At 32.1% G+C, this 124667-nt stretch overlaps 1 protein-coding gene across 30 annotated transcripts; it reads right to left on the reverse strand.

Annotated features, from left to right (window-relative positions):
- Positions 1 to 14137: 14137 nt before the first annotated feature.
- Positions 14138 to 117161, reverse strand: LOC127704232 (fibropellin-3-like). 30 transcript variants are annotated; one of them, XM_052208290.1, is made up of 10 exons: positions 116963 to 117161; positions 116380 to 116487; positions 114436 to 114543; positions 40050 to 40157; positions 38723 to 38830; positions 35579 to 35671; positions 20553 to 20635; positions 19593 to 19722; positions 18370 to 18536; positions 14138 to 14651 (listed from the first exon to the last, which is right to left on the reverse strand). In XM_052208290.1, exons 1-10 carry the CDS (start codon positions 117006 to 117008, stop codon positions 14568 to 14570), a joined length of 1035 nt encoding a protein of 344 aa, XP_052064250.1. In that variant the 5' UTR covers positions 117009 to 117161; the 3' UTR covers positions 14138 to 14567. The 30 variants fall into 30 exon arrangements, with proteins under 30 accessions (XP_052064250.1, XP_052064233.1, XP_052064298.1 ...); XM_052208273.1 differs by lacking the exon at positions 40050 to 40157 and adding an exon at positions 42147 to 42254; XM_052208338.1 differs by lacking the exons at positions 38723 to 38830; positions 40050 to 40157 and adding exons at positions 40817 to 40924; positions 42147 to 42254.
- Positions 117162 to 124667: the final 7506 nt, after the last annotated feature.

A 124667-nucleotide genomic window follows, 5' to 3' on the forward strand; every position in this document is an offset into this window, starting at 1 on the left:
TAATTGCTATCCAGGTTTGGATCTAAAAATTACTTGTCAAAGGTTATAAGAAATATAGATGTCGCATGGACGTCAATTTTTAACAAATGTTCCTCTGATTCTAGCCAATTTCTACTTTTACCAACCGGGTGATTTTTTTCACAACCAAAGTGTCTCAGTTCTCCATTGATCAAAATTCAATAATGAAGTTGAAAGTTCTTGCTCTTCTTCATGGAAAAGAGTGACCATGTCTGCTGACGTCATATAGAAAGAACAATTTACTGAAAAGAAATATAATGCTTCCAAAAAATATCGACTTAACATCATTAGAAACAGATTCCACCGACGTATTCCGTCAATTAAGATATTTCTCTACTATCAGCAGTTAAATTTTAAATATTTAAAACACTCGAAAAGCCTCACATTTTAAATTTGAAAATTAAACTGACTCATGATCATTTGGGGAAATGTCGTATAACACTCAATGCATGTCTGAACCTATATATATATATATATATATAACTGAAAAAAAGCACAGCGGTATAGGGAAAAAAATAGTATTACATTTTCCCGGCTTTAGGTTGGCCTTTTGTGTACCCAAGGCAGATGAAGGAAGTCAACTTAGGAATGCTGTGATTGGATGTAAGCGTAAAATATATTTTGTTATTATTTTTGAATAACTGCAGTATGTATATTTACAATATAAATTTTGAAACCCATTGAAATATCTTCTTGAGAATTTTTCGAAAAGACTATCAAATTTTCAAAAATTTGATGTAAAATGACGGTGGGCATGAATACTATAAACAAGCTCCGTTCGAAGATGGTCATGATACTATTTGACTTCAATTTCTAAAGCAGAATAATAAAGTATTAATGCCGAGCATAACTGTTTTGTCCAGGTGTTTATTATAAAAAGTGGTAAATTTAGAAAATGTTAGTATTGTCGTCTATGGCAGAATAAATACTACGGTACCGTTTTCCCTATGTGTAGGCGAAGAAAATAACATCACGTATTGTGATGAAATGATTACTTTCTGGTTACGCTTCCTTGTCATAGGAATGGCATAGGCATACATCACATAATTTATTTTCCCATAATATTCTGAATTTTACAGTATCCCCCGACCATATATTCCACATTGACACATTGCTGTTTGCCTGCGTCGAATATATAAACAATTTAATAAATGGTAAATAATACGAAAGCTTACTTTTTTATACTTGTACAGGTAAATACGTTTAAAGTACGTTTTGCTGCGTCAGCAAACATACATATAACGACAATCGTTCTGATCAAAATCTGGTACATACATAAAGGATAATATTATACAATACGTAAACATATTTATTGTAGTTAGTGTGGGACTAATACATATCTACTGGTCCCTGAACCTCGTGTACTCGCTAAAATAGGTCACAGTATCATACGACAGAAATACAATCTCGTTGTAACATATGGAAACAATTAAAACATTTAAGCAACCACGGAGCATATGAGGATGAAATATTTTGAAATCAAATATAAAGTAAAAAATGAGTTACTGTTCTACAACTAAGATTGGAACCCCTTCTCTCAACGCTAACTCTCGATGGCTTTGGCTGTTCTTAATTCAATTTTGGATTGTAAGCTCCCAGTTGTTTTATGTCTCTCGACCTGAATCAGAAAAGAGGGACGAAAGATACCAGAGGGACAGTCAAACTCACAGATCGAAAACAAACTGACAACGCCATGGCCAAAAATAAAAAGACAAACAGACAAATAATAGTACAGATGACACAACATAGAAAACTAAAGACTAAGCAAAACGAAACCCACCAAAAACTGGGAGTGATCTCAGGTGCTCCGGAAGGGTAAGCAGATCCTGCTCCACATGTGGCAGCCGTCGTGTTGCTTATGTTATTACAAATCCGTTAAATAGTCTAATTCTAAAAACTTGTGGTTTGCCCTCAGTGAAACCGGAATCATAAATATACAAATTGAAGGATGTAAGGTGAATAGGTCCATGCTACTAACAGACTATCGCAGAACTGCCCTATGAAACGAAAAGTCGCAATGTTTGTTTTAAAATTTGGACAAGAAGATTAGCGGACGAAAAACCAATATCAATATTTTTAAAAGGACAAACATAACTGTTAACGTAGGATGTAGAAAGAACGCGTCGAGATGGATTTTAATTCTTATATTTAAAAAGGGTCTGGAATATGTTGTCTGTTATATAAGATAAGATAAGATACGATAAGGTTAGATAAAATTAAGATAAATAAGATGATAAAGTTAAGATAAGATCAAGATAGATAAGATGAAGAAAAATAAGATAAGCTTAGAAAAGATAAGATAAGATAAGATAAAGTAAGATAAGATAAGATAAGATTAGCAAAGATAAGATAAGAAAAGATAAGATAACGGCCATGATGCTTATTTATATAATGATGTAAAGTAATTCATTACAATGAGTTTTATAATTATATATTTGAAGGTATCGATGAAAGTATTTATTAAGTGATGGTGTCTGGTGTAATTATGAAGAAAGCTGGGTAAGATAAGATAACATAAGATACGACAGTATAAGATATGATAAGTTAAGATACGGTACTGTACGGTACGGTTCGATATGATAATGATAAGATAAGATGAGATAAGATAAAATAGAATAAAATCAGATCAGATCTGATCTGATAATAAAAGAAACGATTAGACACCATAAGATAAAATAGAATAATATAAGTTAAGTTAAAGAGTGACAAGATAAGATAATATAAGATAGGTTAAGATAAGGTAAAGATAGATCAGTAAAGTAAAATAAAGATAGATCAGATAAGATCAGATAAGATCATGATAGAGTTAGATAGGATCAGATAAGATCAGATAAAATAACTTAACGGCCCATGATGAGCAAAGTAATTCATTAAAATGAGTTTTGATATCATATATTTACCGGTAACGCTGAAAGTATCTATTAAGTGATGTTGCCTTTTGAGTAATTATTAAGTTAACGATTAAATATTATCAAAAAGTAGTTGGTAGAATAATATGATACTTTATGAACTTGACATTTATAAAATCATTTAATATGAAAGCAAGTATTAAGGTACTGGGCGATGGAATAATAAATACTGTACGCTTGACGATATACCTTATAACCAACGCAAACAAATACTTAAATAACTAATCATGCAAAACATTAATATGATAATTTTTATCTAGGCCATTTCACATGGAAATTCCAAGTCATATGTATCTTGCATGGATTATTAGGTTTTTTTTTTATAGTTTTAAGAACAAAGTGTTTCTTTTTATGCGAACAAAAAAACAGTTTCATCGCCCATTAACTTGTTCAATATGTCATAAAATTTTCGCCTTCAAACTAATTTAAAATTATCACTCGAGGATTTTTTGGTGCAAGAATTTGGTAAAAACGAATTAACTCCTTCTTTTCGGAATTTTTATTTATATTTAAAATTTAACTGTAATTGGCCACCGAAGTATTGGTAAATCTCTATTCATATTACAAAACATTATTTTGGAGTTTACAAAATAAGGAAAAAAAAACTTAGCAATAGGAACAAAGACTAAGCGTTTAGGTAACATGAAATTGTTGATCATATATCAATTATCGTTCTTTATCAATATAATGAATTGGACCTATAAACAGACAATTTTGTGTTCATGACTCATGAAAATAAAAACCCATAAGTTAGAGCATGGACGTATATAAAATGTAAAGATAATACTTCCATGGTCAATGAAAGACAAATACCATAATGTCAATAAATAAAAGAACGGACAATCAACGGTTGACAAAATACTACACAGAAAACAAAATATTGAACAGAAAAGAACCCCATAGAAAACATGGGTCATTACTTTCTTACCTTAAGGAGTACAGAGCATTATTTTTTTTTTCTTTTGGTTTTTTTTCAATAGATACTTATTTATTTCAAAACTTTCCTGTGTTTACAATTTCCTCAGTTGCCCAGGATGCAGGCTAAGGATCCCCGTTTACAATTAAACCAACTGCCCGGGAAGCAGGAGGCTTGAAAAAGTCCACTTTGTTCTTTACAAAGATACAAAAATTTCTGTATCTATTACCAGAAAAAATAGTATAATAATAATAATAATAATAAATATTATCTATTATGACAATAAATGAAAAAGAACTCTAAATAATATAACATTATAACATAATCGAGTGCACCTTTGAACAATGGATTACCTAATGCAAATTAAAGAGACATAAAAGGTAACCACATAACATCGTGACTGTTTTCTCCTATACGGTTTGTTATTATCATATATAATTAATTAATGTGCTTATTTTTTACTTTTTTTCAATTAAAATCGTGCCCAAAAATGTCTTGCCATTTATTTTGACATTTTGGAGCTAAATCTTTATAAATTATGTCTCGAATATATTTGAGTTTCTATTCTTTAGGTTTGATTTTTTTTGTCATTTCTATCTAATATAAACATTTCATCAGAAAGTTTTAATTCTATGTTTGTTTTTTCATTAATATTTCTACCAGTTTCTAAAATGTGCATGTAATCGATTGGTATCGAACTTTTAATTCGTGAAATTTCAGATATACAGTTTCTTTTATCCACAAGTTTTTTCAAATATAGAACTACAACTGTAAAATTCGTTGGTTTCTTTATTCCATCTTTGAAGTAATAAATTTTGATTGTTACTATTATACGTTAATCATGATGCTAGTAAAAAAAAAATATCAGTGGTATAGTAAGTATACTCATTCATCAACTATCTTAATTCGAAAATTTATTTCTGAACAATGTATATAGAAGTTGTTCCTATGATTGTAAATAAAAGTAGATGCCACTTATGTCAGCTACGTAACTGCAGTATTTAGATCAAATATTAAATGATCGACATTTGCGAAGTGGTTTTGAGTGGAACCCATTTTGCTTTTATTATAAAATCCACCCGTCATTACTTATTGTTTGAGCCCTTTTCAACTTATTTGTATAGTTTGTTCTCATGTTGTACTGTTACATCACTGTCTCGGGCTAGGCGGAGCAAACATGTTTAAGCCCACCATATTCTTATGTGCGTCAGGAGCTTGTAGTTTAGTGGTTGCCGTTGGTAAATGTCTGTCATATCTATATTTCGTACATTGTTTTGTCATAGATAGGCCGTTATTTTTCTCTATTAAATTATTTCACATTTTTCCTGTCGGGGCCTTTATGGCCGACTATACGGTATGGGTTTTTCTCATAGTTGAATACCGTGCGTTTACCTATAATTGCTTACATCAACTTCATTTGAACTTTGGTGGATAATTGTCTCATAATCATACCACCACTCTTTATTTTAATAATGACGAGCAAAGTATTATTCATTACAATGAGTTTTAGAATGTGACTTACCGAATTAGACTATTTACCGGATTTGTAATAACATAAGCAACACGATGGGTGCCACATGTGGAGCAGGATCTGCTTACCCTTCCGGAGCACCTGAGAATACCCCCAGTTTTTGGTGGGGTTCGTGTTGCTTAGTCTATAGTTTTCTATGTTGTGTCATCTGTACTATTATTTGTCTGTTTGTCTTTTTATTTTTGGCCATGGCGTTGTCAGTTTGTTTTCGATCTATGAGTTTGACTGACCCTCTGGTATATTTCGTCCCTCTTTTATAATTATATGTTTGCAGGTATCGCTGAAAGTACATCTTTAGTAATGTTGCCTTTAGTAATTATGAGAACTATCAAATATTATCAAAAAACAGTTTGTAGAATAATATAATGATTTGTGGACTTGACATTTACAAAATCATTTAATATGAATTCATGTACTGAAGGTATTGGGCGATTAAAAAAAATACATACCGTATGCTTGACCAAGCACACAATTACTAAACTAATTCATGTACGTGTAATTATCATGCAAAAAAATGTTTAAATGGTTTTTATCTGGATTATTTACCGTAAAAATTCAAAGTCAAATGTGTTTTGTATGATCTATTGATTTTTTATAGTCTTAAGAACCAACTGCTTCTTTTCATGTGAACAACAATATTTTAACGCCCATTTAACTTGTTCAGTACGGCAGAAAATTATCAACCTCAAACTAATCTAAAATGATCACACAAGGTTTTCTTAGTGCAGGAATATAGTAAAAACAAATAAACTCCTTCTTTTCGGAATTTTTATTCAAATCTGGAATTTAACTGTAATTGATTATTTTTTAACAATGTACATGTATATAGACATTGATCCCATGAACATTAACACTCCCACAGTACTGTAGTATTTAGAACAAATATCAAATAATAGACTTTTGTTTAGAGATTTTGAGCGGAACCCACCTTTTTTTTACCATAAAACCCAATTCTGTATTTCATTGTGTCTCTATAATCAAATATGTACAGTAGGTGTTCAATTAAACATATAATGATTGTTTATAGGCTGCAAGAGAAATCACCCGTTGTTACCTATTTATGTATAGGAAACCTCAAAATAGAATATGGAAAGAGTGTTGCTTTTTATGTAGGTGCTCAAGCGCCCATCGAAATTTCAACACTAGTTTTACACCTTGTTCGTGGTTGATGTTTAATAATAATGTATTTCAGAGAATAAATATACATGTAGGTATCAAATGCTGCAACGGTTTTTGTAATGTATTCAAAATAAAAGACAAACATAGTCACATTTTCAACTAGAAGCGTTCAATGCAAAGTGTGATTCGTAACTTTCTTTCCGTGCGAACATTTTTTTCATAAAACAACATTCAATTCTGTAAAAAATTAAAAACCAAATGTCCATAGAACAAGTGAAGGTCTTTTCACCATTAGATTTCTAAATAATTAATGAGAAGCTACTTCTTGTTTACTAAAAGTTTATATTGTAATGACATCAAAGTATAGGTTTTATTCATACTGATTAAAAAATGTCATTCTCTATTTTTTTTCATGAAATTAAAGTTAGAGATAATTTGCTACTCCGGTCTAGAAAATGTTTTTCTGGTCGCATATGCTAGCTGTATTTACACTGATTGAAAAAATATATAGTTTCTATACACTTTTGCCTGAAATAGGGAGATAATTTGCTACTTCCAGTTAAAAATGTCACTTCTGGGCTCATGTGATACACTTTTTATGAAGAGAGATCATTTACTATTCCGCGCTTTAAAAGGTCATTCCCGGTTTCAAATGATAGGTTTATAAATGCCTATTCAATAAAAATGTGTATCGTGTACTGTTCCTTGAAGAAATGGCAAAAATGGCTAATTCCGGTTTATTCAATGTCACTTCCTGTTAACTCAAGGTTATTTCCAGTTGACATTTTTCAAGTTCATATGAAACCCGACTTTTGTGAAAGACCAGTGGCTTTATCGCGCACGAAGTTAGAATAATGAGTAATTAACCTTAAATCTAAACAGCTCAGGGACAATAACTCCTATAAGATGTAATTGGATTGTTTTAGACCAAATGTTTGACAATAAAGCAAATATTTTGCATTAGTTATTTTAATTCTTTCTATTTAAAGTTTCAGAGAAGTTGCAGGAAGAACCAAAAGTCAAAATTAGGACCATGACCATGACAAATGACCCTTACCTCATTTTGTAAGTTGAGGCTCACGAACCTCAAATAAGAAGACCTATACGACTTATGGTTTTTGAGTTAAAAAACCATACCGACAAATCAAATTGTTAAGGATATATAACTCCTATTTGATTCCAATTGATCGCTTCAGTACAGATTAGTCATAACTTCCTTAAGATATAACGAACAATAAGAAGAAAAAAGAATTTTGTCGATATCATTTTTGGTGACGGAGGAGATGCGCAAACATTAAAACAGCGTTTGAGGAGATAACTCTTACAATAAAATGTGTTTGGTTACTACTAAACAGGGTGAGCTTCAAAAGCGCAATAAATATTATGCCTAACAACCAAGCGACACCTTTCGAAACCTTTATACAACCCAAGAAAACAATTTGGCGGAAAAAAGTGTTTAAAACCAACCTTAAATGCACATATTTGTATAAGAAAATATTAATTTCCAGTTAACTAAAGATCAGTTGACCTTCGGATGTTGGCAACTGATTGCAAAAGACCCCATGACTCACCATGTACCAATAAAAAGTTACAGCAGGGTCAAAATCTAGAACGTCAAATTAAACTTTGACCTTGTCCTTTATTTCTAGGCTATAAATCTTGACCTCAAATCAAAAGATCCTAGGTTTCTACTATCAATGGTTAATAAGTTATATCAGCATACAGCTCTTTTTAATCATTAGAGGGGAGATAACTCCCATTTAAAGGCAATATATCCTTTCTTTCAATATTTATGATTTACGACATGTCATAAATAATAATTAATTAAGTAAACATGATAAAAATAAGGAGATATGGTATGATTGCCAATGAGACAACTATGCACCAAAGTTCAAATGAAGTGGATGTAAGCAATTACAGGCAACCGTACGGCCTTCAAAAATGAGAAAAATCCATACCGTATAGTCGACTATAAACGGCACCAAATGAAAAAAAATATGAAGCAATTCAATCCAGAAAACTAACGGCCTAATTTATATCAAAACAATTTTCGGAAAACAAAAATAACAGACATGAACCAACAAAAACCACTGAACTACAGGCTCCTGACTTGGAACAGGCATATACAGAATGTTGCGGGGTTAAACTAGTTTGCTGGCACCGAACCCTCCCTTAACCTGGGACAGTGGTCTCAGAGTACAATATTAGAACAAATTATAGAAAAATTAAATAATGATTAAGATGGACAATATGTTTTGTTGATATCTTAAATGGTTTCTGAGGAGAAGCAATCACGAGCAAAAGTAAAATAATAGAACATGTAATGATGTGATACTTTACGGCTTTATTTTCTATTCAAATCAAAAAGACCTCAAATCAAAAGACCACAAGTCTCTATCACTTATGGTGTATGAGTTACTATTATATTTTACTTATGTCAAATGCATAAAACTCTCATGTTGAATCTCCAGATTTCTTCGGTCAAAAATTATTCTTAAGTTCCCGAGGATACATGTATTACGAGCAATTTTGGAAAATTATTTAGGTTGTTATCTTTTACGGTTGTGATGAAGTCTTATAAACAAGAAAAATAGTGTTTTGAGAGATAAATTTTACGAAGTAAAATGTTCGGTTAAGCGGTGGCAGAATCGAAACAACAAAACAGCGTAAGAAAAAGTTGAAAGATATATAACAAGACCAAAGGAGACTAATATCAAATTTACATTAAGTTTTTAGTTGCTTTCATCAAGTAACCTCAATTTATTATTTTGACTAGGAGGTAGCTTAATTGGTGTCTCATTGGTCATCAAATGATTAGGGAACGACAATTTGATATTCGAGGGGGGGGGGGGGGGGGGCAGGACGATTTTTAAGGATTGACTACTCATTTCCATCTGTTGCTACGCATGTTAATTTTTTACCGCTGATATTCATTATTATCCTGTCTAATATAAGCTTGTTTATTTCCAGCTGTGAAAAGACAATGATATGGTTGTCCCATTATAGAATAGATAGCCCGTGAATACGACTAGGCAAAGTTTAATTCAATATGGCCAGATGATTGTATAATTTGTTCAAGTTTTCAGTTGAAAAAATGTTCCTATCTTATTACAAAACTCCTATTTGCTATCATATTTCAATTCAAGCAACCCTTTGAAAGCAAGTAAAAATGCGACGTTTCTTGGAGAAGTGTCCAAATCAATTCTTATCGGTATGTAAATTTTCCCGTACCCATCCAAATTAACTCCTTAAGGATTGATTTATGGCTGCTTAATGTCAAGTGGCTAAATGCTACATGTATAGACAGAACCATTCCATGTTTTTACGGTACTGAGACGAAATCATCATTGAAGATCAATTCACAACAATACATGGACAGTATTGAATACAATCAAATCCTAGACAGATTTTTTCCTTTTGAAATAAGCTTGTCGTGATTTATTTACTAGGGTCATCGTGACATATTTTGTACCTATTGATTTTTTTTATAAGAACGTTCTATTAACTTCGCAAACAAGATTTGAGAGAAAAAACTCTAACGGTGCCAATCATCTAAACCAATGATAAATATCAGCAATGAAACTACATTATCAACCTTATGAAATCTAATAGGTCGAAATTAATCAATTGATCAATATACTGAATTGGAAGAGATTTTGTCTAATATTGAAATTAAAGAATTAAGAATTTGTTTCTTGCTATGGTTGATGTGCCTACTTTTCATTTAAATGAGATGAACTAAGTTTTTATAAAGTACCGTCTGTACAGTACATTATTGTTTAAGTCTTGCTAACTGAGTTCAAATGAAGGTAATGGTGACATGTGTAAGGTTCAAGTTGTAGTTGTGTAGTCTCATTGACGACACATTTTGTCCACAGATTTGTACAAAATGAAAATTATTTGTCAGGGATCTCACTATGAACTTTGAAATATTTGGTTCTGTGCTTTAGAGGGGAAGAAACTTGAAAATTGACCAATCAGACCAATTGCTTTTCTCAACCATGTAAAACTATCTTTGCTTATCTGCATAAAATTAAGATTTTTCATCTGTGAGGTTTAGTTGTAAGATTGGAGATGTAGTTTCTTAGTGTGGTTTGTATTCTTTAATTTTCTATGAACTGCTGTGTGGACAGTTGGTTGTGGTTCTGTTGTTTTTTTCGTTTGAACATGCCATTAGTTTTTTTTTTAAACTTTCATTAATCAATAGAAAATGAAAGGATATGGAGTAGATGTACATGGGACAAAATCGCACAAAATACATAGAAAACATAGAAAATTATCAAGGAACAGGGCTTTTATTCCTGTTCTTCATCTTGACAGTTGATGTAGGGTCTTCAACAATGAACGAATCATTCATACCCTACAACAAGGTCAAGACGGCCCCTAGCGTCGACTTAAGCGGTACTATTGATAAGAATAAACCACAGTTCACCTTCTTGCTCCCCACCCGCCTCGGAGTGCCAACTTGTGCGATGCTTGTGTGCGACGGTTCTCCAGTCGAAAGCACCAGGGATACAAGAAAAGTGCAGTAATTTTGAAAGACATCGATCGCCGCTAAAATATGCCTTGAAGTAACACAAATCGGGAGCGGTCAATGAATTACATAATTTATAACCACGGGCGAGGTTTTTCAACATATATTTGTCATACATTACCCAACAAAAGACAAAAACTTTTTTAAAACAAGCGGTCGTTACACGATATACTTAAACCCGCAGTATTTTTAATATGTACGTTTAATAGATAAATGCACACTTATTATGAAATATATCATATTAATCTTAAAAGAAATTAACAAGGATCTGCATAGTATTGCGCAGACCTAACAGTCCTTGCAAACATAATTATGTTCAAGATCTAATACTCATAAAATATCATATATGCAATATTTCTTTTACATTTTTTTTATTTTTGTGTGTAAGTTTGCCTTGTTCTTTTATTTATGATTTCAAGAAAAGATATTCTATTGACAATTTTGCAATGCAATGTGTTTGTTATTAATCTGCTTTTCATTGTGGTTTTAAAAGCAAAGAAATATTGTAAATATTTAAACTAATTTTTGCATTTAAAACCAAAAAAATATTGTGAATATTTAAACTAATTTTTGCAATTAAAACCAAAGAAATATTGTAAATATTCAAACTAATTTGTGCAATAAACCAATTGCTATGTACATTGACATGTCTCAAAAAACAGTCATAATCACACATTGATTCGAAAAAGTTTTATTATATATATACATATAATGAATTATTTCCTAGTTTTTTTTACCGATAACTACTCATGCAACTATCATATTAAGGTATTTTAGTTTGCTAAATGAAAATTCTTAACACTAAGTAAACATTCAACAAGTACATTGCATGTTAAAATTTTCAAACACACAAATTATGACTGTTTGCTTTCATTGGCAATACATTTGTTTATAGAAAAATATAACTGACAAGATGTCGATGCAAATATTTTATTCAAACCGCAAATCCAAACAAGTTTTATCAATACCTCAGAGTGGCATAGCCATTTAGCGGGCTATACATTTATCAAATTCTCTACTTGGAATATATTTGTGCTATGTGTAATCGGAAACGGCATTGCTACATTTGTTTGTGGACTCAAAATTAAAAGGAAAGATGGTCAGCTTTCCAAACTGTATTTGGTAATGACGAATTTATTCGATGGTATATTTAAATTATGTAGGAAGATCAGCTCTTGAAATATAATGGACGGATGCGATTCGTGATATTTATCTTCATTATTTCTATGTTTGTGCCATTCCAACGTTGACATCATCGGGCTCAGTGCTATTGTACAGCTTTTAACGGAATGCTTCCGAGATTGTTACACGACTTCGCCTATCCTCGTTGCATATATTTACGACATATTACTAGTGGTAGCTGTACTAATTTGTAGTGTTGCTTTCAGATTTCTGAATGTTCTGACAGCGATAAAATCCTTCATTGTGTTGAAAGGTCGGTGGGCATTCTGTAGTGGTTTGCAAATCAATTCAAAGACAATTTGGCAAATAGATAAACATCACTTCAGAATAAATACAAAGAAATAAGAAAACAGTTTCTCGGATCATGAGTGCAAATTGGAACCACATTCTTTTTTAAGGTAGAATCATCAAACTTGGCAATAATATACCTCTGCGGATAGGTTAAACAATTTAAATTTTTTTTTTTGATAAAGCTCGCTTGGTTCGGCATAACGAGTGAAATCCGTGTCAATATCCTATAGGATATTATTTTCTATAAGATTTTTAGAAATCCTATAGGATAAAGACATAATCCCGTAGGATATTTTTAATATATCCTATGGGATAAAATTAATTTCCTACAAAATTTAGGATCTAAAAAAAAAATTACTGTTCATAGTTTATTGGTTATAACAAAGGCTTTAATTATTTATTCTTTACGAAATGTAGTCTAATATTATAACCATTGTAATTCAAAATTTTTGGGAACAGTTCAAAGACAATTTGCCAATGAATGTCTTGTTTGGCTGCCATAAATAACTCAAATCAGCTCAATGAATTATAGTTGACTACTTTCGTTTAATTTGGTCTCTGGTAGATATTAGTCTTATTTGAAATCAAACCACATCGCTTTATTTTTATATAAACTTAGATAATGGATATAAGATTATTTAAAGACATACATTTCTGTCTTTTAGTGAAGATCTTTTTTTTTTCAGCAAAAACAAGTATTTTGTTTTCCAAAGCTTATTCAAATATTTTATTTTTCTACTACTTCCTCCTTTAATACTACTTATAATAATAATGATAATAAGTAAGAATACATTTAAGAAGGTTATTTCATATCGGTTCATGTCAACTTTTGATGTATTTGATTTATAAAGTTGAGAATGGAAAGGGGGATTGTGTCAAAGAGACAACAACCCGACAAAAGAGCAGAAAACAGCCCAAGGCCACCAAAACTTTTTTCCACAATATTTTTCTTTGTTAAGAGTTCGTCTTTGTTTCTTTGTTTGTTTTGATGTGCACAGTAACGACATTTTACGGTATTCATTCGTTGAAGAATTTTGACATTTTTCTTATTGTGAAGTCTCTATTGTGTGTGTCATGGGGCTTTTTCTAGGCACTGGTTTATATTATATCAAGTTCATCATGTTCATATATATACAAATTTATTATGTACAATGTCATTTTATATACATTCAATATCATCATTTTATTGTGTCTATGATAAATGTCCTTTACAATCTTTTCTCTTCCATATCGACATTCTTATATTTTTATATCCATCTCCTGAAGGCCTTCAACATTCTCACAAACACATAGAAGTGTGTTTCACATCTTGACGCCACAAAATTCAACTTTAGGGACAAGCAATACGTAAAAAAAAACATATGAAAGAATATTCAATGAAAACATAAGCGGCAAAATACATAAAATGTAACGGTCATTTGGACAGTCCGTTACAGTTCATCAAAACAATTAACATAGATTTGTTTAACAATGATGACCTTATCAATCTACTAAAGTAAGCTCCCGAGATACAAGTGTTTATCAACCTGTTTACGCTTATGCTTTATATATTGGGATTGTCTGATTTCGTGATGTTGTGTCATAATCTTCATTCAATACAAATTTTGAAAGAAGAAAATAAAAGGCGAAGACGCAAACAAATTTAAAGAAGCCACCATACAATTAACAATACCATGAATACAAAACTCTGGTTTATCTACAATTTCAACCTGGCACATAATAATTCGGTTTAGTCATTTATTTTATGCATATCGAGGAAAAGATTCTATCGATTTTTCTGAAACTCTGATCTCATAAATTCAATTTGATTGAAACTAATCAGTCGATAAAAATGCTGATGTTTAATTTTGATTTGTTATAAGTCACTTACATTTAAAATACTCCGATATAGGATCGTATTTATTGGTCTTTAAAATTTGTATTGTTGCCATATATTCACAATTTTTCAAAATTTATTTACAAAAAAGGAAGTCTCGCTAAAAACACATGTTTGTGACACATATGAAGTTCCTCGTTACCAATCATGTCTCATAAATTCAAGGAAATATTCTGCGTAATTCAAGAATATCAGCATCTTGATGGATGTACTTCAACGTCATCTATAGCGATATCACTTGTGTGACTTGTTCCACAAACAGCTTCAAAATATATCTGAAGAAATAATTATAGTTTTAGTTCTTGAGATGATATATTCCATTAGATTTTCTCATGTAGTTTTGACTTGATGTTATGTTCTGAGATATAACCTTTTACTAAAGGATATGATTTTTCTGATTATGCTTCCGGTCCCTATATTATCCATATATTGTATAGACAATTAGTCTTGTTTGTCATAAAAGCTCGTTTGGTGATATCTAAATGTCTTTTTGTGTGTTGTGTCGTTGGATTGTTGTCTGATTGACATATATTCCACATGTTTTCTCTTACATAATATATAGATAAGAAGATGTGATGTAAGTACATTTGAAATAAAGTGACACAACTTCTAAAACATTTATTATTATACCACATACTGTGAAAATTCGTGCTAACCATATTATTAACGAACCTTCAAACGTATGATGCTTTGGAGAGTAAATAGACCTTTTGATAGATTTCAAGATATTTTTATAAACAAACTGTTAGGTAAGCTGTCAAGAATAGAACTATCTCCGCCCAGACATAACACATACAAATTGCCCTTTCCCTATGGATAGCATATGAATCAGATACTTCAATGTATGCAAGGCTATGCCACTGTGTCATTGTTTGAATATCATATTTATTAAGATTTATCATTGATTTATCTGTCCAAAAATGAATATTGATGGTGGGACTCGTGTTGCTCAGTCTTTAGTTTTCTATGTTGTGTTTTTTGTACTGGTGTTTGCCTGTTGGTTATTTCTTTTTAAGCCATGGCGTTTTCAGTTTATTTTCGACTTATGAGTTTGAGTGTCCCTTTGGTATATTTCGCCTCTCTTTTAGTAGAAAACATATCATGTGACATCTTTTAATTAATAAAGATAGGGTTCAAGTGCAGTTTGGAACCTTGTATGAATAGTGTACATTAATAATTATACAAACTGGGTCAAATGCCAATGAGTAAATTACATAATATTTATAACGAGTGTGATACAATATCGTTTTTCATTCCAAAATATGAGTGTACACGTATTATTACAGCTTTTTGTCCCTCAAATTGACAAATCTGAAGATCATAAAAAGTATTTTCTAAAATTAAAATACATTTATAGAGGTATTGATGTTATTAATTTGTCTAGTATTTTTCATTACTCTACCGTTCAAAACTTTATACCTCCATATTTTGATAACATTGAGCCACCTACAATTTCTTATTTATATAATAAATCCAGTCGAAGTTTATTTTTAATTATACGTCAGATACATCAGACGTAAGTATAGAAAATAATGCTCCTTCAACATGAGACTGTGAAACATCGGAGTTTAGATATGATCCATATGGCCATGTATTTACAGGGGACCTCAACATCATTTAAGACCAAGAGGTTATAAACTTTCTGAAAAAAGAACTAAAAGATCGTCCACCGTCGAAAATAAATTGGAAAGAGTGTCGTCAGGTTATTAAAAATGCTCTTTCATCCTATTGTACAGAATGGTGTAAACAGGAGAAATCAGACAAACAGTCACTTGATTCCTATTTAGAAATAAATTTAGAAATAAATACAAGGGTAAGAAATACGCCCATTTCTAGGATTGAAAAACAAATAAAGTACTCGCAAAGCGTTTTGTGTTCGTACCGGCCGACAAAGCAGACAACAATGTGGTGGTGGTATGACGTAAATACTACATGGAAGTCCTTAAGAATGAAAATATACATTCAACTACATTCAAGGCCGTACGCTCCACAGAGAGTCGCGCAGTAAATACTACCACAGCTCAGCTTAAGGCCTCCTCTGATCATTTGAAGGTTACCACTATGTATTGGTTTCCTAAACTCACAAAACACCCGTAAAATATTGTTTCATCTCGGCCTCTAGTAAGTATTCTCTACTAATCTTTGGGTGCTTTCAACGAGTTCCTTAACTACTATTATAGAACTTATCATTAATTTTTGTAATAAAACATATGAGAATTGTGAAATGAACCATTTTGGAGTGTAAACAATTCTTTGGATGTTTTAGATAAATTACGTGCTTTTGATGGGCGTTTTGATTCGGTTGACAGTTTTGAATTTCCAACTCTTTATACTAGACTTTCACACAATCTTATCAAAAAAAAATTTCCTATTTAATTAAATGGTCGTTTGATAAATCTGATTGCAAATGTATTTGCTGCAACTCATATAAAGCCTTTTTCTCAAATGAGAAAGGTGAATATGCTAGATATACTTACTGGAGGTGTGATGATATGATTGAAGTCGTTAATGTTCTCCTTGACAACATTAATGTACGTTTCGGCAATAAAGTTTATCAACAGGTTGTAGGCCACCAATTGTGCCCCTTTAATAGCAGACTTATTCCTGTACTGCTATGAATCACAGTTTATTGCCAAAATCAGTAAAGAACAGTCTAAAAGAGGGACGAAAGATACCAGAGGGACAGTCTAAACTTCATTTAATTGATAAATTCAACAACACTAAACGTAATTTTGATGATATTTTGTTGTTGAATAATCGAGAATTCTCTAAATATACTGCTGAAATTTACCCAAAGGAATTTACTTTAAACAAATCAAATATCAACAGCAATAACTATCCTTTCCTAGATTTAGATATTTCAGTGTTACACCAGAAACTCTACACAAAAATTTACGACAAAAGGGATGATTTTTCTTTCCCTATTGTTAATTTTCCTTTTTTGAACTGTGATGTTCCTTTGGCACAGTCTTACGTTGTTTATATATCCCAACTCGTTCGCTATGCCCGTGTCTGTAGTGACGTTTTGGATTTCAATGGGTGTAATCTAGGTATTACTAGTAAATTATTAAGTCATGGATTTCGTTACCACAAATTACTTAAAACATTAAAGTTTACTAAATTAAATCTTTAAATATTGTTTTTATTGGTATAAATATTGATTTTGTTATCAGTAAATTAAACATCACTAAATATTATTGGTATACACATTTCACGGTGCTACACTCTGTCGATACCTATATTTTGGCATTGCATAAGATCATGTTTTTTGTCTTTACACTAAATCCATTGGATGTTGGATATGTACTGATTGATATTTAAGCTTAGATACGTTATTTTTATTATTAGTTGTTATTGGTTTTGAACTAGCTGTCAGTTACTGCGAGTACACTCAGATCTGTACTTGGTGTTTTTTTTTTTGTTTTTTTTTTTGGTTAGGGATGAGGGATGGATAGATACCCTACCACGTCCGGTCAGTGTTTTTGCTTGATGTTGTTTTTTTCTGTTTTGTATCGATCTGATGAGTTAAACCTTTTTCAACTGATTTTTATAGTTTGTTCTTATGATTTGCTGTTACACCACTGTCCCAGGTTAGGTGGAGGGTTGAGCGCTCACAAACATGTTTAATCCCGCCTTTGTCTGTCCCTAGTCAGGAGCATGTAGGTCAGTGGTTGTCATTGGTTCATGTCTGTCATATTTGTTTCTCGTAAACTGTTTTTTTTTTTATAAATAAGGCTGTTAGTTTTCTCAATTGAATTGTTTCATATTTTTCATGTCGGGGCCTTTTATATTCGACTATACGGTATGGTTTTTTCCCATTGTTGAAGGCTAAACGGTTGCCTATAATTGCTTACATCCACTTCATTTGAGCTGTGGTTGATAGTTGTCTCATTGGCAATCATACCACAGCTCCTTACATATATGTTAGCATATATGTCGATTGGTTTTATACAACCCATTTTTCTGTATTCCTATTTTTGAATTACTGCATACCTTTGAGCTATTGAAACTGTTAGATTGTAGGTCAAGTTTTGCAAGTGTCCATTTATTTCCTTGATTTCCAGTTTTCCTCCAAATTTGTCTGCTTCCTAGATATACATTTAAAGTTCCCATTGAAGATCCATGCATGTGGTAATGAAATTTTAGGCATCCAGAGGATTCTACAATTTAAACCTTTAGTTATCAAACGATCTTAATTGATAAATGTTTTCAAAAAAGCACTCAAAAATGATTATAGTTTAATATAAAGAGCAGTGTAAGTTATTGTCAGTGATTTTTAAGTATGATGGAGTCTCATTGGAATATGTAACTCTTTTAATTTAAAAAAGAAGACTTCCTGAACGACTATATGCTTTAACCGAAAAATATCTTTCATGTTAGGTTTCTCCTAAATCTTCCCAAAAAAGTAGGTTCGATAAAATCTATTTGTAAGCGCCTGTTTTTGAAAAAAACTAAACTTCTTTGCTTTTTCAAAGTTATGTTTTTTAATTGACAAAGGGAATATTTAGTTTAGTCAATTAGGTGTATAAACGTCATAAACATATCATTATTGAATTATCGAAAACGAATTATTTAGTGAATCAAATATGATTGGTTATTGTTTAACGCCACTTTCAACACTTTTGTGTTATTTCGTGGCGGTCAGTTTTTATTGGCGAGGGAGCCGGAGTGCCCGGAGAAAACCACCGACCTTCGGGAGGAAAACTGATAGTCCTAATCAATTAAGATTGGAGTCGAGTGCACCCGCCCCATGCGAGATTCGAACTCACAACCTCAGTGTTGACAGGATAGTGATACAGTGGTTCACTACCTACGTAACCCACTCGGTCACCGAGGACCCTCAATCAAATAGCCTTACTGAAGACAACATTTTTGTATTTATAATTTAAGACAGTTTGTGGCAAAGTACTTTTTTTTCAACTTTTTTAAGTATATTTTTAGGATATCAAAATGAGATAATTTAAGCAGTTTTTCCGTAACTAAAGGAATGCCTTCTCCTTTACAACTTTGGGTCTTTTTGATATATAGACTGAATATTTTCAAGTACATACTATATTTATTTTTGCCCCTCTCTTTTATTATTGCGTTTTTAAAAAAAAATCACATAAACAAATTACAATTGTTCCATTTTATTGAAAAACATATTTCAGGTGGAAATTTAATTTCAAGATCATTAGTTTGAGTGAGAAACCGACAAAAAAATGCAATACTTTTACCAAACATGAAGTCTCGTGATACTAATCTTGCAGTAGATCCCTCCTTCACAGGTGACGATGTCTCAAAATATAAGTAGTAATTGCCTTTATAAGCTGTGGAAGGACCAGTACTAGTACTTAGTGTTGCGTTCTGCAGAACAAATATACTTACAATATATTATTGAAAATAAACGTAAACTCTTCTCAGCAAATACGAGCTTAAAATCATTTAAATGAAATAAGACAACAACTCAACAATACAAGAGACGTGTTCTGCGGAACAAATATTCCATAAATGATTGCTAAAAACATTTCGCATAATTACTATTGATAATGTGAGATAGCAATCCAACAGCACAATAAACGTAGATTTCTGCACTCTCGTGGTTTCAAGAGGCTAATGTGCCGATAATGAGAACAAAACATAATTGACTCTATATTATCTTCACATGGAAATAACGCTCAAACTCGTTTCATTATTTGCGTTCGATAATTATTAGTTTATAAAATCTCATTTTGTTTCTGCAAATAATTTGTATGAAAAAATATTTTGACACAAATAACGTATCATTCATTCTTGTAAATGCAACAACAAGTTAATATAATTTAAAACTGTATAAAAAAAAACTTAGAATATTAATTCATCGCACTAAAGCAATGCTTCCCTTCTATTTTAGCCGTTGGCCTTAAGAAACATGTAAAAATTTGGCCACAAATAACCACTAATGACCAAATTCTAAGGCAATTCAATGTGTTTTTTTTTTCTCAAGATCTGATTCGAAAATATATCAAATGACTTACATGTAAAACAAGTGTATTTTTGCATTATTAGATATTTTTAAACAAAGCTTCAATCGGATGCATGTATATTTTTGAAACCAAAATTACGCCAATTAAAACCACTGTTACTACCACCATTTTTTTTACTATAAGTCCGCATCTTATTTGGCACTTTTGAAATTTGAAAGTTACATATATTACCGAATGTACTTTCCAGTTGTAATCGTCATCAAGGTCTTGAATAAACATTGAGTCAAGGCTGTTTTCAAAGTCAGCTACATAAACTAGAAAAATAGAAAGATGGTCATTTACATATACATGATAATTCATATCACGTTATTTAAAAAAAAAAGAATAAAACGTTAAAAATCATGAAAGATATTAGAAAGACAGATATTATGACATTGAATGAAATGGAAAAAAGGACTTTAAATCTGCATTTTTTGTAATGAAAAACAAATTGATCAATAATATGGTTAATAATGCATTTTAATTGTGTTGCATCTTTGTGTATGTATGTAAAGATTTTAAGTCTTATATAGGCGTTCGGAGTATTGGACTTGTAGAGATACGTATAACACATTTGTAATATTGGCCAAGGAAGATATTTCTCATTTGAGTGATCTCCTGTTTACCGAAATTTAATATAATTACTTTGTTCCTTCTTTGCGCCTTACAAATGCATTTATTATACCTTTATATCAAAATGCCAGATTTTGATTGGTTAATACGAGGGAGACAATTTACTCTATCCTATGGTAAATACTCTATTACCCTTCACAGAGACGCTTGATCAAGTGTGCGCTTTATTAAATACTGATGGCTGTTATGTACAAGACGTCATAGTTTATTACTTTGAATTGAAATTTAATTAAGAAATAAGTCATGGAAGCCATAGATTTGTTGGAAATTTACACATGGCCTCGGCCGTGATATTCGAATTTTATCCTGAGAGTACTCGCAGTTACTGACAGCTAGTTCAAAGCAAATAACAACTAATAAAAGAAAATCATGCATCTAAGACTAAATTATCAATCATTACACATCCAACATCCAATGGATGCCAAGATACAGGTACCGACAGATTCTAGATCCATGAATGTGCATATGTATATAAAAATAATATTTAGTTTGCTTTTAATTTACTGATAACAAAATCAATATCAATACCAATAAAAACAATATTCAAAGATCTAATTACAGTGTTGAATTGGTAACCATTTAGAATAAGTTTATTTAAAGGATCGATAAGTTTACCAGGATCGTTTCTAAATTTCCGGGCACGGTAAACAACATCTCCGTAATAATGAGGATGTGCTATCCCGTTTGAAATAAGTTTTCTACAGGTACAACCAAACTTCAAAACCAAATCTTTATATCTATGAAAGAATTTAGTAAAATTTTAAGAATTAGTGGTAACGAAATCCCTGACTTAATAATTTACCAGTAATACATAGATTACGTTCATCAAAATCGAAAACGTCACAACAGACACGGGCATAGCGAAAGAGTTGTGATATATAAACACCGTAAGATGGTGCCAAAAGAACATCACCATCCAAAAAAAGGAAAATTAACAATAGGGAACGAAAAATCGTCCCTTTTGTCGTAAATTTTAGTGTGGATATTCCCGTGTAAAACTGAAATATCTAAATCTAGGAAAGGACAGTTATTACCGTTTACATTTGATTTATTTAAAGTAAGTTCCTTTGGGTAGATTTCGGCAGTATATTCAGTAAATTCTTGGTTATTTAACGAAAAAATATCATCAATATAACGGTAAGTGTTGTTGAATATTTCAATTAAATGCAATTTACAAAAACAAGTCTGCTATTAAAAGGGTGCAAATTAGTGCCAATAGGAATACCTACAACCTGTCGATAAACTTTGTTGCCGAAACGTACATAAAAATTATCAAGGAGAAAATTAACAGCTTCAATCATCTCATTACACCTCCAGTAAGTATATCTAGCATATTTACCTTTCTCATTAGAGAAGAAGGCTTTAAATGAGTTGCAGCAAATATATTTGCATTCAGATTTACCAAACGACCATTTAATTAAATAGGAAAACTTTTCTTTGATAAGACTGTGTGGAAGTGTAGTGTAAAAAGCTGAAAAGTCAAAACTGTCAACAGAATCAAAAGGACCATGAAAAGCACGTAGTTTATATTTAAAACATCCAAAGAATTTTTTACACTCTAAAAATAGTTAATTCCACTATTTTCATATATTTTATTACAAAAGTTAATAATAATTCTTTGATAGTAGTTAAGGAAGTAGTTAAAAGCACTGACAGATTAGTTGTAAAACACTTACTAGAGGCCGAGATGAAACGATATTTTCTGTTTACTGTTTTTTTTTTTTGTGTAGTTTAGGTAACAAATACATAGTAGGGACCTTCAAATGTTCAGAAGATGCTTTAATCTGTGATGTGGTTATGATATGTTTGTTTACTATATGACTCTCTGTGGAGCGTACAGACTTGAATATAGATGGATTTAAAATTTCATTCTTAAGAACGTCTGTGTAGTATTTACAGCATACCACCACCACATTGTTTGGTGCTTTGTCGGCCGGTACAAACACAGACCGTTTTGAAAGTTCTTTAAGTTTATTTCTTATTCTAGAAAAAGCCGTATTATGTACTCTTTTATTTATTTTTTAATTATTTTCAAAATGTGGTATACGAATATCCACAACATTCATACATTTATTTAAATAAGAATCAAGAGATTTTTTATCAGATTTTTCCCGTTTACACCAATTTTTACAATACGAGGAAAGAGCGTCTTTTGTGACCTGACGACACTGTTTCCAATCTATTTTAGATGGAGGACGATATTTTGGTCCTTTTTTTTAAAAAGTGTTTAACCTCTCTGCCTTAGGCGATATTGAGGTCCCCCGTAATAACATGGCCATAAGGATCATATCTAAACTTCGACGATTCACAGTTTCAAGTTAGAGGAGTATCATTTTCTAAATTGACGTCTGATGTTACTGACGTATAATTAAAAATTAAACTTTTGCTGGGTTTTTTGTATGTGTACGAAATAATGGGTGGTTCTGTGTTATCAAAATAGGGAGGTATAAAGTTTTGAACGGTAGAGTCATTAAATATACTCGATAAGTGGATAAAATCAATACATTTAATTTTCAGAAAGTGCCGTTTATGATCTTCAGGTTTATCGATGGTGTCAAAAAGCTGTAATTATACGCGAATATTCATAGAGTGGGCTGAAAAAAGACATTGTGTCACACTCCTGGAAAATATCATGTGATTTACTAATTGGTATTTGACCCAGTTTACATAACAGTTGATGCCTACCATTGTTTTTAAATATAGATAGGAAATTATCAAGTGTATAATTTATACGATGTTTAATTCGTTGATTTCGATTGATACGTTTGCCATGAGACCTATTATTACGTTGTCTTTTATCAACAATATTCATGATATCAATAGAAGAAGTTGTAGATATGTTCCCTTGTCAAAGTATATTGTCATTAAGACCCAGGGGATAAGCTGTCTGAAGTCGTTTAATCCAAGACAGTTGGATAATTTTACGGGAATCTTCAAATTGTTTATGCGATTGCTCTTGTTGTTTTTGGATCGTTTCGAGCGGTTGGAATCTTATAAATTTGATATTGTCGTTGTGTTTACCTAAATGTTGGTAAATTATACTTTTGAATTTCTTAGGTTTCCGGAAGCGGTATAGTTGTTCCTGTGTTCGTTTAAAAAATTTCCCGTCCGGGTTGTCCTACATATTGTTTACCACACTTTGGCTTTGTTCAAGTAACCAGATAAATAAGGCTTTGAGATTTTCATGTAATGTCACAGGAAAAGGAAAACGAAAAAGCTCTCCCGTTCACTGTTGACCTAACAGTATTATCAGAAGCTAATCTAGATCAAGTTAGTCATTTTCTGGCATTGCACGGGAATATTTGTGGATATCCACGTGCATTTTTATTTAATAATCTGGCTGCAGCAGCATTGCCACCTTTGACACAGTTGTAAAAAGTGCTAAATTTAGAAGGGGAATTTCGATTGACGGCGGTGGAATTTATATTTGGAATGAGGTGTTTTTTAGCACGTGAATATCCTTGAAGTATTGGTGTATAATGTTTTCTTGCCATTTCGTAAAATCATGATTAAATAAGGGTTAAACATAAACATAACTGAGACCCCTAAGTGTCAAACAAAATGGGAAAATTTGTAAAGCGAGTAAATAAATTGGGAAAAAATTTGGCTAAATCTCAGTAAAATGGATATTAATAGAAAAATTAAAGAATTTCAATGGAAATGTATACACAGGATTATATATACCGAAAAGAGACTGCAAATAATGCATATGTCAAATGGAAAATGTCACTTATGTGATGAAAATAATAATATTGAAACACTCGAGCATTTATTTTATCAATGTAATAATGTTAAACCATTGATAGAAACAGTTGTCAGAAATTTACAACTTTGTAACCTAATAAATAACGAGATGCTCGTTGAAAAAGATATTCTAATAGGAATCTGTACAGATAATTCGAATAATATAATTGTTAATGCAATAATACTTTATTTTAAATGGGCTATTTGGAAAAAACGTAATAAATGCAAATTCGATAAAATTAAACTGAATATGCAGTCTATACAAAGCCTGTTGAAATTGCAAATGAAAAACGAATTAAAACTACTATTGCTACGCTCGGATATAAAGTATATATGCAGATCAAAAATTGAACTCTTTATCGAAAAAATATAAGAAGATATACTTAGTTCTACTGCTCTAAACTAAAGGTGTGTTCGATTCCATATATAATAATCTAATTGTATTTTAGAAAGAACGTAGTGAACAATAAGTTATTTTTACAGAAAGAAATATTTGTATTGTAATCGATATTTGAATCTATGTCTGTGCATTTTATGTATATTAGTAAATTACCACATATATCATGCTTCTTAATACATTAGTACTTACCACATGTGCTTTATCCTTTTATAATCCATACTTATATATTACAGAATAATTTCAATTTTTGTTCAATCACATCAATAATTTCCAATTCAAATTTTCTCAATCAAATATATAGTTTTCAAGTTTAAATAAACACATGTTAGTCAGTGAACCGGATATACGATAGTGATTATGTATTACAGTGATGCTTAACAGGTAAAATCGATTGTATTGGTTATTTAAATATACATGTATGTATGTAAAACTATTGTAAGTTTAAATTCATTTGATTTTTTCCCTGGTCAAGTGAGGCTGTTAAAATACAGGGGCCCCTAAGTATGCGACCTGGGCTACTTAGGTATTTATATATCAGGAAATGATTGAATAAAAATATTTGTTATCGAAAAAAAAAAAAGAAAAAAAGAAAAAAAAAAAAGGGGTAATGAGAAAATTAAATGAGGCCGATAGTCATAACATTGAATAAGAATTACAATAACGGAATATATAAATAATTTATAAAACAGTCACAGAGTTCTTATAAAAGCTATATTGAACAGCCCTACAGAATGACGATAGTAAAATAAGACAGACATAAAACAAACATTGGTCCGAGAAAACAGTTATATCGTAGGGAATTTATCTAAGACAGAAAACAACAAAACATTTTTAACAAAAATTCGCACCTGCTCTATCCAAAACATATTTTTACAGTGAAGTGTATTGATTAAGGGACAAATTTTATGAAAATTATAGAAAAGTATATAAACTGTCACTCAAATTAAGGACAATTTTATGTAGAGTGGGTGTATAATATAGTCTGACAGCTTCAGATCTAGACATACTAATTTTTTACCTTTTCATACTGGACCAGATCACTCATTTACCTACATGTAAAAATTATTCTAAACTGTTTATACATGTAATTTCACCTCCAGATTACTATTTTATGCATAAATATAAGGAAATAAATTTGGAAGGTGTATGAACAAAATGTTAAACTCTGTCCGCATTAGGGACTATATTCGTAACAACGAAAGTGTAAAAGGACGATAACTGTGTCCCAGACCTAATAAAAGGCAAATACAGGAAGATATAAGAACTCTTAGTAAAACCATAGAAGGGGGCAGGATAAAAATTAAAAAAAACTGAAGCGAGGGTGGGTATGCCGTGTGTGTGGCTGTTCTATTTTACCCACTGTTACATGCTGTTACATGCTGTTAGATAAATTTTAAAAAAAATCTAATAAATCTGTAGCTGGCATGAATTATTTCTTAAATAACCGATAGAAAAAATGTGATTGATTCTTATAATTCTCAAACCCAACATTTGCCATTTTTAATTTACATTTTTGTCTCGTAAGCTACCGTCAAATTCACTGTTGACATTTTGTAACCAAGGAGCCGCCATGTTAACTTGCTGAAATCAGTAAATGTGCGAATAATGCAATAGAATAGAAAAAGAGTAACACCTACCTCAAAATTTTATTTTAATGCAATATTATCCGAGTTTAGAAGGTAAACGCAATGGAAAAACCTTCAGCTTTGTCGTTTTCATTCGTATGACGTCATGTTTTGAAATGACGTTAATGCGCCAAAAACATTCATGGAATTTCGCGGAATTTTAATTTATTTTGATTTTGTACATTTTTCCGATCTCTAATGCAATAGATCTTTTTGTTATGCCTCAGAATAAGGATAAAGGTTCTGTAAGTTTTTTTTAATTGTAATTTTTAACACAGCGAAATCGACATAGCGTTTGCACATAGGTTACGATACATGTGGATTTACATGGGAGGTATATTTTAACAGCCATTATTATGTACATCTTGGAGTCTGCGCTAAGTATAGAAATATCGAGAATTTTATCATGGTGTTGTTTACAAAGCGAAAAAAGCACGTCATATTAGAATAGACAGTAATAACAGAACATTCAGTATAATAAATTAAATAACACATATCTGAAAGGGTGATAAAGCAGATTGTTACCCCTCGAAAAGACATTGTAAACTTTGACCTCGCCTCAGTTGATAATGTTTTTTCGGGGTAGCAATCTGCTCTATCACCCTCTCAGCTATGCGTTATTTATAAAATGTTACGTATATCTAGTGCTTTTTATAAAACAAAACAACACACGTATGGTCTAGAATATACACGACAAATGTTCTTGAAATAAACTACTGGAGATTTTTTTTAAACAAGTCAGTAAAAATAACCAAATGTCTCTGCCAAAAATGAATATCTAAATGTTAAATGATCAGAAAATGCACTGAAAAATTAGTCTTTCCCCAAAAATATATTGTTAGTTACATTGTATACACTGTCATTGATTAAAAATGGCTAGTCATTTTGTTTAATTTGTTCGGGGCGTACTCCATGTTTTAGATTCACCACTTTAGATCTTTCTTAAAAGAGATAAGTTTAGCACATAGTATTGATCTAAATTTTGAAAGAAACCACGTTTTTATGTCCCAAAGGATTTGTAGCTTTTGTGGGATCAAAGTTGCTGATCATAGAGGACCAACGGGGATCCGATGTCCAAATAACATTTCGTATGACTTTGCTTTTGATACACGTAATCAGGGACAGGGTGCTAATGCTATGTCTTCAGAAAATCTTTCTTCCACCCCCGCTAGAAGCGAAAATGGCGCGCTTGAATTCATTGCGGGCAATGTAGCCAAAACCCCAAAACAAAGCCTTGACGAGACTTTGTCAGCTCTAGAGCAAGAGAATGAAAACTTTTAGAAGAAATTAAATTGAGTGAACTAGTTGAAAAGAACAAAACTCTGAAAAAGAAACTTAAGCAAACGGACTTGAACCTGAAACAAAAACATGACCAAACTAACAAAATTGATTTAGAATCCTTGAGAAAAGACGAAGACTTGAAACAGAAAATAACAGAAAAACAGAAAGGATTAGTGAGCAAATTAATCATGTCTGACGATTCAGATAGTGATACAGAATCAGAAGGTGAGATTCATTTCACACAAACATTAAAAACACTTAACTATCCTGAGTTCAAACTCAAAAAGAATAAAACCTTTCAAAATCTGGTTCATCTAGCAAATCTAGTGATAAGGCTATTTTTCATATTGCATGGCCTCATGAGTTTGCTGGGAGTGACGATATCGAATGCATGTCCTTAAGTATGCCTGCTCTTGTCAGAGGAGAAAATTACATTATACATAACATTGAACCCGCCGAATATAGAGACAAACGTGCTGAACATCTGACACAGCTTATGTTTTAGAGTGAACAATTTATATGATCTGATGTGCTTGCATTTCACAAAGATGTACTTCGAGAAATAGAAACTGGTCGTGCTTCATGGAATGACAATTTTGACTTTTGCAAAGCACGTCGCTTGCATCAGTCACATCCAAGGTTTTACTGTTCAGCTTAAAACAAAGGCTCATGCAGGAAAAAAGAATTACACAAAAATACTCTTGGTTTATTAGAGGAACATTTCTGTAGTTCATGCTGGATTAAACGAAAAACTATATTGAATCACGCTACAAAAGATTGTCAAAGTAAAAAACAGTTCCAGGGTAATGCAACATGACTTTCCTGCACACAGATGACTAGGAAAAGTATGTGGTATTTCAGCTAAAACTATTGATGTATCAACAGAAACTGACAATTCTTGTACACATAGTTATGTTATTGATAGCCATGATAAAATTGACAATGAAATTAATTAAAAAAAAAACGTTAATTACACCTTCAAAATATCAAAGCGGATCATATGTTGATACATGTTTTAAAAGTACTGTTATTGATAGTGTAGACCATACATGTAGAAATATTGAAAATGACTTTACACAGGTAGATAATAATGTTAATTATGATATTAATAATAATCAGGTGTGTCAAAATCCTGTTGTTCTTCATGATATTGTTTTTAAATCAGGTGTTCCGAATTATCTTGGATCACAAATACCCGTTCCTTCAACAATGAGCATTCCTATATGGAGAAAATTGTTAAATGGTTATTATGACTATAAAATTGTAGAATTTTTAGAATTTGGTTGGCCTGTTGGCTATAGTAAACATGAATTTCCAAAGACTAAAGTTAGAAATCACAAGTCTGCATTGTTTTTTAGAGAGCACATAGATGAATATATCAAAAAAGAGTTATCATATAATGCTCTAGTTAGCACTTTCAAGGTCAACCCTTTTCAAGTTCCTTTAGCTACCTCACCTTTGTCTTCTGTTCCCAAAAAAGATACGATAGAGAGAAGGACTGTTATGGACTTGTCTTTTCCAATAGGTACTTCAGTCAATGATGGGATACCAAAACATACTTACATGGGTGACCCATTCACATTACATTACCCTGCCACTGATCACTTAGTACAGCTTATAAACGAAAAGGGTCCCAACTGTCTATTGTACAAAGTGGACATAAAGAGATGTTACCGTTGGTTACCAGTTGATCCTTATGATTATCATTTGTTAGGACTAGTCTGGAATCACAAGTTATACTTTGACACTAAAATTCCCTTCGGCTTGCGTACAGGGGCTATGGCAGCACAAAGGATCACAAATGCTATAATGTACATGTACAGAAACATGGGTTACAATGGTGTTAATTACATTGACGATATAGGTTCAGCCGAAACGACAGAATTTGCCGGGAATGGTTTTCACATTCTCAAAACTTTAATTGATGACCTTGGTCGCGGAGCAAAAGTGTTGTGCACCTGACACAAATATGATATTTCTTGGAAAACAATTTGACACTGTAAACATGACAATTTCTATTCCCACTGACAAATTAGGTGAAATAAAAGGAGTTATTGAGAAATTATTGACTAAGAAAACTATCACAAGAAAAAAGCTTGAATCAATTATTGGAAAATTGTCCTACATAGCTGATTGTATTAGATCTGCAAGGTTATTCATTGCACGCTTGCTTGCTCTACTCAGAACTGTATCACGCAAAGGTCATCACGTTAATTTGAATGGCGAAGCCAAAAAAGACTTGAAATGGTTTTTAAAATTCATGACAAGGTTCAATGGAAAGACCACAATTCCAGAGCATATCTGGACCAAACCGGATCAATTAATACAAACTGATGCGACTTTATCAGGAAGAGGTGGTATTTTTTATAATAGTTGCATCGCTGAGTACTTTCATTGTGATATACATACATCTTGGTCAGGTCACCATATTAGTGTATATGAACTTCTGGCTGTCCTGATCAGTTTTAAAGTGTGGGGTAAAAGACTGCAAAATAAACGTATTGTGTTGCATTGTGACAATTCATCTTCAGTTATTCTACTTAATACAGGTAGATGTCGTGATAAAATCATGCTTAGCATAGCAAGAAACATTTGGTTAATTTGTGCTCAATATAACATTCTGATCAAAGCGATTCATATTCAAGGAATAAACAATCGAGCAGCAGATATATTTCCGCGTTGGACATCACTTGAAAAACCTTATGCAAAACTGTCGACTGTTTTAGATGACAATTATATGTTAGATATTGAAGTGTCGGATAACTTATTTAAGTTAGACTTTTCAATTTAATTTCAGAAACCGGATCAGATGAATGGCTATCACTTCGTCGGAAAGCAAGAACAGTTTTAAAAGCAGCTTTCAGACCGGAAACTTTTAAAAATTTGAGGACTCAGCTTAATACATACCTTTTGTTTTGTGAAAAGTTTTTTAGATCAGCATTTCCTGTTCATCAAGAGACACTCTGCGGATATGTGTGTTTTTTGTCAGATAATTTTAAGAGTAGTGGATCCGTTAGAAACTACTTATCAGGTGTTAAAACTTGGGCCATTCTGTTAAATTTTGATCCCCAGGAATTTAATTCACCTTCGCTCAGGCTAACCTTGTCAGGTATTGACAAGCTTAATACTAATGTTCCAAATACAAAATTACCATTTGAACCATATCATCTGAACCGTATGTTTGAAGTCCTAGATATGACAAGTGTACATGATGCTGTGTTGTGGGCTGTTATTATGATAAGCTTTTATGCTATGCTTAGAAAATCACAATTCGATTACAATTCAAGGACAACGTTTAACCCTAAGGAGCAGTTAACCAGAGGTGATATTCAAATTACTGAGGAAGGATTAATTATCGATATACAGTGGTCAAAAACTAGTCAAAAACACAAAAGTATTCACCAGATTCCTCTTAAAAGAGTTGAGGATTGTGTTCTATGTCCGGTACTGGCTTATTCTAGAATGGTAAAAATGTTGCCTGCACTACCGCTTTTGGTTTAAGTGATAGTAAGGGAAAGATCTGTGCCTTTTCAAAGTCAGACATAGACAAAATTCTTCACAAACTCTTAGTGCGTTGCGGAATGGATACTTCACAATACTCGTTTCATAGCTTGCGTAGAGGCGGTGCAACTTGTGCATCAGCTGCTGGATGCACAGACTCGGAAATTTGTACAATAGGCAATTGGGCTTCCTCTTGCTACAGGGGCTACATCAAACACTCTACTGACAAACTTTATTACATCTCAAGCAAAATGGGACTTTTTTGCAAACTTTCCAACTGATAAACTTCCATGATATTTTTGTCCTCAATTATTTTCTGATTTCTGTTCGTGGCATTGCGTTGCCTTGGTGATTGTGGTGTTCAGTTTTAATATGACATATTGTTGAACATAACATTGTTTCTTTATGCGTGTTTGCATATTTACATTTTGTATGCGTATTTGCATTTGATTTATTAAACACCACCTTTGAATGCCAGCACAGACTTCAGTTTTATATAGCCACTCTGAAAGTACAGTACAAATTGGTTAAAATGGCTAGTCATTTTGTTTAATTTGTTTGGGGCGTAATCTATGTTTTAGATTCACCACTTTAGATCTTTCTTAAAAGAGATAAGTTTAGCACATAATATTGATCTAAATTTTGAGAGAAACCACGTTTTTATCCCTCCAGCCCACCCAATTAGGAATCATTATTAGTATTTCATATGTATGTATGTTGAAATGTTTTTTCTTGACATGTCTTAACTTACAACTTTAGTGAAATGTTGTTTGCCTTTTTTTTTTTAATTTTCAGAAAATTATTTTTACCTTTAAAGGTGATTGTGGTGTTCAGTTTTAATATGACATATTGTTGAACATAACATTGTTTCTTTATGCGTGTTTGCATATTTATATTTTGTATGCGTATTTGCATTTGATTTATTAAACACCACCTTTGAATGCCAGCACAGACTTCAGTTTTATATAGCCACTCTGAAAGTACAGTACAAATTGGTTAAAATGGCTAGTCATTTTGTTTAATTTGTTCGGGGCGTACTCCATGTTTTAGATTCACCACTTTAGATCTTTCTTAAAAGAGATAAGTTTAGCACATAATATTGATCTAAATTTTGAGAGAAACCACGTTTTTATCCCTCCAGCCCACCCAATTAGGAATCATTATTTGTATTTCATATGTATGTATGTTGAAATGTTTTTTCTTGACATGTCTTAACTTACAACTTTAGTGAAATGTTGTTTGCCTTTTTTTTTTTTAATTTTCAGAAAATTATTTTTACCTTTATAGGTGATTGTGGTGTTCAGTTTTAATATGACATATTGTTGAACATAACATTGTTTCTTTATGCGTGTTTGCATATTTACATTTTGTATGCGTATTTGCATTTGATTTATTAAACACCACCTTTGAATGCCAGCACAGACTTCAGTTTTATATAGCCACTCTGAAACTACAGTACAAATTGTTTACAGGATTCAAATGATTCTGAAACGGGTTCTTTTTTTATTAGTTGTTTTTGGCTTTGAACTAGCTGTCAGTAACTGCGAGTACTCTCAGATCTGTACTTAGTCTTAGAATTATTTCTTCTTATATCTAATTAGTGTCTTTTTGTTGTTGAAATATACAAGTACCCGGTCACGTCCACTCTGTGTTTTTGTTAGATGTATTTCTATTTGTATCCATCTGATGAGTTAAGCCTTTTTCAGGTGATTTGTATAGTTCGTTCTTATGTTGTACCGTAAAACCACTGTCCAAGGTTAGGGGGAGGGTTGGGATCCCGCTAACATGTTTAACCCCGCCACATTCTGTTTGTATGTGTCTGTCCCAAGTCAGGAGCCTGTAATTCAGTGGTTGTCGTTTGTTAATGTGTTACATATTTGTTTTTCGTTCATTTTTTGTACATAAATTAGGCCGTTAGTTTTCCCGTTTGAATTGTTTTACATTTGTTATTTCGGGGCCTTTTATAGCTGACTATGCGGTATGGGCTTTGCTCATTGTTGAAGGCCGTATGGTGACCTATAGTTGTTAACTTCTGTGTCATTTGGTCTCTTGTGAAGAGTTGTTTCATTGGCAATCATACCACATCTTCTTTTTTATATCTATATGCCTTTTGATCAGTAGGCGGAAAAGTTCTTAGCAATCCAATAACAAGGCAACATACTGCATTATAAATATAAATATAAAACCTTCTCAAGTCATTTAAAGTTGTAGTTCGTGTTCAGTATTTCCTTTTTATAATAAGGCTAATCTTCAAGTAGTCTCAATCAGAAGAAACATGCTGTGTGGGTTACTTATTTCCAAAGATCAATGTGCAAAACAAGCACAGACACCGACACGCCTGTCCAATAGACGTAGAACAAACCAAAAACTACAGTACTGTTCTTATGAATACAACAATTATAACCATAAAATTCTAGATTGTTTGGGGGTACTAATAATGAAACAATGCACATGAAATGACACTTCAATGCTTAATCATGTCATCTTCACGACGCCATCATGAATGATACATCAAATAGATTACTGTTCCAGGATTTTAAACGTAACTTGGGAAGCATAGTGATGCTTCTGCAGGAAGTAATTTTAGGTTGACACAGCCATGTATTAAATACTGCCGTTGAAGAAAATCAAAATAAAAGTCGCATCATAAAATTTAGATGCAGTCGTCTGGGTCTTTCATTACTGATTCGGTGTCATAGCCACAGCCACATAACCAACCACTTTTCCTTATTCAGGATTTATCACTGAGTACCACTTGTTACAGAATTTTTATTTTGCATGATCAATACGACATTGGCATTATTAGAGCAACCTATTAATTCGTACTCTTATTCACCTGAATCTTTAGCGAGGTTCGTATGACTTGATTTTTATGTTTCTATGTATTGTTTAGGGAACTATTGTATGGCTTTTCGCCTTTTTTGCAGACCATGGTGATTTTCAATATGACTTTTGATGCTTCCTTAGCAAATATGTCTATGAGAGTATCAAGAAACGAGTCTAGATCAAACCACGAAATTATTAAAGTAGATGTATGCTCGGAAATCGAAACACTAACAAAGGAAATTAATTCTAAAACAAGTCGGTTTGAAGCAATGTGTTTCTTTATTCTACATTGGCTAGAGGTATACAGGGAGGGTTGAGATCTCACAAAACATGTTTAACCCCGTCGCATTTTTGCGCATGTCCCAAGTCAGGAGCCTCTGGCCTTTGTTAGTCTTGTATGTTTTTTAATTTTAGTTCATTTATATGTTTTGGAGTTAAGTGTGACGTCCATTTTCACTGAACAAGTACACAATTTTATTTAGGGGCCAGCTGAGGACCACCTCCGGGTGCGGGATTTTCTCGCTGAGTTGAAGACCCATTGGTGGCCTTCGGCTGTTGTCTGCTCTTTGGTTGGGTTGTTGTCTCTTTGACATATTCCCCATTTCTTTTTTCAATTTTATATTTGTTATATTATTAATCGTTTAATTTCAAAATTGTTTCAAAAGTTTCTGAACGTACATAAATCGTTGCATCCTCTACACGACGCATCCCTTACAAGACGCATTGGAATTATCGTCCTCATTCTGATCGAACGTGATTGCGTAAACGATGGAAATTATATTTAGAATCAATAGTTCATTACTTGTTTCAAATACTTGCGAGTACTCGAATACTCCGATAATATCGTATTAACTTTTTAAGTTTAGAGTTTCCTTGTTACTGTTTTCTTCCGTACAGCCAAACAGATGTTATTCGTTAGCAATGATTTAACTATCGGATTGGAGAAGACTAAGGACGACAATATTTCTAAACCCAAGTCAACCATTAGAGTGGATATATTGCATAGGCGCCTGTCTATAATTGTTGAAGATTTAATGTTTTCCTATATATATGTCGGGTATTTCTGTCGTTTTGGTTGCTGTCTTGATGGTATAAACCGCTTCTCCTTTTGTTCATATGCAATGAAAATAACGATTATCTTAATAGTTATGAATTATCACTTATAATGCTTATAACTATGCATGTAAAATGAGGATATTACTACTTACTTTCGCAATGCAATCCTGCAAATCCGTTTAAACAAATACAAGTAACATTAGAACCTTTCATCGAACAATTCCCAGCGTGTTTTCTTGGCGGAACTGGAAAGTAACAAATAAAGTACATACTTTTGTATACTAAAGTCTTCGAGTCTTGTTGATCTGAACTTGTCGTGGTAAAAATAGCAAAAATTGAATAAATTTGCAGTAGTTCAGTTGCATAGAAAAGTTACTTTACCTTCGGTGTCAGAATCTTCAATTATTCTGAGCAACGGATATTTCTGTTTCAAAAAGACGTATAAATAGCTGAAAGTTTCTGAAATAATGCAATGCTTGTGACTCTTTCCTTTATGAACATGTAGATGTTATTTTCAGTATGCTGGTTGTCAATTCTACATTCAAAGATTCCAAATTTTTAGTTTCATAACCAAATAAGGTAGTTATGACAGCTCATTAGTTATGTTTTATATAGATGAATTTCAAACTAAAATAATTAACTTAAGGACAATTTCTCCTCTGTTTCCAAATAACAAGCTTTTTAAAAGAATTTGATACATTAATAGTTTATAAATAATGGAACTTACAAAGTACAAAAAAAGACAGGTTTGTCTCCTTGTATTTGTAATAAAATCAACTGAAAAGTTGGTGGTAAATGATTCTCTCTAGATTTTTCATACGTTTAACATTGGTACCTTTTTTTTTCTTTCAAACACTATGAAAAAATAACAAGGATTTTATAAGATTTTCAAAAATGGCTTTTTAAACAATGTACAATAAAATTATGAAAAGAAAAGAAAGGGTTAGTTGACAACATTTTTATTAGGACTACATGGATAAAGATTCTGAATATCTGACAAAAAGCCTGAAACAAGAGTAGCCAACCCTCTTTAAAGACAATTCTCTTATTCTCATGGTGGGTATACGTAAATAAGAAAGCAACCCAATAAAAATGATAACCAAAGAGTCATCCAGAGGGCAGCAATTAGTCTTCCACAATAAACTCGTATCTACACAATATGTAAAACTTTTCCTCGTTCCGAGTTAATTCGTCAACTCTATCGTTATACCCGTGTGTGTAGTGATGTCATAGATTTTAACGAACGTAATCAATGCATGACTGGTAAATTATTAAGTCAAGGATTTTTGTCAACTTTTTATACATTGTGACTTGGATGGAGAGTTGTCTCATTGGCACTCATACCACATCTTCTTATTTATATTAATGTTCTAATAGTAGTTTAGTCTTAGATGAATGATTTTTTTATTAGTTGTTATTGGCTTTGAACTAGCTGTCAGTAACTGCGAGTACTCTCAGATCTGTGCTAAGTGTCTTTTTGTTGTTGGGATGTACAAGTACCCGTCCATGTCCACTTTGTGTTTTTGTTAGATGTATTTATATTTGTATCCATCTGATGAGTGAGGCCTTTTTCAACTAATTTTTATAGTTTGTTCTTATGTTGTACTATTACACCACTGTCCCGGGTAAGGGGAAGGGTTGGCGCCTTCAAAATAGTTTAACCCCGCCACATTCTGTATGTGCCTGTCCCAAGTCAGGAACCTGTAATTCAGTGGTTGTCGTTTATTTCTGTGTTACATATTTGTTTTTCGTTCATTATTCTGTACATAAATTAGGCCGTTAGTTTTCTCGTTCGACCTGTTTGTGAACATTTGTCATTTCGGGCCTTTTATAGCTGACTATGCGGTATGGGCTTTGCTCATTGTTGAAGGCCGTACGGTGACCTATAGTTGTTAATGTCTGTGTCATTTGGTCTATATTGGAGAGTTGTATTATTGGCAATCATACCACATCTTCTTTTTATAATAGTGGATATTTAGCAGAAACAAACATCGCACAAGGTCATCGTGGTCATGTTTTTTCAGACTACATATGACGCATTTATACGTTGGAGGTGTACTGATTGACATTTAAAACTTAAGGAACAAGGTTCATTCATTAGGTGCAATATGGGTTTGAACTAGCGTTCACTGACTGTGTGGTATGGGTTTTGCTCATTGTTTAAGACCGTACGAGGACATATGGTACTTAAATTGGCCTTTTTCCGACTTTACGTTGGATAGGTGTCCCATTGGCAATCATACTATATCCCTTTATTTATATTCAGTAAATGCTTGTACTCCTAAACTTCACTTTTTGCTGTTTTATTTTTTGCGATTTGTGATTTGTTTTATGTGCTGTTTAAGAGTTTGTTCCCATGTTTTGTTGAAATGGGGAGGTTCGAGGCCTTACACACATGTTCATTCCCGAAATATTTTTTTATGTTCCTATCTCTAGCTATGAACCTGTAATTCAAATGTTGCCACTAGTCGTTTACTTTCATCTTTGTTTTTCGTTTATTGTTGCAGTATTAATCCAGTCATTCGTTTTCTCCTGAAGTTTTGTTACACCTTTTGTCATACTAGGGCCTTGCTTTTATGGCTAACTGTACGATTTGATTTTTGCTCGTTGTTGAAGGCTTATAATTGTTCACATCTTTGTACATGATTTTATGGATATTTGTCCGTATATACCACATCTCCTTATTCTTATGAAGATCTGCGATTAAAACCAAATATCGAACAATATTAAGATATGTCATACGACAACGGACGAGGATCCTGACTTATTGCCGAAATGTGCATCTGGTGCAGTAAAATTGGTACCGTTAATGTTATTATTACCACTCGGTCGATACCTCTACTGGAGGACTGTTTGTCCCCGAAGGTATCATCAGCCCAGTTAAGCCAGTATTTCGGTATTTTCTATACTTTCGGTCCTTATTGGTTTAATCAGCACTTCAATATTTGTTTTAAGTGTTCGACTTTTGACTGTTGCAGTAAAATAGGTACCGTTAATGCTATTTAGACAGGCGCATGAAAACGGTTAAACTAGATGGTTAGATCTTAACCCTCCCCTCTTTTGATCTCAATCATTAGAATAAAGAAACGCGCATTAAAACATACGATAAATACTTGTACAGGAAAACCTCTTAACTTTATAACAACGGTTGAATATTTAACTCTTGTCCTTTCCGAAACTTCTTAATTGAAACTTGGAATGCAAAGCTGATAGACAACGGACATGCTTATATGAGTATACTTTTTTTGTTTTCGATTATTACTATAAAAAAAGATTGCTCTATTTCATAAACTTACATTTACAATGGTCACCAGTAAATCCATTTTTGCATGCACAATTTGGCTGAAATTTATCAAGAAAACACGTCCCACCATTGAAACAGCTATAGCGAACGCATGGAGTACCTGATACAAAAACCAAATGTTAAGTTAAAAGAATGTGAAAACATACAAAAACCCTTGAAGATCTGATGGTGCCTTTTAAATGTAATAATTACTGGTTTAGTTCTTTATAACAACTGCAAATTCGACTGGTTATTGTGAATTTAATTCGTAATAAGTTATGAGTATATTTATTTGAAAAAAAAATCGAAAATATGTGTTGTTACAAGTATATGATAATTTGAATACGTGACAAGCTATTTGACCAAACGGATCTATATATAATAGCAAATATATCTAAGGTCATTGACATCTTTGCCTCCGGATTCTGTCATTACTCAATATATGTGACACAGCCACGAAACTAGCTTTTCAACTTGTCACAGACTTTTTTCACAAGCAAAACAACGGATGGCGTTATTAGAGCAACCCCATGGTTCTTACTCTTATTCACCTCAGTTGTTATTGAGGATCGTATGGCTTGATCTTTATGGTTCTATGTAATGTTTTGTGAAATATTGTGTGGCTTTTTGTCTCTTTTTAATTTTTTTTCTTAAAATGTCCTGATCCAAGTCAGGAATATGGCAGTTGTTATCAAATAGTTCGTTTCTATGTATGTTGGCGTTTGTTTTTGTTGCACTTCAGTGTTTCTGTTGTTCCGTTGTTTTCCTCTTATAGTTGATGTGTTTCCCTTGGTTTTAGTTTGTAACCCGGATTTGTTTTCTCTCAATTAATTTATGACTATTGAACAGCGGTATATTACTGTTGCCTTTATTTAAACCATGTTGTGATTTCTAATTCGACGTTTGATTTTTGCAAGGCCACAAGTGTCTGCCGTGATCGTACGGTGGGTCAACAGTATACTTCTTTTGAAAATATGTCTATGAGGGTTTCAAGGAACGATTCCAGAAGTATACACGTAGATGTATGCTCGAAAACGAAAAGAGTAAATAATTCTAAACTGTAGATTTGAAGCAATGAACATTGTATTATTTAATCTCAAAAATGTTTTAAAGGTTTATCCTATACGACGCATTGGAAAAATAATCCTAATTCTGACTTAATTTTGCTGCGTTAGGGATGGAAATTATTTTTGGAATCAATAGTCCAGTACTCGATTCGGCCGTTTTTTTGTTGCTGTCTTAATGGCATCTCCATTATCTGTATGCAATGAAAATAGTGATTATATTAATGTTTATATTGATTATAAATACGCACGTAAAATGAGGGTATTATTTCTTACTTTCGCATTGTAATCCTGTAAATCCGTTTAAACATGCACAAGAAAAACTCGAACCGATCACCGAACAAGTCCCAGCGTGTTCACATGGTGATCTTGAACATGGTGTTACTAGAAAAGAAAAATATACAACATTTAAGTAGTTTTGAACTATCTTTTCGTGGTTAAATAAAGCATGATTATAAAAGAAATCCAGTTGCTGTAATTAATTCTCACAGAATAGTCATTTTGCTGTTCAACGGGCCATGACTGTTGTTTAAATGAGAAAAGTATACATTATTGAAATATTTTGAAAATGTCATGATGGTGCTTCATTCCTTTAAAATAACATTACATCAATTAATGGTTGTTTTTGTTGTAAATTCTTTTATCTAGTTTTTAAACAAGGTCCTTATTGGTTTAATCAGCACTTCAATATTTGTTTTAAGTGTTCGACTTTTGACTGGTGCAGTAAAATAGGTACCGTTAATGTTATTTAGACAGGCGCATGAAAACGGTTAAACTAGATGGTTAGATCTTAACCCTCCCCTCTTTTGATCTCAATCATTAGAATAAAGAAACGCGCATTAAAACATACGATAAATACTTGTACAGGAAAACCTCTTAACTTTATAACAACGGTTGAATATTTAACTCTTGTCCTTTCCGAAACTTCTTAATTGAAACTTGGAATGCAAAGCTGATAGACAACGGACATGCTTATATGAGTATACTTTTTTTGTTTTCGATTATTACTATAAAAAAAAGATTGCTCTATTTCATAAACTTACATTTACAATGGTCACCAGTAAATCCATTTTTGCATGCACAATTTGGCTGAAATTTATCAAGAAAACACGTCCCACCATTGAAACAGCTATAGCGAACGCATGGAGTACCTGATACAAAAACCAAATGTTAAGTTAAAAGAATGTGAAAACATACAAAAACCCTTGAAGATCTGATGGTGCCTTTTAAATGTAATAATTACTGGTTTAGTTCTTTATAACAACTGCAAATTCGATTGGTTATTATGAATTTAATTCGTAATAAGTTATGAGTATATTTATTTGAAAAAAAAAATCGAAAATATGTTTTGTTACAAGTATATGATAATTTGAATACGTGACAAGCTATTTGACCAAACGGATCTATATATAATAGCAAATATATCTAAGGTCATTGACATCTTTGCCTCCGGATTCTGTCATTACTCAATATATGTGACACAGCCATGAAACTAGCTTTTCAACTTGTCACAGACTTTTTTTTCACAAGCAAAACAACGGATGGCTTTATTAGAGCAACCCCTTGGTTCTTACTCTTATTCACCTCAGTTGTTATTGAGGATCGTATGGCTTGATCTTTATGGTTCTATGTAATGTTTTGTGAAATATTGTGTGGCTTTTTGTCTCTTTTTAATTTTTTTTCTTAAAATGTCCTGATCCAAGTCAGGAATATGGCAGTTGTTATCAAATAGTTCGTTTCTATGTATGTTGGCGTTTGTTTTTGTTGCACTTCAGTGTTTCTGTTGTTCCGTTGTTTTCCTCTTATAGTTGATGTGTTTCCCTTGGTTTTAGTTTGTAACCCGGATTTGTTTTCTCTCAATTAATTTATGACTATTGAACAGCGGTATATTACTGTTGCCTTTATTTAAACCATGTTGTGATTTCTAATTCGACGTTTGATTTTTGCAAGGCAACAAGTGTCTGCCGTGATCGTACGGTGGGTCAACAGTATACTTCTTTTGAAAATATGTCTATGAGGGTTTCAAGGAACGATTCCAGAAGTATACACGTAGATGTATGCTCGAAAACGAAAAGAGTAAATAATTCTAAACTGTAGATTTGAAGCAATGAACATTATATTATTTAATCTCAAAAATGTTTTAAAGGTTTATCCTATACGACGCATTGGAAAAATAATCCTAATTCTGACTTAATTTTGCTGCGTTAGGGATGGAAATTATTTTTGGAATCAATAGTCCAGTACTCGATTCGGCCGTTTTTTTGTTGCTGTCTTAATGGCATCTCCATTATCCGTATGCAATGAAAATAGTGATTATATTAATGTTTATATTGATTATAAATACGCACGTAAAATGAGGGTATTATTTCTTACTTTCGCATTGTAATCCTGTAAATCCGTTTAAACATGCACAAGAAAAACTCGAACCGATCACCGAACAAGTCCCAGCGTGTTCACATGGTGATCTTGAACATGGTGTTACTAGAAAAGAAAAATATACAACATTTAATTAGTTTTGAACTATCTTTTCGTGGTTAAATAAAGCATGATTATAAAAGAAATCCAGTTGCTGTAATTAATTCTCACAGAATAGTCATTTTGCTGTTCAACGGGCCATGACTGTTGTTTAAATGAGAAAAGTATACATTATTGAAATATTTTGAAAATGTCATGATGGTGCTTCATTCCTTTAAAATAACATTACATCAATTAATGGTTGTTTTTGTTGTAAATTCTTTTATCTAGTTTTTAAACAAGGTCCTTATTGGTTTAATCAGCACTTCAATATTTGTTTTAAGTGTTCGACTTTTGACTGGTGCAGTAAAATAGGTACCGTTAATGTTATTTAGACAGGCGCATGAAAACGGTTAAACTAGATGGTTAGATCTTAACCCTCCCCTCTTTTGATCTCAATCATTAGAATAAAGAAACGCGCATTAAAACATACGATAAATACTTGTACAGGAAAACCTCTTAACTTTATAACAACGGTTGAATATTTAACTCTTGTCCTTTCCGAAACTTCTTAATTAAAACTTGGAATGCAAAGCTGATAGACAACGGACATGCTTATATGAGTATACTTTTTTTGTTTTCGATTATTACTATAAAAAAAGATTGCTCTATTTCATAAACTTACATTTACAATGGTCACCAGTAAATCCATTTTTGCATGCACAATTTGGCTAAAATTTATCAAGAAAACACGTCCCACCATTGAAACAGCTATAGCGAACGCATGGAGTACCTGATACAAAAACCAAATGTTAAGTTAAAAGAATGTGAAAACATACAAAAACCCTTGAAGATCTGATGGTGCCTTTTAAATGTAATAATTACTGGTTTAGTTCTTTATAACAACTGCAAATTCGATTGGTTATTATGAATTTAATTCGTAATAAGTTATGAGTATATTTATTTGAAAAAAAAATCGAAAATATGTTTTGTTACAAGTATATGATAATTTGAATACGTGACAAGCTATTTGACCAAACGGATCTATATATAATAGCAAATATATCTAAGGTCATTGACATCTTTGCCTCCGGATTCTGTCATTACTCAATATATGTGACACAGCCATGAAACTAGCTTTTCAACTTGTCACAGACTTTTTTTTCACAAGCAAAACAACGGATAGCTTTATTAGAGCAACCCCTTGGTTCTTACTCTTATTCACCTCAGTTGTTATTGAGGATCGTATGGCTTGATCTTTATGGTTCTATGTAATGTTTTGTGAAATATTGTGTGGCTTTTTGTCTCTTTTTAATTTTTTTTCTTAAAATGTCCTGATCCAAGTCAGGAATATGGCAGTTGTTATCAAATAGTTCGTTTCTATGTATGTTGGCGTTTGTTTTTGTTGCACTTCAGTGTTTCTGTTGTTCCGTTGTTTTCCTCTTATAGTTGATGTGTTTCCCTCGGTTTTAGTTTGTAACCCGGATTTGTTTTCTCTCAATTAATTTATGATATTGAATAGCGGTATATTACTGTTGCCTTTATTTAAACCATGTTGTGATTTCTAATTCGACGTTTGATTTTTGCAAGGCAACAAGTGTCTGCCGTGATCGTACGGTGGGTCAACAGTATACTTCTTTTGAAAATATGTCTATGAGGGTTTCAAGGAACGATTCCAGAAGTATACACGTAGATGTATGCTCGAAAACGAAAAGAGTAAATAATTCTAAACTGTAGATTTGAAGCAATGAACATTATATTATTTAATCTCAAAAATGTTTTAAAGGTTTATCCTATACGACGCATTGGAAAAATAATCCTAATTCTGACTTAATTTTGCTGCGTTAGGGATTGAAATTATTTTTGGAATCAATAGTCCAGTACTCGATTCGGCCGTTTTTTTGTTGCTGTCTTAATGGCATCTCCATTATCCGTATGCAATGAAAATAGTGATTATATTAATGTTTATATTGATTATAAATACGCACGTAAAATGAGGGTATTATTTCTTACTTTCGCATTGTAATCCTGTAAATCCGTTTAAACATGCACAAGAAAAACTCGAACCGATCACCGAACAAGTCCCAGCGTGTTCACATGGTGATCTTGAACATGGTGTTACTAGAAAAGAAAAATATACAACATTTAAGTAGTTTTGAACTATCTTTTCGTGGTTAAATAAAGCATGATTATAAAAGAAATCCAGTTGCTGTAATTAATTCTCACAGAATAGTCATTTTGCTGTTCAACGGGCCATGACTGTTGTTTAAATGAGAAAAGTATACATTATTGAAATATTTTGAAAATGTCATGATGGTGCTTCATTCCTTTAAAATAACATTACATCAATTAATGGTTGTTTTTGTTGTAAATTCTTTTATCTAGTTTTTAAACAAGGTCATGGCATGGTTTAATCAGCACTTCAATATTTGTTTTAAGTGTTCGACTTTTGACTGGTGCAGTAAAATAGGTACCGTTAATGTTATTTAGACAGGCGCATGAAAACGGTTAAACTAGATGGTTAGATCTTAACCCTCCCCTCTTTTGATCTCAATCATTAGAATAAAGAAACGCGCATTAAAACATACGATAAATACTTGTACAGGAAAACCTCTTAACTTTATAACAACGGTTGAATATTTAACTCTTGTCCTTTCCGAAACTTCTTAATTGAAACTTGGAATGCAAAGCTGATAGACAACGGACATGCTTATATGAGTATACTTTTTTTGTTTTCGATTATTACTATAAAAAAAGATTGCTCTATTTCATAAACTTACATTTACAATGGTCACCAGTAAATCCATTTTTGCATGCACAATTTGGCTGAAATTTATCAAGAAAACACGTCCCACCATTGAAACAGCTATAGCGAACGCATGGAGTACCTGATACAAAAACCAAATGTTAAGTTAAAAGAATGTGAAAACATACAAAAACCCTTGAAGATCTGATGGTGCCTTTTAAATGTAATAATTACTGGTTTAGTTCTTTATAACAACTGCAAATTCGATTGGTTATTATGAATTTAATTCGTAATAAGTTATGAGTATATTTATTTGAAAAAAAAATCGAAAATATGTTTTGTTACAAGTATATGATAATTTGAATACGTGACAAGCTATTTGACCAAACGGATCTATATATAATAGCAAATATATCTAAGGTCATTGACATCTTTGCCTCCGGATTCTGTCATTACTCAATATATGTGACACAGCCATGAAACTAGCTTTTCAACTTGTCACAGACTTTTTTTTCACAAGCAAAACAACGGATAGCTTTATTAGAGCAACCCCTTGGTTCTTACTCTTATTCACCTCAGTTGTTATTGAGGATCGTATGGCTTGATCTTTATGGTTCTATGTAATGTTTTGTGAAATATTGTGTGGCTTTTTGTCTCTTTTTAATTTTTTTTCTTAAAATGTCCTGATCCAAGTCAGGAATATGGCAGTTGTTATCAAATAGTTCGTTTCTATGTATGTTGGCGTTTGTTTTTGTTGCACTTCAGTGTTTCTGTTGTTCCGTTGTTTTCCTCTTATAGTTGATGTGTTTCCCTCGGTTTTAGTTTGTAACCCGGATTTGTTTTCTCTCAATTAATTTATGACTATTGAACAGCGGTATATTACTGTTGCCTTTATTTAAACCATGTTGTGATTTCTAATTCGACGTTTGATTTTTGCAAGGCAACAAGTGTCTGCCGTGATCGTACGGTGGGTCAACAGTATACTTCTTTTGAAAATATGTCTATGAGGGTTTCAAGGAACGATTCCAGAAGTATACACGTAGATGTATGCTCGAAAACGAAAAGAGTAAATAATTCTAAACTGTAGATTTGAAGCAATGAACATTATATTATTTAATCTCAAAAATGTTTTAAAGGTTTATCCTATACGACGCATTGGAAAAATAATCCTAATTCTGACTTAATTCTGCTGCGTTAGGGATGGAAATTATTTTTGGAATCAATAGTCCAGTACTCGATTCGGCCGTTTTTTTGTTGCTGTCTTAATGGCATCTCCATTATCCGTATGCAATGAAAATAGTGATTATATTAATGTTTATATTGATTATAAATACGCACGTAAAATGAGGGTATTATTTCTTACTTTCGCATTGTAATCCTGTAAATCCGTTTAAACATGCACAAGAAAAACTCGAACCGATCACCGAACAAGTCCCAGCGTGTTCACATGGTGATCTTGAACATGGTGTTACTAGAAAAGAAAAATATACAACATTTAAGTAGTTTTGAACTATCTTTTCGTGGTTAAATAAAGCATGATTATAAAAGAAATCCAGTTGCTGTAATTAATTCTCACAGAATAGTCATTTTGCTGTTCAACGGGCCATGACTGTTGTTTAAATGAGAAAAGTATACATTATTGAAATATTTTGAAAATGTCATGATGGTGCTTCATTCCTTTAAAATAACATTACATTAATTAATGGTTGTTTTTATTGTAAATTCTTTTATCTAGTTTTTAAACAAGGTCCTTATTGGTTTAATCAGCACTTCAATATTTGTTTTAAGTGTTCGACTTTTGACTGGTGCAGTAAAATAGGTACCGTTAATGTTATTTAGACAGGCGCATGAAAACGGTTAAACTAGATGGTTAGATCTTAACCCTCCCCTCATTTGATCTCAATCATTAGAATAAAGAAACGCGCATTAAAACATACGATAAATACTTGTACAGGAAAACCTCTTAACTTTATAACAACGGTTGAATATTTAACTCTTGTCCTTTCCGAAACTTCTTAATTGAAACTTGGAATGCAAAGCTGATAGACAACGGACATGCTTATATGAGTATACTTTTTTTGTTTTCGATTATTACTATAAAAAAAGATTGCTCTATTTCATAAACTTACATTTACAATGGTCACCAGTAAATCCATTTTTGCATGCACAATTTGGCTGAAATTTATCAAGAAAACACGTCCCACCATTGAAACAGCTATAGCGAACGCATGGAGTACCTGATACAAAAACCAAATGTTAAGTTAAAAGAATGTGAAAACATACAAAAACCCTTGAAGATCTGATGGTGCCTTTTAAATGTAATAATTACTGGTTTAGTTCTTTATAACAACTGCAAATTCGATTGGTTATTATGAATTTAATTCGTAATAAGTTATGAGTATATTTATTTGAAAAAAAATCGAAAATATGTTTTGTTACAAGTATATAATAATTTGAATACGTGACAAGCTATTTGACCAAACGGATCTATATATAATAGCAAATATATCTAAGGTCATTGACATCTTTGCCTCCGGATTCTGTCATTACTCAATATATGTGACACAGCCACGAAACTATCTTTTCAACTTGTCACAGACTTTTTTTTCACAAGCAAAACAACGGATGGCTTTATTAGAGCAACCCCTTGGTTCTTACTCTTATTCACCTCAGTTGTTATTAAGGATCGTATGGCTTGATCTTTATGGTTCTATGTAATGTTTTGTGAAATATTGTGTGGCTTTTTGTCTCTTTTTAAATTTTTTTCTTAAAATGTCCTGATCCAAGTCAGGAATATGGCAGTTGTTATCAAATAGTTCGTTTCTATGTATGTTGGCGTTTGTTTTTGTTGCACTTCAGTGTTTCTGTTGTTCCGTTGTTTTCCTCTTATAGTTGATGTGTTTCCCTCGGTTTTAGTTTGTAACCCGGATTTGTTTTCTCTCAATTAATTTATGACTATTGAACAGCGGTATATTACTGTTGCCTTTATTTAAACCATGTTGTGATTTCTAATTCGACGTTTGATTTTTGCAAGGCAACAAGTGTCTGCCGTGATCGTACGGTGGGTCAACAGTATACTTCTTTTGAAAATATGTCTATGAGGGTTTCAAGGAACGATTCCAGAAGTATACACGTAGATGTATGCTCGAAAACGAAAAGAGTAAATAATTCTAAACTGTAGATTTGAAGCAATGAACATTATATTATTTAATCTCAAAAATGTTTTAAAGGTTTATCCTATACGACGCATTGGAAAAATAATCCTAATTCTGACTTAATTTTACTGCGTTAGGGATGGAAATTATTTTTGGAATCAATAGTCCAGTACTCGATTCGGCCGTTTTTTTGTTGCTGTCTTAATGGCATCTCCATTATCCGTATGCAATGAAAATAGTGATTATATTAATGTTTATATTGATTATAAATACGCACGTAAAATGAGGGTATTATTTCTTACTTTCGCATTGTAATCCTGTAAATCCGTTTAAACATGCACAAGAAAAACTCGAACCGATCACCGAACAAGTCCCAGCGTGTTCACATGGTGATCTTGAACATGGTGTTACTAGAAAAGAAAAATATACAACATTTAAGTAGTTTTGAACTATCTTTTCGTGGTTAAATAAAGCATGATTATAAAAGAAATCCAGTTGCTGTAATTAATTCTCACAGAATAGTCATTTTGCTGTTCAACGGGCCATGACTGTTGTTTAAATGAGAAAAGTATACATTATTGAAATATTTTGAAAATGTCATGATGGTGCTTCATTCCTTTAAAATAACATTACATCAATTAATGGTTGTTTTTGTTGTAAATTCTTTTATCTAGTTTTTAAACAAGGTCATGGCATGTTTTGATTTTGATGAATTTAAACTTCAAATCGGAATTCAAATATATAAGACGATGTTTATGAATTTGATAACCCCTTAATTTAACGCAGTGTCTATATATTTCTGGCAAGCCGGAAGAATAGGTAGAAATCTCTCTCTTTTCGGCAATCTGTTTGCGCATGCGCAAATGTTCCATTTTAACAGAATGGCATATGGCAAAATCCACGTTTCGAGAATAACAGATCGTGTTTTATATTTAAAGATGTCCTGAAGAAAATTTGGGACAATGAGATGCTAAATGTCTATAGAACAGACTCCAGAACAATACCGTGTGCATGCACAAAAGGAATACAGCGGGTGAAATAAAACTGAAATTGCTGATTTATCCTTTTTCTTTACCATTATCAATGCAGCCAAAACAATAAAACAATTCTTAGGAAAACGCCCAACTCAACTACAATTGTTGCATGATTTGTAAGTTCTTCTACAACGGAGATGTATAAACATGCACAGATATACTTTGGGTATAATCCCCGCGCCCCCTCTTTTCATTTTAATCTGTTCTACTTATTTTCTCAATTAAACAAATATTATATATTTGCAACTGTTAACACAATCTTACTTTGAGGGAAGACGAAATCTGCCTACCCTTTTCTCATATTTTCTTATGTGTTAAAAATCATCGAACATGTAAGTAAACAATCTTGTAAAATCAATTGACGACTTCATTGGACTAAACTTAAAGGAAAAGATAAATTCAGGATCTTCTTTCGGAACCATTGATATCCAGTAAATCCATACATCAATAGTCCGACTCCTAATCTTGCAGGAAATGCAAAGGAGGAACATAAAGTGGGGGAAATATTTTTGACTCCCATTCCCTTAGAAGCAATATAAAAGTTTGAACATGCTGTATACTATATAATTTAAAGCTGTTTATATATACGGAGAATCGGCGTGTTCCAAAGAACAGCATATAGAAATGAATTGAAGTTTGTACGTGAGAAGTTTATTCCTATTGTAATTTTGTTTTTATCTAGTGTTTTCCTCTTCATTATTACTTTTTTCATGAATTTTTTATCTTGAGCTTATAATCAGTAACGTCGTCCGCGCAGAGAACATGCAAAACATTAATAGATCCAATTCTCAGTGTTTGCACGGGAGGTAGGTGTTTGTCACTACATTCGCCTGTGGTTACTACTACAATAACCTCTTAACTAAAACATATTCATTATTCATTGCTGTGTTTTGCCTGAAAAAAAGCATAATAGTATAGGAAAGCTATTCTTTCAAATCCAGAATACTCATATACTAACTTGTACAACTGGCACCAGTAAATCCATTTTTACATGCACATTTTGGCTGAAATTCATCAAGAAAACACGTCCCACCATTGGCACAGCTGTAATTAACACATGGTGTACCTGTAAAAAAACCCACGGTATTTTAAAAGAAATTTACCATATATTTTAACTTAAATGTCGTATAATGCCATCAAACTTTTTTTTTCTCATTTCCGTGTTGTAAGGTTCCTATTTAATAGACGTATATTTCACATACCATTTTATTTATATTGAACTGATTGTTTGTCTGACTACATGGATATGCTTTGTCTTTAAAATATTCAAGCCATTAAGTAAAGTTAAAAATCAGTTCTTAAATTCAGCGGTGTTACATAAAGAATACAATTTTCTGTAATATTAAATATCAGTTATAAAACTGATCGATGATACAGAAGGCGACCATTTAAGTGCAAAACTCCTATCACGTGTCAAATGACGATTTTGGCCGTCTGACTTACTATCACGTGTCAACTGACGATTTTGGTTGTCCGACTAACTCTCACGTGTCAACTGACGATTTTGGCTGTCCGACTTACTATCACAGGCCTAGGTCAACTGACGATTTTGGTCGTCCGAATTACTAGCACGTGTCAACTGAAGATTTTGGCCGTCCAACCTACTATCACGTGTCAACTGACAATTTTGGCCATCCGACTTATCTGTAGATCTTGTATAGCTGATCATTTATGCTTTTTACAATTTCAATCAATTGAAGTTTCAATACTAAAACCATAACGTAATATTGTAAGTAAAAATCGTCATTAAGTGGCAATAATTCCTATAGGAGTCTACTGACGATTTTGACCATATTGTCTCATTTCTAGATCTCGTCTTGCTTGACATTCTTGCAATTTAACGTATCTCTGTATCTGTTATCGATTTCAAGGCAATAGCCAAAAGTGCTTCATTTGCTCCAAAAGAGATTTTCGAATTTGTGTTTAATTTTGAAATATGAAGCTTAAACTGCTGTTTTTCTCTTATGTTTTATTTCAAACAGTTGTGACAAGCCAACAATATAATGACAAACATTTGCAGTGTAATCGCAATGCATCATTTCTGCCAAATTTCAAAACATTTTGTTTTGTGGTTTCTCATGGAGAATATTTTTTTCAAAAATAACAGGACAGACGAAGGCGAAGTTCGCAAAGTCATGGTAGTTGAAAATACAAAACCAACTGCGTACCAATGTAATATACAAATTTGAATTCCAAATGATGACCACGAACAACAGTAGTCAATTTGCACATATACGACCAAACCAGAGAAGACTGTAGAAGAATGTAAACAGTATATGTTGTACTGTCCCATATTTTGGTAATTCCTCTGAGCCTTTTTTTTACATTGTAGTAGATCAAACAAAACCAAAAACGATTTATATACAATAAAAGGATGATTATGATTGCAATAATAAAGTAATAACAAAAATACAGCATGCCAAGGTTAGTTCAATCGTGGAAGTCCCATAAAATCAAACGTTAGACTTTATCAACCAATGAAACGAATGGAAACCAACTGTCATATTCCTGATTTGGTACAGGCATTTTTCCGGACAAAAGAAATGGTGGGTTAAACCTGGTTTTAATGTAAGCTAAACCTCCCACTTCTTTTACAAAACGAGAAAACTATCTACGAGAGAACAAATTGCGTAGTTGTAAGCAAAAACTTATAAAATAAAAGATGTGGATTTAAGCACATTACGACATTCAACAATGAGCAAAACCCACGTATCGTCAGCTATTAAAGGCCCCTGAGATGACAAAATTTGAGACAATTGAAACGGAAAAAAACCAATGGTCAGTATGACAAAACAATGAACCAAACATTAAATATGACAGACAACAACCAACATCACACACTGAATTACTAGTTCCTGGCTTGGAACATGCACATATAAGCGCTTGTTTCCCGTACCTAAGACAGGTGTAACAGCCCAACATAGGAACAAACTGAAGCCATCAGTTGAAAATAGTTTTACCAATCAGATTTTCACGAAACCCCAAAACAACAAGTATTAGGACACATGACACAAGGTACCACTGAGTACTCAAAGTTATTGAAAGCTTGTTCAAAACCAATAACAACTAATGAATCAATCATATTTTCATAGACTAAAGTATCAATCAGTATACATCAAACAAATTTAGTGTAAGCACGTCATAAACCTTCTTTTTTTTCAAAAGGCTAGGCGTTATTTGTCTAAAACAAATGTGTCATTAAATTACATAGGCACATGGAAATTAACTTTTCGAATAAGATTTGGTTCCCAAAACACAAGAAGCGTCAAATTAAAGTAGAACTTACTCATGCTTACAGATTAAGTCATTTACAGAACAACTACAATATAACTAGGAGTCCAAAATAATTTGTTATTTTGCGTTTAATTCGTATTACGGAATTCCACAATTCGTAATAACAATTTAATTATATGATAATGATTTTAAAAAAAAATAATAAAACGAATTGATAATTTATTTTTGAAAGACTGCTGTATGCGCATTTGACGAAATATAATTACGGAAATGTCTTATATCAACTTCCGATATTAACAAGATTTAAAATAAAAAGTGAATAAACTTGTACCTTCACATTTTAATCCATTAAAACCAGTATGGCAGTTGCAGATTGCTTTGTCTCCGGAAACAGAACAATTCCCATCATGAAGACACTGTACATACTCACACGGAGATGCTATAAATAAAGTAACATCTGCAATTGTTACATTTTAGTACTCAGTGCTAAAGGGAAATTATGTTTCACATGAAAGAAAAAAATCATAATAATTTAACAATGCTTTCTATGGCTCACTAAATACACAAAACAAAATAGCCAACAACAATCCATGAACCCAAAACATGTGATCATTTCCTTTTAAATTACAGTTTAACCATATTTTATTATGTAAGAATAACAAAAGAGATAGTACATAAGTAATGAAAAATATCATAGAGACATAGATCCTAATTCATCAACTAAGGGTTGACCAGATAAAAACAGTTGTCTCCCCTAGACTTTTTTTTGTTTGTTTACCTCACATTTAAAACGTAGTTTGGTTGAGTTTAGGGTAATTGGTATTAGTTGTTATTCTGTGAAATTGTTTTTTTTTTTTTTTCTTTGGCACGCATATAAAAAAACCTCATTCTTTGCTTTCATTTTGCATAAAATCAAATTTCTTACCCTTTGTTGATATCATTAACCACAATAGTACACTAAGAGCTGACATTAACCCAACACATACAAAGGCAGATACTGCACATGCTGTTCTCCATTTTCTGCTTACTACTTTCACATCGACCAGTTTTTGTTTTGTAGGTAGTTGTAAGTCGATGTCTTTTGTGTTTTCATTTCTGTCGTCCCCAAACTTTTTCTTGTTGCGTGAATTTCTAGATTTGCTCGTACCACGTTCATTCCAATTTGTATATTTGTTTTGATCCTTTTTTTCTTCTGACGGCTTATCAACATATTCGGCAATTTCCTCATAATCTTGTTGATTATCATCTTCATCTGAAATAACAGTTATTTTTGTGTCAAACTTTTCATTTTCATAAATTCGCAAGCCCTTTTTATAATTAACAGCCATTCAATTGGAATATTGATATCAACAAAACTTTCTAAAAAAATATAAGTTGACCTTTTGTATAACGGAAGAACCTGGATCTGTTTTATATAGAAATAGACATTTCCTTGTTTACTTTCGTTGGATTGAAAATGGATCATTTTGTCGAAAGCCTATGTTTATATTAAAGACCAAACAGCCTATTCAGTTCTACCAGTGATTTTTCCTTAAAATTTTGTGTGAAGGTATTTCATGATTTGAGGAACAAAATATGATAAAAAAAATTGGGGGTCACCGACTTAGTTTTGTCACTATAGCAACCTCAGTTTCGTGTTTTCCCGAATATTAACATGATATTTGCTTGTTATTTAAACTCTCAAAAAATCCCATTATATCAAACCTACAAGCATAATTCTTGTTTCATGTTAAAGAGTAGATTTGTGTCTATCAAATACAGGTTCAAGAGTTTAAGACTCTTATTGTTTTGATCTTAAAAAATATGATTTATTTCATTCCCGCCAAAAATAAAACGCAAGAATGAAAAACGTTTCAAGTATTAAAAAATATCTACCAGTGATTTTTTTCATAAAAATTTCAAGAAGGAAAGTGCCATGTGTACTCTTCAAAATAAAGCAAAAAAATGTATATGTCACCGACCTTTCAAAAAAGTTATGATTAATTTTCATGTTTTTTTCTCGTTCGTTTTGAAGAAAAGAGTTGTCTTTCTTCAGAACATTGAATCTGACGTCATAGTACAAGTTTTCCTTGCTGGCGCACTATTTGAAAAAAAATGCAAATTGGACGTTTGAAACCCACATTTAAATTTTCAAGAATCTAAAATAACAACTATATTAACCTACTTTATTATCCAGTAATACAAGAGATCACATGTATGTATCAGTATCAGATCTCATGATGTTGTTGCCGCACAAAATTAACCTTCAGAAACACCTTCCGTCGGAATGAAAAATTGTTCGAAATAACCTTTTACGACGCTTTAGAAAGGAAAGTCTGTTTTTGTCCTCTCCCTCTTATAAGCAAAATCATTGAAAACAAAAAGAGAAATGAAAGTTGACACTGGTTAACTTACAGACTATTTGACTATATTAAACTAGATGTGTGGGGTTTTTTGTCGCGTCATTTCAGAACTTTGCCCTAGCGCACTCTTTCGCTACTGTTGACAGACGGACACACATTAGCACGGACGGACTTCTTTATACCATTATGTGTCCCGACTAGGACGAACGTATACAAATTATTCCATCTAGTGTGTGGATTCATTATTTCTGGATATTTAAAATATAAGAAAATTAAAATTATAGGTATAATATATGAATTAAAGTTTTTGATCCTAAAACGTTTTACATCCATTTAACCTATCATAAAATACAATCCCCGTTATAATACCTCACGTGTTTTGAATAAACGAGACAGTAAATACAAAATACAAATAAGTTTTGAATGCAAACATTGATTTAGAATCTAAGAAATAATTTTCCGTTGAAAACTATAAAGTATTTCTCAAAACAGGTTGAAATATTATGAATCTAAATAGCTCATTTTGGAAATTAAAACAAAGACAAGGTATGTATAAATTGCCGGCATTGAAAATCGAAATTTGTTTCCAATCTTTCCGGTCATTGTAGCTTTTTGAAAGTGAGAAATTTTATGATGGATCTTATTCTTGAAGCAATTGTTTTTGTCATAAGTTAAATTTACAACAAGTTTAGTTTTAAAACCGTAAATTTTGATTTTAATTCACATTCACTGAGTATATTAATTTCTTATATTTTTTGCCTTAAGCTTCTGTGAGATCAGGCGAAATCTTTATCATTTCTCCTTGAGACAATTTGAAATGAAACAAATGACAAAAGACAGTGAACCTTTATCATTTTTATTTTTACTATAAGATTTTGTCAATTAAGCAGTATAGATAAAATTTAACTTCATTGTAAGATCACCATTATTTTACGAGAATCTTAATGACATAAGTTAATCTCAACATGCATACGTTGCCAGTATATCGAAACTTCTAGAAAGTATTGTTTAACGGCCTAACCTTCTGAAACTCAATTTTGAAAATCAAATATTAAGTTAAAATTCTAAGCGTAAGTCATATAAATTTACCAGTGTAAAGTTACACGGGCGTACGAGATTTGCGCCGATTTAAAAAAAATTTCGATCTTTAATTTGCTCCGATTTGATTCTTTCATTAGCGCCTATTTTATTTTTTTTATCACTAGCCCCGATACTATATTTGCTATACGAGTAAATACATGTACATGAAGTAAACCTAGAATGTATATTGCATGGTAATATAAGGATATAAACAGTGTTCCCTTATGTTTACGATAATTTTGGTCATATTGTTCGAGAACTTCGTTTTGACACGAGAAAGAAAAGATGGCCTTCGTTGTTGGCAAGTACAACAAGTATAGAAAAGATAAAATGACAAGAAAGGAATATATCAGATGTGTGGCATATAAATTCTCGACAAGATAATAATTCATTGTACTAGTATTTCGATTTTATTGTGGTGCTTTGAAATGCTGTAAAAAGAAGTTTTACTCCGTGATTTTAGTGGATGTAAACAGAGTGCACAAATATCTTTTAAATTGACTTATCCTGCTCGAAATTCTACTCCCACCTCCCCTTTGAGAGCAGGGGACAACAGTTATATACATGTTGTAATTGACATTTCATAACATATGTACAACAGGCTAACGGAAGAGGTTTATATGATAAATAAAAAAATAACTTTCACCTATAATTTACCTGTACACAATCGGCGCGAATGAAAGACAAAATCGGCGCAAGTGAAAGAAAAAAGTGAAATGCAGATCGGCGCTAATGCAAAAAGCCGAGTTCAAAATTTATATTTGTATTATTATTTTTATTAGAACGGAGGTTACAGATAGTGTAGTATCTTTTGTGTCCATTTGTGTTTAATTTCCACTAGGTATCAGCGCGACGCTTAATTAAACTTTTCTTGGAAGACGTAGTTTTAAGCGTACACCATGTTGGAATCCGTGAAAAACGCGAAATAGGCACCCGACCCGATCCTGCAATGTTAGCCAGTAATAGTGGAAATCTATTAGTAAAATTAGTCCGCTAGTAGTACTAATAACAGTATACTTTTATACTGCACAGTACAAATGTTAGAAGTTGTAGAACTAACAACGTACAATATATACATATTACTCAGTACAAACACGGACCTTTTCCGGGATATTATGGCGTAGTATTACAGTTTCAGTGTTACCACTAATAAGGTTAACAACGTACTTGTTATATTACCCGGATCAACGCCGGGAACAACTTCTGCGGTAAGCGACTGCTTATGAAGTTTTTGAAACAACACAAATTGTAATTAATGTTTGTTGGCTTTAGATATAAACCTCCACCTGAAGCTAGGCAATAGCTCTTTGGCCAATAAACATCAGACTGAAAAATGAACATGATGAAACTATATTCATTTTTTTCTTCATCTTTCAATTAGGTTTTATTGGAAAATAGTTGCTATGACGGATCAGTTAGATACCTCAGTTCTCACTCCAGCATGATGCAAAATGTATCAATATAAGCATATATGACTTAAACATAACAGCTGCATGATGGATTGGATACGAAATTTATTAAAATAAGCATTATATGACATAAATCGACATAATTCGAAGCATACTTTTCATAACAAGTATTGACAATAATCTTTACATTGCATGTGCATAATCCATATATATTATTTTTGAGAATATTTTCATGTGCCATGGTATTGTTTACTATTTTGAGCGCTCTTGAATAAAGAATATGTTATAAGACAATTTCGCAGATCTTCGCAGTGTACTGATATTTTTTAAGATATAGTTTTTCGTTTACATGAATTAAGACGCATTTTATTGAAAAAGCAGTTACAAATATACATCCAATATAAACCAGGATTTATAAATGTTTTAACCTATTTATCGCCCCGTTTATCACTCGATTTATTTTTTAATATTCTAAATTATTTGTATTGGAATCTAGGCTAAACCTCGGTTCTACTTTTTGGTATGCACCCAGATCTACAACGTACGTCACGAGTCACGTGTTTTGTGTAAGTTTCCAGCCGCCATTTTTGGAATTTTGAAGCGATCATAGGTAAGTATTCTATGATTTATTTGCCATGAAAGCATGTATCGGTAAAAATATATAGACAAGCACATAACAGGGGTCGATATTGACATGGTTTAGCATTACTGCTTCATGTTAAAACGACCTAACTTTTCAAACACTCTTAAAAATCGTGAGCGGATCCTGCATAGTGTGAAATTACTATCTTTTCCCTCGTAACAGAATGATACATATCCGAGGGGGGTACAATTCAAATCGGCACCCATAGAAAAAGTCAAATCGGCACCTGGTTAAATCGGCATCTAGTCAAATCCAATAATAATCCATTATTTGATACAATATAAACAGATAAATAATTCTAAAAATGTATAAACAAGAATTTCTATACAAATCCTTGGTATAAATGATCTTTCTATCTTTAAATTATTGTTGGGGTTTGGCTTTATCTTTTTAATTTATATTACTCATTACATCTACATATAGCATGTATAGTTAAAATTCACCAAGCAGTTAAAATACATATTATAAGTTTTCTCAACAATCTGTGACTGACGTTTTGATTAGTTATCTTTTCAATTGATATTAATAACTTTTATCAATTACAGTTATTATTACATAATTAACATGTTTGTTGTTTTAAATCTAAACAGGTTGTTATTGATGTTTTTTTACTTTAAAAACTAAGTAAAAAACATGAAGCCATTAGTAGGCATTACACAAGCTGTTGTTGTTTGATCATGAGAAAATTATAAGCAGGAAAAGGGGAAATTATGAGTCCCTTTCATTACTATCACTAATCAACCTTGAATGTAAGATAACAATCAGGTAAGGTGGGTTTTTTTTCAGGAAAGTTTAAACACCATTAAACAAACAAATGGATATAGTTTTCCAATAATGGAAAATTCTCCTATGGTTAAAACATGCATAAAAATATCTAATACCGTGAATACACATCAAGTTGAATGGAAAAAATACATACACAGAAACCCCCCAAAAATGAAAATAAGTCAATATTTGTAGACAACCCCTTGTTTATTTTAATCTATTTGCTTCAAATACTGAAAATATTGAACATGGGTGGCGAAATGACTACATCGGGTGCCAATTTGACCAAGTGCCAATTTGATCTCAGGCTTAAGGAGACAAAATTCAGCTAAACACCAAAATGCGTTTACACATAACCCAGAGATCATTATTTGCTTTCCAAAATAAATTACTGTACCAATCGGAATTTTAACCTGTGACCCTTTGCACAGAAAGTCTCTGCTCTACCAACTCAGCTAAATGAGTAATCCACAAGCACATGTTTAAGTATCAACAAGGTGAGACCTAATGACATACCGGCAATATCAACATCACTTACCCTGGCTGTGTAAGCGTAATTTCATTCCACCCTGTTTTTATTCCTGGTGACTGTTTTTCACTAGAGAATATTGGATGTAAATAGCGTGAAAGCGTTTATCTTGATATCATTGTTTTTGTTGAGCCTGCGACTATGAGCAGGATCTGCTTACCCTTCCGGAGCACCTGAGATCACCCCCAGTTTTTGGTGGGGTTCGTGTTGCTTAGTCTTTGGTTTTCTATGTTGTGTCATCTGTACTATTATTTGTCTGTTTGTCTTTTTATTTTTGGCCATGGCATTGTAAGTTTGTTTTCGATCTATGAGTTTGACTGTCCCTCTGGTACATGTATCTTTCGTCCCTCTTTTGTCATCCATACATGTTGTAAGCCAGAGTTATCAGTACTGAACTTCAGTCTGAGATTTGTAAATTTGAAATCGTTTGCAATAGGACCTAAAAAGAAGATAAATGTGTACATTTGTTAATGTACCTCAGCTACTAACATTACATTCAGGGGGTAAACACGTAGATGCTGATAGTGATAATACTTCAAAGAGATGCCTACTTCCATCACCACATGACATGTTTGCTATTTAGTTTATTGGGGCATTTCTCAACTACTTATTGGAGAGATAATAAATATTATTCCCTCTTTTCTTTTACCATGGAAGTTATATGTTTATCAGTATATTGGTATTATAGAACTTGTTTGCTCTTTTGCATTTTCATAAAATATGTGTTATATTTCATAGCATAGAGGGGGGGGGGGGAATTCTCAGACAATAAATGCCTGTGATTCAAAAATTTATTTTGAAACTTGCATTTCTAGAACTTCAAGTGAAATTAAATTGATATGAATACTGTGTATTCTATAATTCATTCATAACAAAAATAATAAAAAAAAAGCTTTATAAACATGATAAATGGTTCTACATTGACCTATAATGGTTTACTTTTTTTTAAATTGTTAATTGGATGGAGCGTTGTCTCATTGGCACTCACACCACATCTGCCTATATCTAACATCCAAATTCCACTAATAATACTTAAAATTTTGATTTTATAATCAAACTTGATTGTAGACCCAAGTTTGTTTTTTATTATTATGAAGGAGTCATAATTTAATGCAGCTTTTAGATTAATGATAAAAAATGCAAATCATCCATACTCCGAGGCGGATCCAGAAATTTTCATAAGTGGGGGCCCACTGACTGCCTAAAAGGGGTTCACGCTTCAGTGATTCCCTATATAAGCAAACAATTTTTTTCCCAAAAAGGGGGGGGGGGGTGGCCCCCTGCCCCCCTTAATCCACCTCTGATAATAAGAAATGAAGAATCAAAAGAAATGACATAGTAAATATACTGGATGTTAATATCAAATCAAGATTTTTACAACTATTTACAAGTCAGTGTTTTAAAATAAAAACAAAAACAAAAACATAGTTCACTATCTGGATTTACAGGGTTTTATTTATGTTCTCTACAAGTATGTTTGTATTGAAATTTGTGAGAAACCACACACCAGGACCCTCCAGGACCTACTGCTTTTCATAGTTGTTGAGGTTGAAGATTATTTTATCTAGCCTTTCAGTTGACTAACAATCAGTTGTTCAAGCTTTATGAAGTCCCACTGTGACCACATGGCCATTTATGTGGACTTTAATTATATAATAATATACTACATGTAATTACTTGAACTACATGTTATAAGACAAAGGAGATAAAAACTAGGAATTATGTATCCACAATCCCTTGCTCGGCAAAAATAAATATTAAGTCTCAATTTTAAAATTAGAAAAGTTTATTTGTTTATTAATAAGTTGTTTCATTTATTTATCAATTATTATAATACATTGACTCTATTGTCATTTGATGATTATTACAAATTGTTGAAGTGGATTAACATGATTACATCTATTATATAAATATGTTTTGATTATAAACATAATGTATCATCTTTCAGTTTCATTATAACTAATTTTAACTATAAACATGTAAAAATTGAAAATGTCATTTATATTATACAAATTTAGAATTTAACAAAATTATTGTTTAAAAGTTTTGAAATTTTTTTTACTTTCATGATGTTTTAGGAAATTATAACATATGTAAAGAAATACAGATATTTGGAAACAATAAGAACTTGTATAAATCCGTTCCCAAAAGAAGGATTGTTATGTCTAGATTTGGCGACTTTAGTTGCAAGCGACAAATAGCAAATCGTAAAACTGCATGTACAGGAAATATTAAAAATGTCAAGTTTTTGTTTTGGTTAGAGCAAGGACTTTATATGAGATTAGAGACACATTTGTAATGAACTGTGAACTACTTTATAATTTTTTTAAAAACTTGTGTAGAATTTTTGACACCATTTATATTTGGAGAAAACATTTTCAAAGCCTGTGATACGAGAACATTAAATTTGATAACTTCTCAAATTTCATTCCAGTATACAATTTTTTTTTTAGAAAATCAGTCATTTCTTATTCAAATTTATATTGAACATTTTATAAAATAGATATAAAGATAAAATACATACTAAACACAAATATTATTTTGCGAAAAAAAAAAAGAAAAAAAAGGGGGGGATGTCTGGAGCTTATAAAATTCAAACCTCAGAAGATTTTGCCACTAGCTGATTTTGATATCAATGTATTTATGTGGAACAATACTTTTACACTATATAGTACACATGTGGTAATTTCTGGTCAGTCATCTAAGATATTGTGGTAATCAGAAGATTTCATGCGGTGATGACAAATAAACAAGTGTTTGAAATTAATGATTTGTCAATAAGCTGTTAATTGGTTAATGTTCTGCCTATTTTGCTGAAGAAACTCAAAATCTGGTGTTTATCATGTATACAGCTTGAAAATCAGAGCAGATAGGGTTTTTTTCCTAACAATAGATATTAGAAAATGATAAGTTCAATGTTATTATAGGCACCAATTATGATTTGAATCATCGTTATAAATATGATAGTAAAGTCACAATAAAACTATTAGAAGAAAAAAATATCTCCTTATTTTAAGCCACTGTAAAACATTTGGTCATAATGGAATTGTTTTGAGTTGTAAATATCATTTCAATTTTTTAAAAGGCTTTGTTTCATTCTTGGAAAAGTTTTCTTTTTCTTTTATGAAGTCAAGTTAACATGTACATGTATATAAATTTGCATTTCAAATATCTGAATTGAGAACCATCATGTTTAAGAATTGATTTTCAAATGTTTAGAAAAATATATCAAACTTGATGATTTCTTTCTTTGTGAATCCAGTACACAAAAAAAATAATTAAAAAAATTGAAAATTTGTAAAAAATCATTTAATATGGTCATTTATGCCTTATTTATTCATATATCTCAAATGTGTTGGTAATATGCTTTAAATTACACTAAAATAGGAGACAAACTATCCATATTTTTTTTAAATTTATGAATTTCTTTGTAAATGATGTAGTAACAATTTGTAAACTGATCAAAACATCAGCAGACAGCTTGTCACTGATGTTTGCCAGGTCAGGTGTTGCATTCCCAAATAGCAATAAGGTTTATTGACTGTTAAAGATGATAAATAATCATTAATAATGTTTAAGATGATGTAAGCCTACAAAAACACAAGCTCTTATGATCTTTTAAGTCAATCCCTATAACTTTAAAACAATGTCATGAATGAGTTGATATAAACAAGAAGATGTGGTAAGAGTACCAATGAGACAACTCTCAACCCAAATCACAGCGCATAAAAATTTAACAATTATAGGTCAAAAACATGGAGACTTGGCTCACACCAAACAACAAGTTATAAAGGGCCCAAAAAATAACTGAAAAACCAACTGTCGAATCAATATGTAAAAACAGAAACCAGAAACACCTATGAACAAGTTTCTACACCAACAAATGACAACCACTTAACAATGGCATCTGATTTAGGACAGGTGCATACAAAAAAATGCAGCATTTTAGACATAATATAACAGGAGCCAATCTTCACCCTTACTGGAGACTGTAATGTAACATTACAATATAAAAAGACTCACTATAAATTATCAATTGAAATGGATGAACTTGATCACAAAGACATTTAAACAAAAACAATTAAGCATACAGATATATGCATACACTCAAATGAATGCCAGTTTGATATAATCATCTACATGTATGACACAATAATCAATATAAACAATATAAAACTTATATGTTTCATGAAAATTATTTAGTTGGAAATTTTCTGTTTGAAGTTAAATTTGCCTGGAAATTTTCTTTTGGAAGTTAAATTTGCCTGGAAATATTTATTTCCACAGGATACTTTCTTGGAACTTTTAGTATTATTCTCATTTTTTTCCTGGAATATTTTTTAGAATTTTTAAAATATTCTGGAAATTATTGCCAACTGAGAAAATATTTTCTGGAAAATCTGAGATTTTTACAGATTTTTTTTCTGGAAATCCTAAACCTTCTATAGGGGGGTATGGATTATTTCTGGAATAGCCCAATCCCGGTAAAGGTTTTTTTTTTCTACACCGAACAAATTTTATTTGTTAATTCTAGAACTGAATTTGATTACACTTAATTTATGTAAATATGACAATCTTGCAATAGGTACTAATATTAGCTGCCTGTTTTTTTTATATAGCGTATTTCAAAAGAGAGAAAAAAAAGAAACTTTGTTTTTGTTTACCTTTTCTACCTCACACGTAGAGAGCTAAAATAAAATATAAAACGGAATCAAAATCGGAATTCTTCCGGAGTAATCTCGTTTAATCAATCAATTTTTTAAATAAAATCTTTTTACACGTTGGCGTTTATGTTGTCTTCTCACTTTTGCAAACATTTTATACACCGTTCAAGTTAATGTCTTTAATGAAATTGAAGGATACGACGTTGCAAACAGCACTGTATGTAAAACCGAGTACATCGGGAAAACTTGTGTCGACTCGTTTAACATTTTCTAAAAATGATTTCATTACCCTCAATATCATTACCAGCTGATTACTATGACCAATCTGAATGTCATGTGGATATTTCTGTTTTGTTTCTTCTTTCAATGCTGTCTGTGCCTGACTAGTTGACGTTACTTCCTGATCATGAGTTGTGACGCCGATATTTCTAAGTCACGGCTTATCATTTTTTACCCGAAAAGGATCAGACAGCAAAGCCCTTCTTTTACCTCTTCTCGTGTATTGTGTGACTGATTTGGAAATTTTTCCTTATGAAAATCATGTTGGTGCCATTCAACACGCTTTGAATCAAAACAACCCTTGTCATGATTTTTGATGTCCCCGAATTGAACATATTTTGTTATAACTACCAGCAGGTAACATCTATACTGTACAGTATAAAAGTATACTGTTGTTAGTGTTACTAGCAGACTAATTTTACTAATAGATTCCCACTAATAGTGGCTAATATTGCAGGATCGGGTGGTCAGGTACAGTCAAACCATTTTTTTTTGTATTTATGGAATAATTAAGTTGGGGTTTTTTAAAAAACGAATTCAAATGTAATTAATATATGTTTTTTTTCAAAAACAAATTCAATGTTAGTACCGATAAAAACAAGATATGAAGATTTTAATTAGAATTCTATAAGAATGTTTTGTATCGTTGTTTGTCTTTTCGTTGGTTTTCCTGTTTGAATTGTTTTACACTAGTCATTTGGGGGCCTTTAATTTATAGTTTGCTGTTCGATGTGAGCCAAAGGCTCCGTGTTGAAGGCCGTAATTTAACCTACATTTTTTTTGTACAGTTGTTTGTCTTTTCGTCGTTTTTTAGCCATAGTGTTCTCTGTTTTTCTTCAAAAACGTTTTTTTTAAGATTACACCACTTGGCTCTTCTCTGTTTTGTCATAATATATAGTACAAGTAAAGGAAGGTTAATAACTCACGGTTTTTTTATTATCCTCGTAAAATTTCAATAATAAATTAAAACATTATGTAACTGTACTAAAGATTCCTCAGGCAAACTTGATTGTATATGAGTTTTTTTATATACATTAAACCGTTGGTTTTCCTGTTTGAATTGTTTTACACTAGTCATTTTGGGGTCTTTTATAGTTTATTATTCGGTGTGAGCCAAAACTCCGTGTTGAAGGCCGTACTTTTACCTATAATTGTTAACTTTTTATTGATTGATTGTTGGTTGCTTAACGTCCAGTGGCAAGTATTTCATGCATATTCAGGACGATGTTAACTTTTTATGCATTGTGACTTGGATGGAGAGTTGTTTCATTGGCACTCATACCACATCTTCTTATTTATATCAAAACATGTGTCGCATGCATGCGTTTATTACCATTGGGGTGATACATGTACCACTCATGATGGACAGTTATTCTGCGTGCAGACCATAAGCCAAGTATTTTGATGCTGAAATGATCCGTACGGTCCATTTGTGTTGAAGATTTCAAATAGTATATAATGAAATCATACTATAACATGGGTCTCGACTCCCTCAAGCAAAGCTTACATGATTTTGCCTCTTCTTTGGTTTAAATTCCATCCTTTGTATCTAGTGGCTTCTCAAACCGGCTACGTTAATTGAAGAAATACGTGCGAACTAAAATCGGTACCATGTTTCCCTTCAACCGTCATTTAAACTTGAAAAAAGATAAAATGACAAGAAGCTATTAACTAACAATACAAATATATGTATGCTCATATATTCTGGAAGAAAGAAAATCAGTAAATTTTGTTATCTTGCCTCATCTTTCCCATTGCATAGGAAGTAAGGTACATTTAAAAGATAGGGCCAACTTCCTCCAAGTATATTTCAATACACGGTCAATTTAGAAAAATAGTTTTCATAGATTTTGGAAAAGTTTGGGTGCAATAAAAAAGAAGTAACAAAGACCAAAAATCTATCTGAAATAAAGTTGATTTGCCTTTCAGATACACACTCCTTCATTGTTTATGTCAAATTTTACCAAATGCACGCAAAATTGGAAGTACAAAATGTATTGTAACATAACTGTCTACATCAGTCATGTATATAAAACGTAGACTCTGTGATACTGTAAATTCAGAATGTTAAGAAAGTAATGTACTGCAATAGCAAACATTTTGAAAAGAAAAATTACGAACCTGATTACGTGGCAGTTTTTGCATTGATAAAATAGTCGGAATAATTTCTGAATTACCAATAGGTTTCATCCAATTTTTTATCTTTACCCGTTGGATGACACAAATAAAAGAAAAAAAAAGAAATTTATCTGAGGACTCCCCACCCCCCCCCCCCCCAACCCCACCCCAAAAAAAAATTTCAAGGAGATACGTGTTTGATTAAGGCATTCGTTGATGGCTACATTTGGTCGTAACTTGCGATGTTTTTCCGTTCTTATGAAGAAACGCACATGAAAAAAACATCATTTATTTTCCATTGCAGAGACATTTTTAGATTATTGTTCAATAAATTGCATTTATTATGTAAAAAATTACCACTCATGTTGAGATTGGTGGATATGAACCTGATAACGTATTGAATGAATATAAAGCATTCAGGCGTCCAATTGAAATATACTATTATTACTGATTCTGAAATTAAATTGACGTGTTACATGGGAGGAGACGTTTCAAATTACTTTCTTAATAGTTAATTGAAAGTTAATGTTTTAGGTACTGGAAACCGAATCTTTTGTGCAAGTTAAAATCATTGCACTTTTAAGAACCCTTGTAGCCGTAATACCATTTGTAATGCCATAAGAAATTATATAATTGCTATCCAGGTTTGGATCTAAAAATTACTTGTCAAAGGTTATAAGAAATATAGATGTCGCATGGACGTCAATTTTTAACAAATGTTTCTCTGATTCTAGCCAATTTCTACTTTTACCAACCGGGTGATTTTTTTCACAACCAAAGTGTCTCAGTTCTCCATTGATCAAAATTCAATAATGAAGTTGAAAGTTCTTGCTCTTCTTCATGGAAAAGAGTGACCATGTCTGCTGACGTCATATAGAAAGAACAATTTACTAAAAAGAAATATAATGCTTCCAAAAAATATCGACTTAACATCATTAGAAACAGATTCCACCGACGTATTCCGTCAATTAAGATATTTTTCTACTATCAGCAGTTAAATTTTAAATATTTAAAACACTCGAAAAGCCTCACATTTTAAATTTGAAAATTAAACTGACTCATGATCATTTGGGGAAATGTCGTATAACACTCAATGCATGTCTGAACCTATATATATATATATATATATATATAACTGAAAAAAAGCACAGCGGTATAGGAAAAAAATAGTATTACATTTTCCCGGCTTTAGGTTGGCCTTTTGTGTACCCAAGGCAGATGAAGGAAGTCAACTTAGGAATGCTGTGATTGGATGTAAGCGTAAAATATATTTTGTTATTATTTTTGAATAACTGCAGTATGTATATTTACAATATAAATTTTGAAACCCATTGAAATATCTTCTTGAGAATTTTTCGAAAAGACTATCAAATTTTCAAAAATTTGATGTAAAATGACGGTGGGCATGAATACTATAAACAAGCTCCGTTCGAAGATGGTCATGATACTATTAGACTTCAATTTCTAAAGCAGAATAATAAAGTATTAATGCCGAGCATAACTGTTTTGTCCAGGTGTTTATTATAAAAAGTGGTAAATTTAGAAAATGTTAGTATTGTCGTCTATGGCAGAATAAATACTACGGTACCGTTTTCCCTATGTGTAGGCGAAGAAAATAACATCACGTATTGTGATGAAATGATTACTTTCTGGTTACGCTTCCTTGTCATAGGAATAGCATAGGCATACATCACATAATTTATTTTCCCATAATATTCTGAATTTTACAGTATCCCCCGACCATATATTCCACATTGACACATTGCTGTTTGCCTGCGTCGAATATATAAACAATTTAATAAATGGTAAATAATACGAAAGCTTACTTTTTTATACTTGTACAGGTAAATACGTTTAAAGTACGTTTTGCTGCGTCAGCAAACATACATATAACGACAATCGTTCTGATCAAAATCTGGTACATACATAAAGGATAATATTATACAATACGTAAACATATTTATTGTAGTTAGTGTGGGACTAATACATATCTACTGGTCCCTGAACCTCGTGTACTCGCTAAAATAGGTCACAGTATCATACGACAGAAATACAATCTCGTTGTAACATATGGAAACAATTAAAACATTTAAGCAACCACGGAGCATATGAGGATGAAATATTTTGAAATCAAATATAAAGTAAAAAATGAGTTACTGTTCTACAACTAAGATTGGAACCCCTTCTCTCAACGCTAACCCTCGATGGCTTTGGCTGTTCTTAATTCAATTTTGGATTGTAAGCTCCCAGTTGTTTTATGTCTCTCGACCTGAATCAGAAAAGAGGGACGAAAGATACCAGAGGGACAGTCAAACTCACAGATCGAAAACAAACTGACAACGCCATGGCCAAAAATAAAAAGACAAACAGACAAACAGACAAATAATAGTACAGATGACACAACATAGAAAACTAAAGACTAAGCAACACGAAACCCACCAAAAACTGGGAGTGATCTCAGGTGCTCCGGAAGGGTAAGCAGATCCTGCTCCACATGTGGCAGCCGTCGTGTTGCTTATGTTATTACAAATCCGTTAAATAGTCTAATTCTAAAAACTTGTCGTTTGCCCTCAGTGAAACCGGAATCATAAATATACAAATTGAAGGATGTAAGGTGAATAGGTCCATGATACTAACAGACTATCGCAGAACTGCCCTATGAAACGAAAAGTCGCAATGTTTGTTTTAAAATTTGGACAAGAAGATTAGCGGACGAAAAACCAATATCAATATTTTTAAAAGGACAAACATAACTGTTAACGTAGGATGTAGAAAGAACGCGTCGAGATGGATTTTAATTCTTATATTTAAAAAGGGTCTGGAATATGTTGTCTGTTATATAAGATAAGATAAGATACGATAAGGTAAGATAAAATTAAGATAAATAAGATGATAAAGTTAAGATAAGATCAAGATAGATAAGATGAAGAAAATAAGATAAGCTTAGAAAAGATAAGATAAGATAAGATAAAGTAAGATAAGATAAGATAAGATTAGCAAAGATAAGATAAGAAAAGATAAGATAGCGGCCATGATGCTTATTTATATAATGATGTAAAGTAATTCATTACAATGAGTTTTATAATTATATATTTGAAGGTATCGATGAAAGTATTTATTAAGTGATGGTGTCTGGTGTAATTATGAAGAAAGCTGGGTAAGATAAGATAACATAAGATACGACAGTATAAGATATGATAAGATAAGATACGGTACGGTACGGTACGGTACGGTTCGATATGATAATGATAAGATAAGATGAGATAAGATAAAATAGAATAAAATCAGATCAGATCTGATCTGATAATAAAAGAAACGATTAGACACCATAAGATAAAATAGAATAATATAAGTTAAGTTAAAGAGTGACAAGATAAGATAATATAAGATAGGTTAAGATAAGGTAAAGATAGATCAGTTAAGTAAAATAAAGATAGATCAGATAAGATCAGATAAGATCATGATAGAGTTAGATAGGATCAGATAAGATCAGATAAAATAACTTAACGGCCTATGATGAGCAAAGTAATTCATTAAAATGAGTTTTGATATTATATATTTACCGGTAACGCTGAAAGTATCTATTAAGTGATGTTGCCTTTTGAGTAATTATTAAGTTAACGATTAAATGTTATCAAAAAGTAGTTGGTAGAATAATATGATACTTTATGAACTTGACATTTATAAAATCATTTAATATGAAAGCAAGTATTAAGGTACTGGGCGATGGAATAATAAATACTGTACGCTTGACGATATACCTTATAACCAACGCAAACAAATACTTAAATAACTAATCATGCAAAACATTAATATGATAATTTTTATCTAGGCCATTTCACATGGAAATTCCAAGTCATATGTATCTTGCATGGATTATTAGGTTTTGTTTTTTTTTATAGTTTTAAGAACAAAGTGTTTCTTTTTATGCGAACAAAAATACAGTTTCATCGCCCATTAACTTGTTCAATATGTCATAAAATTTTCGCCTTCAAACTAATTTAAAATTATCACTCCTGGATTTTTTGGTGCAAGAATTTGGTAAAAACGAATTAACTCCTTCTTTTCGGAATTTTTGTTTATATTTAAAATTTAACTGTAATTGGCCACCGAAGTATTGGTAAATCTCTATTCATATTACAAAACATTATTTTGGAGTTTACAAAATAAGGGAAAAAAACTTAGCAATAGGAACAAAGACTAAGCGTTTAGGTAACATGAAATTGTTGATCATATATCAATTATCGTTCTTTATCAATATAATGAATTGGACCTATAAACAGACAATTTTGTGTTCATGACTCATGAAAATAAAAACCCATAAGTTAGAGCATGGACGTATATAAAATGTAAAGATAATACTTCCATGGTCAATGAAAGACAAATACCATAATGTCAATAAATAAAAGAACGGACAATCAACGGTTGACAAAATACTACACAGAAAACAAAATATTGAACAGAAAAGAACCCCATAGAAAACATGGGTCATTACTTTCTTACCTTAAGGAGTACAGAGCATTATTTTTTTTTTCTTTTGGTTTTTTTTCAATAGATACTTATTTATTCCAAAACTTTCCTGTGTTTACAATTTCCTCAGTTGCCCAGGATGCAGGCTAAGGATCCCCGTTTACAATTAAACCAACTGCCCGGGAAGCAGGAGGCTTGAAAAAGTCCACTTTATTCTTTACAAAGATACAACAATTTCTGTATCTATTACCAGAAAAAATAGTATAATAATAATAATAATAATAAATATTATCTATTATGACAATAAATGAAAAAGAACTCTAAATAATATAACATTATAACATAATCGAGTGCACCTTTGAACAATGGATTACCTAATGCAAATTAAAGAGACATAAAAGGTAACCACATAACATCGTGACTGTTTTCTCCTATACGGTTTGTTATTATCATATATAATTAATTAATGTGTTTATTTTTTACTTTTTTTCAATTAAAATCGTGCCCAAAAATGTCTTGCCATTTATTTTGACATTTTGGAGCTAAATCTTTATAAATTATGTCTCGAATATATTTGAGTTTCTATTCTTTAGGTTTGATTTTTTTTGTCATTTCTATCTAATATAAACATTTCATCAGAAAGTTTTAATTCTATGTTTGTTTTTTCATTAATATTTCTACCAGTTTCTAAAATGTGCATGTAATCGATTGGTATCGAACTTTTAATTCGTGAAATTTCAGATATACAGTTTCTTTTATCCACAAGTTTTTTCAAATATAGAACTACAACTGTAAAATTCGTTGGTTTCTTTATTCCATCTTTGAAGTAATAAATTTTGATTGTTACTATTATACGTTAATCATGATGCTAGTAAAAAAAAAAATATCAGTGGTATAGTAAGTATACTCATTCATCAACTATCTTAATTCGAAAATTTATTTCTGAACAATGTATATAGAAGTTGTTCCTATGATTGTAAATAAAAGTAGATGCCACTTATGTCAGCTACGTAACTGCAGTATTTAGATCAAATATTAAATGATCGACATTTGCGAAGTGGTTTTGAGTGGAACCCATTTTGCTTTTATTATAAAATCCACCCGTCATTTATTATTTGAGCCCTTTTCAACTTATTTGTATAGTTTGTTCTCATGTTGTACTGTTACATCACTGTCTCGGGCTAGGCGGAGCAAACATGTTTAAGCCCACCATATTCTTATGTGCGTCAGGAGCTTGTAGTTTAGTGGTTGCCGTTGGTAAATGTCTGTCATATCTATATTTCGTACATTGTTTTGTCATAGATAGGCCGTTATTTTTCTCTATTAAATTATTTCACATTTTTCCTGTCGGGGCCTTTATGGCCGACTATACGGTATGGGTTTTTCTCATAGTTGAATACCGTGCGTTTACCTATAATTGCTTACATCAACTTCATTTGAACTTTGGTGGATAATTGTCTCATAATCATACCACCACTCTTTATTTTAATAATGACGAGCAAAGTATTATTCATTACAATGAGTTTTAGAATGTGACTTACCGAATTAGACTATTTACCGGATTTGTAATAACATAAGCAACACGATGGGTGCCACATGTGGAGCAGGATCTGCTTACCCTTCCGGAGCACCTGAGAATACCCCCAGTTTTTGGTGGGGTTCGTGTTGCTTAGTTTATAGTTTTCTATGTTGTGTCATCTGTACTATTATTTGTCTGTTTGTCTTTTTATTTTTGGCCATGGCGTTGTCAGTTTGTTTTCGATCTATGAGTTTGACTGACCCTCTGGTATCTTTCGTCCCTCTTTTATAATTATATGTTTGCAGGTATCGCTGAAAGTACATCTTTAGTAATGTTGCATTTAGTAATTATGAGAACTATCAAATATTATCAAAAAACAGTTTGTAGAATAATATAATGATTTGTGGACTTGACATTTACAAAATCATTTAATATGAATTCATGTACTGAAGGTATTGGGCGATTAAAAAAAATACATACCGTATGCTTGACCAAGCACACAATTACTAAACTAATTCATGTACGTGTAATTATCATGCAAAAAAATGTTTAAATGGTTTTTATCTGGATTATTTACCGTAAAAATTCAAAGTCAAATGTGTTTTGTATGATATATTGATTTTTTATAGTCTTAAGAACCAACTGCTTCTTTTCATGTGAACAACAATATTTTAACGCCCATTTAACTTGTTCAGTACGGCAGAAAATTATCAACCTCAAACTAATCTAAAATGATCACACAAGGTTTTCTTAGTGCAGGAATATAGTAAAAACAAATTAACTCCTTCTTTTCGGAATTTTTATTCAAATCTGGAATTTAACTGTAATTGATTATTTTTTAACAATGTACATGTATATAGACATTGATCCCATGAACATTAACACTCCCACAGTACTGTAGTATTTAGAACAAATATCAAATAATAGACTTTTGTTTAGAGATTTTGAGCGGAACCCACCTTTTTTTTTTACCATAAAACCCAATTCTGTATTTCATTGTGTCTCTATAATCAAATATGTACAGTAGGTGTTCAATTAAACATATAATGATTGTTTATAGGCTGCAAGAGAAATCACCCGTTGTTACCTATTTATGTATAGGAAACCTCAAAATAGAATATGGAAAGAGTGTTGCTTTTTATGTAGGTGCTCAAGCGCCCATCGAAATTTCAACACTAGTTTTACACCTTGTTCGTGGTTGATGTTTAATAATAATGTATTTCAGAGAATAAATATACATGTAGGTATCAAATGCTGCAACGGTTTTTGTAATGTATTCAAAATAAAAGACAAACATAGTCACATTTTCAACTAGAAGCGTTCAATGCAAAGTGTGATTCGTAACTTTCTTTCCGTGCGAACATTTTTTTCATAAAACAACATTCAATTCTGTAAAAAATTAAAAACCAAATGTCCATAGAACAAGTGAAGGTCTTTTCACCATTAGATTTCTAAATAATTAATGAGAAGCTACTTCTTGTTTACTAAAAGTTTATATTGTAATGACATCAAAGTATAGGTTTTATTCATACTGATTAAAAAATGTCATTCTCTATTTTTTTTCATGAAATTAAAGTTAGAGATAATTTGCTACTCCGGTCTAGAAAATGTTTTTCTGGTCGCATATGCTAGCTGTATTTACACTGATTGAAAAAATATATAGTTTCTATACACTTTTGCCTGAAATAGGGAGATAATTTGCTACTTCCAGTTAAAAATGTCACTTCTGGGCTCATGTGATACACTTTTTATGAAGAGAGATCATTTACTATTCCGCGCTTTAAAAGGTCATTCCCGGTTTCAAATGATAGGTTTATAAATGCCTATTCAATAAAAATGTTTATCGTGTACTGTTCCTTGAAGAAATGGCAAAAATGGCTAATTCCGGTTTATTCAATGTCACTTCCGGTTAACTCAAGGTTATTTCCGGTTGACATTTTTCAAGTTCATATGAAACCCGACTTTTGTGAAAGACCAGTGGCTTTATCGCGCACGAAGTTAGAATAATGAGTAATTAACCTTAAATCTAAACAGCTCAGGGACAATAACTCCTATAAGATGTAATTGGATTGTTTTAGACCAAATGTTTGACAATAAAGCAAATATTTTGCATTAGTTATTTTAATTCTTTCTATTTAAAGTTTCAGAGAAGTTGCAGGAAGAACCAAAAGTCAAAATTAGGACCATGACCATGACAAATGACCCTTACCTCATTTTGTAAGTTGAGGCTCACGAACCTCAAATAAGAAGACCTATACGACTTATGGTTTTTGAGTTAAAAAACCATACCGACAAATCAAATTGTTAAGGATATATAACTCCTATTTGATTCCACTTGAACGCTTCAGTACAGATTAGTCATAACTTCCTTAAGATATAACGAACAATAAGAAGAAAAAAGAATTTTGTCGATATCATTTTTGGTGACGGAGGAGATGCGCAAACATTAAAACAGCGTTTGAGGAGATAACTCTTACAATAAAATGTGTTTGGTTACTACTAAACAGGGCGAGCTTCAAAAGCGCAATAAATATTATGCCTAACAACCAAGCGACACCTTTCGAAACCTTTATACAACCCAAGAAAACAATTTGGCGGAAAAAAGTGTTTAAAACAAACCTTAAATGCACATATTTGTATAAGAAAATATTAATTTCCAGTTAACTAAAGATCAGTTGACCTTCGGATGTTGGCAACTGATTGCAAAATACCCCATGACTCACCATGTACCAATAAAAAGTTACAGCAGGGTCAAAATCTAGAACGTCAAATTAAACTTTGACCTTGTCCTTTATTTCTAGGCTTTAAATCTTGACCTCAAATCAAAAGATCCTAGGTTTCTACTATCAATGGTTAATAAGTTATATCAGCATACAGCTCTTTTTAATCATTAGAGGGGAGATAACTCCCATTTAAAGGCAATATATCCTTTCTTTCAATATTTATGATTTACGACATGTCATAAATAATAATTAATTAAGTAAACATGATAAAAATAAGGAGATATGGTATGATTGCCAATGAGACAACTATGCACCAAAGTTCAAATGAAGTGGATGTAAGCAATTACAGGCAACCGTACGGCCTTCAAAAATGAGAAAAATCCATACCGTATAGTCGACTATAAACGGCACCAAAATGAAAAAAAATATGAAGCAATTCAATCCAGAAAACTAACGGCCTAATTTATATCAAAACAATTTTCGGAAAACAAAAATAACAGACATGAACCAACAAAAACCACTGAACTACAGGCTCCTGACTTGGAACAGGCATATACAGAATGTTGCGGGGTTAAACTAGTTTGCTGGCACCGAACCCTCCCTTAACCTGGGACAGTGGTCTCAGAGTACAATAGAACAAATTATAGAAAAATTAAATAATGATTAAGATGGACAATATGTTTTGTTGATATCTTAAATGGTTTCTGAGGAGAAGCAATCACGAGCAAAAGTAAAATAATAGAACATGTAATGATGTGATACTTTACGGCTTTATTTTCTATTCAAATCAAAAAGACCTCAAATCAAAAGACCATAAGTCTCTATCACTTATGGTGTATGAGTTACTATTATATTTCACTTATGTCAAATGCATAAAACTCTCATGTTGAATCTCCAGATTTCTTCGGTCAAAAATTATTCTTAAGTTCCCGAGGATACATGTATTACGAGCAATTTTGGAAAATTATTTGGTTGTTATCTTTTACGGTTGTGATGAAGTCTTATAAACAAGAAAAATAGTGTTTTGAGAGATAAATTTTACGAAGTAAAATGTTCGGTTAAGCGGTGGCAGAATCGAAACAACAAAACAGCGTAAGAAAAAGTTGAAAGATATATAACAAGACCAAAGGAGACTAATATCAAATTTACATTAAGTTTTTAGTTGCTTTCATCAAGTAACCTCAATTTATTATTTTGACTAGGAGGTAGCTTAATTGGTGTCTCATTGGTCATCAAATGATTAGGGAACGACAATTTGATATTCGAGGGGGGGGGGGGGGGGGGTGCAGGACGATTTTTAAGGATTGACTACTCATTTCCATCTGTTGCTACGCATGTTAATTTTTTACCGCTGATATTCATTATTATCCTGTCTAATGTAAGCTTGTTTATTTCCAGCTGTGAAAAGACAATGATATGGTTGTCCCATTATAGAATAGATAGCCCGTGAATACGACTAGGCAAAGTTTAATTCAATATGGCCAGATGATTGTATAATTTGTTCAAGTTTTCAGTTGAAAAAATGTTCCTATCTTATTACAAAACTCCTATTTGCTATCATATTTCAATTCAAGCAACCCTTTGAAAGCAAGTAAAAATGCGACGTTTCTTGGAGAAGTGTCCAAATCAATTCTTATCGGTATGTAAATTTTCCCGTACCCATCCAAATTAACTCCTTAAGGATTGATTTATGGCTGCTTAATGTCAAGTGGCTAAATGCTACATGTATAGACAGAACCATTCCATGTTTTTACGGTACTGAGACGAAATCATCATTGAAGATCAATTCACAACAATACATGGACAGTATTGAATACAATCAAATCCTAGACAGATTTTTTCCTTTTGAAATAAGCTTGTCGTGATTTATTTACTAGGGTCATCGTGACATATTTTGTACCTATTGATTTTTTTGATAAGAACGTTCTATTAACTTCGCAAACAAGATTTGAGAGAAAAAACTCTAACGGTGCCAATCATCTAAACCAATGATAAATATCAGCAATGAAACTACATTATCAACCTTATGAAATCCAATAGGTCGAAATTAATCAATTGATCAATATACTGAATTGGAAGAGATTTTGTCTAATATTGAAATTAAAGAATTAAGAATTTGTTTCTTGCTATGGTTGATGTGCCTACTTTTCATTTAAATGAGATGAACTAAGTTTTTATAAAGTACCGTCTGTACAGTACATTATTGTTTAAGTCTTGCTAACTGAGTTCAAATGAAGGTAATGGTGACATGTGTAAGGTTCAAGTTGTAGTTGTGTAGTCTCATTGACGACACATTTTGTCCACAGATTTGTACAAAATGAAAATTATTTGTCAGGGATCTCACTATGAACTTTGAAATATTTGGTTCTGTGCTTTAGAGGTGAAGAAACTTGAAAATTGACCAATCAGACCAATTGCTTTTCTCAACCATGTAAAACTATCTTTGCTTATCTGCATAAAATTAAGATTTTTCATCTGTGAGGTTTAGTTGTAAGATTGGAGATGTAGTTTCTTAGTGTGGTTTGTATTCTTTAATTTTCTATGAACTGCTGTGTGGACAGTTGGTTGTGGTTCTGTTTTTTTTTTCGTTTGAACATGCCATTAGTTTTTTTTTAAACTTTCATTAATCAATAGAAAATGAAAGGATATGGAGTAGATGTACATGGGACAAAATCGCACAAAATACATAGAAAACATAGAAAATTATCAAGGAACAGGGCTTTTATTCCTGTTCTTCATCTTGACAGTTGATGTAGGGTCTTCAACAATGAACGAATCATTCATACCCTACAACAAGGTCAAGACGGCCCCTAGCGTCGACTTAAGCGGTACTATTGATAAGAATAAACCACAGTTCACCTTCTTGCTCCCCACCCGCCTCGGAGTGCCAACTTGTGCGATGCTTGTGTGCGACGGTTCTCCAGTCGAAAGCACCAGGGATACAAGAAAAGTGCAGTAATTTTGAAAGACATCGATCGCCGCTAAAATATGCCTTGAAGTAACACAAATCGGGAGCGGTCAATGAATTACATAATTTATAACCACGGGCGAGGTTTTTCAACATATATTTGTCATACATTACCCAACAAAAGACAAAAACTTTTTTAAAACAAGCGGTCGTTACACGATATACTTAAACCCGCAGTATTTTTAATATGTACGTTTAATAGATAAATGCACACTTATTATGAAATATATCATATTAATCTTAAAAGAAATTAACAAGGATCTGCATAGTATTGCGCAGACCTAACAGTCCTTGCAAACATAATTATGTTCAAGATCTAATACTCATAAAATATCATATATGCAATATTTCTTTTACATTTTTTTTATTTTTGTGTGTAAGTTTGCCTTGTTCTTTTATTTATGATTTCAAGAAAAGATATTCTATTGACAATTTTGCAATGCAATGTGTTTGTTATTAATCTGCTTTTCATTGTGGTTTTAAAAGCAAAGACATATTGTAAATATTTAAACTAATTTTTGCATTTAAAACCAAAGAAATATTGTGAATATTTAAACTAATTTTTGCAATTAAAACCAAAGAAATATTGTAAATATTTAAACTAATTTGTGCAATAAACCAATTGCTATGTACATTGACATGTCTCAAAAAACAGTCATAATCACACATTGATTCGAAAAAGTTTTATTATATATATACATATAATGAATTATTTCCTAGTTTTTTTTACCGATAACTACTCATGCAACTATCATATTAAGGTATTTTAGTTTGCTAAATGAAAATTCTTAACACTAAGTAAACATTCAACAAGTACATTGCATGTTAAAATTTTCAAACACACAAATTATGACTGTTTGCTTTCATTGGCAATACATTTGTTTATAGAAAAATATAACTGACAAGATGTCGATGCAAATATTTTATTCAAACCGCAAATCCAAACAAGTTTTATCAATACCTCAGAGTGGCATAGCCATTTAGCGGGCTATACATTTATCAAATTCTCTACTTGGAATATATTTGTGCTATGTGTAATCGGAAACGGCATTGCTACATTTGTTTGTGGACTCAAAATTAAAAGGAAAGATGGTCAGCTTTCCAAACTGTATTTGGTAATGACGAATTTATTCGATGGTATATTTAAATTATGTAGGAAGATCAGCTCTTGAAATATAATGGACGGATGCGATTCGTGATATTTATCTTCATTATTTCTATGTTTGTGCCATTCCAACGTTGACATCATCGGGCTCAGTGCTATTGTACAGCTTTTAACGGAATGCTTCCGAGATTGTTACACGACTTCGCCTATCCTCGTTGCATATATTTACGACATTTTACTAGTGGTAGCTGTACTAATTTGTAGTGTTGCTTTCAGATTTCTGAATGTTCTGACAGCGATAAAATCCTTCATTGTGTTGAAAGGTCGGTGGGCATTCTGTAGTGGTTTGCAAATCAATTCAAAGACAATTTGGCAAATAGATAAACATCACTTCAGAATAAATACAAAGAAATAAGAAAACAGTTTCTCGGATCATGAGTGCAAATTGGAACCACATTCTTTTTAAGGTAGAATCATCAAACTTGGCAATAATATACCTCTGCGGATAGGTTAAACAATTTAAATTTTTTTTTGATAAAGCTCGCTTGGTTCGGCATAACGAGTGAAATCCGTGTCAATATCCTATAGGATATTATTTTCTATAAGATTTTTAGAAATCCTATAGGATAAAGACATAATCCCGTAGGATATTTTTAATATATCCTATGGGATAAAATTAATATCCTACAAAATTAAAATCCTGTAGGATCTAAAAAAAAAATTACTGTTCATAGTTTATTAGTTATAACAAAGGCTTTAATTATTTATTCTTTACGAAATGTAGTCTAATATTATAACCATTGTAATTCAAAATTTTTGGGAACAGTTCAAAGACAATTTGCCAATGAATGTCTTGTTTGGCTGCCATAAATAACTCAAATCAGCTCAATGAACTATAGTTGACTACTTTCGTTTAATTTGGTCTCTGGTAGATATTAGTCTTATTTGAAATCAAACCACATCGCTTTATTTTTATATAAACTTAGATAATGGATATAAGATTATTTAAAGACATACATTTCTGTCTTTTAGTGAAGATCTTTTTTTTTCAGCAAAAACAAGTATTTTGTTTTCCAAAGCTTATTCAAATATTTTATTTTTCTACTACTTCCTCCTTTAATACTACTTATAATAATAATGATAATAAGTAAGAATACATTTAAGAAGGTTATTTCATATCGGTTCATGTCAACTTTTGATGTATTTGATTACTATAGTTGAGAATGGAAAGGGGGATTGTGTCAAAGAGACAACAACCCGACAAAAGAGCAGAAAACAGCCCAAGGCCACCAAAACTTTTTTCCACAATATTTTTCTTTGTTAAGAGTTCGTCTTTGTTTCTTTGTTTGTTTTGATGTGCACAGTAACGACATTTTACGGTATTCATTCGTTGAAGAATTTTGACATTTTTCTTATTGTGAAGTCTCTATTGTGTGTGTCATGGGGCTTTTTCTAGGCACTGGTTTATATTATATCAAGTTCATCATGTTCATATATATACAAATTTATTATGTACAATGTCATTTTATATACATTCAATATCATCATTTTATTGTGTCTATGATAAATGTCCTTTACAATCTTTTCTCTTCCATGTCAACATTCTTATATTTTTATATCCATCTCCTGAAGGCCTTCAACATTCTCACAAACACATAAAAGTGTGTTTCACATCTTGACGCCACAAAATTCAACTTTAGGGACAAGCAATACGTAAAAAAAACATATGAAAGAATATTCAATGAAAACATAAGCGGCAAAATACATAAAATGTAACGGTCATTTGGACAGTCCGTTACAGTTCATCAAAACAATTAACATAGATTTGTTTAACAATGATGACCTTATCAATCTACTAAAGTAAGCTCCCGAGATACAAGTGTTTATCAACCTGTTTACGCTTATGCTTTATATATTGGGATTGTCTGATTTCGTGATGTTGTGTCATAATCTTCATTCAATACAAATTTTGAAAGAAGAAAATAAAAGGCGAAGACGCAAACAAATTTAAAGAAGCCACCATACAATTAACAATACCATGGATACAAAACTCTGGTTTATCTACAATTTCAACCTGGCACATAATAATTCGGTTTAGTCATTTATTTTATGCATATCGAGGAAAAGATTCTATCGATTTTTCTGAAACTCTGATCTCATAAATTCAATTTGATTGAAACTAATCAGTCGATAAAAATGCTGATGTTTAATTTTGATTTGTTATAAGTCACTTACATTTAAAATACTCCGATATAGGATCGTATTTATTGGTCTTTAAAATTTGTATTGTTGCCATATATTCACAATTTTTCAAAATTTATTTACAAAAAAGGAAGTCTCGCTAAAAACACATGTTTGTGACACATATGAAGTTCCTCGTTACCAATCATGTCTCATAAATTCAAGGAAATATTCTGCGTAATTCAAGAATATCAGCATCTTGATGGATGTACTTCAACGTCATCTATAGCGATATCACTTGTGTGACTTGTTCCACAAACAGCTTCAAAATATATCTGAAGAAATAATTATAGTTTTAGTTCTTGAGATGATATATTCCATTAGATTTTCTCATGTAGTTTTGACTTGATGTTATGTTCTGAGATATAACCTTTTACTAAAGGATATGATTTTTCTGATTATGCTTCCGGTCCCTATATTATCCATATATTGTATAGACAATTAGTCTTGTTTGTCATAAAAGCTCGTTTGGTGATATCTAAATGTCTTTTTGTGTGTTGTGTCGTTGGATTGTTGTCTGATTGACATATATTCCACATGTTTTCTCTTACATAATATATAGATAAGAAGATGTGATGTAAGTACATTTGAAATAAAGTGACACAACTTCTAAAACATTTATTATTATACCACATACTGTGAAAATTCGTGCTAACCATATTATTAACGAACTTTCAAACGTATGATGCTTTGGAGAGTAAATAGACCTTTTGATAGATTTCAAGATATTTTTATAAACAAACTGTTAGGTAAGCTGTCAAGAATAGAACTATCTCCGCCCAGACATAACACATACAAATTGCCCTTCCCCTATGGATAGCATATGAATCAGATACTTCAATGTATGCAAGGCTATGCCACTGTGTCATTGTTTGAATATCATATTTATTAAGATTTATCATTGATTTATCTGTCCAAAAATGAATATTGATGGTGGGACTCGTGTTGCTCAGTCTTTAGTTTTCTATGTTGTGTTTTTTGTACTGGTGTTTGCCTGTTGGTTATTTCTTTTTAAGCCATGGCGTTTTCAGTTTATTTTCGACTTATGAGTTTGAGTGTCCCTTTGGTATATTTCGCCTCTCTTTTAGTAGAAAACAGATCATGTGACATCTTTTAATTAATAAAGATAGGGTTCAAGTGCAGTTTGGAACCTTGTATGAATAGTGTACATTAATAATTATACAAACTGGGTCAAATGCCAATGAGTAAATTACATAATATTTATAACGAGTGTGATACAATATCGTTTTTCATTCCAAAATATGAGTGTACACGTATTATTACAGCTTTTTGTCCCTCAAATTGACAAATCTGAAGATCATAAAAAGTATTTTCTAAAATTAAAATACATTTATAGAGGTATTGATGTTATTAATTTGTCTAGTATTTTTCATTACTCTACCGTTCAAAACTTTATACCTCCATATTTTGATAACATTGAGCCACCTACAATTTCTTATTTGTATAATAAATCCAGTCGAAGTTTATTTTTAATTATACGTCAGATACATCAGACGTAAGTATAGAAAATAATGCTCCTTCAACATGAGACTGTGAAACATCGAAGTTTAGATATGATCCATATGGCCATGTATTTACAGGGGACCTCAACATCATTTAAGACCAAGAGGTTATAAACTTTCTGAAAAAAGAACTAAAAGATCGTCCACCGTCGAAAATAAATTGGAAAGAGTGTCGTCAGGTTATTAAAAATGCTCTTTCATCCTATTGTACAGAATGCCGTAAACAGGAGAAATCAGACAAACAGTCACTTGATTCCTATTTAGAAATAAATTTAGAAATAAATACAAGGGTAAGAAATACGCCCATTTCTAGGATTGAAAAACAAATAAAGTACTCGCAAAGCGTTTTGTGTTCGTACCGGCCGACAAAGCAGACAACAATGTGGTGGTGGTATGACGTAAATACTACATGGAAGTCCTTAAGAATGAAAATATACATTCAACTACATTCAAGGCCGTACGCTCCACAGAGAGTCGCGCAGTAAATACTACCACAGCTCAGCTTAAGGCCTCCTCTGATCATTTGAAGGTTACCACTATGTATTGGTTTCCTAAACTCACAAAACACCCGTAAAATATTGTTTCATCTCGGCCTCTAGTAAGTATTCTCTACTAATCTTTGGGTGCTTTCAACGAGTTCCTTAACTACTATTATAGAACTTATCATTAATTTTTGTAATAAAACATATGAGAATTGTGAAATGAACCATTTTGGAGTGTAAACAATTCTTTGGATGTTTTAGATAAATTACGTGCTTTTGATGGGCGTTTTGATTCGGTTGACAGTTTTGAATTTCCAACTCTTTATACTAGACTTTCACACAATCTTATCAAAAAAAGTTTTCCTATTTAATTAAATGGTCGTTTGATAAATCTGATTGCAAATGTATTTGCTGCAACTCATATAAAGCCTTTTTCTCAAATGAGAAAGGTGAATATGCTAGATATACTTACTAGAGGTGTGATGATATGATTGAAGTCGTTAATGTTCTCCTTGACAACATTAATGTACGTTTCGGCAATAAAGTTTATCAACAGGTTGTAGGCCACCAATTGTGCCCCTTTAATAGCAGACTTATTCCTGTACTGCTATGAATCACAGTTTATTGCCAAAATCAGTAAAGAACAGTCTAAAAGAGGGACGAAAGATACCAGAGGGACAGTCTAAACTTCATTTAATTGATAAATTCAACAACACTAAACGTTATTTTGATGATATTTTGTTGTTGAATAATCGAGAATTCTCTAAATATACTGCTGAAATTTACCCAAAGGAACTTACTTTAAACAAATCAAATATCAACAGCAATAACTATCCTTTCCTAGATTTAGATATTTCAGTGTTACACCAGAAACTCTACACAAAAATTTACGACAAAAGGGATGATTTTTCTTTCCCTATTGTTAATTTTCCTTTTTTGAACTGTGATGTTCCTTTGGCACAGTCTTACGTTGTTTATATATCCCAACTCGTTCGCTATGCCCGTGTCTGTAGTGACGTTTTGGATTTCAATGGGTGTAATCTAGGTATTACTAGTAAATTATTAAGTCATGGATTTCGTTACCACAAATTACTTAAAACATTAAAGTTTACTAAATTAAATCTTTAAATATTGTTTTTATTGGTATAAATATTGATTTTGTTATCAGTAAATTAAACATCACTAAATATTATTGGTATACACATTTCACGGTGCTACACTCTGTCGATACCTATATTTTGGCATTGCATAAGATCATGTTTTTTGTCTTTACACTAAATCCATTGGATGTTGGATATGTACTGATTGATATTTAAGCTTAGATACGTTATTTTTATTATTAGTTGTTATTGGTTTTGAACTAGCTGTCAGTTACTGCGAGTACACTCAGATCTGTACTTGGTGTTTTTTTTTTTTGTTTTTTTTTGGTTAGGGATGAGGGATGGATAGATACCCTACCACGTCCGGTCAGTGTTTTTGCTTGATGTTTTTTTTTCTGTTTTGTATCGATCTGATGAGTTAAACCTTTTTCAACTGATTTTTATAGTTTGTTCTTATGATTTGCTGTTACACCACTGTCCCTGGTTAGGTGGAGGGTTGAGCGCTCACAAACATGTTTAATCCCGCCACATTCTTTGTCTGTCCCTAGTCAGGAGCATGTAGGTCAGTGGTTGTCATTGGTTCATGTCTGTCATATTTGTTTCTTGTAAACTGTTTTTTTTTTATAAATAAGGCTGTTAGTTTTCTCAATTGAATTGTTTCATATTTTTCATGTCGGGGCCTTTTATATTCGACTATACGGTATGGTTTTTTCCCATTGTTGAAGGCTAAACGGTTGCCTATAATTGCTTACATCCACTTCATTTGAGCTGTGGTGGATAGTTGTCTCATTGGCAATCATACCACAGCTCCTTACATATATGTTAGCATATATGTCGATTGGTTTTATACAACCCATTTTTCTGTATTCCTATTTTTGAATTACTGCATACCTTTGAGCTATTGAAACTGTTAGATTGTAGGTCAAGTTTTGCAAGTGTCCATTTATTTCCTTGATTTCCAGTTTTCTTCCAAATTTGTCTGCTTCCTAGATATACATTTAAAGTTCCCATTGAAGATCCATGCATGTGGTAATGAAATTTTAGGCATCCAGAGGATTCTACAATTTAAACCTTTAGTTATCAAACGATCTTAATTGATAAATGTTTTCAAAAAAGCACTCAAAAATGATTATAGTTTAATATTAAGAGCAGTGTAATTTATTGTCAGTGATTTTTAAGTATGATGGAGTCTCATTGGAATATGTAACTCTTTTAATTTAAAAAAGAAGACTTCCTGAACGACTATATGCTTTAACCGAAAAATATCTTTCATGTTAGGTTTCTCCTAAATCTTCCCAAAAAAGTAGGTTCGATAAAATCTATTTGTAAGCGCCTGTTATTGAAAAAAACTAAACTTCTTTGCTTTTTCAAAGTTATGTTTTTTAATTGACAAAGGGAATATTTAGTTTAGTCAATTAGGTGTATAAACGTCATAAACATATCATTATTGAATTATCGAAAACGAATTATTTAGTGAATCAAATATGATTGGTTATTGTTTAACGCCACTTTCAACACTTTTGTGTTATTTCGTGGCGGTCAGTTTTTATTGGCGAGGGAGCCGGAGTGCCCGGAGAAAACCACCGACCTTCGGGAGGAAAACTGATAGTCCTAATCAATTAAGATTGGAGTCGAGTGCACCCGCCCCATGCGAGATTCGAACTCACAACCTCAGTGTTGACAGGATAGTGATACAGTGGTTCACTACCTACGTAACCCACTCGGTCACCGAGGACCCTCAATCAAATAGCCTTACTGAAGACAACATTTTTGTATTTATAATTTAAGACAGTTTGTGGCAAAGTACTTTTTTTTCAACTTTTTTAAGTATATTTTTAGGATATCAAAATGAGATAATTTAAGCAGTTTTTCCGTAACTAAAGGAATGCCTTCTCCTTTACAACTTTGGGCCTTTTTGATATATAGACTGAATATTTTCAAGTACATACTATATTTATTTTTGCCCCTCTCTTTTATTATTGCGTTTTTAAAAAAAAATCACATAAACAAATTACAATTGTTCCATTTTATTGAAAAACATATTTCAGGTGGAAATTTGATTTCAAGATCATTAGTTTGAGTGAGAAACCGACAAAAAAATGCAATACTTTTACCAAACATGAAGTCTCGTGATACTAATCTTGCAGTAGATCCCTCCTTCACAGGTGACGATGTCTCAAAATATAAGTAGTAATTGCCTTTATAAGCTGTGGAAGGACCAGTACTAATACTAAGTGTTGCGTTCTGCAGAACAAATATACTTACAATATATTATTGAAAATAAACGTAAACTCTTCTCAGCAAATACGAGCTTAAAATCATTTAAATGAAATAAGACAACAACTCAACAATACAAGAGACGTGTTCTGCGGAACAAATATTCCATAAATGATTGCTAAAAACATTTCGCATAATTACTATTGATAATGTGAGATAGCAATCCAACAGCACAATAAACGTAGATTTCTGCACTCTCGTGGTTTCAAGAGGCTAATGTGCCGATAATGAGAACAAAACATAATTGACTCTATATTATCTTCACATGGAAATAACGCTCAAACTCGTTTCATTATTTGCGTTCGATAATTATTAGTTTATAAAATCTCATTTTGTTTCTGCAAATAATTTGTATGAAAAAATATTTTGACACAAATAACGTATCATTCATTCTTGTAAATGCAACAACAAGTTAATATAATTTAAATCTGTATAAAAAAAAACTTAGAATATTAATTCATCGCACTAAAGCAATGCTTCCCTTCTATTTTAGCCGTTGGCCTTAAGAAACATGTAAAAATTTGGCCACAAATAACCACTAATGACCAAATTCTAAGGCAATTCAATGTGTTTTTTTTTTCTCAAGATCTGATTCGAAAATATATCAAATGACTTACATGTAAAACAAGTGTATTTTTGCATTATTAGATATTTTTAAACAAAGCTTCAATCGGATGCATGTATATTTTTGAAACCAAAATTACGCCAATTAAAACCACTGTTACTACCACCATTTTTTTTTACTATAAGTCCGCATCTTATTTGGCACTTTTGAAATTTGAAAGTTACATATATTACCGAATGTACTTTCCAGTTGTAATCGTCATCAAGGTCTTGAATAAACATTGAGTCAAGGCTGTTTTCAAAGTCAGCTACATAAACTAGAAAAATAGAAAGATGGTCATTTACATATACATGATAATTCATATCACGTTATTTAAAAAAAAAAGAATAAAACGTTAAAAATCATGAAAGATATTAGAAAGACAGATATTATGACATTGAATGAAATGGAAAAAAGGACTTTAAATCTGCATTTTTTGTAATGAAAAACAAATTGATCAATAATATGGTTAATAATGCATTTTAATTGTGTTGCATCTTTGTGTATGTATGTAAAGATTTTAAGTCTTATATAGGCGTTCGGAGTATTGGACTTGTAGAGATACGTATAACACATTTGTAATATTGGCCAAGGAAGATATTTCTCATTTGAGTGATCTCCTGTTTACCGAAATTTAATATAATTACTTTGTTCCTTCTTTGCGCCTTACAAATGCATTTATTATACCTTTATATCAAAATGCCAGATTTTGATTGGTTAATACGAGGGAGACAATTTACTCTATCCTATGGTAAATACTCTATTACCCTTCACAGAGACGCTTGATCAAGTGTGCGCTTTATTAAATACTGATGGCTGTTATGTACAAGACGTCATAGTTTATTACTTTGAATTGAAATTTAATTAAGAAATAAGTCATGGAAGCCATAGATTTGTTGGAAATTTACACATGGCCTCGGCCGTGATATTCGAATTTTATCCTGAGAGTACTCGCAGTTACTGACAGCTAGTTCAAAGCAAATAACAACTAATAAAAGAAAATCATGCATCTAAGACTAAATTATCAATCATTACACATCCAACATCCAATGGATGCCAAGATACAGGTACCGACAGATTCTAGATCCATGAATGTGCATATGTATATAAAAATAATATTTAGTTTGCTTTTAATTTACTGATAACAAAATCAATATCAATACCAATAAAAACAATATTCAAAGATCTAATTACAGTGTTGAATTGGTAACCATTTAGAATAAGTTTATTTAAAGGATCGATAAGTTTACCAGGATCGTTTCTAAATTTCCGGGCACGGTAAACAACATCTCCGTAATAATGAGGATGTGCTATCCCGTTTGAAATAAGTTTTCTACAGGTACAACCAAACTTCAAAACCAAATCTTTATATCTATGAAAGAATTTAGTAAAATTTTAAGAATTAGTGGTAACGAAATCCCTGACTTAATAATTTACCAGTAATACATAGATTACGTTCATCAAAATCGAAAACGTCACAACAGACACGGGCATAGCGAAAGAGTTGTGATATATAAACACCGTAAGATGGTGCCAAAAGAACATCACCATCCAAAAAAAGGAAAATTAACAATAGGGAACGAAAAATCGTCCCTTTTGTCGTAAATTTTAGTGTGGATATTCCCGTGTAAAACTGAAATATCTAAATCTAGGAAAGGACAGTTATTACCGTTTACATTTGATTTATTTAAAGTAAGTTCCTTTGGGTAGATTTCGGCAGTATATTCAGTAAATTCTTGGTTATTTAACGAAAAAATATCATCAATATAACGGTAAGTGTTGTTGAATATTTCAATTAAATGCAATTTACAAAAACAAGTCTGCTATTAAAAGGGTGCAAATTAGTGCCAATAGGAATACCTACAACCTGTCGATAAACTTTGTTGCCGAAACGTACATAAAAATTATCAAGGAGAAAATTAACAGCTTCAATCATCTCATTACACCTCCAGTAAGTATATCTAGCATATTTACCTTTCTCATTAGAGAAGAAGGCTTTAAATGAGTTGCAGCAAATATATTTGCATTCAGATTTACCAAACGACCATTTAATTAAATAGGAAAACTTTTCTTTGATAAGACTGTGTGGAAGTGTAGTGTAAAAAGCTGAAAAGTCAAAACTGTCAACAGAATCAAAAGGACCATGAAAAGCACGTAGTTTATATTTAAAACATCCAAAGAATTTTTTACACTCTAAAAATAGTTAATTCCACTATTTTCATATATTTTATTACAAAAGTTAATAATAATTCTTTGATAGTAGATAAGGAAGTAGTTAAAAGCACTGACAGATTAGTTGTAAAACACTTACTAGAGGCCGAGATGAAACGATATTTTCTGTTTACTGTTTTTTTTTTTGTGTAGTTTAGGTAACAAATACATAGTAGGGACCTTCAAATGTTCAGAAGATGCTTTAATCTGTGATGTGGTTATGATATGTTTGTTTACTATATGACTCTCTGTGGAGCGTACAGACTTGGATATAGATGGATTTAAAATTTCATTCTTAAGAACGTCTGTGTAGTATTTACAGCATACCACCACCACATTGTTTGGTGCTTTGTCGGCCGGTACAAACACAGACCGTTTTGAAAGTTCTTTAAGTTTATTTCTTATTCTAGAAAAAGCCGTATTATGTACTCTTTTATTTATTTTTGAATTATTTTCAAAATGTGGTATACGAATATCCACAACATTCATACATTTATTTAAATAAGAATCAAGAGATTTTTTATCAGATTTTTCCCGTTTACACCAATTTTTACAATACGAGGAAAGAGCGTCTTTTGTGACCTGACGACACTGTTTCCAATCTATTTTAGATGGAGGACGATATTTTGGTCCTTTTTTTCAAAAAGTGTTTAACCTCTCTGCCTTAGGCGATATTGAGGTCCCCCGTAATAACATGGCCATACGGATCATATCTAAACTTCAACGATTCACAGTTTCAAGTTAGAGGAGTATTATTTTCTAAATTGACGTCTGATGTTACTGACGTATAATTAAAAATTAAACTTTTGCTGGGTTTTTTGTATGTGTACGAAATAATGGGTGGTTCTGTGTTATCAAAATAGGGAGGTATAAAGTTTTGAACGGTAGAGTCATTAAATATACTCGATAAGTGGATAAAATCAATACATTTAATTTTCAGAAAGTGCCGTTTATGATCTTCAGGTTTATCGATGGTGTCAAAAAGCTGTAATTATACGCGAATATTCATAGAGTGGGCTGAAAAAAGACATTGTGTCACACTCCTGGAAAATATCATGTGATTTACTAATTGGTATTTGACCCAGTTTACATAACAGTTGATGCCTACCATTGTTTTTAAATATAGATAGGAAATTATCAAGTGTATAATTTATACGATGTTTAATTCGTTGATTTCGATTGATACGTTTGCCATGAGACCTATTATTACGTTGTCTTTTATCAACAATATTCATGATATCAATAGAAGAAGTTGTAGATATGTTCCCTTGTCAAAGTATATTGTCATTAAGACCCAGGGGATAAGCTGTCTGAAGTCGTTTAATCCAAGACAGTTGGATAATTTTACGGGAATCTTCAAATTGTTTATGCGATTGCTCTTGTTGTTTTTGGATCGTTTCGAGCGGTTGGAATCTTATAAATTTGATATTGTCGTTGTGTTTACCTAAATGTTGGTAAATTATACTTTTGAATTTCTTAGGTTTCCGGAAGCGGTATAGATGTTCCTGTGTTCGTTTAAAAAATTTCCCGTCCGGGTTGTCCTACATATTGTTTACCACACTTTGGCTTTGTTCAAGTAACCAGATAAATAAGGCTTTGAGATTTTCATGTAATGTCACAGGAAAAGGAAAACGAAAAAGCTCTCCCGTTCACTGTTGACCTAACAGTATTATCAGAAGCTAATCTAGATCAAGTTAGTCATTTTCTGGCATTGCACGGGAATATTTGTGGATATCCACGTGCATTTTTATTTAATAATCTGGCTGCAGCAGCATTGCCACCTTTGACACAGTTGTAAAAAGTGCTAAATTTAGAAGGGGAATTTCGATTGACGGCGGTGGAATTTATGTTTGGAATGAGGTGTTTTTTAGCACGTGAATATCCTTGAAGTATTGGTGTATAATGTTTTCTTGCCATTTCGTAAAATCATGATTAAATAAGGGTTAAACATAAACATAACTGAGACCCCTAAGTGTCAAACAAAATGGGAAAATTTGTAAAGCGAGTAAATAAATTGGGAAAAAATTTGGCTAAATCTCAGTAAAATGGATATTAATAGAAAAATTAAAGAATTTCAATGGAAATGTATACACAGGATTATATATACCGAAAAGAGACTGCAAATAATGCATATGTCAAATGGAAAATGTCACTTATGTGATGAAAATAATAATATTGAAACACTCGAGCATTTATTTTATCAATGTAATAATGTTAAACCATTGATAGAAACAGTTGTCAGAAATTTACAACTTTGTAACCTAATAAATAACGAGATGCTCGTTGAAAAAGATATTCTAATAGGAATCTGTACAGATAATTCGAATAATATAATTGTTAATGCAATAATACTTTATTTTAAATGGGCTATTTGGAAAAAACGTAATAAATGCAAATTCGATAAAATTAAACTGAATATGCAGTCTATACAAAGCCTGTTGAAATTGCAAATGAAAAACGAATTAAAACTACTATTGCTACGCTCGGATATAAAGTATATATGCAGATCAAAAATTGAACTCTTTATCGAAAAAATATAAGAAGATATACTTAGTTCTACTGCTCTAAACTAAAGGTGTGTTCGATTCCATATATAATAATCTAATTGTATTTTAGAAAGAACGTAGTGAACAATAAGTTATTTTTACAGAAAGAAATATTTGTATTGTAATCGATATTTGAATCTATGTCTGTGCATTTTATGTATATTAGTAAATTACCACATATATCATGCTTCTTAATACATTAGTACTTACCACATGTGCTTTATCCTTTTATAATCCATACTTATATATTACAGAATAATTTCAATTTTTGTTCAATCACATCAATAATTTCTAATTCAAATTTTCTCAATCAAATATATAGTTTTCAAGTTTAAATAAACACATGTTAGTCAGTGAACCGGATATACGATAGTGATTATGTATTACAGTGATGCTTAACAGGTAAAATCGATTGTATTGGTTATTTAAATATACATGTATGTATGTAAAACTATTGTAAGTTTAAATGCATTTGATTTTTTCCCTGGTCAAGTGAGGCTGTTAAAATACAGGGGCCCCTAAGTATGCGACCTGTGCTACTTAGGTATTTATATATCAGGAAATGATTGAATAAAAATATTTGTTATCGAAAAAAAAAAAAAAAAAAAGAAAAAAAAAAAAAAGGGTAATGAGAAAATTAAATGAGGCCGATAGTCATAACATTGAATAAGAATTACAATAACGGAATATATAAATAATTTATAAAACAGTCACAGAGTTCTTATAAAAGCTATATTGAACAGCCCTACAGAATGACGATAGTAAAATAAGACAGACATAAAACAAACATTGGTCCGAGAAAACAGTTATATCGTAGGGAATTTATCTAAGACAGAAAACAACAAAACATTTTTAACAAAAATTCGCACCTGCTCTATCCAAAACATATTTTTACAGTGAAGTGTATTGATTAAGGGACAAATTTTATGAAAATTATAGAAAAGTATATAAACTGTCACTCAAATTAAGGACAATTTTATGTAGAGTGGGTGTATAATATAGTCTGACAGCTTCAGATCTAGACATACTAATTTTTTACCTTTTCATACTGGACCAGATCACTCATTTACCTACATGTAAAAATTATTCTAAACTGTTTATACATGTAATTTCACCTCCAGATTACTATTTTATGCATAAATATAAGGAAATAAATTTGGAAGGTGTATGAACAAAATGTTAAACTCTGTCCGCATTAGGGACTATATTCGTAACAACGAAAGTGTAAAAGGACGATAACTGTGTCCCAGACCTAATAAAAGGCAAATACAGGAAGATATAAGAACTCTTAGTAAAACCATAGAAGGGGGCAGGATAAAAATTAAAAAAAAACTGAAGCGAGGGTGGGTATGCCGTGTGTGTGGCTGTTCTATTTTACCCACTGTTACATGCTGTTACATGCTGTTAGATAAATTTTTAAAAAAATCTAATAAATCTGTAGCTGGCATGAATTATTTCTTAAATAACCGATAGAAAAAATGTGATTGATTCTTATAATTCTCAAACCCAACATTTGCCATTTTTAATTTACATTTTTGTCTCGTAAGCTACCGTCAAATTCACTGTTGACATTTTGTAACCAAGGAGCCGCCATGTTAACTTGCTGAAATCAGTAAATGTGCGAATAATGCAATAGAATAGAAAAAGAGTAACACCTACCTCAAAATTTTATTTTAATGCAATATTATCCGAGTTTAGAAGGTAAACGCAATGGAAAAACCTTCAGCTTTGTCGTTTTCATTCGTATGACGTCATGTTTTGAAATGACGTTAATGCGCCAAAAACATTCATGGAATTTCGCGGAATTTTAATTTATTTTGATTTTGTACATTTTTCCGATCTCTAATGCAATAGATCTTTTTGTTATGCCTCAGAATAAGGATAAAGGTTCTGTAAGTTTTTTTTAATTGTAATTTTTAACACAGCGAAATCGACATAGCGTTTGCACATAGGTTACGATACATGTGGATTTACATGGGAGGTATATTTTAACAGCCATTATTATGTACATCTTGGAGTCTGCGCTAAGTATAGAAATATCGAGAATTTTATCATGGTGTTGTTTACAAAGCGAAAGAAGCACGTCATATTAGAATAGACAGTAATAACAGAACATTCAGTATAATAAATTAAATAACACATATCTGAAAGGGTGATAAAGCAGATTGTTACCCCTCGAAAAGACATTGTAAACTTTGACCTCGCCTCAGTTGATAATGTTTTCTCGGGGTAGCAATCTGCTCTATCACCCTCTCAGCTATGCGTTATTTATAAAATGTTACGTATATCTAGTGCTTTTTATAAAACAAAACAACACACGTATGGTCTAGAATATACACGACAAATGTTCTTGAAATAAACTACTGGAGATTTTTTTTAAACAAGTCAGTAAAAATAACCAAATGTCTCTGCCAAAAATGAATATCTAAATGTTAAATGATCAGAAAATGCACTGAAAATTAGTCTTTCCCCAAAAATATATTGTTAGTTACATTGTATACACTGTCATTGGTTAAAAATGGCTAGTCATTTTGTTTAATTTGTTCGGGGCGTACTCCATGTTTTAGATTCACCACTTTAGATCTTTCTTAAAAGAGATAAGTTTAGCACATAGTATTGATCTAAATTTTGAAAGAAACCACGTTTTTATGTCCCAAAGGATTTGTAGCTTTTGTGGGATCAAAGTTGCTGATCATAGAGGACCAACGGGGATCCGATGTCCAAATAACATTTCGTATGACTTTGCTTTTGATACACGTAATCAGGGACAGGGTGCTAATGCTATGTCTTCAGAAAATCTTTCTTCCACCCCCGCTAGAAGTGAAAATGGCGCGCTTGAATTCATTGCGGGCAATGTAGCCAAAACCCCAAAACAAAGCCTTGACGAGACTTTGTCAGCTCTAGAGCAAGAGAATGAAAACTTTTAGAAGAAATTAAATTGAGTGAACTAGTTGAAAAGAACAAAACTCTGAAAAAGAAACTTAAGCAAACGGACTTGAACCTGAAACAAGAACATGACCAAACTAACAAAATTGATTTAGAATCCTTGAGAAAAGACGAAGACTTGAAACAGAAAATAACAGAAAAACAGAAAGGATTAGTGAGCAAATTAATCATGTCTAGCGATTCAGATAGTGATACAGAATCAGAAGGTGAGATTCATTTCACACAAACATTAAAAACACTTAACTATCCTGAGTTCAAACTCAAAAAGAATAAAACCTTTCAAAATCTGGTTCATCTAGCAAATCTAGTGATAAGGCTATTTTTCATATTGCATGGCCTCATGAGTTTGCTGGGAGTGACGATATCGAATTCATGTCCTTAAGTATGCCTGCTCTTGTCAGAGGAGAACATTACATTATACATAACATTGAACCCGCCGAATATAGAGACAAACGTGCTGAACATCTGACACAGCTTATGTTTTAGAGTGAACAATTTATATGATCTGATGTGCTTGCATTTCACAAAGATGTACTTCGAGAAATAGAAACTGGTCGTGCTTCATGGAATGACAATTTTGACTTTTGCAAAGCACGTCGCTTGCATCAGTCACATCCAAGGTTTTACTGTTCAGCTTACAACAAAGGCTCATGCAGGAAAAAAGAATTACACAAAAATACTCTTGGTTTATTAGAGGAACATTTCTGTAGTTCATGCTGGATTAAACGAAAAACTATATTGAATCACGCTACAAAAGATTGTCAAAGTAAAAAACAGTTCCAGGGTAATGCAACATGACTTTCCTGCACACAGATGACTAGGAAAAGTATGTGGTATTTCAGCTAAAACTATTGATGTATCAACAGAAACTGACAATTCTTGTACACATAGTTATGTTATTAATAGCCATGATAAAATTGACAATGAAATTAATTAAAAAAAAAACGTTAATTACACCTTCAAAATATCAAAGCGGATCATATGTTGATACATGTTTTAAAAGTACTGTTATTGATAGTGTAGACCATACATGTAGAAATATTGAAAATGACTTTACACAGGTAGATAATAATGTTAATTATGATATTAATAATAATCAGGTGTGTCAAAATCCTGTTGTTCTTCATGATATTGTTTTTAAATCAGGTGTTCCGAATTATCTTGGATCACAAATACCCGTTCCTTCAACAATGAGCATTCCTATATGGAGAAAATTGTTAAATGGTTATTATGACTATAAAATTGTAGAATTTTTAGAATTTGGTTGGCCTGTTGGCTATAGTAAACATGAATTTCCAAAGACTAAAGTTAGAAATCACAAGTCTGCATTGTTTTTTTAGAGAGCACATAGATGAATATATCAAAAAAGAGTTATCATATAATGCTCTAGTTGGCACTTTCAAGGTCAACCCTTTTCAAGTTCCTTTAGCTACCTCACCTTTGTCTTCTGTTCCCAAAAAAGATACGATAGAGAGAAGGACTGTTATGGACTTGTCCTTTCCAATAGGTACTTCAGTCAATGATGGGATACCAAAACATACTTACATGGGTGACCCATTCACATTACATTACCCTGCCACTGATCACTTAGTACAGCTTATAAACGAAAAGGGTCCCAACTGTCTATTGTACAAAGTGGACATAAAGAGATGTTACCGTTGGTTACCAGTTGATCCTTATGATTATCATTTGTTAGGACTAGTCTGGAATCACAAGTTATACTTTGACACTAAAATTCCCTTCGGCTTGCGTACAGGGGCTATGGCAGCACAAAGGATCACAAATGCTATAATGTACATGTACAGAAACATGGGTTACAATGGTGTTAATTACATTGACGATATAGGTTCAGCCGAAACGACAGAATTTGCCGGGAATGGTTTTCACATTCTCAAAACTTTAATTGATGACCTTGGTCGCGGAGCAAAAGTGTTGTGCACCTGACACAAATATGATATTTCTTGGAAAACAATTTGACACTGTAAACATGACAATTTCTATTCCCACTGACAAATTAGGTGAAATAAAAGGAGTTATTGAGAAATTATTGACTAAGAAAACTATCACAAGAAAAAAGCTTGAATCAATTATTGGAAAATTGTCCTACATAGCTGATTGTATTAGATCTGCAAGGTTATTCATTGCACGCTTGCTTGCTCTACTCAGAACTGTATCACGCAAAGGTCATCACGTTAATTTGAATGGCGAAGCCAAAAAAGACTTGAAATGGTTTTTAAAATTCATGACAAGGTTCAATGGAAAGACCACAATTCCAGAGCATATCTGGACCAAACCGGATCAATTAATACAAACTGATGCGACTTTATCAGGAAGAGGTGGTATTTTTTATAATAGTTGCATCGCTGAGTACTTTCATTGTGATATACATACATCTTGGTCAGGTCACCATATTAGTACATATGAACTTCTGGCTGTCCTGATCAGTTTTAAAGTGTGGGGTAAAAGACTGCAAAATAAACGTATTGTGTTGCATTGTGACAGTTCATCTTCAGTTATTCTACTTAATACAGGTAGATGTCGTGATAAAATCATGCTTATCATAGCAAGAAACATTTGGTTAATTTGTGCTCAATATAACATTCTGATCAAAGCGATTCATATTCAAGGAATAAACAATCGAGCAGCAGATATATTTCCGCGTTGGACATCACTTGAAAAACCTTATGCAAAACTGTCGACTGTTTTAGATGACAATTATATGTTAGATATTGAAGTGTCGGATAACTTATTTAAGTTAGACTTTTCAATTTAATTTCAGAAACCGGATCAGATGAATGGCTATCACTTCGTCGGAAAGCAAGAACAGTTTTAAAAGCAGCTTTCAGACCGGAAACTTTTAAAAATTTGAGGACTCAGCTTAATACATACCTTTTGTTTTGTGAAAAGTTTTTTAGATCAGCATTTCCTGTTCATCAAGAGACACTCTGCGGATATGTGTGTTTTTTGTCAGATAATTTTAAGAGTAGTGGATCCGTTAGAAACTACTTATCAGGTGTTAAAACTTGGGCCATTCTGTTAAATTTTGATCCCGAGGAATTTAATTCACCTTCGCTCAGGCTAACCTTGTCAGGTATTGACAAGCTTAATACTAATGTTCCAAATACAAAATTACCATTTGAACCATATCATCTGAACCGTATGTTTGAAGTCCTAGATATGACAAGTGTACATGATGCTGTGTTGTGGGCTGTTATTATGATAAGCTTTTATGCTATGCTTAGAAAATCACAATTCGATTACAATTCAAGGACAACGTTTAACCCTAAGGAGCAGTTAACCAGAGGTGATATTCAAATTACTGAGGAAGGATTAATTATCGATATACAGTGGTCAAAAACTAGTCAAAAACACAAAAGTATTCACCAGATTCCTCTTAAAAGAGTCGAGGATTGTGTTCTATGTCCGGTACTGGCTTATTCTAGAATGGTAAAAATGTTGCCTGCACTACCGCTTTTGGTTTAAGTGATAGTAAGGGAAAGATCTGTGCCTTTTCAAAGTCAGACATAGACAAAATTCTTCACAAACTCTTAGTGCGTTGCGGAATGGATACTTCACAATACTCGTTTCATAGCTTGCGTAGAGGCGGTGCAACTTGTGCATCAGCTGCTGGATGCACAGACTCGGAAATTTGTACAATAGGCAATTGGGCTTCCTCTTGCTACAGGGGCTACATCAAACACTCTACTGACAAACTTTATTACATCTCAAGCAGAATGGGACTTTTTTGCAAACTTTCCAACTGATAAACTTCCATGATATTTTTGTCCTCAATTATTTACTGATTTCTGTTCGTGGCATTGCGTTGCCTTGGTGATTGTGGTGTTCAGTTTTAATATGACATATTGTTGAACATAACATTGTTTCTTTATGCGTGTTTGCATATTTACATTTTGTATGCGTATTTGCATTTGATTTATTAAACACCACCTTTGAATGCCAGCACAGACTTCAGTTTTATATAGCCACTCTGAAAGTACAGTACAAATTGGTTAAAATGGCTAGTCATTTTGTTTAATTTGTTCGGGGCGTACTCTATGTTTTAGATTCACCACTTTAGATCTTTCTTAAAAGAGATAAGTTTAGCACATAATATTGATCTAAATTTTGAGAGAAACCACGTTTCTATCCCTCCAGCCCACCCAATTAGGAATCATTATTAGTATTTCATATGTATGTATGTTGAAATGTTTTTTCTTGACATGTCTTAACTTACAACTTTAGTGAAATGTTGTTTGCCTTTTTTTTTTTAATTTTCAGAAAATTATTTTTACCTTTAAAGGTGATTGTGGTGTTCAGTTTTAATATGACATATTGTTGAACATAACATTGTTTCTTTATGCGTGTTTGCATATTTATATTTTGTATGCGTATTTGCATTTGATTTATTAAACACCACCTTTGAATGCCAGCACAGACTTCACTTTTATATAGCCACTCTGAAACTACAGTACAAATTGTTTACAGGATTCAAATGATTCTGAAACGGGTTCTTTTTTTATTAGTTGTTTTTGGCTTTGAACTAGCTGTCAGTAACTGCGAGTACTCTCAGATCTGTACTTAGTCTTAGAATTATTTCTTCTTATATCTAATTAGTGTCTTTTTGTTGTTGAAATATACAAGTACCCGGTCACGTCCACTCTGTGTTTTTGTTAGATGTATTTCTATTTGTATCCATCTGATGAGTTAAGCCTTTTTCAGGTGATTTGTATAGTTGGTTCTTATGTTGTACCGTAAAACCACTGTCCAAGGTTAGGGGGAGGGTTGGGATCCCGCTAACATGTTTAACCCCGCCACATTCTGTTTGTATGTGTCTGTCCCAAGTCAGGAGCCTGTAATTCAGTGGTTGTCGTTTGTTAATGTGTTACATATTTGTTTTTCGTTCATTTTTTGTACATAAATTAGGCCGTTAGTTTTCCCGTTTGAATTGTTTTACATTTGTTATTTCGGGGCCTTTTATAGCTGACTATGCGGTATGGGCTTTGCTCATTGTTGAAGGCCGTATGGTGACCTATAGTTGTTAACTTCTGTGTCATTTGGTCTCTTGTGAAGAGTTGTCTCATTGGCAATCATACCACATCTTCTTTTTTATATCTATATGCCTTTTGATCAGTAGGCGAAAAAGTTCTTAGCAATCCAATAACAAGGCAACATACTGCATTATAAATATAAATATAAAACCTTCTCAAGTCATTTAAAGTTGTAGTTCGTGTTCAGTATTTCCTTTTTATAATAAGGCTAATCTTCAAGTAGTCTCAATCAGAAGAAACATGCTGTGTGGGTTACTTATTTCCAAAGATCAATGTGCAAAACAAGCACAGACACCGACACGCCTGTCCAATAGACGTAGAACAAACCAAAAACTACAGTACTGTTCTTATGAATACAACAATTATAACCATAAAATTCTAGATTGTTTGGGGGTACTAATAATGAAACAATGCACATGAAATGACACTTCAATGCTTAATCATGTCATCTTCACGACGCCATCATGAATGATACATCAAATAGATTACTGTTCCAGGATTTTAAACGTAACTTGGGAAGCATAGTGATGCTTCTGCAGGAAGTCATTTTAGGTTGACACAGCCATGTATTAAATACTGCCGTTGAAGAAAATCAAAATAAAAGTCGCATCATAAAATTTAGATGCAGTCGTCTGGGTCTTTCATTACTGATTCGGTGTCATAGCCACAGCCACATAACCAACCACTTTTCCTTATTCAGGATTTATCACTGAGTACCACTTGTTACAGAATTTTTATTTTGCATGATCAATACGACATTGGCATTATTAGAGCAACCTATTAATTCGTACTCTTATTCACCTGAATCTTTAGCGAGGTTCGTATGACTTGATTTTTATGTTTCTATGTATTGTTTAGGGAACTATTGTATGGCTTTTCGCCTTTTTTGCAGACCATGGTGATTTTTAATATGACTTTTGATGCTTCCTTAGCAAATATGTCTATGAGAGTATCAAGAAACGAGTCTAGATCAAACCACGAAATTATTAAAATAGATGTATGCTCGGAAATCGAAACACCAACAAAGGAAATTAATTCTAAAACAAGTCGGTTTGAAGCAATGTGTTTCTTTATTCTACATTGGCTAGAGGTATACAGGGAGGGTTGAGATCTCACAAAACATGTTTAACCCCGCCGCATTTTTGCGCATGTCCCAAGTCAGGAGCCTCTGGCCTTTGTTAGTCTTGTATGTTTTTTAATTTTAGTTCATTTATATGTTTTGGAGTTAAGTGTGACGTCCATTTTCACTGAACAAGTACACAATTTTATTTAGGGGCCAGCTGAGGACCACCTCCGGGTGCGGGATTTTCTCGCTGAGTTGAAGACCCATTGGTGGCCTTCGGCTGTTGTCTGCTCTTTGGTTGGGTTGTTGTCTCTTTGACATATTCCCCATTTCTTTTTTCAATTTTATATTTGTTATATTATTAATCGTTTAATTTCAAAATTGTTTCAAAAGTTTCTGAACGTACATAAATCGTTGCATCCTCTACACGACGCATCCCTTACAAGACGCATTGGAATTATCGTCCTCATTCTGATCGAACGTGATTGCGTAAACGATGGAAATTATATTTAGAATCAATAGTTCATTACTTGTTTCAAATACTTGCGAGTACTCGAATACTCCGATAATATCGTATTAACTTTTTAAGTTTAGAGTTTCCTTGTTACTGTTTTCTTCCGTACAGCCAAACAGATGTTATTCGTTAGCAATGATTTAACTATCGGATTGGAGAAGACTAAGGACGACAATATTTCTAAACCCAAGTCAACCATTAGAGTGGATATATTGCATAGGCGCCTGTCTATAATTGTTGAAGATTTAATGTTTTCCTATATATATGTCGGGTATTTCTGTCGTTTTGGTTGCTGTCTTGATGGTATAAACCGCTTCTCCTTTTGTTCATATGCAATGAAAATAACGATTATCTTAATAGTTATGAATTATCACTTATAATGCTTATAACTATGCATGTAAAATGAGGATATTACTACTTACTTTCGCAATGCAATCCTGCAAATCCGTTTAAACAAATACAAGTAACATTAGAACCTTTCATCGAACAATTCCCAGCGTGTTTTCTTGGCGGAACTGGAAAGTAACAAATAAAGTACATACTTTTGTATACTAAAGTCTTCGAGTCTTGTTGATCTGAACTTGTCGTGGTAAAAATAGCAAAAATTGAATAAATTTGCAGTAGTTCAGTTGCATAGAAAAGTTACTTTACCTTCGGTGTCAGAATCTTCAATTATTCTGAGCAACGGATATTTCTGTTTCAAAAAGACGTATAAATAGCTGAAAGTTTCTGAAATAATGCAATGCTTGTGACTCTTTCCTTTATGAACATGTAGATGTTATTTTCAGTATGCTGGTTGTCAATTCTACATTCAAAGATTCCAAATTTTAGTTTCATAACCAAATAAGGTAGTTATGACAGCTCATTAGTTATGTTTTATATAGATGAATTTCAAACTAAAATAATTAACTTAAGGACAATTTCTCCTCTGTTTCCAAATAACAAGCTTTTTAAAAGAATTTGATACATTAATAGTTTATAAATAATGGAACTTACAAAGTAGAAAAAAAGACAGGTTAGTCTCCTTGTATTTGTAATAAAATCAACTGAAAAGTTGGTGGTAAATGATTCTCTCTAGATTTTTCATACGTTTAACATTGGTACCTTTTTTTTTCTTTCAAACACTATGAAAAAATAACAAGGATTTTATAAGATTTTCAAAAATGGCTTTTTAAACAATGTACAATAAAATTATGAAAAGAAAAGAAAGGGTTAGTTGACAACATTTTTATTAGGACTACATGGATAAAGATTCTGAATATCTGACAAAAAGCCTGAAACAAGAGTAGCCAACCCTCTTTAAAGACAATTCTCTTATTCTCATGGTGGGTATACGTAAATAAGAAAGCAACCCAATAAAAATGATAACCAAAGAGTCATCCAGAGGGCAGCAATTAGTCTTCCACAATAAACTCGTATCTACACAATATGTAAAACTTTTCCTCGTTCCGAGTTAATTCGTCAACTCTATCGTTATACTCGTGTGTGTAGTGATGTCATAGATTTTAACGAACGTAATCAATGCATGACTGGTAAATTATTAAGTCAGGGATTTTTGTCAACTTTTTATACATTGTGACTTGGATGGAGAGTTGTCTCATTGGCACTCATACCACATCTTCTTATTTATATTAATGTTCTAATAGTAGTTTAGTCTTAGATGAATGATTTTTTCATTAGTTGTTATTGGCTTTGAACTAGCTGTCAGTAACTGCGAGTACTCTCAGATCTGTGCTAAGTGTCTTTTTGTTGTTGGGATGTACAAGTACCCGTCCATGTCCACTTTGTGTTTTTGTTAGATGTATTTATATTTGTATCCATCTGATGAGTGAGGCCTTTTTCAACTAATTTTTATAGTTTGTTCTTATGTTGTACTATTACACCACTGTCCCGGGTAAGGGGAAGGGTTGGCGCCTTCAAAATAGTTTAACCCCGCCACATTCTGTATGTGCCTGTCCCAAGTCAGGAACCTGTAATTCAGTGGTTGTCGTTTATTTCTGTGTTACATATTTGTTTTTCGTTCATTATTTTGTACATAAATTAGGCCGTTAGTTTTCTCGTTCGACCTGTTTGTGAACATTTGTCATTTCGGGCCTTTTATAGCTGACTATGCGGTATGGGCTTTGCTCATTGTTGAAGGCCGTACGGTGACCTATAGTTGTTAATGTCTGTGTCATTTGGTCTATATTGGAGAGTTGTATTATTGGCAATCATACCACATCTTCTTTTTATAATAGTGGATATTTAGCAGAAACAAACATCGCACAAGGTCATCATGGTCATGTTTTTTCAGACTACATATGACGCATTTATACGTTGGAGGTGTACTGATTGACATTTAAGTCTTAAGGAACAAGGTTCATTCATTAGGTGCAATATGGGTTTGAACTAGCGTTCACTGACTGTGTGGTATGGGTTTTGCTCATTGTTTAAGACCGTACGAGGACATATGGTACTTAAATTGGCCTTTTTCCGACTTTACGTTGGATAGGTGTCCCATTGGCAATCATACTATATCCCTTTATTTATATTCAGTAAATGCTTGTACTCCTAAACTTCACTTTTTGCTGTTTTATTTTTTGCGATTTGTGATTTGTTTTATGTGCTGTTTAAGAGTTTGTTCCCATGTTTTGTTGAAATGGGGAGGTTCGAGGCCTTACACACATGTTCATTCCCGAAATATTTTTTTATGTTCCTATCTCTAGCTATGAACCTGTAATTCAAATGTTGCCACTAGTCGTTTACTTTCATCTTTGTTTTTCGTTTATTGTTGCAGTATTAATCCAGTCATTCGTTTTCTCCTGAAGTTTTGTTACACCTTTTGTCATACTAGGGCCTTGCTTTTATGGCTAACTGTACGATTTGATTTTTGCTCGTTGTTGAAGGCTTATAATTGTTCACATCTTTGTACATGATTTTATGGATATTTGTCCGTATATACCACATCTCCTTATTCTTATGAAGATCTGCGATTAAAACCAAATATCGAACAATATTAAGATATGTCATACGACAACTGACGAGGATCCTGACTTATTGCCGAAATGTGCATCTGGTGCAGTAAAATTGGTACCGTTAATGTTATTATTACCACTCGGTCGATACCTCTACTGGAGGACTGTTTGTCCCCGAAGGTATCATCAGCCCAGTTAAGCCAGTATTTCGGTATTTTCTATACTTTCGGTCCTTATTGGTTTAATCAGCACTTCAATATTTGTTTTAAGTGTTCGACTTTTGACTGTTGCAGTAAAATAGGTACCGTTAATGTTATTTAGACAGGCGCATGAAAACGGTTAAACTAGATGGTTAGATCTTAACCCTCCCCTCTTTTGATCTCAATCATTAGAATAAAGAAACGCGCATTAAAACATACGATAAATACTTGTACAGGAAAACCTCTTAACTTTATAACAACGGTTGAATATTTAACTCTTGTCCTTTCCGAAACTTCTTAATTGAAACTTGGAATGCAAAGCTGATAGACAACGGACATGCTTATATGAGTATACTTTTTTTGTTTTCGATTATTACTATAAAAAAAGATTGCTCTATTTCATAAACTTACATTTACAATGGTCACCAGTAAATCCATTTTTGCATGCACAATTTGGCTGAAATTTATCAAGAAAACACGTCCCACCATTGAAACAGCTATAGCGAACGCATGGAGTACCTGATACAAAAACCAAATGTTAAGTTAAAAGAATGTGAAAACATACAAAAACCCTTGAAGATCTGATGGTGCCTTTTAAATGTAATAATTACTGGTTTAGTTCTTTATAACAACTGCAAATTCGACTGGTTATTATGAATTTAATTCGTAATAAGTTATGAGTATATTTATTTGAAAAAAAAATCGAAAATATGTTTTGTTACAAGTATATGATAATTTGAATACGTGACAAGCTATTTGACCAAACGGATCTATATATAATAGCAAATATATCTAAGGTCATTGACATCTTTGCCTCCGGATTCTGTCATTACTCAATATATGTGACACAGCCACGAAACTAGCTTTTCAACTTGTCACAGACTTTTTTTTCACAAGCAAAACAACGGATGGCGTTATTAGAGCAACCCCTTGGTTCTTACTCTTATTCACCTCAGTTGTTATTGAGGATCGTATGGCTTGATCTTTATGGTTCTATGTAATGTTTTGTGAAATATTGTGTGGCTTTTTGTCTTTTTTTAATTTTTTTTCTTAAAATGTCCTGATCCAAGTCAGGAATATGGCAGTTGTTATCAAATAGTTCGTTTCTATGTATGTTGGCGTTTGTTTTTGTTGCACTTCAGTGTTTCTGTTGTTCCGTTGTTTTCCTCTTATAGTTGATGTGTTTCCCTCGGTTTTAGTTTGTAACCCGGATTTGTTTTCTCTCAATTAATTTATGACTATTGAACAGCGGTATATTACTGTTGCCTTTATTTAAACCATGTTGTGATTTCTAATTCGACGTTTGATTTTTGCAAGGCAACAAGTGTCTGCCGTGATCGTACGGTGGGTCAACAGTATACTTCTTTTGAAAATATGTCTATGAGGGTTTCAAGGAACGATTCCAGAAGTATACACGTAGATGTATGCTCGAAAACGAAAAGAGTAAATAATTCTAAACTGTAGATTTGAAGCAATGAACATTATATTATTTAATCTCAAAAATGTTTTAAAGGTTTATCCTATACGACGCATTGGAAAAATAATCCTAATTCTGACTTAATTTTGCTGCGTTAGGGATGGAAATTATTTTTGGAATCAATAGTCCAGTACTCGATTCGGCCGTTTTTTTGTTGCTGTCTTAATGGCATCTCCATTATCCGTATGCAATGAAAATAGTGATTATATTAATGTTTATATTGATTATAAATACGCACGTAAAATGAGGGTATTATTTCTTACTTTCGCATTGTAATCCTGTAAATCCGTTTAAACATGCACAAGAAAAACTCGAACCGATCACCGAACAAGTCCCAGCGTGTTCACATGGTGATCTTGAACATGGTGTTACTAGAAAAGAAAAATATACAACATTTAAGTAGTTTTGAACTATCTTTTCGTGGTTAAATAAAGCATGATTATAAAAGAAATCCAGTTGCTGTAATTAATTCTCACAGAATAGTCATTTTGCTGTTCAACGGGCCATGACTGTTGTTTAAATGAGAAAAGTATACATTATTGAAATATTTTGAAAATGTCATGATGGTGCTTCATTCCTTTAAAATAACATTACATCAATTAATGGTTGTTTTTGTTGTAAATTCTTTTATCTAGTTTTTAAACAAGGTCCTTATTGGTTTAATCAGCACTTCAATATTTGTTTTAAGTGTTCGACTTTTGACTGGTGCAGTAAAATAGGTACCGTTAATGTTATTTAGACAGGCGCATGAAAACGGTTAAACTAGATGGTTAGATCTTAACCCTCCCCTCTTTTGATCTCAATCATTAGAATAAAGAAACGCGCATTAAAACATACGATAAATACTTGTACAGGAAAACCTCTTAACTTTATAACAACGGTTGAATATTTAACTCTTGTCCTTTCCGAAACTTCTTAATTGAAACTTGGAATGCAAAGCTGATAGACAACGGACATGCTTATATGAGTATACTTTTTTTGTTTTCGATTATTACTATAAAAAAAAGATTGCTCTATTTCATAAACTTACATTTACAATGGTCACCAGTAAATCCATTTTTGCATGCACAATTTGGCTGAAATTTATCAAGAAAACACGTCCCACCATTGAAACAGCTATAGCGAACGCATGGAGTACCTGATACAAAAACCAAATGTTAAGTTAAAAGAATGTGAAAACATACAAAAACCCTTGAAGATCTGATGGTGCCTTTTAAATGTAATAATTACTGGTTTAGTTCTTTATAACAACTGCAAATTCGATTGGTTATTATGAATTTAATTCGTAATAAGTTATGAGTATATTTATTTGAAAAAAAAATCGAAAATATGTTTTGTTACAAGTATATGATAATTTGAATACGTGACAAGCTATTTGACCAAACGGATCTATATATAATAGCAAATATATCTAAGGTCATTGACATCTTTGCCTCCGGATTCTGTCATTACTCAATATATGTGACACAGCCATGAAACTAGCTTTTCAACTTGTCACAGACTTTTTTTTCACAAGCAAAACAACGGATGGCTTTATTAGAGCAACCCCTTGGTTCTTACTCTTATTCACCTCAGTTGTTATTGAGGATCGTATGGCTTGATCTTTATGGTTCTATGTAATGTTTTGTGAAATATTGTGTGGCTTTTTGTCTCTTTTTAATTTTTTTTCTTAAAATGTCCTGATCCAAGTCAGGAATATGGCAGTTGTTATCAAATAGTTCGTTTCTATGTATGTTGGCGTTTGTTTTTGTTGCACTTCAGTGTTTCTGTTGTTCCGTTGTTTTCCTCTTATAGTTGATGTGTTTCCCTCGGTTTTAGTTTGTAACCCGGATTTGTTTTCTCTCAATTAATTTATGACTATTGAACAGCGGTATATTACTGTTGCCTTTATTTAAACCATGTTGTGATTTCTAATTCGACGTTTGATTTTTGCAAGGCAACAAGTGTCTGCCGTGATCGTACGGTGGGTCAACAGTATACTTCTTTTGAAAATATGTCTATGAGGGTTTCAAGGAACGATTCCAGAAGTATACACGTAGATGTATGCTCGAAAACGAAAAGAGTAAATAATTCTAAACTGTAGATTTGAAGCAATGAACATTATATTATTTAATCTCAAAAATGTTTTAAAGGTTTATCCTATACGACGCATTGGAAAAATAATCCTAATTCTGACTTAATTCTGCTGCGTTAGGGATGGAAATTATTTTTGGAATCAATAGTCCAGTACTCGATTCGGCCGTTTTTTTGTTGCTGTCTTAATGGCATCTCCATTATCCGTATGCAATGAAAATAGTGATTATATTAATGTTTATATTGATTATAAATACGCACGTAAAATGAGGGTATTATTTCTTACTTTCGCATTGTAATCCTGTAAATCCGTTTGAACATGCACAAGAAAAACTCGAACCGATCACCGAACAAGTCCCAGCGTGTTCACATGGTGATCTTGAACATGGTGTTACTAGAAAAGAAAAATATACAACATTTAAGTAGTTTTGAACTATCTTTTCGTGGTTAAATAAAGCATGATTATAAAAGAAATCCAGTTGCTGTAATTAATTCTCACAGAATAGTCATTTTGCTGTTCAACGGGCCATGACTGTTGTTTAAATGAGAAAAGTATACATTATTGAAATATTTTGAAAATGTCATGATGGTGCTTCATTCCTTTAAAATAACATTACATCAATTAATGGTTGTTTTTGTTGTAAATTCTTTTATCTAGTTTTTAAACAAGGTCCTTATTGGTTTAATCAGCACTTCAATATTTGTTTTAAGTGTTCGACTTTTGACTGGTGCAGTAAAATAGGTACCGTTAATGTTATTTAGACAGGCGCATGAAAACGGTTAAACTAGATGGTTAGATCTTAACCCTCCCCTCATTTGATCTCAATCATTAGAATAAAGAAACGCGCATTAAAACATACGATAAATACTTGTACAGGAAAACCTCTTAACTTTATAACAACGGTTGAATATTTAACTCTTGTCCTTTCCGAAACTTCTTAATTGAAACTTGGAATGCAAAGCTGATAGACAACGGACATGCTTATGTGAGTATACTTTTTTTGTTTTCGATTATTACTATAAAAAAGATTGCTCTATTTCATAAACTTACATTTACAATGGTCACCAGTAAATCCATTTTTGCATGCACAATTTGGCTGAAATTTATCAAGAAAACACGTCCCACCATTGAAACAGCTATAGCGAACGCATGGAGTACCTGATACAAAAACCAAATGTTAAGTTAAAAGAATGTGAAAACATACAAAAACCCTTGAAGATCTGATGGTGCCTTTTAGATGTTATAATTACTGGTTTAGTTCTTTATAACAACTGCAAATTCGATTGGTTATTATGAATTTAATTCGTAATAAGTTATGAGTATATTTATTTGAAAAAAAAATCGAAAATATGTTTTGTTACAAGTATATGATAATTTGAATACGTGACAAGCTATTTGACCAAACGGATCTATATATAATAGCAAATATTTCTAAGGTCATTGACATCTTTGCCTCCGGATTCTGTCATTACTCAATATATGTGACTCAGCCACGAAACTAGCTTTTCAACTTGTCACAGACTTTTTTTTCACAAGCAAAACAACGGATGGCGTTATTAGAGCAACCCCTTGGTTCTTACTCTTATTCACCTCAGTTGTTATTGAGGATCGTATGGCTTGATCTTTATGGTTCTATGTAATGTTTTGTGAAATATTGTGTGGCTTTTTGTCTCTTTTTAATTTTTTTTCTTAAAATGTCCTGATCCAAGTCAGGAATATGGCAGTTGTTATCAAATAGTTCGTTTCTATGTATGTTGGCGTTTGTTTTTGTTGCACTTCAGTGTTTCTGTTGTTCCGTTGTTTTCCTCTTATAGTTGATGTGTTTCCCTCGGTTTTAGTTTGTAACCCGGATTTGTTTTCTCTCAATTAATTTATGACTATTGAACAGCGGTATATTACTGTTGCCTTTATTTAAACCATGTTGTGATTTCTAATTCGACGTTTGATTTTTGCAAGGCAACAAGTGTCTGCCGTGATCGTACGGTGGGTCAACAGTATACTTCTTTTGAAAATATGTCTATGAGGGTTTCAAGGAACGATTCCAGAAGTATACACGTAGATGTATGCTCGAAAACGAAAAGAGTAAATAATTCTAAACTGTAGATTTGAAGCAATGAACATTATATTATTTAATCTCAAAAATGTTTTAAAGGTTTATCCTATACGACGCATTGGAAAAATAATCCTAATTCTGACTTAATTTTGCTGCGTTAGGGATGGAAATTATTTTTGGAATCAATAGTCCAGTACTCGATTCGGCCGTTGTTTTGTTGCTGTCTTAATGGCATCTCCATTATCCGTATGCAATGAAAATAGTGATTATATTAATGTTTATATTGATTATAAATACGCACGTAAAATGAGGGTATTATTTCTTACTTTCGCATTGTAATCCTGTAAATCCGTTTAAACATGCACAAGAAAAACTCGCACCGATCACCGAACAAGTCCCAGCGTGTTCACATGGTGATCTTGAACATGGTGTTACTAGAAAAGAAAAATATACAACATTTAAGTAGTTTTGAACTATCTTTTCGTGGTTAAATAAAGCATGATTATAAAAGAAATCCGGTTGCTGTAATTAATTCTCACAGAATAGTCATTTTGCTGTTCAACGGGCCATGACTGTTGTTTAAATGAGAAAAGTATACATTATTGAAATATTTTGAAAATGTCATGATGGTGCTTCATTCCTTTAAAATAACATTACATCAATTAATGGTTGTTTTTGTTGTAAATTCTTTTATCTAGTTTTTAAACAAGGTCCTTATTGGTTTAATCAGCACTTCAATATTTGTTTTAAGTGTTCGACTTTTGACTGGTGCAGTAAAATAGGTACCGTTAATGTTATTTAGACAGGCGCATGAAAACGGTTAAACTAGATGGTTAGATCTTAACCCTCCCCTCTTTTGATCTCAATCATTAGAATAAAGAAACGCGCATTAAAACATACGATAAATACTTGTACAGGAAAACCTCTTAACTTTATAACAACGGTTGAATATTTAACTCTTGTCCTTTCCGAAACTTCTTAATTGAAACTTGGAATGCAAAGCTGATAGACAACGGACATGCTTATATGAGTATACTTTTTTTGTTTTCGATTATTACTATAAAAAAAAGATTGCTCTATTTCATAAACTTACATTTACAATGGTCACCAGTAAATCCATTTTTGCATGCACAATTTGGCTGAAATTTATCAAGAAAACACGTCCCACCATTGAAACAGCTATAGCGAACGCATGGAGTACCTGATACAAAAACCAAATGTTAAGTTAAAAGAATGTGAAAACATACAAAAACCCTTGAAGATCTGATGGTGCCTTTTAAATGTAATAATTACTGGTTTAGTTCTTTATAACAACTGCAAATTCGATTGGTTATTATGAATTTAATTCGTAATAAGTTATGAGTATATTTATTTGAAAAAAAAATCGAAAATATGTTTTGTTACAAGTATATGATAATTTGAATACGTGACAAGCTATTTGACCAAACGGATCTATATATAATAGCAAATATATCTAAGGTCATTGACATCTTTGCCTCCGGATTCTGTCATTACTCAATATATGTGACACAGCCATGAAACTAGCTTTTCAACTTGTCACAGACTTTTTTTTCACAAGCAAAACAACGGATGGCTTTATTAGAGCAACCCCTTGGTTCTTACTCTTATTCACCTCAGTTGTTATTGAGGATCGTATGGCTTGATCTTTATGGTTCTATGTAATGTTTTGTGAAATATTGTGTGGCTTTTTGTCTCTTTTTAATTTTTTTTCTTAAAATGTCCTGATCCAAGTCAGGAATATGGCAGTTGTTATCAAATAGTTCGTTTCTATGTATGTTGGCGTTTGTTTTTGTTGCACTTCAGTGTTTCTGTTGTTCCGTTGTTTTCCTCTTATAGTTGATGTGTTTCCCTCGGTTTTAGTTTGTAACCCGGATTTGTTTTCTCTCAATTAATTTATGACTATTGAACAGCGGTATATTACTGTTGCCTTTATTTAAACCATGTTGTGATTTCTAATTCGACGTTTGATTTTTGCAAGGCAACAAATGTCTGCCGTGATCGTACGGTGGGTCAACAGTATACTTCTTTTGAAAATATGTCTATGAGGGTTTCAAGGAACGATTCCAGAAGTATACACGTAGATGTATGCTCGAAAACGAAAAGAGTAAATAATTCTAAACTGTAGATTTGAAGCAATGAACATTATATTATTTAATCTCAAAAATGTTTTAAAGGTTTATCCTATACGACGCATTGGAAAAATAATCCTAATTCTGACTTAATTCTGCTGCGTTAGGGATGGAAATTATTTTTGGAATCAATAGTCCAGTACTCGATTCGGCCGTTTTTTTGTTGCTGTCTTAATGGCATCTCCATTATCCGTATGCAATGAAAATAGTGATTATATTAATGTTTATATTGATTATAAATACGCACGTAAAATGAGGGTATTATTTCTTACTTTCGCATTGTAATCCTGTAAATCCGTTTAAACATGCACAAGAAAAACTCGAACCGATCACCGAACAAGTCCCAGCGTGTTCACATGGTGATCTTGAACATGGTGTTACTAGAAAAGAAAAATATACAACATTTAAGTAGTTTTGAACTATCTTTTCGTGGTTAAATAAAGCATGATTATAAAAGAAATCCAGTTGCTGTAATTAATTCTCACAGAATAGTCATTTTGCTGTTCAACGGGCCATGACTGTTGTTTAAATGAGAAAAGTATACATTATTGAAATATTTTGAAAATGTCATGATGGTGCTTCATTCCTTTAAAATAACATTACATCAATTAATGGTTGTTTTTGTTGTAAATTCTTTTATCTAGTTTTTAAACAAGGTCATGGCATGTTTTGATTTTGATGAATTTAAACTTCAAATCGGAATTCAAATATATAAGACAATGTTTATGAATTTGATAACCCCTTAATTTAACGCAGTGTCTATATATTTCTGGCAAGCCGGAAGAATAGGTAAAAATCTCTCTCTTTTCGGCAATCCGTTTGCGCATGCGCAAATGTTCCATTTTAACAGAATGGCATATGGCAAAATCCACGTTTCGAGAATAACAGATCGTGTTTTATATTTAAAGATGTCCTGAAGAAAATTTGGGACAATGAGATGCTAAATGTCTATAGAACAGACTCCAGAACAAAACCGTGTGCATGCACAAAAGGAATACAGCGGGTGAAATAAAACTGAAATTGCTGATTTATCCTTTTTCTTTACCATTATCAATGCAGCCAAAACAATAAAACAATTCTTAGGAAAACGCCCAACTCAACTACAATTGTTGCATGATTTGTAAGTTCTTCTACAACGGAGATGTATAAACATGCACAGATATACTTTGGGTATAATCCCCGCGCCCCCTCTTTTCATTTTAATCTGTTCTACTTATTTTCTCAATTAAACAAATATTATATATTTGCAACTGTTAACACAATCTCACTTTGAGGGAAGACGAAATCTGCCTACCCTTTTCTCATATTTTCTTATGTGTTAAAAATCATCGAACATGTAAGTAAACAATCTTGTAAAATCAATTGACGACTTCATTGGACTAAACTTAAAGGAAAAGATAAATTCAGGATCTTCTTTCGGAACCATTGATATCCAGTAAATCCATACATCAATAGTCCGACTCCTAATCTTGCAGGAAATGCAAAGGAGGAACATAAAGTGGGGGAAATATTTTTGACTCCCATTCCCTTAGAAGCAATATAAAAGTTTGAACATGCTGTATACTATATAATTTAAAGCTGTTTATATATACGGAGAATCGGCGTGTTCCAAAGAACAGCATATAGAAATGAATTGAAGTTTGTACGTGAGAAGTTTATTCCTATTGTAATTTTGTTTTTATCTAGTGTTTTCCTCTTCATTATTACTTTTTTCATGAATTTTTTATCTTGAGCTTATAATCAGTAACGTCGTCCGCGCAGAGAACATGCAAAACATTAATAGATCCAATTCTCAGTGTTTGCACGGGAGGTAGGTGTTTGTCACTACATTCTCCTGTGGTTGCTACTACAATAACCTCTTAACTAAAACATATTCATTATTCATTGCTGTGTTTGGCCTGAAAAAAAGCATAATAGTATAGGAAAGCTATTCTTTCAAATCCAGAATACTCATATACTAACTTGTACAACTGGCACCAGTAAATCCATTTTTACATGCACATTTTGGCTGAAATTCATGAAGAAAACACGTTCCACCATTGGCACAGCTATAATTAACACATGGTGTACCTGTAAAAAAAACCACGGTACATGTATTTTAAAAGAAATTTACCATGTATTTTAACTTAAATGTCGTATAATGCCATCAAACTTTTTTTTTTAACGTATCTCTGTATCTGTTATCGATTTCAAGGCAATAGCCAAAAGTGCTTCATTTGCTACAAAAGAGATTTTCGAATTTGTGTTTAATTTTGAAATATGAAGCTTAAACTGCTGTTTTTCTCTTATGTTTTATTTCAAACAGTTGTGACAAGCCAACAATATAATGACAAACATTTGCAGTGTAATCGCAATGCATCATTTCTGCCAAATTTCAAAACATTTTGTTTTGTGGTTTCTTATGGAGAATATTTTTTTTCAAAAATAACAGGACAGACGAAGACGACGTTCGCAAAGTCATGGTAGTTGAAAATACAAAACCAACTGCGTACCAATGTAATATACAAATTTGAATTCCAAATGATGACCACGAACAACAGTAGTCAATTTGCACATTTACGACCAAACCAGAGAAGATTGTAGAAGAATGTAAACAGTATATGTTGTACTGTCCCATATTTTGGTAATTCCTCTGAGCCTTTTTTTTTACATTGTAGTAGATCAAACAAAACCAAAAACAATTTATATACAATAAAAGGATGATTATGATTGCAATAATAAAGTAATTACAAAAATACAGCACGCCAAGGTTAGTTCAATCGGGGAAGTCCCATAAAATCAAACGTTAGACTTTATCAACCAATGAAACGAATGTAAACCAACTGTCATATTCCTGATTTGGTACAGGCATTTTTCCGGACAAAAGAAATGGTGGGTTAAACCTGGTTTTAATGTAAGCTAAACCTCCCACTTCTTTTGCAAAACGAGAAAACTATCTACGAGAGAACAAATTGCGTAGTTGTAAGCAAAAACTTTTATAAAATAAAAGATGTGGATTTATGCACATTACGCCATTCAACAATGAGCAAAACCCACGTATCGTCAGCTATAAAAGGCCCCTGAGATGACACAATTTGAGACAATTGAAACGGAAAAAAACCAATGGTCAGTATGACAAAACAATGAACCAAACATTAAATATGACAGACAACAACCAACATCACACACTGAATTACTAGTTCCTGGCTTGAAACATGCACATATAAGCGCTTGTTTCCCGTACCTAAGACAGGTGTAACAGCCCAACATAGAAACAAACTGAAGCCATCAGTTGAAAATAGCTTTACCAATCAGATTTTCACGAAACCCCAAAACAATAAGTATTAGGACACATGACACAAGGTACCACTGAGTACTCAAAGTTATTGAAAGCTTGTTCAAAACCAATAACAACTAATGAATCAATCATGTTTTCATAGACTAAAGTATCAATCAGTATACATCAAACAAATTTAGTGTAAGCACGTCATAAACCTTCTTTTTTTTCAAAAGGCTAGGCGTTATTTGTCTAAAATAAATGTGTCATTAAATTACATAGGCACATGGAAATTAACTTATCGAATAAGATTTGGTTCCCAAAACACAAGAAGCGTCAAATTAAAGTAGAACATACTCATGCTTACAGATTAAGTCATTTATAGAACAACCACAATATAACTAGGAGTCCAAAATAATTTGTTATTTTGCGTTTAATTCGTATTACGGAATTCCACAATTCGTAATAACAATTTAATTATATGATAATGATTTAAAAAAAAAATAATAAAACGAATTGATAATTTATTTTCGAAAGACTGCTGTATGCGCATTTGACGAAATATAATTACGGAAATGTCTTATATCAACTTCCATTATCCAACTTCCGATATTAACAAGATTTAAAATAAAAAGATAATAAACTTGTACCTTCACATTTTAATCCATTAAAACCAGTATGGCAGTTGCAGATTGCTTTGTCTCCGGAAACAGAACAATTCCCATCATGAAGACACTGTACATACTCACACGGAGACGCTATAAATAAAGTAACATCTGCAATTGTTACATTTTAGTACTCAGTGCTAAAGGGCAATTATGTTTCACATGAAAGAAAAAAATCATAATAATTTAACAATGCTTTCTATGGCTCAAACACTAAATACACAAAACAAAATAGCCAACAACAATCCATGAACCCAAAACATGTGATCATTTCCTTTTAAATTACAGTTTAACCATATTTTATTATGTAAGAATAACAAAAGAGATAGTACATAAGTAATGAAAAATATCATAGAGACATAGATCCTTATTCATCAACTAAGAGTTGACCAGATAAAAACAATTGTCTCCCCTAGACCTTTTTTTGTTTGTTTACCTCACATTTAAAACGTAGTTTGGTTGAGTTAAGGGTAATTGGTATTAGTTGTTATTCTGTGATTTTTTTTTTTTTGGCACGCATATAAAAAACATTCTTTGCTTTCATTTTTCATAAAATCAAATTTCTTACCCTTTGTTGATAGCACTAACCACAATAGTACACCAAGAGCTGACATTAACCCAACACATACAAAGGCAGATACTGCACATGCTGTTCTCCATTTTCTGCTTACTTCTTTCACATCGACCAGTTTTTGTTTTGTAGGTAGTTGTAAGTCGATGTCTTTTGTGTTTTCATTTCTGTCGTTCCCAAACTTTTTCTTGTGTGAATTTCTAGATTTGCTCGTACCACGTTCATTCCAATTTGTATATTTGTTTTGATCCTTTTTTTCTTCTGACGGCTTATCAACATATTCGGCAATTTCCTCATAATCTTGTTGATTATCATCTTCATCTGAAATAACAGTTATTTTTGTGTCAAACTTTTCATTTTCATAAATTTGAAGCCCTTTTTATAATTAACAGCCATTCAATTGGAATATTGATATCAACAAAACTTTCTAAAAAAAATATAAGTTGACCTTTTGTATAACGGAAGAACTTGGATCTGTTTTATATAGAAATAAACATTTCCTTGTTTACTTTCGTTAGATTGAAAACGGATCATTTTGTCGAAAGCCTATGTTTATATTAAGCTACACTAGCCCCGTACTTAGAAAATAATGATAACTATCTTAAGGTTTTATGTGTTGGTGTACGGATTTATGTAAAGCAGCTGTTTCCTATAGCTGAATTAAAGGAAACCCGGGCGAAACTGATGATATGCTGATTGCAGATAGCTATAAAAACAAAAACAAAGAAAATTGAACTTTGATCCAATGATATAACTATGATACATTTTTCCTCAAAGCGGTATATTATCTCTAAAAACGCAATGTGCAAATAAGGAGGTGCTATACGGATACAACCTACTTGATGCATCCTTACATCATAAACATCTTGATTCATTTATCAAAAATAAGAATAATAATGTACAGAACAACTATCATATATTTCCAACCTAATCACATTAATAAAATGCAATTTTGGCTAAAAAATATTAAGAAAAAAATATTATACTTGTTTTATATTTCAAACAATAATGTAATATGTTTGTAAATATGATGTAAAATGCTGAAATTTTATGTTATAACTGTGTAAAAATCAGTAGATATGTTATGATTGCCAATTAGACAACTATACAACAGAGATCAAATGACGTGTATGTATGCAATTATATGCCACAGTACGGCATTCAGTAAAGAGAAAAAAATATACTATATAGTAAGTTATAAAAGACCCCGACATAATAAAAATAACACAATTTAACAAGAAAACTAACGGCGTTATTTAAGATAAAACAATATACAGAAGAGGGGCGAAAGATACCAGAGGGACATTCAAACTCATACATCAAAAATAAACGGACAACGCCATGGCTAAAAAAAGAAAAAGACAAACAGACAAACAATAGTACACAAAACACAACATAGAAAACTAAAGACTAAGCAACACGAACCCCACCAAAAACTGGGGTGATCTCAGGTGCTCCGGAAGGGTAAGCAGATCCTGTTCCACATGTGTCACCAATCGCGTTGCTCATTTAGTACAAACCCGGTAAATAGTCTAATTCGGTAGGTCACATTCGTGAAAAGGGAACGGGATTGTAGTTACGACATTAGGAACATATCCGCTATCATCTGTGAAACGGAAATTCCATAACGGTCAACCAACTCGTGATGGCGTCGGTAAAATTTACGAAGGAAGGATTTCAACTTCATCATTTTGAACTCTTGGTTTAATAGCTTCCTTGTGAGCAGCAACCCTCTATCAAAACAGTTATAACACACAGCAACAAACGATAATAAAGGAATAACTGGCTCCTAACTTTGGAAAGGCACACACAGAATGTGGCGGGATTTAAAATGTTTGCAAGCGCTGAACCCTTCCCAAACCTGGGACAGTTGTGTAACAGAGGAACAAAAGAACGAACTGTAAAATCAATTGGAACAGTTTTGACCCATCAGATCATAGTACAATATATTTATACAAATAACGAAAAGATAAAAGGATACAAGTTTCCGATTTCACAGTAAGTGGAGTTACTGAATCCAAGTTCAAAGCTAATTTCAACGAATAGTTTAGATAAATTATATGTTATCTCAAATTTAAATATCAATCAGTACACAACCAAAAGATTTAGATTAACGAATTTTTCAACGGTCTGAGAAAAGCATGATTGATCTGATGCAATGCAAACATGTAAGTATCGATAGGATGTAAGACCCATGTTTTAGATAGATTTTGTATATTATTGAAAAAATATATAATGTTAGCACAAATAAAAAATAATCAATACTCAAATAATTTACTATGTAACAGTGTTACATTGATTACATTTCAGAATAAGTTTATTCAAAGGATCAATAAGTTAACTCGTATCATAATTTAAAGGCTCTATATAAATAACAGCACCAAAACAAAAAAGATGTGATATCCCGTTTAAATAAGAATTTTACAGTTACAAGCTCATGGGTTTAAGTTTTGGTGTTCCAGATGAAGGCGCTTGAAATGAACGAAATTTATAATGTGTAATTGTCTTTTATTCAAATAACGATGATGATTCCATGTGAGGAACCTGACTGCATTCTTAAGTTTTTATCACCCAAAACGTGTCGGATTAAGAGACCAGATTCACGATGGCCATCAGACAGGACAGTCGCATATAAAACAGGTTCATTAAATTTTTTTCACTTTTGTTTATACAAATACCGTCAATTTGCATTTTCATGTCATTTTGGAGGAGAAAAGTGGCATTATCTGAAGATATTGTTTCTAACATTTACAATAATGGTTAAATTTAATAGAATTTAATTAGATGAAAATTAAATTCGTTTATTGAATTAACAAATATGTGTACTGAAAGACTTGGCAAGTCGAGTCGTCCTTTACTGCTATTGTTATGCTAATATGTGAGAGTTGAGCCGTAATACTCCATGCTCCAGTCTTCACACCTCTATCTGTCATGGTAACAAAAAACATTTCAAGCGCAAAACAAATTCTTTACCAAACTTTGTTTTATGATGCCCTAATAGGGCGAGGAAGACTAATGATAATAATTGAGTTTGGGGTAATGAGTTTGAAGCCAAAGTAACAACAGCTATTGATATACTTACATTAGTGCAAACTTGCTGTGATAATCCGCCATGAGTTTGTGATTGTTGTTTTTAACCATATTTCCAACTACTACAACACTTTGTTAAATATAAATTCTAATCAGGTGAGCAAGACCGCTATTGATTTTGGGTCACTATGTCAAAGATAAATCTCACAACAGTTTTCGATAGATTTAAATTAGGCAGAATATGGTTTCCGAATGTTATCTTTTAAACATTATGTCCATCTTGTACCAAACGTGGTTTGAAAATCCGGCATTTAGTTAGAAAAATGTAAAATAACTAAAATACCGAACTCCAAGGAAATATCAAAACGGAAAGTTCCTTATCAAATGGCAAAACCAAAAGCTCAAACAAATCAACTAATAGAAAACAACTGCCATATTCCTGACTTGGTACATGCATTTCCTTATGTAGAAAATGGTGGATAAACCTGGTTTTATATCTAGCTAAACCTCTCACTTGTATGACAGTCGCATAAAATTCCATTATATTGACAACAATGTGTGAACAAAACAAACAGACATAATAGCTAAAAATGTCAAAATAGGGGTACAGCAGTCAACATTGTGTTATAATCCTTATCACTATAAAAACAAACAACTATGTGAACTAAGAAAAACAAAATGGCATTTAAACAGTCATAAGCAAAAATGAAAGACAAGACTACAAAAAATGGCCATAGCACAATAACACAATGGCGGGGATATGATTTCCAAGCAACGCCAAAAAGATATTACCAAAAATGGATTAAACAGTAAAGGTAAAAGATATACAAAAACAAATAAAAAAACACTATAACACGTAATTAAGATGATAAACAACGTCAGTACCTAGAATCTATACTTTAAGACCATCATGTATTATTTGTGAAGTTGATACGAAATATTTATCAACAAGGTCTTGGTATATTCCGATGAACTATTTTTAGAAAAAAGAAAAGATAATGTGGAAATGTCCTTATTCATTTGGGTCCACAGATCAAGTTCACAATAGTTTTCGATAGAGTGAAATTAAGGCAAAATATTGTTTCCGTATGTTATCTTTTAAACCCTAAGTCTATCGTGTACCAAATAAAGGCAACAGTAGTATTCCGCTGTTCAATAGTCATAAATCGATTAAACGAAAACAAATCCGGGATAAAACTAAAACCGAGGGAAACACATTAACTATAAGAAGAAAACAACGGACCAACAGAAACACTGAACTGCAACAAAATCAAACGTGATTTGAAAATCCATCATTTAGTAGGAAATGTCCTTATTGATTTTGATCAATAGATCATGTTCACAACAGCTATTTATAGACTGCAATTGTGACAAAACAATTGGTTCCTGAATGATATCTTTTGAACCAAATAAACCCTACTTAATGTTATATTCTTTTAACCCCAATGCACAACTTTCATTTTACATAGATTTCCAGTAGGCTTTACAGTCCATCATCAAAATCAGAAAAATGAAACAAGTTCCCGATCCAAAATAATATTTCCTCCTCTAACACATGCAACAATCAATAAGATTGCAACTCGCCTTATGTACCCATAGTACTTCTACAGTTTGTATTCAATATATGTTCGCGACTTCATCAGGCAGTTTAAATAATTTGAAATAATGAATTTGCCTTTTATTTTTAGAAACTCATAACGGGTAAAGTCGGAAACTAATTAAAATATATTGCACTATTTTGTCACAAGAAAAAGACTAAGTCAATATTCCTTTGAAAATTTACAGAAAATGTTGGAAGAGGTCGTGCAACCTTCATAAAGACATACAGTAGTTTGGATTTTTTACTCGGAATTAAATTTATCAAATGTTAAAGTCCGAGCCGAGTTGGCCTATAAAATTCAATACATTAACTATCGAGATTGTATGAATTCGATAATCCACGACTAACTATGTAAGAATTTGTATCTCTAGTCATTTTCAAATAAATTTTCATTTTTGATAAACGATAATCCCCTTTCTACATTGCTAATTTCTACGTCATACAATAAAGTTGTCAATTTCTCTAACACCTGTCAGCACATTCTGATTCATCCAGATAGCAGATAAAGGTCATGACCTTTTAACTTAGTCATCCATCTACTGGTATCATCGGGAACCACACGTTGATTAAGGTTTTTTTAAACAATAGGTGTTCAGAAAGTTTAAACTGCCAATGAATTAGAGAAAAAAATAAATCATACGAAGTTGAAAAGAAATGTACTCGAATCGCAATACCAGCCCTAACAGTCCTTGCAAACATAAGTATGTTAACGATCTAGTACTATAACATATATATGCAAGATTTCTGTTATGTGTTTTATTATGTTTTATGTTAGCTTGTCCTGTCCTTTTATTCATAATTTCAAGAGATATTTTATTGACATTTTTCCGCGTCCTTTCTTTACTATTAATCTGTTTGCGATTATTTTTCAAAACAAACAATTAATGTGAAGAAGGAGATGAAAGATATCAAAAGGACATCCAAAACTGGTAAGTAGAGAGAAAGTGGCTAACCTAACAGATATAAAAAGTTCACAGAACTCTTGAGTGTGTTTCAGGTACGGTGCTACCTATGTATTTACACTAATTTTTCAATAAACAAATTGTTATGTATTGACATATAAAAACGACACATATATTTTGAAAAAAAAGTGTTTAATATATGCATACAATGATTTATTTTATAAACTGATAATCACATGATAATTACCCATGCAAATCATTATGATCATAGGACATACAATTGTTATGCTAAATGTAAATTCTAAACACCATGCTAACGTTCTACAAAAACATTGTATGATCTAATTTGCTTATACAAAATATGACTATTTGCTTTCAATTGTCATACAGATGTTTATATAAAAAAACTAGCTCATCAATATGTCGATGCAAACTTTTGTATACATCAATTCAAAACTAGTGTTATCAATACCTCACGATGGAAAAAAGTCATTTACTAGCGATGTAGAATCCATTAAATGCTTTACTTGGAATGTAGTTGTGCTATGTATAATCGGGAACGGCATCGTTATTTTTGTTTGCGTACTCAAAATTAAAAGGAAAGAAGACGGTTAGTTTTTCAAACTGTATTTAGCAATGACATACTTATTCGCTGGTATATCTAAAATGTGTTTAGGAATGTAGGATATTTGCTTGAGACATACATTTCTGTTTTTTTATCAATTTTATTTTGATATAAACAAGTATTTTGTATTCAAAGCTTATAACAATGATAACATTTCACTACCACTCCCACTTCAAACACACCAGGCTTATAACTTGGTACGTATACATGTGCTATTTACTTGATGTTAACAGTAGTTGAAGAACGAAAATACAGAAGTGACTATTTTGTCGAGGCTCGTATGGGTTTTTAGATATGCGTTTGCTGTATAATTGCTTAAAAATGAGTTTCATATCTTCTTTTATGATTTGTTTTTGTTTCACATACATTGTAGATTCTACTACGCCATCCCGTTGACTACTATATTTATCCATTTAAGATACTTTTAAATATAAAAACTTGAAGTGTAACTATAGAGAGTAGAATTGTAATTGGCGCAGTAAAGTTCTGATGAAGGAACATGTTTCGATTGGAAATGGCGGAACATTTCACGATAGAAATGTGATCAACTTAAAATCTAACTTGTCAGACCCGACATAATGCATACAGAATAAAAGAAATAATACTTTTCCCAACTTTGTCAATGCATTCAAATAAAGAAAATAACAGACGGCTATTTAAACAAATTTAAAATATAATACAAATAACATTACCAAACTATGAGTTATCTACTATGTACGAAGTCACCCTGACATAAACAAAATTAAATAGGCCTTTCATTGATGCATATCAAGGACAAGTTTTTGGAATAACTGATCCCATAAATACAACATAAAACTAGATAGCCTATACATTGATGTTCGTTGCTATGTTTTGATTAAGTTGACCGAGAGTTATATTTCTAATTTACGACACTCTCAAAAAGTAAACAAATAGATATAGGAAGATGGGGTATGAGTACCAATGAGACAACTCTCCATCCAAGTTACAATTTATAAAAGTAAACCATTATAGGTCAAGGTACGGCCTTCAACAAGGAGCATTGGCTCACACCGAACAGCAAGCTATAAAGGGCCCCAAAAAATTACTAGTGTAAAACCATTCAAACGGAAAAACCAACGGTCTAATCTATATAAAAACGAGAAACGAGAAACACGTATGAACCATATAAATAGACGACAACTACTGTAATCAGATTCCTAACATATGACAGGTGCAAACATTTGCAGCGGGATTAAACATTTAAATGGTACCAAACCTTCTCCCTTTTCTGAAACAATAGTATAACATCACAACATAGAAAAACACACTATAAAATATCAATTGGAAGGCTTAACTCAATCAAAAAACGTAAATAAACACACAATTAACGAATAAATTTGACCTGTGACACCTGAATGCAAATACACAGTTAATAAAAAATTACAAGGGATAAATAATTAAAGTCAAAAGTAAATAAACAGGTTTAAACAAAGTTGAAATATGATATCACTGTGAAATGTCAAATAATTTTTAGAAGTATATTTCATCCCGCATTACACATTCGTTGTATTTGTTAAATAGATA

Source organism: Mytilus californianus, unplaced genomic scaffold (genome assembly GCF_021869535.1).
Source record: "Mytilus californianus isolate M0D057914Y unplaced genomic scaffold, xbMytCali1.0.p SCAF_1, whole genome shotgun sequence".
Lineage (NCBI taxonomy): Eukaryota > Metazoa > Mollusca > Bivalvia > Mytilida > Mytilidae > Mytilus > Mytilus californianus.

Bases quoted from the DNA above. Each gene is read 5' to 3' on its own strand.
- LOC127704232 (XM_052208290.1), bottom strand. From the start codon at position 117,008: ATGTCAGCTCTTGGTGTACTATTGTGGTTAGTGCTATCAACAAAGG. The intron at 114,544-116,379 runs GTACAAGTTTAT...TTTTTTTTACAG, and splicing joins TAATGGATTAAAATGTGAAG to GTACACCATGTGTTAATTAT. The intron at 14,652-18,369 runs GTATGCAGTAAT...TTATTTCTTCAG, and splicing joins ACAGTTTCAATAGCTCAAAG to ATATATTTTGAAGCTGTTTG.